Here is a 121,896-nt window from a genome sequence, read left to right as displayed (position 1 = left end):
TGACAATTGAAGTTTGTTATTGCTATTTCTCAGAAAGTACTGAAGGGATCTTTCTCAAATTTCATATGTAGGTTCCCCTTGGTGCCTTGTTATGCATATTGCATTTTGAGACCAATCGGAAAACAACATGGCCGACAGGCAGCCATCTTGGATTTTGACAATTGAAGTTTGTTATCGCTATTTCTCAGAAAGTACTGAAGGGATCTTTCTCAAATTTCATATGTAGGTTCCCCTTGGTGCCTAGTTATGCATATTGCATTTTGAGACCAATCGGAAAACAACATGACTGACAGGCAGCCATCTTGGATATTGACAATTGAAGTTTGTTATCGCTATGTCTCAGAAAGTACTGAAGGGATCTTTCTCAAATTTCATATGTAGGTTCCCCTTGGTGCCTTGTTATGCATATTGCATTTTGGGACCAATCGGAAAACAACATGGCCGACTGACAGCCATCTTGGATTTTGACAATTGAAGTTTGTTATCGCTATTTCTCAGAAAGCACTGAAGGGATCTTTCTCAAATTTCATATGTAGGTTTCTCTTGGTTGCCTAGTTATGCATATTGCATTTTGAGACCAATCGGAAAACAACATGGCCGACAGGCAGCCATCTTGGATTTTGGCAATTGAAGTTTGTTATCGCTATTTCTCAGAAAGCACTGAAGGGATCTTTCTCAAATTTCATATGTAGGTTTCTCTTGGTGCCTAGTTATGCATATTGCATTTTGAGACCAATCGGAAAACAACATGGCCGACAGGCAGCCATCTTTGATTTTGACAATTGAAGTTTGTTATCGCTATTTCTCAGAAAGCACTGAAGGGATCTTTCTCAAATTTCATATGTAGGTTTCTCTTGGTGCCTAGTTATGCATATTGCATTTTGAGACCAATCGGAAAACAACATGGCCGACAGGCAGCCATCTTGGATTTTGACAATTGAAGTTTGTTATCGCTATTTCTCAGAAAGCACTGAAGGGATCTTTCTCAAATTTCATATGTAGGTTTCTCTTGGTTGCCTAGTTATGCATATTGCATTTTGAGACCAATCGGAAAAACAACATGGCCGACAGGCAGCCATCTTGGATATTGACAATTGAAGTTTGTTATCGCTATTTCTCAGAAAGTACTGAAGGTATCTTTCTCAAATTTCATATGTAGGTTTCCCTCGGTGCCTAGTTATGCATATTGGGACCAATCCGAAAACAACATGGCCGACAGACAGTCATTATCGCTAAATCTTAAATTTTATATATAGGTTCCCCTTGTTTGAAATGTACTAGCTATAGAGGGCTGTTTATGAAAATACACAGATTAGTAAGACTTAGAGGAAGGGAAAAGTAGAGAAAAGATCAATCTGACATGGAACCTATAAAGATCATTCAATGGTGGGCGCCAAGATCCCTCTGGGATCTCTTGTTATTGTGTGTGTTGAAAAGTCGAAATCAGAAATCAATAACTTACAAAAGATTTAATTGTCTCTTTAGATGTCATATTTCATATTTAGCCCACCATCATCAGATGGTGGGCTATTCAAATCGCCCTACTTCGTGGTCCGTGGTCCGTCCGTCCGTCCCTCCGTCCCTCCGTCCGTAAACAATTCATGTTATCGCTATTTCTCAGAAAGTACTGAAGGGATCTTTCTCAAGTTTCATATATAGGTTCCCCTTGGTTCCTAGTTATGCATATTGCATTTTGAGAGCAATCGGAAAACAACATGGCCGACAGGCAGCCATCTTGGATTTTGACAATTGAAGTTTGTTATCGCTATTTCTCAGAAAGTGCTGAAGGGATCTTTCTCAAATTTCATATGTAGGTTCCCCTTGGTATCTAGTTATGCATGTTGCATTTTGAGACCAATCAGAAATCAACATGGCCGACCAGTAGCCATCTTGGAATTTGACAATTGAAGTTTGTTATCGCTATTTCTCAGAAAGTACTGAAGGGATCTTTCTCAAATTTCATATGTAGGTTCCCCTCGGTATCTAGTTATGCATATTGCATTTTGTGACCTATCGGAAAACAACATGGCCGACAGGCAGCCATCTTGGATTTTGACAATTGAAGTTTGTTATCATTATTTCTCAGAAAGTGCTGAAGGGATATTTCTCAAATTTCATATATAGGTTCCCCTCGGTGCCTAGTATGATATAAACAACTTCTTCTCTGAAACTAAGCAATGGATATATATATATCGCTCATATTCGCCTGGTAGCATCCCCATGGGGTAGAGATTCAAAATTGTACAATTGGTGGGGCTGACCCCCGGGGGGCTGAGGGGCGGGGCATTTTTAGAATTACAATAAAAACAATGTTCATGTAACCATATAAAATGCCTATGATATATTGACATAGCAATACCAGTGGCAAATAAACTTCAGCATAGTTCTTGTTTCATATCTCATGAAACCAGGTGAGCGATACAGGCCCTCTGGGCCTCTTGTTATAATTGAGCTCTGATTTTGTTTATCTCTTCCTACCACTAAAACACTAACACTTTGAATCAATGAAATCTTTAGTACCCCTTGGATCCTACTAAATAAATATATTTAGTATCCGAAGGATATGAGCGCTGTAGTGACATTGGGGATCCAGTGTAGTGCCCCGGGGATCCACTGTAGTGCCCCGGGGATCCAGTGAAGTGCCCCGGGGATCCACTGTAGCGCCCCGGGGATCCACTGTAGTGCCCTGGGGATCCAGTGTAGTGCCCCGGGGATCCACTGTAGCGCCCCGGGGATCCACTGTAGCGCCCTGGGGATCCACTGTAGTGCTCTGGGGATCCACTGTAGTGCCCCGGGGATCCAGTGTAGTGCCCTGGGGATCCAGTGTAGTGCCCCGGGGATCCACTGTAGCGCCCTGGGGATCCACTGTAGCGCCCTGGGGATCCACTGTAGTGCCCTGGGGATCCACTGTAGTGCCCCAGGGATCCACTGTAGCGCCCTGGGGATCCACTGTAGTGCCCTGGGGATCCACTGTAGTGACTTACTCGTATATTTAGTACCTTGGAATCAACTGACTCTGGGATCTGCTGTCGTAACCCTGGGGATCCCCTGTAGTTACTCGGGGTCCGCTGTAGTAACCTGGGGATCCCCTGTAGTTACTCGGGGTCCGCTGTAGTAACCTGGGGATCCCCCTGTAGTTACTCGGGGTCCGCTGTAGTAACCTGGGGATCCCCTGTAGTTACTCGGGGTCCGCTGTAGTAACCTGGGGATCCCCTGTAGTTACTCGGGGTCCGCTGTAGTAACCTGGGGATCCCCTGTAGTTACTCGGGGTCCGCTGTAGTAACCTGGGGATCCGCCGTAGTTACTCGGGGTCCGCTGAAGTGACTTACTGCTGTATTTAGTACCTCGTAATCTGCTGTATCTTGAAATCTGCTGTAGTGACAATTTCTGCCGTGTTTAGTACTGTGGGGATCCACTGGTGACTGTTCTGCCGTATTTTGTACCCTGGGATCCACTAGCTATATATAGTGACTGTTCCGTCATATTCAGTACCCCTGGGATCCACTAGCTATATATAGTGACTGTTCCGTCATATTCAGTACCCCTGGGATCCACCAGTGACCGTTCGGTCATATTCAGTACCCCTGGGATCCACTAGCTATATATAGTGACTGTTCCGTCATATTCAGTACCCCTGGGATCCACTAGCTATATATAGTGACTGTTCTGCTGTATTTTGTACCCCCAGGATCCACTAGTGACCGTTCTGCTGTATTCAGTACCCCCAGGATCCACTAGTGACCGTTCTGCTGTATTCAGTACCCCCAGGATCCACTAGTGACCTTTCTGCTGATTCAGTACCCCCAGAATCCACTAGCTATATATAGTGACCGTTCTGCCGTATTTTGTACCCTTTCTTACTGCTGTAGTTGCTGATCTGTAATATTTTTGATTTCTCGTAATATATATTGAATTCATAGAATTGTTATCTCAAATTGGCCATTTTATGGACTTTTTTTTAGCAGGAAGCAATACTTAAAATGTTTTATACAAAAGAAGATATATTATCAACGACTCATTTTTATTTTCTATGCTGGCAGGACGCATTCCAAGGACGCAATAGTAATAACCGTGTTCAATTCCAGTACTGCTTATTATCTAGTTCTTAGTATTACACATTACTTTGTGTATTTAGGTTTTTATCCTGTGCAATTTTATTAACTGCAATATAGAATTCCTTATTATATGTGCTCAATTTTTAAAGTTGTTACAGTCGTACATTCATGCATATTAAGTGGTGGCTTTAATATGTAATTTTTTTTACTATCTGTATTGATGATAGGACGAGGTAGATGTGTGACATTTTAAGATCACTACAAGTCGATACAAACACTAGATGGTAAGGTTCTTCTGGGATAGAAAATATGACGTTAAGAAAGCCACTCTGCTGTCGGTCGGTTAATGGTGCTCTATAAATATGGACAGACTAGATGTTAAATGTCACAATTGTCTTATCGCTCAAGATTTTCATTTGATGCGTTATTGCAGAGAATGCATGTTTCTGTATTGGGAATTTTCTGCTTCAAATCCTGCTAGTAGATTTTTCTTGACATATGTGTTGTTGTCGGGATACTCTTTACCCGGAAAGTGATAAGTAAGCGTCTATTTTTTTGTCATTTTTCAAGTCTTCCTTGAAATTGCAATCATGTATACATTGTAGATTAGAATCTTCAAATCTTATAAGGGTACATACATGGCTTAATTCTCTTCCTAATAACTGAAATCTCATAAAATCTTCTGATTACTTTGCTTGAATCTTGCCTGAAATAGGGATAAACAATTTAAATTTGAGATTGTTTTCAATAAATCTACTTTCCTTATGTCACACGTTTGATATGTGACTATCGGTATAGTTATGATTTCTGTAACTGTTCAGTAAGTGAATTACAGAAGTGGGAAAACACTTGAAAAACCAATGTGATAGTTTGATATCTAGGCTATATTATAATTAATTATTCAGAGTTAATTAGTATGTTGTATTATATAGAGTTTAATAACCACGAGACATTGCACCACATAATTACATGTACCTGCACGGTTTACATCTTGATGATGGATTTGCTTCGGTTTACAATTCTGTGAATGTGGTACCGTATTTATCTTCAAAAAAGCCCCCTCCCTAAGTATAAAGTTTAGTATAATTGAAGTTTGGGGAGAGAGCTTGTGCATGAACTAATTTTAGTTTCATTTTTACTCACTATTTTTTGGCCCCATTCACTTTTATAGTGTTGATAACCAGTTACAAACTTATAACTAACTAAATTGTGCTAAGGTGAAGAGGTTTTATTTGTGGGTAGGGTTTTTATGCAGATAAATATGGTAAACAAATAGTTGTCCTTTCAATATTATGTGTATCATATAATGTGTTTAGTAATATATACAAGAGGGACCATAACAGAAATAAAAGTCTGTAGACATCAAGTAAACCGGTCTTCTCTTTTTATTTGTCCACCATGATTTGGTCAAAAACATTATAGTGTTTCCTTTTGTCCATCTGTCACTATTCGAGAAGCCTTGCAGAATTCAGGGTGAGCACGGGCCTTGAGAAATCCTTGAATTTCATTCTGGGCCTTGAAAATTGGTCTACAGCCTTGAAAAATCCTTGAATATTAAGGTTTCATTAGGATAAGTGAAACCCTGGTCACTGATCATTTGTCTACTGCTCCCCTACAGAAGTTACTGTTTTATTAAATGTTTGATCACAATAATTACCATGTCAAGTTGTATTTCAATCAAGTGGATATTTATAAGTTGCTTTTTTGTTCCCTTGTTCCCTCTCAAGCTGACTTAGATGACGGGTAAAATGGGCCTTGGAAATTTAATTAAGACATTGAAAAAGCCTAGAAAATTAAGGCCATGAATTTGGTTTGACATAATCTGTATGAACCCCGAGAATTTTTCATCCACTAAATAACAGTGGTAGATGTAATAATTTACAGACAGGCTCTTTTGTGTCGGCATCAATCGATATGTTTGGGACTTGTGTTTTAGCCACTGTAGCCGGTTTCAGACTTTCTGGCCTTTTCTCCGATTGGGTATAGTCCTTGGTGGTGTGAATATGAACTTATTCTGTCCTGAGGGGACTTCTACAGAAACTACACCAATGCTGTAATGAATGCAGTTTGTAGCTGAGGTATACGACAAACTATACACATGCTATATATATTATTTAGTTCCATTGATATTAATGATAAAGCAATAGTCGAGCACTACTGAATTTGAGCTAAATTAAAGTTTTGTTGACTTGTTATGAGTTGCTCGTTAACATCCCAGTTGTGGTAATAACTTGGACAAGTTCATGCAGCCTATTCACTGAACTTTCTTAGACCCAGATATGACTTAATATATGTTGGGAGTAAATTAAATAAGCTGGGAATCTTACATCAGTCATCTTGGTGAATGTCCAGTTTGTAATCAACTGTTAGCACCATGTTGCCAACCGATGTAAGAGGGGTTTGTTAGTATAAACAATTCTGATCATCAATTGGTATAAATGATTGACAGTTACATACAGAATTAACTAGACATTTCGGTGAATTACAGTCCCCCATTAGATGTGAAATCATATGCCAAGAATGCACAATGTAAAATTTGTAATAAATAAGATGAACCCATATATACCCAACATATAAAGTTCTGGAGACAAGAAATGTTAAAATAGGAGATAGAGCCCTGAAAAACTAGGTCAAAGTCAAATGTAGGTGACGGTGACCTACTCTTGATTAATGACACACTGCCTCCTGAAGGTGAATTACCTATATACCAAGTACGAAGTTCTAGAGATTAGTTGTGTACGAGACCGAGCCAAGACAGACTTTTTCTATGATGTAGGTCAAAGGTCAAAATGTAGGTCAGTATGACCTACTCTACTTTTGATACATGACACATTCTGCCTAACCAAAGTAAACCCATACCCCAAGTTAGAAGTTCCAGAGACTAGTCGTAGAGACAGAACCCTGACAAGATAGGGGATAGACACAACGCAAAACTATGCCCCTCCCCAGTGCCCTATTGAGAACCAATTAAACACACCAAGGCTTAAGTTTTTTTTTTATAAAAAAAGTGATTTTATTTCACTAGTCTGTACATGTGAGATTCTAATGGAACTGCTCAATATTTACAAACACAACCTAGCTACAAATGGAATTCTATAACAAGTAATGTTACTGATGGCACTCATATGTGATACAACTATATCAAAATGTACTTTGTAAACTTAACACATACAGCTGTCAGCCATATAAATTGTGAGAGGAGATGCTGGATGATGAAATGAGCTTACAATATCAGCAGAGTAAATGATAAGATTTTGGGGCAATTGGTGGGTTACATAATCATTTGATCTAACTACCTTGAACCTTACATGTTTTGGTAAAGGAATCCATTCATGAAGGTCTGTAACAATATTAAATGTGTTCAATCTGGTTGAACATGTAAATTCAGACAAGTGATATTTGATTTATATAATGAAACTACAAAGGGAAAAAAAAAAAAAAAAAAAAAAGATACAACAAATTACTGATTTACATAATTAATTTTCAATTACTATTTAGCTGATTATTCTGCAAACTTAATTTCATGCAATTTCAGTTCAAAATCAATAATCATAATCATAAGGAATTGTGAATCTGATGATTTTGTATGATGAATCTTAAAACAAACTTAAGGTAGTTGTAATTGACATACACACATAATACCGGTAATTGGAAATTAAATGGAAAAAACCCCCCCAAAAATGTAAGGACTTTTCTAATGAAATACACCTCCCACAGAAAGACTCCAGGAATAGAGAAATACTATGGATGGTGGGTAAAAGGGGGAACACCGCTGAATATATGGCACTGTCAATCACTTCTATCTGTGGTCTCAGTATAACAAACCTGTAGTCCTCCTGTTGGGTAGACATTATACTGGAATAGCCGTGCTGTCTCAGTATAACAAACCTGGAGTCCTCCTGTTGGGTAGACATTATACTGGAATAGCCGTGCTGTCTCAGTATAACAAACTTGGAGTCCTGTTGGGTAGACATTATACTGAAATAGCCGTGCTGTCTCAGTATAACAAACCTGGAGTCCTGTTGGGTAGACATTATACTGGAATAGCCGTGCTGTCTCAGTATAACAAACCTGGAGTCCTCCTGTTGGTAGACATTATACTGGAATAGCCGTGCTGTCTCAGTATAACAAACCTGGAGTCCTCCTGTTGGGTAGACATTATACTGGAATAGCCGTGCTGTCTCAGTATAACAAACCTGGAGTCCTGTTGGGTAGACATTATACTGGAATAGCCGTGCTGTCTCAGTATAACAAACCTGGAGTCCTGTTGGTAGACATTATACTGGAATAGCCGTGCTGCCTGAGTAACCTGGAGTCCTCCTGTTGGGTAGACATTATACTGGAATAGCCGTGCTATCTCAGTATAACAAACCTGGAGTCCTCCTGTTGGGTAGACATTATACTGGAATAGCCGTGCTGTCTCAGTATAACAAACCTGGAGTCCTGTTGGGTAGACATTATACTGGAATAGCCATGCTGTCTCAGTATAACAAACCTTGAGTCCTTCTGTTGGTAGACATTATACTGGAATAGCCGTGCTGTCTCAGTATAACAAACCTGGAGTCCTCCTGTTGGTAGACATTATACTGGAATAGCCGTGCTGTCTCAGTATAACAAACCTGGAGTCCTCCTGTTGGTAGACATTATACTGGAATAGCCGTGCTGTCTCAGTATAACAAACCTGGAGTCCTCCTGTTGGGTAGACATTATACTGGAATAGCCGTGCTGTCTCAGTATAACAAACCTGGAGTCCTCCTGTTGGGTAGACATACTGGAATAGCCCGAACTGTCATATCACATTCAAACATTTTCTCGATACACAGAGGATGACACACATTCAAACCCAATCAACAATACTATGGAATACTGTTTGTCTACTTGGTAAATTTTACCATATTTGGCTGATTAACAATAACATTACAAGACTTGCTAGGTTTTCTGGGTCAGTGTATCATTAATGTTATATTAACACATTTTCTATTCAAAATACTTGATGTATAGCTTGAAGCTTTAAATTATAATTGTTACTTTGAAATTGTTTACAACATTAATTTCCTTTGCTTTTAATAATCAAGAGATCTGCCACTCAAACAAACTTCCTCAACTGAGTCCGTCATTCCTAATATAAATCTAGCGAGCCTCTCATCACAAACACGCGTGTTAGTAAGAAAACACTGTCACAGAAATCACACTGGTCCTAATTAACATCAATTAAGATAATTATAAATATGAGACGAGACTGTCTACCTCTAAATCTACTTAGCAGGTAAAGTGACGTAGTAAGTATCTAGATCATGATGAGAGTATTAAAGAGGCTTACCCGCAGACAGACCAGTAAACGGCACATCTCCGATCACTAAATAAACTTCAGTACACGTTTCTATGTGACAAAATTAGAGGCTTTCCGACTTTATTTCTTGAAAACAATTACAGAATATGTATTTAAAAGACGTTTTAAAACTCAACCTGAGAGGGAAATGTATGGAATATAACGGCAAATCTTCTTTGTAAATCGCCGCTGCCTTTGAAGTTATCACTGTGCGGCACTGTGCATGTGCTTGTTTCTTTGATATGTCAATCAAATTAGACTCCACTTTATAGCGGGGACTTATTGCGGGTTGCGATTAAATAAATAATATTTAAAAAATGAGGTTTTAATATCACTTTTCAGCGTTTTATAAGGAAAATAAAATGAAAAACTCAACAATTCCAACAATCTGTCATGTGTAAAAAATCTTTTTCTATTAGCCAATTTTTCTGATCTCTCTGCGGGCAAGCCTCTTTAACCATTCATTGAGTCAAATTTTTTTCTTACATTGCTTCTAATGCAAAATGTTCATCAAATACCTAAATAAGAAAATCTTCGAGTCATAAATATTTCCCTTCCATCATTAATCCTCTTCCTTTGGACTTGAGGAGCAGTTGCTGTTGTGAGGAAATATAAAATATTTACCAGACAGTCAATCCATGTGTTGGCTTCATAACTAAGACACCATTGGGAGGTGAATCAGTGAAACTCACAAGTAAGTATTCCAATAAAATATCTGACAATCTAAATACATGTTTCTACAAAAAAGTCTTTTTAATGCCGCAAACAAAACCTTTGTATCCAATGTATTACACAAATAGAAATAAATCTGAAAGTAAAACAAATAATTCTCACAATCATACATAAATTGGACGTCTTTTCATGGTTGTATAAAAACACATAAGATATTAAACATGTATAAGTATACTGACTTGGTTTTAAAGAGTTTGACAGCAAATTAAAAAAAACAAAATAGAAACACCTTTAACATTTTTAATTTACACCTGGTTCTAAGATAATCTATACCTAATGTATATTTGTTAAATTCCTAGGGCTAATATTTTGTATTACGGGTTTAAACCAAGAGAACTTGTTTGTGGGTATTCAATTTTTGGTAACACCAACTTGTAAATATTTTACAGTAAACTCTTCTGTATATTTATATAAAGATTTACTAGGTATTTATTTTCGTGCTATATTCAAGGATCGCAAATACAGTGAAACCAAATTCCTGGCAAAAACTACTAATTTCAGATTTCATCAAAATACATGGGGCCTCATCTTCTGACAAACTGTCAAATGTCTCTTATTCTAAAAAATTATGTCCTCATTTTAACATTGGAAGGAAGATAATAAACAGAAAGAATTTTCCAGATACTTGTACAATTGTGATCAATGGATCCGGATACTGGTTTACGTAGTTCTGAGCACATGTTGATCGCCAGTTAAAGGTAAAGGGAGACAACCTATTTAGATTTGTATACAATTCCACCAAGATATAATTAATCTGTAAAGATTAATGCATACCCGATACAAATTACATCATAATTTTACCAAAAAAAATCCACAACTTGTAGCATTACATGCAAATAAATATTATGGAAATGAAAAGCACATTCAAATATGTTTGTATGACATAGCCTAGAGAATACAAAGGAGTTTAGGTGTAACACAGAAGTGATGTTCCAGGAGTAATTCCAGTGTGTTCTCGTGTAAGAACTCAGATGACAATATCAGTTCACTTTGTCTTCAATGAGAACTTCATAACATCCCTGATGGTTAATATTGAATTTCAGAACTCTTCATTATTGCGACGGCTAGGCCCACAAGTCTAAAAACTGGTCATTTTTAGGCTTGCTTAAGGCCTGTGAAAGTGTTTTCCCAGGGGTGTGACCTTGCTGATCATGAATCGGAGTGTGTTCACTGTTACAGAAGAGCCTCCCCTGAATCTGATAGGGCGGATATAACGTTGAGCCTTGCCTAATCCAAGCATGTAGATCCTGATTGGGCTTGTACTCCCCTGGTTATAATGGAGCCTCACCTATCCCGAGCAGGTACTCATCCTGTCAAATAGTAAAAATTTCTCATAATCACTTGGTGCTACTGTATAACTAAAATCTAAGCCTTTCTACACATCATATGAGAAGCATGGACTACATTTGGCCAAATTTTTATTGTTATATATGGAGTTATACTTACCTGATAATCTCTTTTTCATACAATATATATAATTATAAAGAAAACATCAATTAACTTTAATTGATTTACTTAAAAAAAAGAAGTCATAAACAGATCTAAACAAAACAGTTCGAGACTTAAAATTCTCTATGTAAAGATCAGCAAGTTAAAGAAAATGACGTACCAGAAATGACAAATAAAATATTCTTTAAAATAAACTGACACTGCTATTCAACAATAACTCAATGCACTGTCAATATTCTATGACTGATTTAGCAAAATTAGTACCTGTATCCCATAAAACATGCAAAAAAATCAAACCTCAAAAATGAGACACAAATTCAACACACAATACACTGTTACAACATACACGACTGTGAAAACCACAACAAGTGAGCACAAGGTTATGGAGCGTGAATACTTAACATTTCTTGTCTCTGGTCACATCAATAACACATGGATACCAATAGGGTATTGGACTTGGATAAACACTGGAGCAAGTTAGATACAGGAACAGTCAACATCAGCCATATTATACATCCTGAAGGAGCTGAATCTTTAGATTCAAGTGATTTGTCCGTGTGGTTAGATGTGAGGACAGAAAATCAACTTGTGGTCAAGTAACATAAACACTGTGGAGTTTGGCTTGGGGACAAATACATAAACATGTGTTATCTCCATTTGTAGGAGTTATCGGGGAATGGGCTGTGGAGTTAGATGATGGAAATAGGCGGAGTGGGGGTAGGGTAACATCAACTTGAGTTATCTCCCCTTGTAGGAGTTATTGGGGAATGGGCTGTGGAGTTAGATGATGAAGATGATGGAGTGGGGGTAACATCAACTTGTGTTGGGGACAATAACATAAACATGTGTTATCTCCCTTTGTAGGAGTTATCGGGGAATGGGCTGTGGAGTTAGATGATGAAGATATGTGCAGTGGGGGTGGGGTATCATCAACTTGTGGTGGAGTGGGGGTGGGGTAACATCAACTTGTGTTGGGGACAATTACATAAACATGTGTTATCTCCCTTTGTAGGAGTTATTGGGGAATTAGCTGTGGAGTTATATGATGAAGATATGTGCAGTGGGGTTGGGGTATCATCAACTTGTGGTGCAGTGGGGGTGGGGTAACATCAACTTGTGTTATCTCCCTTTGTAGGAGTTATCAGGGAATGGGCTGTGGAGTTAGATGATGAAGATAGGTGGAGTGAGGGTGGGGTAACATCAACTTGTGTTATCTCCCTTTGTAGGAGTTATATGATGAAGATAGGTGGAGTGGGAGTGGGGTAACATCAACTTGTGTTATCTCCCTTTGTAGGAGTTATCAGGGAATGGGCTGTGGAGTTAGATGATGAAGATAGGTGGAGTGGGAGTGAGGTAACATCAACTTGTGTTATCTCCCTTTGTAGGAGTTATCAGGGAATGGGCTGTGGAGTTAGATGATGAAGATAGGTGGAGTGGGAGTGGGGTAACATCAACTTGTGTTATCACCCTTTGTAGGAGTTGTCTGGGAGTTATAATCCTCATTGTCGTTGGTTTCTACATCTGATGGCGTCGGCTGTGGAGTGACTAGATACCATTGCTGGATGGAACAAATATATACACATATAGTATGTTTAGGATGATTTTACCAGATTGATAACAGACACAGAATGTTTGACAGTCTACACAAACCTTTTCTGTAGCAGCATCATCTCTATCCTGATAAACAGACTAGCTACGTTTCAAATTAGTCAAACACCATCACAACTTACAACACATAGCGTTCTGGTCTCTTTTGTTAAATTCACACAAAACCAACATAAATTATAGAAAAGTTGCTAAGTGCAAAAATAACAGGGAGATACCAGTAACTCCGTTTAAACTGTTGAATTCATCACCATCAACAAATTGATGAATTCATCATTGTCAAACTATAATTATTAAACTGTATCTTTTTTAAACTGAAAATTCCATAAAAATGAGTTTGCATTTACGCAAAACAACAAAGAAAGCAAACATCACACGCTGTAAAAATACATCATACGTTATAAACAAAACATTCATTTCAAGCACACTGATGTTACATTCATGCTACCATATACATGACAAACTTCAGCTGCAGCGTCACTTTGAACCTTAGTAACAGACTACACATACACACAACAACCTGCATGCAGAGTCCATACCTCATCGATCTAAAAGTAGCGTTTTGTATCTGACGATGTATATTGTTCCTGGAAATCGGATTGACATATTAATTGGGAGATTATGTGTAAAGAAAATAACTGAAATGTTCACTTTCAAAAGATGATTATGAAATGGTCCCCAAAAATAAACTTAAGGTGAAGAAGGATTTCGCATTTTTCTTGATTTTTGTCTATTTACTCTCCGTTTCTCTGTAAACATTGCCTTCAAGAACTACTTAAATTCCTGATCCTTTTATCTATATATTTCCTTGTCAACCTTATCACTTCACACCCAATATTTAAAAAAGAAATTACCAATTACACTACCCAGTCCCCTATCCCCTCCCTTCCACTTCCATCTTTATTTCTCTAGTTGACTTACGATTAAGTAGCTCATCGTGTTGTTCATGAGCTCCTGGAAGAAGCCTTTTTCCTTCTGGTACATTTCACCCTCTATACCCTGGCGCCGGTACTTTCCTTCCAGACCCTCAAGGACCAGACTTGAGATATGCTTTGTGCCTTTTGCATTCTCTCTGGTCTTTTTATAGGCCTCCAAACTACCAGCAATCTTCAGCAAATCTTCATAAGTCTGTAAATCAAACATGTAACAGTGTCATATTTTACTTTTATAGCAACTGACAATAAAAAGACTTTTATGAGATCTTAAATTGAAATATTATTAAAATGTGATAAGTTCTTTTCTTGCATCAAAAAATGTATTTAATATCTATTAAAGTTTCTCACTTTTTCAGGATAAACAGATACCTGTGATTTGTATTAAGTAATCTCCCCTCTTTCAATAACCATTACCAAAGGTCGTTTATCATAGTACAAATGGTTGGAGCAGAGTTATATGTTAATGAAATATTGACAGAACTAGTGATTTCATGTTGCTTTTGGACAAGCCTCGACAAAGACTTCCAAGACCTGTATTAATTTCTGAAGGTCCGTCAAGCTTTTTGCCTGAAATGTTACAATTAAAATTTGACAAACTGGCCACGTAAACCAACAGGCCCCAGATCTTTATATGAATTATACAAGTGCTATCTTAACCTTACAATTCTTTCATCAGCCGATTCTTCATTGATAAACAACAGCTTTTTTAGGTTTCCTTTTGTAATTGACCAAAAAAAATATTGAAAACATCAAAATCTTCCCCAGCCAGGAGCTTTTCAGAAGATGTGAATGTTGATGAATAGATCCAAAGCCGACAAAGTACTTACAGGAAGGAAGGGGAGATCGCCGAAGTCATAATGACCATCCCATAATGTGACAGTCATACTTGTCCAAGGCTACAAGCAGAAAGAACTTTTCTTTAATAAGGAAATGCACATTTTGTATCAAATGATTTCTTTGATAATGTATTGACAGAACAAATTTTGATTTTTTTGATTGTTTAAATTATCTAAGAGTCACAATAAAGATCAGTACATTTCAGCATATGACAAAACATTAAACTAATTTTATATATTAATTACGTTAATAAAATAACACAAAATAGCTACACACAGACAAAAATGAAATATATAAAATGTGTTCTCACAATCCTAAGAGTTTTCTTGTCCCACTTCCATTTCTCAAACACCTCGTTGATAGGATGTATAGAGAATGATTCAATAATACCCTCGGGTGGTTTTCCTCGGAATATTGGCAACTCGTGTGTACCAGTCAGTACTGCATTTCTGTGTTATGAAAAGTGACAAATTGTACAATGAGTATCATCCACCAGCTTGCCACACAATTACAATATTATGAAATAAAACTTATTTCCTATAAAATGTTTGAAACAACTAAAAACAGATTCACAAGATATAATCTTTCACCCCCTTGGGAGTGAGACAGGGGATCTCAACTCCGAGGGAGAAGATTCTTAAGTTGCCAAACACGAGGCTAGTGGAGTATTTGGCAGCTTTAGTATCTTACCCTGAGGTTTGAGATCCCCCTGACTTATGCCCAAGGGGGTGAATGATTATTTTTTCTCTTACCCTGTTTACCCTGGTATGTATCTAATATTGCCATTACATGTTGATATGACACGATTGAATCGTCAATGTGATGTCATTGTATTGTTGCCGCGACATCATATAACTGTTGAGAATGTGCAAAGAGCATGTGTATCTAAAATATCACACTGACAAAATTGTTGATATCCCTGCCCAGGGCAAGAGAAAAATATTTATCCGTCCCACATTATCACAAGGAGGCAAACATGCACATAAAAATATTTATCCGTCCCACATTATCACAAGGAGGCAAACATGCACATAAGTCAGTAAAACTGTTGAGAATGTGCAAAGAGCATGTGTATCTAAAATATCACACTGACAAAATTGTTGATATCCCTGCCCAGGGCAAGAGAAAAATATTTATCCGTCCCACATTATCACAAGGAGGCAAACATGCACATAAGTCAGTAAAACACACACATACACACTCACCACACACATAATACATACACATTCATCACACAGGGCAGGCCATCTTGAAAGCTAATAACAACTTATAGAATGTAAACAAGAGGCCCAGAGGGCCTGCGTCACTCACCTGGATATTTCAGATGTTAAGTTATATTTCAAGTATTTTCCTACTTTTGAACTGCCTCTTCATTGAAATGGTTCAATATACAGGTGAACCAAATCCTATCATTCGTGAAAAAGGATTTTAAAGTTTGTTTTTTTCTTTTTTTGCTATATTTCCCCTTTTGGGCCCTTTTTTCCTCCATCATGAGTTCCACTTCATTCGTTTATACACATAACATCTCATTTGGCCAATAATGCTCCATACCAAATTTCATCAAAATTCATTCGGCATTCAGGACTAGTAGAGATTTAAAGGATTTACCTCCATTTCCCCTATTTGGCCCCGCCCCTCCAGCCCCAGGGGAGCCACAACCTCTGTTTACACAATGTTAGCTCTCTTTTGCCCAATAATACTCCAGACCAAATTTCTTCAAATCCCATCATATTCAGGTGTTCAAGACTAGTAGTGATTTAAATGATTTACCTCAATTTCTCCTCTTGGGCCCCACCCCTCCTGGCCACAGGGAGCCACCCTTCATTTATACATTAGATCTCCTTTTCCAAACTAGAACTGTCATCAAGGGCCAACTCATACCTCCATATTCCCTAAGATGCAAATGTGGTCTCTATGGCAACAAACCGATTCAGTTGAATTTGCAGTCCCTAAAACCCCTATAAACCAATTTTCAAAGAAATCAAACAATATCTAAATTTCGACCAATCAGAAACTTCCATGTGGTTACTATGGCAGTGAAACCCATTCGTTTGAATTCGCCATCCCCTAATACCCAATGAACCAATTTTCATTGAAATGATTACATATTAGGAATTTAAAGGATTTACCTCAATTTCACATATTGGGCCCCACCCCTTTGGCCCTGGGGAGCCACACCCTCTGTTTATACAATATCATATCTCTTCTGCCCAATAATGCTCCAGACCAAATTTCGCCAAGATCTATCATCAAAATCTATTCAGGCGTTCAGGACTAGTAGGGATTTAAAAGAAATGTTGATGGACGACCGACGGAGGCTGGACACTGCACCATGACAAAAGGTCACTAGTCATTCGGACCCGGTGAGCTAATGAAATATTAACAAGACCAACTTATTAGTTACACCTACGCTTCAAACAAAGGCATGGCAGTCCATCCAATGATCTGGTCATCAGTGATATCCAACTCTTCACCCTGAAGATTCCTAATAAGGCCAGCAGAGTTGTGGTCAGCTAAGGCTTTGTACTTAATGGTTAGACCAAATATCTGGATCATTAATACCGAGTTGGTGTCGTAGTGTGGCTTCAGATTCTGTAAATAATCAACATGGACACTAAATATTGACTTAGATGTAGGGGATGAAGAAATTTAATTTCCCTCGCTTCAAGTGTAATTTTTGTTAAACCAATTTCCTATAACGAGACTAACAGATAGGTAGTTCATTTTCCTTCGTCACAGCTGTCTAAAACTAGGCACTGCCTCCTGCCGGAAAACTCTTGCCTTAGAATTTGTAAGTAATATGATAGGAAGAAAAGGCAGGTTAATTAAAATCTTGAGTATATTTCAACAACTCACTCTAACATCGTCGTTCCATTTTGGATCTGTCATGAGACTGTTGAAGTCGATCTTGTCTGTGAGGAAGCGCTCCTCACCGCCATGTCCCTCGGCAGTCAGTGGCATGCCCCTAACCTTCTCACCGGGCTCTATCTTACAGTAGCACTGTGTGTACAGATTATCTGTGGAGGAAAGAAAACTCAAATCAGTCCCTCAGTTTTTTTAACCTTTTGCTCTATGTTCTAAGGTATTTTCCTGCATCAGATATATGACAGTAGTTGTTGCAAAGATTAAACATAAAGCAAGCAAACAAGACATATATTGCCAGTGGCAGTGCACAACCTCTAAACTGAACTCGGTTGAAGAACTTTATCAAATAATCAAATATTTTACCCAAAATAACCTCCATTTACAATGAAAGACCTTTGAATTCACTTTAGATGGAAAATTGAAAAAATGTCTAGTTTCCTCAAACTTCACGAACTAAATACTTAATAACTACTTTAACTAAGAAGTCTATGTGGCAGCCACATTGAAAAATAAAACCCAACTCAAATATAGATGTTAATGGAACTAGTTAAAACTGAAGATAATGTGACATTAACTTAAATTACTGTAGATCTTGAAAGAAAATTGTTTTATCAATTTGGAAATAAACTTTTGACAAGGAGCTGTTACACGGGCAGACACTGTGATCACTGCAAGGCTACAAGGCACTATGACTTTGTGGGGCCCTAAGTCAAAACAACTTCACAAAATATCAGTAGATTGTTTTTGATATTGCTTAATTTTTCTTTATTCCAGGCCAGAAAAGTCGCACTCTGTTAACGCCTCCAAAACCCTTACCAACAGGTGGCAGTCCCCATAGACGGTTGATCCGGATCCTCATACCCTGTTTTATACGGTATCGGACCATAGCATCCAGAGGAAGATTCCCAGCAGTGAATTTGGGACCAACTTTCTTGATATCCAGTTTGGCTTGGAGCCAACCAAGCAATTCTTCATCTGTTTCTCCTGCAAAATGTCAAAAGGTCAAAGAATGCACTTTACATAAGATATTTAAAGATTTTATTTGATGCATGAACAAGAGACTGATTCAGTCTATTGTCATTGTTGATTCCATCATTATTGGTGAAAATAATTATATTGATTGGCAAGAAAAGATTGTCAAACTCAAGTAGTTTGGTTTGTTTTTGTTTAACGTCCTATTAACAGCCAGGGTCATTTAAGGACGTGCCAGGTTTTGGAGGTGGTGGAAAGCCGTAGTACCCTGAGAAAAACCATCGGCCTACGGTCAGTACCTGGCAACTGCCCCACGTAGGTTTCGAACTTGCAACCCAGAGGTGGAGGGCTAGTGATATTAAAAGTGTCGGTACACCTTAACCACTTGGCCACTGTGGCCCCTTCAAACTCAAGTACAAAACCGAATAATCATGCATGTCAATACCATCCCCCCTCCCCCCCCCCCACAGTAAATTGGATAGCAAATATTTGATTATTTGTCTGGACAAACAGATAATATGCCTATTCATACCATCATTATGTAGATGTAGCATTGTCTTATTATAGGTAAATATTGGCAAAACGATATAAAGGACAGTTTCTCCTTACCAAGAGGGAACCCCTGGGAGCTTTGTAGTCTCTGTATCATGGCTGTTTCAGTCTTGGGGTAGTTCATATGATCAGCATAGCTAGCAAATATCCTTTCGTCCGTGATGGTTGGACGAGCAGGCTCAGAATGATAGTAGCCAATACCGTACTTGGGAGCTTCAATATAATCCTACAAAACAAAGTCCCATATATTTTCAAAAGTCATGATACATAAAAAATCTCCTTGCTATTCAACAATGACCAATAAGCAACAAATGATGGTATAACCTGTCTAATCACAATGCCACTCAGGAAAACACTACTAATTATCATATTAGATATAATAGCTGTGAGTAAGAGTTTGAAGTTACAGAACTATATATATCTGATAATTAAAGGTATTGGTAGAGTAAGGAGGACGAAAATCTACTTATAGTGAAGTGACCTCAATTTGGATCCTAGGAGATTAAAATGCCAAATTCTTTCAAGAGATCTTAGTTGTGAGTAAGAATATGAAGGACAATTAGATATAATCAATGAAGTTGCAATTGGTAGAGTGAGGAGCTCGAGATTGATAAAGTTGGTAGAGTGAGGAGATTGATAAAGTTGGCAGAGTGAGGAGATTGATAAAGTTGGCAGAGTGAGGAGATTGTGAAATTTACCATAATTGTAACCACATCTTACCTTGTATTCAATAATATAACTAAGCCTGAAACAGAAAGTTTACAATCATAACACTGCATGGTCCTACCGTTTCATGCAGCATAATTCGCACAAGAATGGAGCATGCAGGCACAACCTTGAACTGGTCCAGATCCGTCACTTTGTACCTAGCCTTGTTCTTTGGTAGACCATTACGAAGTCGTAGCTGGTGACCACCTACATTGAGCTTCCCTTTCTGTGAAAATAAATATTTACTCAATGTACAATTAAATTCCTTATATTATCATCAATATCTTGCTGAACTGGTCCAGATCTGTCACTTTGTACCTAGCCTTGTTCTAATAAATATTTACTTGTACACAGAAATTCCTTATATTATCCTCCACATCTTGCAGAATATCAATTTTTCTCTGGAAGAGATTTGTGCGAGTGTCGTTTTACATCATATCAACACATAATGATGAGCCTCGTCCTAGGATATTACACATTCACTTTCATCCCACGCTCTTTAGCGATGAAAGATTTTTCTCTGATTAGAAATTACTCAATTTTTGATAGTTGAGTAGAGGTATCCCAAGCAGTTGCTTTCTTTAATGAAAGACTGGATAAAGTCTAATTGCAATCCCTAGGGAACTCGAGATATTATGCAAAAACTGATTTTCTATTTACAGTAAGTGACCTTGACCTTTGACTTCACTGCCTGAAAAGTTATCCCAAGCAGAACTTTCCCAGAGTTAGCACTGGATAAAGTCTGCATATTAATCTGCTTTGACCTTTGACCTGTGGACCTGAAAAAATTTCAAAGTAAGCACTTTCTTCAAGGCAGTACTGGATAGACTCTGAGTGTAATTGACCGAGCAGTACTCAAAATATTTGCATGCATAATTTGATACCTGGGAACTGCATCTCACTATTTGAAACCCTAGTAATTGCTGGACAAGTACATGAAAATACATCCTAAATTTACTTACATTAAAAATGGGAACAAATACACTGCCAATGACCGAGATTTCTTCTGAAAAGATGTCGTAGGTATAGACACGAAGGAAGGCGACCATCTGTGGGTTCAGGTCCTTCTGTTCTTCATTAAATTCCAATCTGAACAAAAATCTTGGACTACGAGCTGAACTTTTGAGCTCTGGAAGCGCCAGTAAAACTTTGGTCATGTCTGGTGCTCCTATGATACCAGTTACCTGTGGACAAATCACAGCAAAATAACAAAGATACAAGTGTTGTAGTATTAGGAAGGATTACCAAACTAAATGGGAACATGCCAGTCTCGTGGTGAGAATACAACAAAATTTAAGGTAGAAACTTAAACATAATTCTATTCACAGCACAACTTAAGGAGTATGTAAGGTAGACTAAAATAATTGTTCACAGAAGCATTAGAGGAGGATGTAACTAAAGAATCTTATTTAGAGGACCACTAGAAAACATGATGTTGAGGACCACTAGAGGTAAATAAGCCCAAATTATTCTAGCAACAGGTGTTATTGGTAACACAAAGTCTATTAAATGGAAATCCAACAGTGAAAAAATTTGACAGATGATTTGCTAGCTATGAAAAGACGACAACGACGGATGGACAATTTCTGATTTATGGTTGTCGTCAGATCTACGATTCCCTTCCGTTGATGATAGTGCTTTAAATCCAGAACCCCAAACAGGTGTCGTGTAACCCAGGAACCCCCAAAATGCTACAATTAACAGGCATCATGTAACATTGGTATGATTTAACATTTCTGATACAAATTAACAAATTCGTTAGCCTTCAGTCACAACTGAAAACTTTTTTGTATGCACATTTAAATTTATTACTCTAAGATTGCCTCCATGATCTGCCATGACAGTTATTGGAGATATGGCATTCATGATCATATAATTATAGATGAAGCTCCTACAGGAAAACATTAATGTTGAATTTTACCATTTCTTTCAGAGAAAAGATGTAATGTGTAAGCATTTACATAATTTTGTTTTTTCTCCCAGAAAGCTGTTATTAATATATACATACTACCACCTGATGTGAATTACATTATGCTTGCTACACTATCAGTAACATTTCTTACCCTCCGAGAGAGAACGGACAGGCAGACTGAGTAACTTACCTTGATGATGGATGCATTGTCAGGTATAAAGTGGACTGCATCAATGTACAAATCAAAGCAGGAGTTGAGACCTGTGGGGTCTGGATCCCTCCTAGAGGCAAAGGGATTGTGTTCCACCCAGGGGTCCAGTAATTCATCAGGAGTTTTGATAACCTCCTCCCTGTATAAAATGTATCATTTGTTAAATGAGTGATCTGTGGTAGGATTACAAACTAATGATACAATAATCAATTAAAAAAAAATCAGATAATTGTTTCATTAATGACAGGTGACTTACTCTTTCTTATCCTCCTCCTCTTCTTCCTCTTCCTCGACAGGTGTCTCTGGTGGAGGGGTGATCACCTTAATCTCTTCCACCTTCTTCTTGGACTTGGGCTCATGTTTCGGTTCATAAACTATCACTCCCAGCTCCGAGCTGTATCCCAGCAGTCCCTCTGTAATGTCAGTACTATATCCATTAAAACTGGTACATTTTTAATGGTTTTCCATTCTTAATGGACAGTAGGATAACACTACTTCACAAGTATATTTCCAACTAAAGATTTTTTTAGTAAACAAAAACATATGTCTCCGCCTTATTAGCCAATAGGTATACTTTTGCTTCGTTTTTAAACAATAAATTTTCACAATTGTCCGAAGACAGGGCCTAGTGCACTTTGTCATCAGGTGATAAGGGTATACAGTAACTTTGATAAAGATATCTTTTACAGTTCAAAAATTATCTCCCAGACACAATTTTTTTTTAGGAAATTGGCACTAATTTGACCTTTGATGTTGAAGTCAAGGTCACAGCAACATAAAGGCTTTAAGTACTGTAATTATGTATGTATCTTCAAAGATTCATCAACATATCTTCAACAGTTCAGAAGTTATGGCCCAGACAAGAAGTTATTAGAAGGAGAATAAGAGGAACCAGTACCAATACATTCAAAGAGGGACATAATTAATAAGAACTTTAATTTGAGACTGAGGAATTCGAAGTTCTCAAACATGGAAGCTTCCCGAAACAGTGCATGCAATCTAGACAGATTTTGGTTCACAAAATCAGATGTTGTACCAATTAAATAATGTGAAATAAAAGTAGTTAACCTTATGGACAAACAACAGTTCACAGTTATCTTAGCATATATTCAGGCAAACCAACAATTAATCAAGAGAAAACCAAACCACAAAGGAGTAACACAGAAAATATAGTCATTGTCAAATGATATCCTTATTCATCCTTACAGTCACCTTTAATATTAACTTTTAATCATTTCCATGTATACGTGTACCTACCAGGTTTCTCCGTTGGTGTTTGAGGGACGGCTGTGATAAGGGTGTCTGGGACGTCACCAGAGTGGATGGAATGTTTGTTTTCTCCTGACTGTAGTGTCCACTGAATATCCACAGAATCTGTAGATTTTCTTCCCGGTGAGTCCCGGTAAAATAACGGCACACGCGCCCAGCCAAGCTGAACAACCCTGGCATCTACGAATTAAAGCAGGGAATTATACAATTGTCACTGATTGATGTAGCAGTCAATTGTCTATTTTCTGCTCAACATGGCCAATACACACGAAACAATCTTCAGTTACAATTCAACTTTGAGCTGCACTTTTAGCACAGTAGAAATTATGTGAAAGATGTTGGTACAACTGGGACAGGAAGATCTGTAGGTTAATGTTTTAATGGCACTCGGGGTATGAGTCAATTAGGGCTATTTACCTATGTGGGCTGGTAATAAGCTTTTTTGATATGATAACTATTGACTTACCTCAGTGGTGTGACTAAGAGTGTGGTAACCTGTGTGAAGTGAGTGGTGCAATGCGAGAGGTGTGACTGAGAGTGTGACTTACATGCAGCTGTGTGGTGTGACTAAGAGTGTGACTTTACCTGAGTGGTGTGACTAAGAGTGTGACTTACATGAGTGATGAGCCTAAGAATGTCACTTACCTGAGTGATCATGAGACTAAGATTGTGGCTAACCTGAGTGGTGTGACTTAGCTGAGTGGTGACACTAAGATTGTGGCTAACCTGAGTGGTGTGACTTAGCTGAGTGGTGAGACTAAGATTGTGGCTAACCTGAGTGGTGTGACTTAGCTGAGTGGTGAGACTAAGAGTGTGGCTAACCTGAGTGGTGTGACTTAGCTGAGTGGTGAAACTAATATTGTAATTTACCTTAGTGCTGTGACTCTGAGGGTGACTTACCTGAGCGGTGGGACTAAGAAGGTGACTTACCTGAATGGTTAGTAGCTGGTTTTTTGTACTCCACTCTAATGAGGGCATAAGGGTGGGCTCCCAGTTCCCGTTCCACATCGTACTGGGAAATGTCAATACTCTCATATACAAACTTGTCTTGTGGGAAGTGCATTTCATACAGAAGATTTTTGTACATATCTTTAGTTTGTACAGCGGTGTAGGCAGGGTGCATGGACATACGCGACCGAAGCTTGATACTACCGAAGTAGATGGACACATGCAGAACCATTTCTGTAGCATTCAAGTAATTCAACCAAGTTTCCTGTTGGGAAAAAACAGTATGAAATGACACTCATTCTTCACTTAGGTTAAATCATCACATCTTTGAAAACAGTTCACCCACATTCTATTAAGAATTCATGGATACTTCATTTTTGGTCAAATTTCAATTTTGAATCATTTACTAAAATCATGTTTTTCTTGATATCACCAATTAAAGATTAAATATCATAATAATTGTATTTCTATGATAAATATTGTCAGTAACAAAGCATGTGATGCAGCTCATTTCTCTGTTAATAGGCTAGCATATACATGTATATACCTATAAGAATATTATGAGTTTCAAATTAAAATTTGAGATTTATGAAACATAAATTAAAGTTCTAATAGATAAATGGAAACAAAAGTTGAAAAACTTCATTATGATAAATTTTGTATTAAAATGGACAAAACATGACAATTTTTTCCCATATGATAAAATAATTTGTAAATATTGCAGAAATCAATGCTTTTCCTGTCAATCTTGGAGTCACAATATATTGTACGCCAGTGATCAGATATCATTTAATACCACTTTATGACAACACATCTACAGTAGGTCATATCAACACATTATTACGATGAGTGGCTGATAAACAGGTGCCTACCCTGGACACAGCTGTTGAGGGAATAACCAGTTTCAAGCTGATTTCCTTGATACCAAAAGATTGGAGGAAGCCTGGGACAGTAGGACTAGCAATAGATACTCCCCCACTCAGACGTGACGCTGGCGTCCTGTAACATAAAAACGACAATAGATACTCTCCGACTGAGACGTGACGCTGGCGTCTTGTAACATAAAAACGACAATAGATACTCCCCCACTGAGACGTGACGCTGGCGTCCTGCAAAATAAAAACAACAATAGATACTCCCCCACTCAGACGTGACGCTGGCGTCCTGTAACATAAAAACGACAATAGATACTCCCCCACTGAGACGTGACGCTGGCGTCCTGTAAAATAAAAACAACAATAGATAGTCCCCCACTGAGACGTGACGCTGGCGTCCTGTAACATAAAAACGACAATAGATACTCCCCCACTGAGACGCGACGCTGGCGTCCTGTAACATAAAAACGACAATGAGTACTCCCAACTGATACATGGCATTGGTGTCATGTAACATGGAATTTCAGATAAAATTGAGGACCTTAATATAATCGGTATCATTTTCAAGTCCTATGCTTTGAAAGGCTATCAAAACAGCTTTGATAAATACAAACTAGTGAGGTGGGGTCTTGTAACATTGAATGATAGCATCACCATGTAAAACGACATGATTTCAGTTTGTTTTAACATATAACAAGAGCTGTTGGAGAACAGCATAGCTCGTCTCGCAAATGTTTGTCAATAAATAATTAAAAAATATTAATTGGAATGGTTTCGCAAATTGCATTAATAATATTTATATTGTTTACTTGATCAGATTATGCTTTGTGAATTCATGCAATTTTCAAAACCATACAAATTTATATATATATAAATTATTTATTGACAAACATTCGGGAGACAAGCTATGCTGTTGTAGATTAAATGAATATATTAAATACAAATGTAATTGCTTTTGGACATATTTCTTCAATTTTTTGACAAAATATTATCCTGATGAGAGTTGTCTCCCTTGAAAAATGTGGATCGATATAAATTGTCTATTGTGAGCATTTTCACATTGTTTTATTTTCAGTTTCACCCCAAGAAGGGATAGTGTAACTCCATAGGGACTCTTTTACCAAAAATCAGCACCCTATTACAATCATAAAGTAATGTGTTAAATAGCTTTCAACATTTGCACCTTTTTTTTTTTAAATGTGTTTTTTCCTCAAAAAAATATTTCAGTTTAACTCCGGCAAGGGATAGTTCAACCCCCACAGGGAACCTAATACCATGTATTACTATGCGTTTCAACAATCACAATATAAACTTAACACAAAGTCCAAAGATTTAAAAACAAAAACAAAAAAACACAGATTTAAAAAGAAAAAATACAATTTTTTTCTAAAGTTTTACTCCAGGAAGGTATTGCCTTACTCCATAGGGACTCTATTGCCAAATATCAGCACCCTAGTACAATTATAAAGTGATGTATTAAAACCTCTTAACACTTGCACCAAAAACTTAACGCAGAAATATTCTAAGTCCAAAAATTTGAAAATTCTGTTTTTTTCCCAAAACATTTTTTTAGTTTAACTCCGGCAGGGGATAGTTTAACCCAAGAGGGAGTCTTTTACCAACTATCAGCCCCCTAGTACAATTATAAAGTGATGTATTAATACCTTTCAATACTTGCACCAAAAACTTAACGCAGAAATATTCTATGTCCAAAAATATGAAAATTCTGGTTTTTTCCCCAAAAAAATCTTTTAGTTTAACTCCGGCAGGGGATAGTTTAACCCAAGAGGGAGTCTATTACCAATTATCAGCACCCTAGTACAATTATAAAGTGATGTATTAATACCTTTCAACACTTGCACCAAAAACTTAACGCAGAAATATTCTAAGTCCAAAAATTTTCAAAAATCTGTTTTTTTTCCAAAAAATCTTTTAGTTTAACTCCGGCAGGGGATAGTTTGACCCCCACAGGGACCATATTACCATAAATTACTATGCCTTTCAACACCTGCACCAAAAATTTAACATTTGGAAAACCAACGCCGACGCCGACGCCGGAGTGACGACATAAGCTCTCACTCTTCTTCGAAGAGACGAGCTAAAAATGAAAAAAAGTGGGACAGTTTATCAAATCTTTATGGTACCAGTTTTTTATGAATGGTACATACTATATCATACATAGCTGACAGGTTACTGTACGGTATTAAATATTATTAAACACATTTCTACACATATGCATGTTATCATATGCATGCCACTCACCTGCATGGGTAAATGTATCGAAACTGCTTCTTTTCATTTACTGAACGAGACTTCATGATACCATTTAATTTGAGGAAATGTGAAGTTTTAACAATGAAATGAACAACATTGTGTGGTTGTATTATAACTTATTATTAAAGCTGGCTAGTACTATAAACATAGACGGAGTAAAGCCAGTCCTGTGTATATATACACGAGCCAACAATTCAGCTCTTCCATTGTAGCAGCTTTTAATAGATACTAATCAATTCATGCTCTGATGAGTCTTATAGAACAATATACCAAAACATTAATTACGGTAGATATTCCAAAGCTCTGATGAGTCTTATAGAACAATATACCAAAACATTAATTACGGTAGATATTCCAAAGCTCTGATGAGTCTTATAGAACAATAAACCAAAACATTAATTACGGTAGATATTCCAAAGCTCTGATGAGTCTTATAGAACAATATATCAAAACATTAATTACGATAGATATTCCAAAGCTCTGATGAGTCTTATAGAACAATATACCAAAACATTAATTACGGTAGATATTCCAAAGCTACGATGAGTCTTATTAGAACAATATACCAAAACATTAATTACGGTAGATATTCCAAAGCTCTGATGAGCCTTGCAGAACAATATACCAAAACATCAATTACTGTAGATATTCTGAAGTTTTGATAAATTATTTCATATATTTTATATGTATTTACTGAAAGACTAAATCTAACATATCTAAGATGTTGCAAATTGGACCAATCACATTGAATTTATGACTGTTTCCCAGGAAAATTGCTAGAAAATTCATTACAAGCCTGTTTTAACCACTGAAGAACATCTGAACACCCCCAAGCATTCAAATGATTGTGATGAAACATCTTTCAACCACAATTACCGCTGAAACAGTATGGCTGTTTCATGGCAGTGTGAGGATATATCTTCTTTTTCATTATCAAAATAGTCTACATTTGATTATTTCATAACAAAACAGTTGTTTAAATATCAGTCAACAGTCAAAATTATTTCCCTGCAATGAGGAGACTGTTTCAATGTTAGATTATAGTGTTTGTTACTTTTATATAATATCAACTACTGTAAACGTACTTATTTTAGCGCAGTCAAATTTTAGCGCAAACACGGAAAATTGTAAAATATGATTTATTAGCGTGGACGTGAATTAGCGCAGTCGTCCCGACTACGCTAAAAAAAATCCGGAAAATATTTCAGTTCTAAAATTAGGCATCGACAAAACAGGCAAGCACTGACAGACGACCCGTGTTCTAAAATTAGACATCAACTAAACAGACGACAAGTGTTCTACAGGTAAGTCACTAGTGAACTGTTTTCATTAAAATTACATGTGAGTTGCAGTTGTTATGTTATTTATTATCTTCCCAAAGCCGATTTCAGTATTCTGAATTTCACCATGTTGAAAAGATGGTTAGTGTCGGCTGTCAATTTCCCACCGCCATCGGCAACTTTATCAGAGGTGTTGGTAATAAAAGTTGAGCTTACAGAGAGTATTTTTTGTGATTAGTCTAAACAAACATTCTATCCAGCTATTGGGCTGTCCTACGACTTCAATAGGGCATATCAGGTATTACCTGTGTTGGGTATATTCCCCCTGTTTGATACCAATGGAATATTCTAGCTATATTGTAGTAGTGGTATCTACAAATGATGGCCGCCGGCTTGCATTGACTACCGTTATACGTAAGTACACTTGTGTAAATATTCAGTTTTTGAATTCAAAATTTTAGCGCTGTACATGAATTAGCGCTCCACAAAGAGCGCGAAAAACACTAAAATTAAACTACCGCTAAAATAAGTACGTTTACAGTATTATAGAAGAGATTAACTTACACAGGCCTCTGTCGGTTGAGGTAGGGAATCTCCATAAGGTCTTTTCCACTCTCAAGATGAATCCAGGCCATCTGGATATCAACTGTATACAGCTTACAGGGCTCAAAGAAAAAGACCTACAATACAAAAAAAAAAAAGATTAAATCTTTCCCTTCTACTTCTATTTTTCTTACCAGTATAATCTATATATGACAATTTTCAAATTGATTATGTCCTTTTTATGTATTTATGTATTCTACAGAGAAAATAAAATCAATGATTATATTTGGGGTTTCAAGGTTAATGAGATCGAATAAACACAGATTTGATTCCATACACCAAGATAGCCCCATCTAATGAAAATCTTCCATCATTCCATCTTATTGCACTTCATTACGAGGAAATCTGATGGACCACTAGTGGAATTCCTCTTCCAATGATTCAGCAGGGAAATTCCAGAGTCCTGACAGTAAGATTCAGAAAGTTTCACAATGAGTATTATTGGAAAGCATCTGAGGGTTACACAATGGATGCTACAATATGAGTTATTATTATAGCAATATCATATGGAAATATCGATTGTAACAAACATTTAATGTGTCCATAGTGTTTCTTATCATCAAGTAATGAATTGTCTTGCCGTCTTGTTGAGCATACAATTGTGCCAGAAGAGAAGCGATCTAAACAGCATATGATGAACACTTTTAAAAAGAAAACAAGAAAATATCTGTAAGATATAAATTCCCCGCTGCCACTTGACACCTTGAAACACAGTTTGATGAGGATCACATCAGCAGTTCCTGAGATCAGCTAGTTACATTGCATTGTGACGAGACGGACACAGGTAACACTATCGGGGCATAACAAATCATCATTTCTAACATGGCTCCAATAGATCTCTGTATGAAAATATTTGTATCATTTAAATTAGACTGTAACATAATGTTGTCAGAGCTATGACATTTAATGCCAACTCTGTTGTCTGGACACAACATCCTGTACAGCATCTCACCTCCTTCATGCCAGTATAGTCCCTCGCCTTCATAAACTTGTGTTTGAGCAGCATGAGGATGGCCATGGCAAAGTTCTGTAGGACTGATGGCTGCCAACCCTGTAGGAAACACTGGTCCCACACGTACATGATCCCTGGCGTGTCCAGAACACTTACAAATCCCTGAAAATATCATCTTACTGTCATGATGCTGACAAAATTGAACTGTAAGAATAAATCATTTATCAAATCTAAACAGATTTAGCACATTTAATGAATTTGTATGTACACAATCTATGTAACAGAAACTAATATACTGGACAGAAACTTCGAAAGCACTAAAATACAAAATCACCTGTCCAGTATAATATTAAAGTCTACATTAGGAAGATTTCGAAAGATTAACAAACCTCTCCTATCCAGCGCCGGAGGAAAATGAGGGGATCGGCGAGGAGTTCAGAGTTCATATTCTCCTCTCGCTTACTTCCTGGAGTGGCCTTGAGGAGCTCCTCTGCCTTGGCCTTCTCTACACTGATCAACTGGACAAGGAACTCCTGTAACAGGTCATATGTTAACGTCACTTTTAAATCCAATTATTCTTTTTTTCAGATATTTGTAAATTATTGATATTCAGCTACATATCAAAGCCAAGTCACCTTAAATTAACCTAACACTTATGATAATAATAAAAGTCTTGTTGGTCTTCATGGATTACAAGGATCTGTTCTGAATAAATTCATCAAATTAAGTCATATATGAATCGTTGTGGGATCCTACAACTCAGATTAAAGACCTGTATATATGTGTATTGTGTATCAATGTTATCCTACGAAGGCAACATTAATGGCAACACAAATATCTAATTGTCCTCAGGAAGCCCACATGTTCTGGCGAAACTGGTAGACATAACAGATACTAATCTGATATTCCTTGGCTTCTTGCCATTGAGTATTACTTTTTAGTTCCTACTATTCTTCAATTGCCCTACATAACTGGAGGTACATATATATCCAAGCAAGGGATGACGGAAACTACTAACACTACCTTTACAAGAAGTAAAGTCAGGATTACCTAAAACTGTCAATTCATGTCATATATACGTAGTAGAAGGTTATAAAGTGGATTATCTCAAGAAGTACAGAGAAGGACTAGTTGTGTCTTGTACCTTTTTGTTAATCTTAATGTTGGTGGTGGCGATGGCCTTTAGGTGGGTGAACATATCCGGGTCGGCCTGACTCAGTATATTCATCACTGTTTCTGCAATCGCAAACACCTGGATCCAGGTCGGGAAGCAAGAGTTGTTGAGGAGATCCAGGTACATAGCCAACTCATAAACATGCTGGCCTGTAACACAGTGGGGATACTGATACACATGATCAAGGGAAAGTGTGCTTACTTTGAAATTGGTTTTAACAAGTGAATTTTACAAAACTTTCTCATTCAGATGCCACTTTTATGACAAAATTACATAATTATTATATAGTCCCAAATAATCATTTTGGAAAATTTTGTGAAATGATCCTATAAAAGGATTCACTTCATTCGTGGCTTAAGAACATATCTAAATATTTGTTAATAAACTACTGAACAGTATTCTTATACAATTTCATGTCTGTTGCTTTGAATATCATCATACACAGATGCACACTGTGATATTTAATATAATTGTATAAGACATGGGTAAGTTTATTGCAAGTTTGTTTGTTTGTTTGCTGGGTTTATCACCCCGTGAACAGCCAGGGTCATTTTGAGGCAGGATCTCCTTGGATGGTGACTATAGCTACTTCATTGAACAACATACGGGAGGCCTGTCGCATGCCAGCCATAGCAATATGGGTAAAGTGTCTTGCCCAAGAGCATGACTATGGCAATACAGACCAGCCCTATCTCAGCTTCCCAAGAAACACAAACCAAATCGGTTAGGGAGCATCAACCACTAACCTCGGATCTTCACCTGAGGTTACATGGTCGGTGCTCTAACTGAACGAGTTCATAAATTCACTGTATAACTCAGCTATCATATGATAATATCCTATAGTAAATCATGTTCCTACAATATATTTTAATTAACACAAGACGAAATGGACCAATGAGGGGTGAGCATTGTCACGCGGTAACTTGATGCCGGAAGAAGTATATATCTTAATAAACAGTATACAGTCAGTCACATCTTAAATAAAACATGTAGATCACTAAATAATAACAAAAAAAAAAATGTACCTTTGTCTGTTGGTTTACTGGACTCTTGTTGGAAGCAGACCTGAAGAGGGAACAGCCAGTGTATGAGGTATGGCTCATAGCTCCGGTCGTATGTGTAGAGAGCGTTGAGTGTGCGACTAGACTCAATCATGTGTTCATTGGTACGGAATGCCACCATACCTGTTGTCTTGTTGTATGTCTGAAGGTGAAGGAAATAAAACCTGTTATTAATCATGTAAAAGTTAATAATAATAATAATAATTTGAAGTTTAAATACCGCTATATCACAACAACAAAAGTGGTACGCAAATTATCATCGGTGGTTACTGGGCCTTTAGCATCCAGGAAATGTCTTTCTCAACTCCCTGAGGAGCATACAGGCATAGCTGCCATTTTGGCACTAACAACTTACACATGACAATTCTTGCACTGCCCTACCATAGACTCATCTACAGCTTGTTGTCTAGGGATTCACGAACAGAAGAAACCACAACATGAAAAGAATAGATAGGAAAGGCAGGGAAAACATCAATGTCTGTCTTTTCAATAGATGTATGCTACTAACATAATTTGTTATTAAATATTGAAATATGAAGCTGACCTCTATAACAGCATTTTCTATGAGGCCAGCAATCGGAGAGTTGGTGGCCCGTGTGATCCTTAGATCCTGAACGCCTCTCGCCACAGCCTTGGCAAAGCGCTCACGTAAAACTCGCTCAAGGTTACTGTAAATACACAAATTTAGCATCATAGGAAGATTATATATCAATGAGGTAACATGTTATGTTGAAATCTTGAATTTTTCAGATCATGTTCTTTATTTCCTCAACCATATTGACAAAAATTACAACTATTTTAGCAGACTATGAAATCATTTTGATATCTATCTAATATTAAATTACTATTAGTAAGCGAAGATCTAGACAAATTATACCAAGTATTGGCCGTACCCTTCAGACAGACGTTTTCGCTCCTCCCTGAACAGAACATCTGCCCACATGTATGTGCGGAGAGTTCCAGGAAGCTGTCGACCATGCATTCTACCAGCCACATGGTCAAACTTGCGAGGGTCTCTTTCCAGAATGGCCATTACAGCCTGACCAATAGCATCACTCTGGACACCCCAGAGTGCAGGAGGGTCGCCCTCAACTTTATGTACCATTGCTGTAAAGTTAGAAGTACACAGTATTAATATGTATAGTGATAAGTACCATCGCTGTAAAGTTAGAAGTACACAGTATTAATATGTATAGTGATAAGTACCATCGCTGTAAAGTTAGAAGTACACAATATTAATATGTATAGTTTTACTATGTGTTTGACCACAATACAGATCATATGCTAAATTGAAAAATACGACAAAATCCCAAATTATTATAATAAATTTGCTGTATATATATAAGAATTCTAGATAAAATTGGATCTAAAACTGTGTTAATTTGGACTCACTTGAATAAAATTATCAACCAACAAACTTCTATAACAAGACTAGTGTATTACAAATTTAACCACTGACAGACCTATACCTAAACAAATAATGCAGCATCGTTTATATGTCTAACAAAGGTACATTTTTTACTGTTGTCTTTGATTACTGTAGATAGTCAGCAAGATTATGTACTAACTATAGAGATAATGTTCAATGATCTTTGGCTCTAGATGAACTCTTCACTTTAAAGCTCATCAGACAAATAATTCCTATCCTTATATTATCAGTATAACCCTTCACACAAAATTGCAAATTGATTTGATACTTATTACTATAATTGTAAAAATGATTATTTTCATAAAACAATGAAAATTTCTAGCAAATAACACATGTACAGACACACACACACACACACACAACTACCTCAAAACTCCAAATTCAACACAGTACACATTAATTCTTAAGAAGATTAATAAGATAAATGGGACTCAAATTATAATTGTTTATGATAATATGGAGTAATATAGTCCAAACTAATACTTGCCTCAAAATGATATATGTACATATATCAACATAGCACATTACTGGCCATGAAAATATTATCTATGATGATGATCAACAACCAGTAAACACATTTTGTTTTCAAAATATTGTAAGTAAGAAACCGATTATGCAATAAATGTAGGACTATTGCATATATAATCTATGTGGTCCGTGACAGTTCATGTACACTCCGACAAACATTTCTAGCACATATTTTATTAAGAAAACGTCTATAATGTTGTCAATGAGTACATTCAAATAACTAAGTTACTACGACATACAACTGTCTGCATCACACAAGTTGTAAAACACACAAATATCAGTAAAATCTAGTAAAAATGTGATTTCCTAATGATACAGTGTAGCATTCTACATGGCCATCAACCTCTAGGCCTACAATAAAACTTCTAAATGTTTTACATTTGGTATCTCCATTCGTTGTTAGTAACTTATCTGAGGGGAAAGAAATCAAATTGAGAATTAAACCATGAAATATGAATGAATCATTTATATAATACCACATTTTTCAAATGAGAATATTACAGGTATCACTCAACCGAAATAAAAACTGATGTGGAAATCCATTCAGTTCACCAATGGTTTAAATATTAAATAGGCGAAAATAAATAAGGTAACAATTCTACCAAGAACATACTCCCACATTTCAACTGTTTGGATAATACACTCTGGACTTATCAGTGTTGACTAGAAGTTGATAAAACTTTTAAAAACTTGTTTCGTACTTGAAAATAAATAAAATTATTGATATTGTTTCCACTGATCTTACTGTATAAGATGTACATTTTGTAAAAGACTGACGGACTATAACCATTAAAACAGTATATAGCCTTGACAAATGCAAGTTGACAACATATTTCAATGATTATAGGTCAAATCAAGGTCACAGTGACCTGGTTTTGTCATGTAGTGTTGCCATTACATGATGAACCTGGTTACCAAATTTGATAAAAAAATAGTTAAGAAGTTATACATATGTAACCTGACCAAACTTTTAAGTTCATATGTACAGTAATATACATGGTAAAATCATTTCAGTACATTTTTCCAATAGAAACTCTGAAAATTCATAAGAACGAATGTCAATTGATGTAGAGATAAGTGTCTATATTCAAGCCTTTTCATTATTTTCTACAAATGTTAATTAAGGTATACACTGATTATTAAACCATACCCAGTAAGTGATAAATTCAGTATCTATCTGATTTACAGACGTAAAATGCCTTAACATCACGACAGTACAGCACACAACACAACAAGTTATTTTCAAATCAAGTTCTTGTTTAGAAATTTGAACACAAAAGCATATGTACAGATTTTTAGCTGCCTATTTACTTCGAGTTATGAACACTTATTATGAACAAGTCCCAATACCATTCACACATCTGCACTTCACAGAAACCTCTTTGTGACACCGACTTACCAGCTACCATCTGAGGATCACCTAGGTAATGGTTTACCAGAAAGTTTATACCACATACTGTATCTATGACACGATTATATATATATAGTTGGATGCAAGTTCATACATCTATGTCTACACCTGGGTACATTGATAGCCAATGTCGTTGCAGTAGATAGCTTTGTTCTGAGTAAAAATACACAATCGTCCAGGCATTAACAGCTCAGATTGACTGGTTTTATATTTAATTTGGTTAAATACCTTTACCTCTAAATTGGAGGCTTTATCAAGACAATGTGGTAATTAATATGGTTTTCTATTTTAGCGCAAATAGCTTATATTCATCAGAAGAAATAATTGTGTTATATAATAATTATTATGTTCATGATATCACAATAGTTTTAGAAAATTTGTGCCACATTTTATTTATCTATTTATTCCATGAGCATCTTACATGACAGAACAAGCCAGTTTTACCTAAAGCAGCTGCCTACAGACAACATACTCAGAAGATTTAAAGGTTTGGCTTTGAAGATATCTGATTTGAACTTATGAAATTAAGAACACCCCCCAGTTCATTCTAACAATCATAATCAAGGAGGAAAGTTTAAAATATATTTGGATAAATTAAGTTTGTTTGTTTGCTGGGTTCATCGTCAAATGAACAGCCAGGTTCCTTTTGAGACCGGGTCTCCTTGTAGTAGTTGGTGACTACTTCACTGTAAAACATACAGGAGGCTTGTCTCATGCCATCCAGAGCAACGTGGGTAAACTGTCTTGCCCAAGGACACAACCACGACAGCAAAGACTGTCCCATTTCTCAGATTCCTGAGCAACACCAACTGACATGGGTAAGGAGCATTGCACCATGCACCTCAGATCTTCACCAGAGGTTACAAGTGAGCACTCTAATCAACTGAGCTATCACAGCCTCATACATATATATATATATATATAGAAAACATGTATGTGATATAGATAAATGTAGTAGTCATACTTCTTATGGCGGCAGAGTTGGGTTTACTGCTCGGTGTTGAAGAAAGAGAGGATGAGGATGAGATTGTCGATGGCTTCACTCGGCTTGGTTTCACCATCTTTCTCAACTGAGAATCAGTTTGAAGTTCCTTTACTTTCTTTCTCTACAATTGAAAAAATAATTATAACAGCTTAGGTGAACCTAAACAAAGCATAAGGCTAAAAGTCATTCAGAAGCTATAACAACAGTGAGACTTCAGGTTGTTGCAGACACCTATTTACGATATTAAATTTGAATTGGAAGACTTTTGGGTTGTTAGGAATGCTCATTTATGTAAAGAGGAAGACTTTTGTATTGTTAGGAATACCTAGCTATGTTAACATCTAGTTATGGTAAAGCTAACACACCGACAGATCCATCTCCTGAACATAAAGTTCCCGGTCCAGACCCTTGTGGAACACGTTAAAACAGTGCTGTAGGAACTCGGCATATTCCCCCTTTGGAGCTTTGCTGGAACATATGGAAATAAACATTCATTACACTCATTTACCAGTATTTTTCTAACCATAAATGATCCACTAAAGGTATCATTACACATAACTCCTTAACACTTCAAATCAATCCTGCCTCGTTTATCACAAACACCCCAGTCAGCCCTGGTCCAATAGGACACTGAAGCCCTCCCCTATGACACACTTACCCCTCATATCTTACCTGTCGGCCATTATCAACTTCCCCAAAAGTCGTCCACTCTAACACGCTGTCCTAGATCATATTGAAACCTTATGACATATTAACCCATGTATACAAGCTAACCTGTGTCAGTCCAGACCAATATGATGAAAAGATCTATCCCTATGACACTTATTCCGGTGAAGCTGTCTTGTCTCATCAGCACCAGAGAGATTGTCAATGAAGCCCTCCTTCCTGTCAAACTTATACATCAGCGCTGGACAGCATGTCCCTAGAGTCCTACTTCCTGTCAAACTTATACATCAACGTTGGAAAGCATGTTCCTAGAGTCCTACTTCCTGTCAAACTTATACATCAACGCTGGACAGCATGTCTCTAGAGCCCTACTTCCTGTCAAACTTATACATCAACGCTGGACAGCATGTCTCTAGAGTCCTACTTCCTGTCAAACTTATACATCAACGCTGGACAGCATGTCCCTAGAGCCCTACTTCCTGTCAAACTTATACATCAACGCTGGACAGCATGTCTCTAGAGCCCTACTTCCTGTCAAACTTATACTTCAACGCTGGACAGCATGTCTCTAGAGCCCTACTTCCTGTCAAACTTATACATCAACGCTGGACAGCATGTCCCTAGAGTCCTACTTCCTGTCAAATTTATACATCAACGCTGGAAAGCATGTTCCTAGAGTCCTACTTCCTGTCAAATTTATACATCAACGCTGGAAAGCATGTTCCTAGAGTCCTACTTCCTGTCAAATTTATACATCAACGCTGGAAAGCATGTTCCTAGAGTCCTACTTCCTGTCAAACTTATACATCAACGCTGGAAAGCATGTTCCTAGAGTCCTACTTCCTGTCAAACTTATACATCAACGTTGGAAAGCATGTTCCTAGAGTCCTACTTCCTGTCAAACTTATACATCAACGCTGGACAGCATGTCTCTAGAGCCCTACTTCCTGTCAAACTTATACATCAACGCTGGACAGCATGTCTCTAGAGTCCTACTTCCTGTCAAACTTATACATCAACGCTGGACAGCATGTCCCTAGAGCCCTACTTCCTGTCAAACTTATACATCAACGCTGGACAGCATGTCTCTAGAGCCCTACTTCCTGTCAAACTTATACTTCAACGCTGGACAGCATGTCTCTAGAGCCCTACTTCCTGTCAAACTTATACATCAACGCTGGACAGCATGTCCCTAGAGCCCTACTTCCTGTCAAACTTATACTTCAACGCTGGACAGCATGTCTCTAGAGTCCTACTTCCTGTCAAACTTATACATCAGCGCTGGACAGCATGTCCCTAGAGCCCTACTTCCTGTCAAACTTATACATCAACGCTGGACAGCATGTCTCTAGAGCCCTACTTCCTGTCAAACTTATACATCAACGCTGGACAGCATGTCTCTAGAGCCCTACTTCCTGTCAAACTTATACTTCAACGCTGGACAGCATGTCTCTAGAGTCCTACTTCCTGTCAAACTTATACATCAGCGCTGGACAGCATGTCTCTAGAGTCCTACTTCCTGTCAAACTTATACATCAGCGCTGGACAGCATGTCCCTAGAGCCCTACTTCCTGTCAAACTTATACATCAACGCTGGACAGCATGTCTCTAGAGCCCTACTTCCTGTCAAAGTTATACATCAACGCTGGACAGCATGTCTCTAGAGCCCTACTTCCTGTCAAACTTATACATCAACGCTGGACAGCATGTCCCTAGGGCTCCACTTCCTGTCAAACTTATACATCAACGCTGGACAGCATGTCCCTAGAGCCCTATACATCAGCGCTGGACAGCATGTCCCTAGAGCCCTACTTCCTGTCAAACTTATACATCAACGCTGGACATCATGTCCCTAGAGCCCTACTTCCTATCAAACTAATTACCCATCAGCACTGGCCAGCATGTCCCCATAGCCCTCTTCTTTCACACACTTATACAGCTGACTAGTCAGGTAGGCCTCTGCCTCCTTCATCAATATTGTCTTCTCCATAGGATCCATGTCTGGAGGTTCCTGTGTATGTAAGTAGTAAGCATTTAGGACCCAAAGATAATTTTTAGTAACTACATTTGCAGAACCAACAACTTATATCAAGTAAGAAATGCATGGACAGTCCTATCTTTTATGATCACTTTTACATAAAAAAACATTGAAAGAACAAGAGACAGAAAAAAAAGTTCAAGAAAGAGGGGGTGTGGGGTGTGAAGACAATCTTCATTGATTCTATTGGAGGTTTTCACAATTAGTTTTTCTCTGAAGACATGTAGCAATATATACCAGAAATAGTCTATCCCCACCCCTGTAGAGTATTTACCAGAATTTGGGGGTTGGGTTCAACATTTGGTAGGTAGCTTGAGACAAACATTTTGCCTAGACTTTCCAACAAAGCTTCCTTCCTCTCTGGTTTCTTGAACTGCTTAGACACCTTCTTTGCCAGTGCTTCAGCTATCTTGTGCTCAATCTATGAAAGAAGATATAAGACATTACACCTGTGTTATAAATCGACGATTCAAAGAAAGATAAAGAGATAGACCTGTGTTATCAATCTACTAAAGAAGATATAAGAGATATTAATAACACTTGTGTTATAACTTAATATTGTGACATTTCAAATGTGATAAGTCAAGTTATTCAATTTTAATGTCGCAAGAAGGAAATAAGATGTAACATCACTTAATCTCTAATTTCAAAACTGACAATGAAATATCCTTGTTTTACGGAATATTTCTACAGGTTTTTGGCTAATTTTATCAATTTTTATTAAAAAGAGACTTATTTTAGTAAGTGAAATATGGTTTACAGTTCTTCTGAGTTGAAATCTTAAAACTTTAGCAATTCATCTTTACAGATCTATAAATACAATAGAGAGTGGTTTAAGGGATTTCAGTAATAATTTAACCTTTCTAACTCATCTGTAAAGCTGCTTCATTTCAAACAGACCTCATAATTACACAATGTATGGAATTAAGTTAAAAATATCTGGAAACTGACCTTGTGCCAGGGAGCATCAGGAAGCAATGTCTGTTGGTAGCTGGAGTTCAGCCAGTCCTGGGAGAAGGGGCGCTGGTGAGCGAAGTCAGGGTTGTTAGGGTATTCCACCCTTCCTCCTGATTTCGGAGCTCCCATCTTGTTAGACATGGTTCTAGATTTTTATCACGCCTTTTAAAGGCGTTGTATGTCTAAGATGTTTGTTCTTACTTTATACAAATCTAAACTTTTTTGACCGAAGTTTTATATTTGTTTTGTAGTCTGAAGTTTTATATTTGTTTTGTAGTCTAACTGTATACCAGTTTCAAAAACAAATATCTGAATTATCACTTTTTAAACAAAAAATGTATAGCAAAATATCAAAATTATAAAAAGCTTAAAAATCTATAACAAAAAATATACATAAATTATATTTCACCTTCAAAACAGGTGTCAGAATTGTTGATGGATAACATGCTTACAATAGTTTTACATCAAAAGCGACCACTATTTAATAGTTTAAATTGACTGTTCTATGTGTACGATATTTAATTACAACAATATTTACAGTCAGGTAATGACTTTGTTATTTACATATCCTAACATATATACATAGACTGCTCTATAAAAATAAATACTGTACAGATATGTTCCTATCACAACTGTCTTTCACACAGGTAATGACGCTTGCAGGTCGGGAGGGTTCTCCCCGTAACAGTGTTTGGTATCAGAGTTTCTGTAAGAGTTCTCATGTTGTACACTCTGTAAGACAAACAAAATAGTGTATATCAGACTCTGTCTATAAGGGGACAAAACAAAACGTCTATAATTCAATGAACCTTTTTTGGAACAGAAGAACCACATAATATGAGTGAAAGGAAAAGCAGAAAATGCAGTCCTAGAATCATTAATTTTATTTTCAGAAGATGACTATCGTAAACTTAAAATGTGTTTGGTTTCAGATCTTATATTTATATAATGATAAATATTTGATTCATCTGTAGCGTAAGAACCCTGACAGACCAAATTCTGATATTTTCTATATTATTGATGAAATCATGCAACATTTCCTTTTCAATGTACTTCTTAAGATTATCTTTGAGAGCCTTTAGGTTCTTAACCTTTTTTTCGTGATTTATTTCTGTCTACAATTAATAGCATTTTACTTGTCCAATGGATGGATGTTTCTATTTTGCCAAATAGGGGCACTGTAGAAGCAGTTTTCCCCCAGAGACAAATTCTGAAAGGCTAACATGTATTCACAGTTAACTAACTGCAGGGAAATGATAAAATTTTACTTATAGCTAAAAGAATGAAATTACCATTGATGAAGTTCTGCACTTGGAGAGACAGAGTTCAAACAGATTATCTACAGATGCAAACAGTTTGTCCAGAGCTTCCCTTCCTTCTTTTAGAATTTTTTGCATCAAAGGTTTCTGAAAGTAAGAATGATTTTGTTTAAAAGTTTACTTGACATTTAATAAAAAAGGGTATGTATATACACAACATTGTCAACATATGACTTCACCCCAAATTCCAAATAAACAAATTATCACACAAAACACCTTAGTTCAATACACATACAAACTCATAGCAGCCTCGTCATACTATCAATTTACATCAACACAAACACATCCAACAGTAATATCATCATCTAATTAACATTTCTACTGCTAAATGAAAGTATTCAGCATGTCTAACAGAGCTATAATGCACACGAAAGGATGTAAACCTATGGACTGTCATTGGCAACATTTACTATAGGGTTCTAGTTCTTTACCATTGGACATATTTCAACTTGAGAATAACTCAGACGATAGTTAAAGTATTTAACCATACAATCAGTATAGTACCAAAATGGATTTGCTCACTTATCACTTTTAATGCATTTTGCTACATTGTCTCCATACCAGATCTGACATCTTCCAACTCCACAAAATGATATAATGCCCATGTGCAAATTATCTTTCATTCCGCTTGTGCAATTCTTAGATTATAATATTAGGTGAAAGCTTATTTACCTTTTCTGGGCGTAGGCAACAAGACACACAGTACTCGTACTTTTCACAACATCCATTCTTCTCACAGGTATCACAGCTGTGCTTTGATGTGCGGGCGTGTTTGCTGTCACAACATCCCCCACCGACTACATGCTCTCGGTCACACACGTAACCTGTAAAATAGGTCAAAGGTCAACTGTACCATATACAAGACATGCATGGGACATGGATATTTGTTCGGTTTACAGAGGGTTCGGTTTGGAGAAGTTGGATCGAAAAATTGACCGGTCGAATTCCGGATATAATTGGTCGGGACGATGTTTTGTTAGAATGTACCCGATTACAAACTGGCACGTACGTACCTAGACAATTGGGTTTGTCTGAATAATATGAATATTGCAGATTATATAAGAAAGACAAATAACGATAACTGTAGTTTTAAACAGTAGTTTTCCATGTACAACTGCACTTTACGATCAACCTACATTTTGTTACATCTGGTGAAGCTTCGTCATGTGGATGGGGCCCGATACGGAATATTTTACACACAGAATAATATGAAAGGTGTGAAGATTTTTTGTTTCAATATTAGTTACAATTGATCAGCTGATACTGGTCGTATTTCTGACATCGGTATTTTCTAAAAAAAAAACAACATCACAGGCTTCATTTGCGAAGATGCAAAAACAACCCTCTTTGTGTCATACTTGTTCAGGTAAGGCCGGTTTTCAGAATTAATTTTTGGTATATTTAAACAGGAACCGGACACAAAATCGGTCCGGTGTTCGGAATTCAGAGGGATCGGTATTTTGAAGTTTTTTAAGACTATAATAAAGAAGGACCAATTCCGTACAATGAAAATTTGTTCGGTATTCAGAGGTGTTCATATTTTAGAAGGTTCGGTTTTCGGAAGTTGCACTGTATATAAGAAGGTAAAGATTAATTAACACACGGTATATAAGTCACTGTAAACTGCAATATCTAAAAATGTTATCATGATTAGTTCAAGTTTATTGCCAACAATATAATAAATTACCGGTAATCATGAACACAAAAGTAAACCAAGACTAAATGAAGTAAACACTGTTAAAATATTAACAAATCTACCTGGATTTTTAGTTTTATAAATGGATTCCCTCTTTAAATTAATTGGATTCATGCTTCAAAAAGCTACGGATGCCATCAACACAAACTTTGTCTTCATATATATATTGTAATTGAAGTTCCAAAATATAGAGATTGGAACTATATGTTATTGATTTACTAAACGGTACATTAATTAATAAAACAACAAACCTCGTTCATCCACTATGAGTTGTTTCCCTTGAACAGAATTCCTACATATCCACTGTCTACTTGAGTTAGCCTCTGGTAGATCTGGGATCTTTGGTTGCCACTCAAAAGGTTGTCGTAGAAAGGTTCGCTTTATTTCATACTGCTCATTAACTAGGTCCTGCTTCTACAGTAAATATAAACATGGACATTAATCAAGGCTGTATATAAGGCAAGAGAATAAGCTCAATTTAAATTTTATTCATGAAGGAATAATGTGTAATATTAGATAGTATATAATTCCACCATATTAGCTCAGTGTAGCAACATTCCCTTTAGCCTAGAGGTAGGATGTCGACTCTGAGAGCGATAGGTCTGTAGTTTGAGGCCCAGTGCAGACAGGACACTTTCATAATGTCCTTTTTGTTAGATTTGGTGACATCAACCACTCCAAGTGTAAGCTACCATACAGAATGAGCCATTAACAATGAAAAAAATCACATTTTCTTTTTCATGAAAATATCCTTCAAATGGTTCATCTTGTACAAACATTTCTGATGCTCAGCTGATGACCATAACAGAAACAATGTACGTTTTTGTATATATAGCTTTCCCACACATGGCAGGCAATTGCAATCTCCACTCAGTTACCGTTCCAGGGCTCAAAGTGGATATCTTTTCCAGGTGACCTATTTGGCTACCAAGTCATTAAATCCAGGCGCCAATTGGAAAAGTTAGTCGCCTAGCCTAGTTGTCTTTGATAAGATAAAAAAAATCTTTTTATTCTTAAGGCAGAATGATATCTCTCTGTAACTTTTTCAATTGTGAATGTCATTTAGCATGGACTGCAACCTTTGAAAAATCAACCAAATCACAAATTTACACAATTTTTTTTAATGGTTTGGTTTGATTTGGTTTATTTTCTTTAACGTCCTATTAACAGCTAAGGTCATTTAAGGACGGCTTCCCGTGCATGTAGTGAGTGCGAATGTGTGTTTTGGGAGGCTGCGGTATGTTCGTGTTAAGTCTCCTTGTGATAGGCCCGACCTTTTGCTGATTTATAGTGCTACCTCACTGAAGCATACTGCCGAAGACACCCAGCAGCACACCCCACCCGGTCACATTATACTGACAATGGGCAAACCAGTCGCCCCACTCCCAATATGCTGAGCACTAAGCAGGAGTAGCAACTACCATTTTTAAAGACTCTGGTATGTCTCGGCAAGGGGACAGAACCCAAAGCCTTCCTCAGAGGAGCAAACGCTCAACTAAAGGCCAAAAGTGAGGCATTGTAAAGGGAGACATTAGGAAGAAGAAAGTTGTTCAGAAAGAGAAAAGATAAGATCCTAAATTTAGTCGCCTCTTACGATCATGCAATGGGGGCAGCAGGTACAATTCTTACGCCCTACATGCAGGGCAGTTTTTTAATGGCCATGCAGGCACCTTATAGGTCAATAACTGGTCGCCAATGCCCAATGGTGAACTTAAGGCGCCATGGCCCAAAATAGGTGCCACTTTGAGCCCTGCGTTCCATGTTTAACTTTCACTTCAGTTCTATGCTAAAAACTTTGTTGAAAACATCAGTTTTTGACCAAAAGAACATTTGACTATTCACATCTTCTGTTGTAGCAGAAAAGCATGTGACAATTTTGACTGCCATTTCCGCTACAGCCAAAAGTATCAAATGCAATTCTGCTCCATATGTAGCAAAACTACATGATATTATCACTTTGCCCAAATCACCATATTTTCTGTATTTAGTCAACCGTTCAAATAGCTACATCTCATCACTTTTTTGCGGGAAAAATAAAGTCTGTTATACTTAATGTGTTCCTTGGGCACACTAGACTGTAAAATACAAATCATTTGCAAATCAAGATTGCCTCAATCCAATGGAGCTCAAAACTAACCGATCTCTGGTTAAAGATATCTTACTCTAACTATGGAGTCAGAGTAGCTACTCAGTCAGCTGAGTGACAGAGACAGTATTTAATTCCATGCACAGGTCACACAAACCCGTTCCTTTTACTGTTCTCATGAAAAACAAGTGTTCAAGATCATACGTTATCATTGATTTGTTTTGTTTTAAATGTGACTGAAATTGAATTTCAAATCATTATAATGTAATTGATATATAGACATCGTGACATCGTACCGGTTTACACATCTACACGGTAGTCACGGTGCTATGATCGAAGCCAAAACAAAATATAAACACACTGCCATTGTGACAATCACAATCATTCACAATGTTGATCACTGTTATCTCTAGACATGCAGATTATCAGTTTACTTATTCGTGTCCATATGTATGACAGTTATAAAAACTTACACTTGAAAGAGTTTTAGACAGTAAAAATATGAATGAACCAATAAGAAACACCGTCAGCACCCAACGTCTTCGGAATTTCCGAATTTTCAACATTGGCATCGCTGGGCTCCATGGACTGCTATTTATTTTAGTTTCGTAAAAAGTTTAATGAACATCAATAAATAATATGGAATAGTGAAAAAAATAGTTCTAGAGACCATCGAATACTTAATAAAAGATTAATAATACAGATTAGTGAACATCAAACAGATTAAAAGAAGTCGATCCATTGAAATACGAAACTAAATATGACTCAACCAGAACCAATCAAATCACACCTCGCTTATGAAAAATTCCCGCGGAAATATTCAGGACACGTGCACAAATCGTTTCACGGAAGTTTATGGCGAGGAATTGAATATTGGAAAGCGAGAAAATGATATATCTAGAACTGCAGATTATTGGACGTAAACATCAGATAACGTCCCATTTTATAGGGACGTATACTAATATAGTAAACATCATAATAGACTTTACGTCCCTGCTATTGACATAAAAAAGACACGATGTCACCGATGTGATTTAATTATAGCAGTTTATCCCTATATCAATCTAGCTCTGTAAGTTGGTTCGACCATATAAGTCCAGTCGTTTTGTTACAAATGAGAGAGAGAGAAGAGGGGGGGGGGGGGGGGGGGGATAACCTCAAACTGCTGCTTGTATCGGAATTAAATTGAATGGTAGATATATCTAGTTAGGTACATTGTAACTATCAGTAAATGTTTACTGATATTTTCTTGTCTTTCTGTTGTTGTTGTAGGTCAAGAAAATAAGGAATACAACATATCTGATCACATTTGAAGTGTAATATATCCACATCGTCGGAAACCCACGATTGATTTCACTAAGCTACTATACACTTATCACAAAAGTTGTTGTAGGATCAGGAAAATAATGAAAACAACATATCTGGCCACATTTAAAGTGTAATACATCCATATCGTCGGAAACCCACGCTTATTATCCTTGTCCAATTATACATTGGCAGAATTAAACAGGAATTTTATCGGACACTTATATATCACATGTCAGATATCCTTTGGTTACAAGTTTATATGGAGGCCGCGGTGGTGAGTGGTTCGGTGTCCCGACACTTTATCACTAGCCCTCCACCTCTGAGTTGCGAGTTCGAAACCTACGTGTACGTGGCTAATTTTAATGTTAAAAGTGTACCATATTCTGCTTTTGAAAGCTATACTTTTAAGAGTCAAATATATTGCAAAAAATAACGAAAAAACAGCATCTTGAACGATTTTACGCTAAATAATGCTTCTGTAGTTAAAAATGTACCGCAAAACTCATTTGTGGTACATATCTATGTTATCTTATATATATACCGCCCGGTATCGCCTTTCGTAGTATTTTATGTTTGTAAGGTTACAGAGGTTAAACCGCAATGAACCCTGGGAGATATGATTGACAGCCTTGCGTGTGTCACACCTGTATATAGGATCTCCAATTGATACCATCTCCACGGTGGATACTGAGCAGAAACCCCTACACCTGACCTCTCCAGACAGGAAACAGACGTCAGGTCAGTATTAACCTGATTAGTAACATTAATTAGATTTTACTATAATACTGGACAATGCCGGCTCATATCGCTGTCTGTGACGATGTTTACTCTCTTCCCAGAGTAACTCAATAATTCGAGTTATCTTTCTTTGATTGCACTTTTAAAGGCGAAGGAGTAGCAATACCGTAAACGAAAGCCATACATTATTAGAAATAAAGCGATGATTTATTTTATCTAATTATTTAATAAAGAAGCAAAATAATATTGAATCCACCTACTGCTGTTCATATAAAACATACATCCTAGTGTACATATAAAACATACATCCTAGTGTATATATAACGTACATCCTAGTGTACATATAAAACATACATTCTAGTGTATATATAAAACATACATCCTAGTGTATATATAAAACATACACCCTAATGTATATATAAAACATACATCCTAGTGTATATATAAAACATACGTCCTAGTGTATATATAAAACATACATCCTAGTGTATATATAAAACATACTTCCTAATGTACATATAAAACATACATCCTAGTGTATATATAAAACATACATCCTAGTGTATATATAAAACATACATCCTAGTGTATATATAAAACATACATCCTAGTGTATATATAAAACAGATGTCCTAGTGTACATATAAAACATACATCCTAGTGTATATATAAAACATACATCCTAGTGTATATATAAAACATACATCCTAGTGTATATATAAAACATACATCCTAGTGTATATATAAAACATACATCCTAGTATACATATAAAACATACATCCTAGTGTATATATAAAACATACATCCTAGTGTATATATAAAACATACATCCTAGTGTATATATAAAACATACATCCTAGTGTACATATAAAACATACATCCTAGTGTACATATAAAACATACATCCTAGTGTATATATAAAACATACATCCTAGTGTATATATAAAACATACATACTAATGTATATATAAAACATACATCCTAGTGTATATATAAAACATACATCCTAGTGTATATATAAAACATACATCCCTAATGTATATATAAAACATACATCCTAATGTATATATAAAACATACATCCTAGTGTATATTTAAAACATACATCCTAGTGTATATATAAAACATACATCCTAGTGTATATATAAAACATACATCCTAGTGTATATATAAAACATACATCCTAGTGTATATATAAAACATACATCCTAGTGTATATATAAAACATACATCCTAGTGTATATATAAAACATACATCCTAGTGTACATATAAAACATACATCCTAGTGTATATATAAAACATACATCCTAGTGTATATATAAAACATACATCCTAGTGTATATATAAAACATACATCCTAGTGTATATATAAAACATACATCCTAGTGTATATATAAAACATACATCCTAGTGTATATATAAAACATACATCCTAGTGTACTATATAAAACATACATCCTAGTGTATATATAAAACATACATCCTAGTGTACATATAAAACATACATCCTAGTGTATATATAAAACATACATCCTAGTGTATATATAAAACATACATCCTAGTGTATATATAAAACATACATCCTAGTGTATATATAAAACATACATCCTAGTGTATATATAAAACATACATCCTAGTGTATATATAAAACATACATCCTAGTGTATATATAAAACATACATCCTAATGTACATATAAAACATACATCCTAGTGTATATATAAAACATACATCCTAATGTATATATAAAACTTACATCCTAGTGTATATATAAAACATACATCCTAGTGTATATATAAAGCATACATCCTAGTGTATATATAAAACATACATCCTAGTGTATATATAAAACATACATCCTAATGTATATATAAAACATACATCCTAGTGTATATATAAAACATACTTCCTAGTGTGTATATAAAACATACATCCTAGTGTACATATAAAATATACATCCTAGTGTATATATAAAACATACATCCTAGTGTATATATAAAACATACACCCTAATGTATATATAAAACATACATCCTAATGTATATATAAAACATACATCCTAGTGTATTTATAAAACATACATCCTAGTGTATATATAAAACATACATCCTAATGTATATATAAAACATACATCCTAGTGTATTTATAAAACATACATCCTAGTGTATATATAAAACAGATGTCCTAGTGTATATATAAAACATACATCCTAGTGTACATATCAAAACATACATCCTAGTGTATATATAAAACATACATCCTAGTGTACATATAAAACATATATCCTAGTGTATATATAAAACATACATCCTAATGTACATATAAAACATATATCCTAGTGTATATATAAAACATACATCCTAGTGTATATATAAAACATACATCCTAATGTATATATAAAACATACATCCTAGTGTATATATAAAACATACATCCTAGTGTATATATAAAACATACATCCTAATGTACATATAAAACATACATCCTAGTGTATATATAAAACATACATCCTAGTGTATATATAAAACATACATCCTAGTGTATATATAAAACATACATCCTAGTGTATATATAAAACATACACCATAATGTATATATAAAACATACTTCCTAGTGTATATATAAAACATACATCCTAGTGTACATATCAAAACATACATCCTAGTGTATATATAAAACATACATCCTAGTGTACATATAAAACATATATCCTAGTGTATATATAAAACATACATCCTAATGTACATATAAAACATATATCCTAGTGTATATATAAAACATACATCCTAGTGTATATATAAAACATACATCCTAGTGTATATATAAAACATACATCCTAGTGTATATATAAAACATACATCCTAATGTACATATAAAACATACATCCTAGTGTATATATAAAACATACATCCTAGTGTATATATAAAACATACATCCTAGTGTATATATAAAACATACATCCTAGTGTACATATAAAATATACATCCTAGTGTATATATAAAACATACATCCTAGTGTAGATATAAAGCATACAAATCAATTACGCATACACGAATTAACAGAAAGTCTGCTAAGATTTAGTCGAACATACAGTAAAAACTGAACTGAAGCCCATCCTATGTGCGAAACAGATGTTGAATGCGGCTATACTTCGGTGTACAATACCCAACCTACAACCTAAAGAAAATGTTTAGAAATACATATGTACGTGAAATGTCTGTTATTATGCAATACCAAGTCTTAAAACAAGGTTTATAAAACGTGCGTCTCTGTTTTAACCAGTACTAACCAGTCGTGGCAATTGGACCCCATGCAACGTATTAAACTAATGTTTTGCTGTCTGTTTTATGTTCTGTCCCTGGGACCAGCTTTTTAATAGATGAGCACTTTGAGTGGTCATTTGGCTGGCATATTTTAAAATGACTGGTGATATCGACTACTCATATGTATTTTTTCAGTTCTGAGTATAGATCCGCTCAGAAAAAGTCAATATTTGAATAAAATCTGTAATTTCACGCAATCACAGTGCCCTTTCTGTTTTATAGTTCACTATTAAAGCTCCTTGGACCAGCTGAAATGGCTTCTATACCAGTAATTGTGGCCACATTAGTGTCAGGGTACCTCATGTGGAGACTAATCAGGTTTGCGATGACGTACCGGATGTGGAACCGCATACACAATTCCACTACCCCGATGGGTACTCGACACCCGATCTATGGCACAATGCACCACGTAAGTCTGATGGACACAGGTTTTGAGATCAAGCACATTTTTGTTCATTGCGGTTTCACGTAAAATATAATATGTAATACTATATTGACGTACTAATTTTGTGTTCAGTACTCAGACGCGGAGGGATTCTTGAAGCATGTCATGCCTATTATACATAATACTCGCGCCAAAATGTTGTCGGGCTGGCTGTTCTGCCTCTTCCCAACGTTTGTCGTCTGCCACCCCGACACTGCCAAACTGTTGCTCCGCTCGTCCGAACCCAAGGCAAAGCGCTTCACCATGGTGTACCGATCCATCTTACCTTGGTTAGGGTAGGTATTTCGATACAATCGGACTTTTGGAATCAGCCATTCTTTTGGATGCTATAATTAGTTTTGTACACCTGGTAGAATTAAGAACAAAATAATGATAAACATCATAATATGCATTGGACCAACATTCAGAATTAATTTAACAAAAATAGACAACATATTCTTATCCGTTCACCTATGGGGCACCGTTTTACTATTTATTCCCATTTGGTGATATCACCTATTCGAATTGGTGATATCACCTTTTCGTTTCAATAAGTGATATCACCTATTCGAATGAGTGATATCACCTATTCGAATGGGTGATATCACTTAATGAAACGAATAGGTGATATCACTTATTCGAATAGGTGATATCACTCATTCGAATAGGTGATATCACTCATTTGAATAGGTGATATCACCTATTTGAATAGGTGATATCACCTATTTGAATAGGTGATATCACCAAATGCGAATAAATAGTAAAACGGCGCCCCATATTCAACAGCATTGACTTCGACTATTATTCATGTTTTTATTCTTCTTGATTTCTGACTTTTATTTGTTAGGTGATGGTTTATTGGTGAGCGATGGACCAAAGTGGGAACGGAACCGGAAGTTACTGACCCCCGCCTTCCATTTTGATATTCTCCAACCATATGTAAACATCTATAACAAAGTCACCGACATATTACTGGTAATTTGTATTACATCCATAATTATAGACTATAAGATAACCTACACACGTTTAAGATTGAGACTCCGTCAAATATGTCTTCCTAGTATTTTTAACCTCTTGCCCTAATTTCACATCGTCGCAGTATCATAACTGTTCCATAAACTTAAAAAAAAAATCTACATTAATGCATTACAGAGTTTTAGTTAATTCCCTGAGTTAAGTTTTCCTTTTAAATCCAACAATGTTTTCCAATGAAAGAAGTTAAGCTAATGAATGTTGATAAAAACCGGGCGAAGTCGCATACAGAGATCAAGTAGAGAAGTCATGATACTATTTCGGCAAAATTTGTTACTGATAATCGCGAAACATTATTAACGTTTCCTTGGTAACTAGGACAAGCTATGGTCAGAGGGTAAGGACGGCCAGTCTGTAGAGGTGGCCGGACCGGTGGGGCTAGCCACACTGGACACCATGTTGAGGTGTGCCTTCTCGTACGAGGGAGACGTCCAACTTAAAGGGTAAGTCTATATACTGACGTTAGATTATTGTTTAGGTGGGGGTGGGGTGGAGGTGGTGTGATGTGGGGTAGAGGTGGTGTGGAGGTGGTGTGGAGGTGTGGTGGGGTGATGGGTGGGGGTGGGATGGGATGCGGTGGCGTGGGGTTTATGTGGGTTGGGGATGGGGGCACGTTTCATTGAATTATGTAGTTAAACACGGTTAAACAGTATAAATTATGTAGTTAAACACGGTTAAACAATATGACATACAAAGTCTTTTGAGGTTGATTATTTTTCCTTTTGATATATTATTGAAAAATACATGCATACTGTATATAATATGTATATACAATTGTTTTTGTAAAATTCATTATTGATACATGTACATGTGAGAATAATAATGGATTTTAGTATATCAATATCAGGTTCAAGAATTTTCTGTTCCCATCAAAAGAATGGTTCAAGTCTTATCCTGTGGTGAGATTACAAGACTTTCGGGCAAGTCCCGTTGCGGGAGACATGATCCAATTTAAATCTCCTGCTGTAGGACACATGGTTCCCCCAGTAGAAGTCAACCTATTGTTTTAATGTTCTGTCACCTGGCCATTGTTTTATTTACGTTCATTAACTTAAAGTTTTAAAACAATTACGAAAGCTACATGAAGCTATGTAATTTTTTCCAAGGGAAAATTTTAAGTAAAGGAGTTCCCTGATACTAAAGAGAGACCAGGAGTGCCTTGCCGACAGCAGGTTAGGTATACAGAGTATAGCAGATCAGGCGTCTGAGAGCATCCGGAACTCCTCGGGGGGAATCTACATTACCGTATTTCAGCGACAATACCCGATGAGTTCAGGATGCGACTGAGAGGTGATACGTGCACCATATTATGATATACTGTGTTGTTGTCAGTGTCGTGTTGTATTTTAGGGAGAGCCATCCATACGTCCGAGCGGTCAAAGATCTGTCTCACACCTGCATTCGGAGGACCATGTAAGCCTTCATTAAAGAAATGAAAATAATGTACAGAAATTAATCCCTGTGTCTAATCCCTCACTTGTTTTATTGCTAAATAAATGACAATTTTAACAGGCTATGTTATCATTGCAATATGGAGCTAACTGCTGACATTTGTCGGTTATTTTAACCTATCAGGCATTCTTATGAATTCGGCTTCTAGTTCAGTGGATTTTAAAAAAATGCGTAAGTCACATATAACCGTACAACACCACATACGACTTGATCTCGAGGGAACGTTGGTAGTTTCTGTCTTAAATATTTATTTGGAAAAGAAAAAAGTCTTTTTGCTTCGACATCTTGAGGATATGGTGATAGATAAAAGTTGATGGGATACTATTAACTTAGTTACAAATTAAGTATCATCGATTTTGATTTTATGGATGATGGCTAGTTTTATCTGTTTTCTAGCCGGCCTTGGCTATTCCCGGATCTGGTATTTTACCATACAAAAGAAGGCCGACAGTTTCGGTCTCTCACACAATACGTCCATACATTCTCCTCTGACATCATCAAGGCCAGACGAAAATCTATCGTAAGTTCCATTTTTATGGTCGTCAAGGCTGACTCTGAATTCACTTTTTACGTAAAATTGTTTATTGTCTTATCTTCACAGGGAGTTAGATTAACCTTTGTTTCACTCAAAGACTATTTTCTGGGAGACAAGCCAGTGACATCGCTTCTTGGAGTCAACCAAAGATAGATACTTTTTCTTATATTCAAAAGATATATTACTTACTGGAACCTTCTCAGATTCGGAATAACATATCTATTTTTGACATTATATATTTGGGATGACTAACGCATGTGGTCTATGATAGACGCATGCGTACTTTGACAGTATTTTGTTTGTTTCGGAGGAACGTCCTACAAATTACTGCCACATATGTCAGCGTATCTGGAATAACTAAACAACACCATGATAGTAAAAATATGCTTTCCTTTTTGTATACGTTCATCAAATGTGACGAGAGTATTATGGTATGGCGTTGTCGTCCATCCGTCCAGCGTAAACCATTTGTTTGTCAGGAGATCTCCTTCGTTTATTGGCCTTTCTGTTTTGAAACTCAGTATGCATTATTTAAGCAATGAACAGTGGTTAAAAACTTATATTTACATTGTCTTACCATTTCCGTCAACTTTGAAAAACGCTGAACCAAAAAAAAAATAAAAAAAATCCCGCCTTTTTTAATGTCACATGACCCACTGGGTGTTATAGCCTGAGGCACTGGGTGTTATAGGCGTATGGTGGCAACTGCCTCTTAGCATTATGTCAATGGGGAAATGCGGAGCAAATGTAAATATAATCCTATGTAGTGATGTTTCCCCCAAAATTTATCCCCCTTTGTTTATTTTGGTGTTTGTATCGTTATATCTACTGAGATCCTTCATTTTTGACAGATTTCTTTGAAAGGAAGGCTGTATAATCGTGATATTAAGTAGTGTTTAATAAGTTGGAGACTGCTTTAGTACCTCCCGATTATTGGTTAGAAAATTAAACACTGACATGAGTGAAAGTAAAGATGAGGGTTAAAGCACACCACCTATAGGTCTAACCACTCATACAGAGATGCAAATCTTATTTCATTGTAAAAGAGTTTATAACATTATATGGCATTCAATTGACGCATATTGTTCCAACTCATTGTACTCTTGTTCGTCCACAGACCGCTGATCCTTCCCAACTAGACAAACGGCGGCTCGATTTCTTGGACATACTGTTGTCAGCTAAGGATGAAACCGGAACTGGAATGTCGGATGAGGATATTCAGGCGGAAGTAGACACATTTATGTTTGAAGGTAAAATATTCCTGGTAGACCCAGAAATGATAAGTGTTGAAATTGACTTGACAATAATAATAATTTCTGTAGTTTTGAAACACCTATTTGTAAACATGCGACGGTTCATGGATATGGTCTTTTCAACTACATTTTGCTTCGAGATATCCGTGTTTTTTTTCTCGAATTAACCCAGGTCGAATTATCCAATTTATTACCTTTTTATTAAAAAGCAGGATTTTGGCCGGGTCTGGAGTAATACTTTGAGTTAAACGGGGTCTTCGAGTTATCCGAATTCGAGTTAACGAAGTTTGAGTGTACATAGCCCTATAACTAGCTTTGGTGGCTATGCGGTTGTACGTCGAGCAGGGTCAGCACTAGGATAGGTGATCGCGCCGTTCCATACCTGGTGCACGTTACACACAGTTCTCATGTACCTCATATAAATGTTTTAACCTGTTCTTAGTGATAGGTTGGAGACAGCGCAATAACTGCAGCGAAATCTTGCACGATATTGGATAGGCGTAGAATGTAACAATGTTGACAATACTTTGAATATTTGAGACGAGCATAATTGGTATTTATAGGTGTGGATTTTGATTTTCATTTTATTGGCTGGACGATATATGCCTTAATAATGATTATATCCTCGAGTGTTTTAGTCTTAAGTACTACTGCGTAATTCATAGGGAGGCGTTTGTGTTCTGCATCGCATAATCTTTGTGGTTTAACTCTTGATATCAACAGGTATATTTTCGTGGCATCTCAAAATCAAAGTTTTTTTGCTTTCAGAAGCTAATTTTTTGACTGAAGTAAACTAATCCTGATTAGAAAATGTAATATCAAATGTCTTTTTTTTTCTATAAAGAAATATTTCTTAATTATCTGCCAACAAGTACGTTTCTCTTGATACACAGCTCTGTATAATGCATTTCACGATTTTTAGTACTATTGTTGTACTTGTTACACACTAGGAGTTTCAGAGTCAATGAAACTGATAATTAGGAATTCATAGAGATGACGTTTTCATCGGTGTCTATCGCTTTATTGCAGATAAGATCAAACTAGGTCATCTAACGATGTTAGTACCCTTACCTGGTCAAACATTTATAATTTACGACCTGATAGTTTCCAACTCCATATTCTAGGTCATGACACCACAGCCTCAGCCATCAGCTGGGCAATCTATGCCCTGGCCAAGTACCCGCGGGAGCAGGAACGTTTGGCAGCGGAAGTGAAACAGGTTATCGGAACACGGACATGCGTAGAATGGTAATAAGACAGCTATTGATGCAATTGATCAGGGACTAGTAATGAACGGTATTAAAGACATATGTGCAACTCGCTTCTTGCTTGAGCAAGCTACTATAACAAGTGGCTCAACTCCAAAGTATCACATAGAGTTAGAGAGAATAAGTTTTATTTATTTTTTTATTTATACATAGGGGAAAAATCAAATTATATAGTGTGTGTTACCTGATTACAGGACGATGAATTGAATTCAATGCGGAGAAAATCAAGTGACACATCAGGCGGACTTTCAAATGTTTTCCATGTTTCAAACAATGGGGAAATAGGATTTGGAAATCATATAATCTTTAACCTTAAGCTATCATTTAGAGGAGGTAACCTCTAACAGTCTGCCATAACATAGGTCTGTTACATTTATTGACGTATAAAACAAGTAGCTTGTGAAATGTATCTACATAGTCTTGATAAGGGGACAAACACGCACCAGCCTCTCTGTGCTAATGTATAAAATATGTACACGTTATGTTTGCATGTGATAAAATGTTTTTGACATAATGAAAAAACAAAGTCCGTACATTAAAATTCAAGAAAGTCCAACATGCCAGGGGTTAATTTAAGAGATACCATCGATTGTGAAATGCTTCAGCGTGTCATTGGATGGCCTCGTGCACTTCGCTGCCGATAGTCAGTCTAAAGACAATTGTTTCGTGTTTAATTTACCAGCAGGCTATTGATTATAAAACAAAAACGTGCTTCAAAAATCAAAGTAACACGAATCGGTAGCCTTATCACACAATACTTACTGTTGTGTTTTAGGAACACTTTTTACCGATAGAGGGAGCTATTTCTAAGATTCGAATGTGATTGCTACCCTGGTTAATATTGATGTTTTCCCTTATGTCTGTGCGTCGGTCTGTCTAACCCGCGATCTGTCATCACACTAGCAGATGTACTTATTGACAGACAATGAGGAAACGTTCATATTTATACTAACATGACTAATGTAATAATTAGTGTCCAAGGACATTAACCTTTAAAAACTGTACTTAGTCGAACTGAATGTTATATGTAGCGGGACTGGACTGGGTCGGATCATCGGTGACCAGGTAGCTCAATTGGTAGAACATCCGGCTAGTGTTCGGAGGTCCCGCGTTCGAACCCCGGTCTGGACGCTACATTTTCTCATCTCCTGTTACAAAATTGGCGCCCAGCTAAAATACCCACGGTGGTGGTATAAGTGTCTCGTGTGTCTTCGAGGCCCAAGACTTGGAAAAAGGAGCTAGGGAGGTGTGTAGCGGGACTGGACTGGGTCGATCATCGTAACCAGGTAGCTCCATTGGTAGAGCATCCCGCTAGTGTTCGGAGGTCCCGGGTTCGAACCCCGGTCTGGCCGCTACATTTTCTCCTTTCCTGTTACATATGCATACCCAGTACTTCATTATATTGAACAGTTTTGACCAAAGTAAATCTTAACTATATAGCATTAAGGAGTTTTTCTTTACTTTTTTCTTTACATATTTTCCTCCACAGGGAAGATTTATCTAAACTGCGCTATCAGAGTGTATTTATCAAGGAGGTTATGCGCATGTACAGTCCCGTGCCTTTTGTGGCGCGATGCCTGACGCGCCCTCTGGTGTATGAGTCCACAGTAATTCCTGCAGGGTTTGGTGTAGATATCAACATTCATGGCATTCACCACCATCCGGATGTGTACCCCGATCATGAAGTGAGTGATATAGTAGTATATTATCAAGATGAGGCATTCATCGCCGTCGATATTGTTCCTTATTGCCGTTTTCATTCTTTCTCTTCTTTAGCATATCTATCCGGAACCATACACTAACAAATACTCCTTAGGTCAGAAGAAATAACCAAAATAATAAAAATGAGTAAACCACCTGTTATCAAGAGTATTCATTACGATACTCTCTTTTTTCAAGAAAAGGAGAGTATCGTGTTGAAGACACTTGGCTAGCGAAGTAGGGAGCAAACAAACAACATCGACTATTATAGTGTCACATTATTTGTGTGACAAAATATTGGTACGATATAGAAAAAAGGAGACACGAAGGAATTAATAGTATAAACAATATTGTTAAATTATCACCAATTTGTGTTTAAATCGCACATCAAAAACCAAAGTGATCTTACATTGCTCTTTTAACTTCATGATTTGTTTAGACTTTCCGACCAGAGAGATTCTCCGACGGCTCTGTGGAGGAAAGGGATCCGTACGCATTTGTACCATTCTCTGCTGGACCTAGGTAAGACCTTCTGATATCGGTAGCGTCCTCTCCAATTCTTGATAAATTGATGGAATCTCTCACTTATGTGTGATGTAGACTGAGATTTATTATTCCGTTGAAACAGTTTTATTTTTCAACACGAGGATTTGCCGTAATCTGATTAACAATTTGTGTTAAATATGTTTTCTTTTTTTCTGATGTAGGAATTGCATCGGTCAAAATTTTGCTCTAAACGAAATCAAAGTTGTGCTAACAAGACTTTTGAGAAGGTAAGAACTACTTGCATGTCATAAATGCTACATAACGCATTTGCAACATTTGTGCTACAAACTTGCCCAGTTGGGTTGAATGCATATAGACAATGACATACTTTGCAGACGTCATGTGGGGTATAATGCTAATGTAATCAAGAGAAATGCATGTCAATTACACATTCTGGTATCTATTAAAGTATTATGGGACAATGTTAGACATTTCTACAAACATTGTAATGCAGGGAAATGTTTATTGGATTTAAAACTAATGAGAAGATATTAATTTTAAAACTGATAAACTGTTCCAAAATACGTGAGGATATGGAAATATGACTGCAGTATATGACGCTTGAAGTCATGGGTGTACATTTTTTAAACAGTCTACACGTAATTGATGAAAGCCATGCTAATTATACATATCCTGATATATGTATATACTTGTGTAGTGAGATTCGGAGATTAACATTCAAGAGAAACTTATATCCGTTATATGTGGTTATGGTGCTGGGGCACATATGGACATGACATGTCAGTTTCCGAGATTTCACTGGAACCAACGCGTTGAACCCTGCGACCAGTTTCGTGTCAGCCCTCTGGAGCCAACGCGTTAAACCACAAGACTGGTTCCGTATCTGTCCCATCGAACCAACGCGTTAGTCCCCGGGAACAGTTCCACATCAATCATATGGAACCAACGCGTTAGTCCCCGGGAACAGTTCCACATCAATCCTATGGAACCAACGCGCCAGTCTCCGGGACAATTTCCGTCTCTGTCCCATGTAACCAAGGCGTCAGTCCCAGGACCAGTTACGTGTCTGTCCTAGTGAAATAACGCGTCAGTCCCCAGGACCAGTTACGTGTCTGTCCTAGTGGAATAACGCGTCAGTCCCAGGACCAGTTCCGTGTCTGTCCTAGTGAAACAACGCGTCAGTCCTCAGGACAAGTTACGTGTCTGTCCTAGCGGAATAACGCGTCAGTCCCAGGACCAGTTCCGTGTCTGTCCTAGTGAAACAACGCGTCAGTCCTCAGGACCAGTTACGTGTCTGTCCTAATGGAATAACGCGTCAGTCCTCAGGACCAGTTACGTGTCTGTCCTAGTGGAATAACGCGTCAGTCCTCAGGACCAGTTACGTGTCTGTCCTAGTGGAATAACGCGTCAGTCCTCAGGACCAGTTACGTGTCTGTCCTAGTGGAATAACGCGTCAGTCCCAGGACCAGTTCCGTGTCTGTCCTAGTGGAATAACGCGTCAGTCCTCAGGACCAGTTACGTGTCTGTCCTAGTAGAATAATGCGTCAGTCCTCAGGACCAGTTACGTGTCTGTCCTAGTGGAATAACGCGTCAGTCCTCAGGACCAGTTACGTGTCTGTCCTAGTGGAATAACGCGTCAGTCCCAGGACCAGTTCCGTGTCTGTCCTAGTGGAATAACGCGTCAGTCCTCAGGACCAGTTACGTGTCTGTCCTAGTGGAATAACGCGTCAGTCCTCAGGACCAGTTACGTGTCTGTACTAGTGAAACAACGCGTCAGTCCTCAGAACCAGTTACGTGTCTGTCCTAATGGAATAACGCGTCAGTCCTCAGGACCAGTTACGTGTCTGTCCTAGTGGAATAACGCGTCAGTCCCAGGACCAGTTACGTGTCTGTCCTAGTGGAATAACGCGTCAGTCCTCAGGACCAGTTACGTGTCTGTCCTAGTGGAATAACGCGTCAGTCCTCAGGACCAGTTACGTGTCTGTCCTAGTGGAATAACGCGTCAGTCCCAGGACCAGTTCCGTGTCTGTCCTAGTGGAATAACGCGTCAGTCCTCAGGACCAGTTACGTGTCTGTCCTAGTGGAATAACGCGTCAGTCCTCAGGACCAGTTACGTGTCTGTCCTAGTGGAATAACGCGTCAGTCCTCAGGACCAGTTACGTGTCTGTCCTAGTGGAATAACGCGTCAGTCCCAGGACCAGTTCCGTGTCTGTCCTAGTGGAATAACGCGTCAGTCCTCAGGACCAGTTACGTGTCTGTCCTAGTGGAATAACGCGTCAGTCCTCAGGACCAGTTACGTGTCTGTCCTAATGAAACAACGCGTCAGTCCTCAGGACCAGTTACGTGTCTGTCCTAGTGGAATAACGCGTCAGTCCCAGGACCAGTTCCGTGTCTGTCCTAGTGAAACAACGCGTCAGTCTTCGTTTTCTGTCCCATGACACCAAATCGTCATTCCCTAGAACTGTTCCGTGTCTGTCCCATGGAAGCAACGCGTCATGCAGTTCCAAGACCAGTTCCGTGTCTGTTCCTTGAAACAAACGCGTCAATCCTCGGGAACAACTCCGTGTCTTTCCCATGGAACCAACGCGTCAGTCCCTGGGAACAGTTCGTTCCGTGCTGTCCTCTGGAAGCAATGTGCCAGTCCCCGAGTCCGGTCCTTTGTCTGTCAGAATCAAATATGCTTTAAAGGAATAGCTGTTGATGTTTACCACAATGTCAGAATGTAGACTTAATTCTTTGGATTTTCGTCTCAAATCGCGGTCTTAATCTTTAGAAAATCAATGAAAACACGTCAACAAGCAAATTTGAAATATTTACCGGCTGACACGCAATGATTTCTAGTTAGTTTTACCATTCGCTTTCATGTGTACAGTTGAATCTGAATGTTGCAGTGTTCCTTAATGATGTGATAATCAGTTTAAAAGAAACTGTGGGAGGCCGCTTAATACATATCAAACGTTCCATATATAGATTATCACAGCTTAAATAAAAATACACAGACGGCCAACATTTCACGGAACTCATTGTTGTTTCCCAAATTAACCACAAAGGGAAATGATGTCGATAGTTAAATCTGAGAGAGGGCCATTTATCATTCCTTATCTAATATATCTTCTGAATACCCCGACATTTATTTAATTTAACTCGTATTGGCTAGTAAAACCTGTGCAGCGCCTGTACGGTTTTTTGAAATGTTAATGTTCCTATTGCTGTAGATAAAACGTGTCGTTTAAAAACTTCTTCACAGATAATGCTTGCAGAGGCATTGCTTCAACTGTTCATGTCAATCTTATTGTATTCCATTGTCCGAAAATACTTGTTATCTTTACATCTCAAACTCATGTCATTTTTCTGTTCAATAATACTTGTTACAGAGGCGTTAATGAATCTTTACATCGCGAATTTGTGTCATTCTTCTACCCAATATATTTGTTGCAGAGGCGTAAATGTATCTTAACATCTCAAACTTGTGTCATTTTCCTGTTCCAAGATACTTGGTACAGATGCGTAAATATATCTTTAGATCTCAAACTTGCGTCATTCTTGTTACAGAGGCGTAAATGTATCTTTACAACTTTAATTTGTGTCAATATTCTATCCCAAAAATATTTATACAGAGATATTATTTTTACCATACCTTAAACTACTTATGTTAATCACTGTCCCAAAAGTACTGCTTACGAGATATAACAATGTACTACAATGTTTTAAATGTTTAAATCGCTGTCTTGTAGATTTCACGTGGAACTCGACGAGGATCACGAGGTCACGTTCGTACCGGATATGGTAATGAGGGCAAAGTACGGAATCAAAGTCAGACTGTTGCCTCGCTGATCGACGGAGATGGAGTTTAATACCATTGTTCATTAAGCTTTAAAATGCATTATTTGACAACAACAACAACAACAAAAACAACAACAAAAATAATTAATCAAAAATCAAATTGAATAATCATACGATGGTTTCATTTATTGAGAGATTGTTTGCAAATGGGATAGAATCTTGATTGATAGAAACGTTTTTAATGCAAATTTATTGTATAGGAATGTATATGACAAAATATATTTTAGATTGATATCGTTAATTGATATCGTAACCAGCTTCAAGACAGTATTAGTGTCTGATATTTACATGTTACTTGTTCATACTGAAACATTCTATCATAATCCAACGACTCTTGGATGGCATTTATTGTATTATCATGGTGTCAAGCATCATTCGACATCCATCACGGGAAAAGTGATACTCGGAATCACGATCACTACCTATTCTTTACAAAAAGTTGTCTAGTTGACGCGTCATGAGAACAGAGATGTTATGCTATAATTTTTTTTAATTTTCTATCATCATCTTTTCCTTCCTTGATAGTAACGTCCATGCCTCACTTGCCTTACGTCATGACTATCAGGGAAGATATATGCTGCTCAGCTGCTAATCATGTTAATTTGTGCCATAAACTTTCCCTTCCTTGACAGTTTCATCGATACTTACTTGCCTAACGTCATGACGAGCAAGGAATGTGTATGCTACTTAGCTGTATAAGCGTAGGGGTTTGCTTTTTCTATCATAAACTTTCCCCTTCAAGACAGTTACGACCATGCCTCACTTTGCTAACGGGATATGGATGTCACAGGCGAGTCGGTAATCATTGGATTAATGCGAATATTACGAGTCCAAAATATATATCTAACTTTGCTTGTCAAACAAGCCTGTTCTAAAGGTGTTCACAAATGCATGCTAATGATGCATATGAGGTTTTAAAGGCATGGCTCTTAATTCATTTGGAAATAATCTGTCTCTTTGTGCGTTACGAACTTTAACATTTTCGATAGTGTTCTTTAGAACGGATCTGGTTTCTTTATAAAATACCTCTTATTTCAATGGCGTGAAATCTCTTGGATATTTTCTAGAATAAATTTGCAAATGACAGCAAATAAACTTAAAACGGGCCCCCGGAACACCCAGTCTTCCATCCTTTAGACTTTTAAATTGCTTCCACTTGGAAATTGCCTCATTCTTCATTCATTCTTTGATCAATTGTCGTCAACATCAACGGTGTATTGACATATTAGTCCTGTATACTCTATACTGCGATGCCACGTAGCGTGACTATGCAGGTTTCGCTTGTAACAGCTTTGATACTTGTTCAGCAGGAGGTAGCTATCACGTGACCATGGGTAATGCATGGTGGGGAGAGTTCTAATCAATCTTATCAGTGAAATTGACACACATTTCATTTTGGTCTGTTATTTCGTGACACCCTTCAAGACTAACGGGTATGCAGTACGACTATATAGAGACAACCTTTTGTATTATTGATCAGGGAAATGTTTTGCACGCGTGTTTTGTTGATCGTGACCTGTGTTAACATGATCTACATTTAAGTTGGGTAGAAACGTCAGGACTTTTGTAATATAATGATACTTTGATATACCTATGATATAATGTATATCTATTACAGCAATATTAAATATCTATCAGAATACACTTATATATATCTATTGTAATATGAATATTATACTTTAACAAAGGTGCACCCATGATTTGTGTTAGGACGTTTGTTGTAATAAGATACTGTTATATGTTTTTATATTACTATAAAAGTAGAAAAGTATGTCTCCTATCAATGTTGATGTTCCATGTGCTACCATTGTTTGTCCTTTATTAGTGCTGTAATATCCAGACCATTAGTATCAAATGCTGACATTATCTTTCATTATAGATTTCAATGGTGTCATACAAAATCAATCAAACTTTAACTATAGCAGACAACGTAAAGATTTAAGAGCCGTTCGTCACTGCTTTGTGTATCGATCGGTGGGCAACAGCTGTAGTATTGTGCTAAAGACAAAAGTGAACAGTGCCCTTAAGATTAGACATACAGTAAAATGATAACAGTTAATAATTAATACCACGGGACTAGGGGAAATAGTTCAGTGTATCCGAAGTTCGTTATGTTTAGCAGAAAGTTGTATCAAGTCTGTGCGTCTTGAGAATGCTTTGCTGTATATATATTAAATGGCGAATAATGAATGTAGACAAAATAACGTTTTGATATTTCAAAACATTTATCACAGAAGTAATCAACGCCAACTTTTCGAGAAAGAAAAAAAACCCAAACAAACAAGCACACAAACCGAACATCATAAAGATGTTTAATTGATAGTAGTGTCAAAGGGATGGAAGCCAAACTAGTGAATACACGTATTTGATGTACTTCACACCCACGTGGTTAGAATTAAAAATAATCATAAACTGGGTATAAAATACTTCATTTTCTGCTTAAAACAGATGGAAGTCCCTTCTTTGATGCAGTGGTAAGATGTAAGGAAGATGACGAAGTTCCATTATTTATAATACTTGGTTGAGATCAATTATCATTAAATGTATTATGATAACGACAATAAAAATGTCAGATTTATCTGTTGGGTTTAAAACCTGTACGTGGAAGTAGTTGTTGTTTTAAATTCGTCTGTAATGTATTGAATGACTCGCACTTACTAGTAATTTAATTTCCATGCGATTGTTTTATGTTAAAGACACAGAAATCATAACGTAAATAAATATAAAACATATTATTCTTATCTTCATTCACATGCAGAGATAATTATGTTCAAGATTTCAGACAACCGGTTTGTAATATGCACATTTAAAGAATATGGAGCAGATTACAAACTGTATTGATTTTAACCCATGATCTTACTTATTTCATCCTAATATTTTCTACATACCTAATCCAACACTTTAAAAACGACAATGATTATTATGACAAAGCAAACCAATACAACATAACCTGTTATTCGATGGTGTTAACTCTAATATAATGCTTTATCACATTTAAAAATATCACTTTTTAACATCACTTTTTCTGATTTGATTAATCAAACTACTTACAAACGACAGTAGGAAAAATTCAAAGCGTAAGCGGTACATTTTTTTTCTATAAATATGTTATACACAGAATACAGTTTTTTTTTGTATTATTGATGATACTGTTAGATATCCTCTATATCTTTGCTAAGGAGAAATATTTCTGTGAAAAGTTCGTAATAATCACAATTGTTACCTGACGTAACTATTTTAACGTGCCAGAATACATTTTACGGTCTTCACCATGCTTATTTGATTATATAAGGGTTTGTTGTAGTGTCGTAAAGTGTCAAATTAACAGCCAATGAATGATTTACCAATTGTACCCAGCAAGGGCCCGTTGTATTGATTGATGTACATAGTTAGGGCCACATACGGACTCACACATCAGATTACTGTTGGCCGACACGATAGACTTAATTATTCACGCCTTCATCGCCAGACAATCAGAAAAGAAACAGTACCACAGATGGATACCGTATTTACTCTGCCATACGTGATGTATTCAGCAAGTTGTACTCTATGGATTCACAATTTGTCTTTGCGTTCATCTCATTTCCGGTTGAAGGGTTTTGTCTAACAATGAAATAATACTTGCACACAAGGCTTTCTTACTTCCTTGGATGACCCATCTTGTCTCTGTAGCAATTGAACCTTTTTCGGTAAACTGACCTCCTCTATGGGACTAAGATATATAAGAATCACCTAGGATAGATAATAGGTGTTTGCTTTTTTTTATCCGTTAGAATTATTATGACTACAATTTTATATTTACCAGCACACTAAAACACGCCGTTATTTACGGTAATTGATATCGTTACATTGATTATTATGTAGGTTTGTATCCAGGTGGTTAATTACGGTAATTGGTATAGTAATAAAACAAAAAAAGCGTCGACATATCGGGCAGTAAGTCAGTAGCTCTTTACAGCCAGGGCAACCAGTGGAGATGAGTCGCCGGCTTGCGGGCAGAAGTATGTACTCTCGATTCCGCTCGGCCAAATTCATCTTCTTCATGTCGTTATGTAATGCTTTAGTTATGCTCATGAATGTGGTGTATATGTATAATAGAGGGGAGATAATTCAAACAAAGCAGGAAATCATTCGCGAAGTGATAAGAACGGTACCATGCGAGGAAGACAACGAAAAAGAACACAAAGCGAAAGTACGTGTTAAATATTTTGATGATGAAAAACAGAGACACGAAGAAGAGGAGACGGAAAACGAACTTCCACTTTGTACAAATGTGACTAAACCGGACGTGGAGTGCGAACTTCCATTCTCTGATTTTAATTATCCACTTGAGATCAATATGACAAAGTTGGTATATACATGTAAACACCATGGGCACGTGAGCGAAACTGTCATCACCAAATACACTCACATAGAGACACTCCTTCCCACAAGAAGCTGCGTGTATGGAGGCACGAAGGGCTCACAAAGAGACGTATTTATGATTTATCTGATCAAGAGCACGCCGACCAACTACGCCCGGCGGAACGCCATCCGGAAGTCTTGGGCAGATGAATACAAGTTTCCAAATATCCGGCTAGTGTTTTTGATGGGGATTCCAGATCGGTCGACTCTAAATGAGATGGTTGTTGCCGAGAGTAAAGAGTTTGGTGACATACTACAATTGGATTTTATGGATACCTACTACAATCTGACTTTAAAAGCTATTGGTGGTGTAAGATGGACTGCAAAAAATTGTCCCGCAGCTAAATTTGCTGTAATGGGTGACGACGACTACTACGTAGCAACGGATTTTATGTTGTCTTTATTGGAACATGTTTATAGTGTTCAACCTACAAAGGTTTACATGGGCGGACTGATACATAGTGCCAAACCACAGCGAGATAAGTCCGCCAAGTGGTATATCTCTCCAGCGGATTACCCATTTAACAGGTATCCTCCCGTCATACGGGGAGGCACATTGGTCATGTCCATGGACTTTGTCATAGACATGAACATTGTCATACCATACACAAAAACAATACGTTTTGATGACGTTTATTTCGCCATTCTTGCCTATAAACTCGGGGTAAAACCCATGACCGAAGACAGGTTTGCCTTCCGAAAAGTGAGGTACTCTGACGATGAGTTCCGAACAGTTCTAAGTTCCCATGGCTACAAGCGTCCGTTTGAACTCAAGCATGCGTGGCGATGTCACGAAATAATGCAGGAGCTGGCGCGAGAGAATTCTACTAAGAAAACATGTTGGTGAAACTATATTGACCTATCGCTTTGGTTTGAGGCATGTATTACATGTGGTTGTATGGGTTAATTAAGCATGAATAATTAAGGAGGAGATTAACAACAGGTAAGGCGCATTGGAAGGTGGAAGGTCCCAGAGTTCAATAAGTATATACAACCAGAATTATATCGGTGGTAAAAACTTCAATATGGCAGGTTAACAGCTATAGCATCTGCGATTTAAAAGGTTTAGTATGTAGATATATTCAATCTACAGTTTCATAAAGGATTGTTGTAAATATTGACGGAAAAGAGATAATCGCAGAGCTATATGCTATGATATTTTTTATTTAAGATCTTGCGCTGTAAAACAGTGTCTTCATAACGTTTTTAGCAGAATGAATCAAGATGTTATTATTTTTGTTTCATTTCGCTTCTTTTTATAAATGTGACAAGAGCATGCTATATAATATTCATTTTTCAACGTTGGTCAACCCTTAATCTATATATTTCAAGTAAGACCAGTTTTGGAAATGATGTCCGTTTCTTTATTATTATATTAAAAATACACCAATCTAATTAAGAGTAGATGTTCATTACCCACTCCGTAAACCCCATAAGAGTTTACAGAGTGGGTAATGGACATCTAATTCTAATTAGATTGAATACATACCAGATACGAATGTTATTATATAATTCGTTGGTATTTGTGTTATCTGACCTTTTTCCTTACGTAATGCACTTTATATGTTATACTCGTTATTTAAAAACATGTTAATAACTAATTTTGTAATAAAACGGCTACCTGGCAACTTTCTCTGGTACAGTTTCACTTGACCTTGGGAGTTGAGCATTATTATTTCCCTGCATTCTGTAATACAACATATTTGGTCAACTAACGCCTCCTAAAATAATTATGTAGTTTCAAGAAATTGTATCTTTTTCTCATTTTGAAATTGGAAATGTTTGTTGCTCGACTTTCTCAATATATACAGATTAAGCAATTTCGGCTATTGTGATTATAAACAATTATCATCGAACATAACAAACAAGTGTTTGGCTTTTCGTGTAAAGGAACCGAAAATTCGATTTAAAAAAAAAGTTACTTTCGCCTGGTAGCTCTGATTTTGATATATAAACATCTTCAGATTTATTAAACATGGGTTCCGGCATAATACAAACACGCTGCCATGAACATACTTGATAATTTCTATTTTTCCTGGATTGCTTAAGTGATGAACTATGCGTAAATACCAGTTATGTAAAGTAAAGTTAAGAAATAAAATGAAAAACCTTAATTTTTTTCGGATTCATTCGGTACCCACAATACATATTTAGTTTAACAATATTTCATTCAATATTCATTCAACTAAACATACATTATTTTATAATTTGGGATCGGCAAAACAAAGCTAAAGTGTATATTAATTCCTTTAATTTCCCAATGCCTTTGTTTGTACTCGGTTGGTAAAGTCGGGAAAATCCCTTTTATTTGGAAGTAAAGAAACAATCGGGAGACAATGGCAAATATACATTAGAATACAAATTCGTTCTGAAACACTCCAAAATATTAGGAACACATCCATGCAATTGAAAATTACGTTTTATTATATATGAGTTTTAGGGTTGTCATATCAGCGAGGGTTGGCGAAATATAATATATTATATAGGGTTGTAATATGGGCGTTGGTTGGTGAACTATTATATAAAAGAAATATAAAAACAATAGTTTCATTTTATTACTTTAACAGCTGATTACTTGGTCAATCCAGATGAAATAAGATAATAATGATAAAACAAAACAAAACATAAAACTAAACAAACAAAAAAATCACGTGGAACAATAAAGAAAATCATCGGGAACCAATCTTCAAATACAACCTTTAGATTTATTTGGGTTAATTCGATGAAGTGTAAATTTAGATTTGTGTTTTTATTGCTATGATGCTTCAATGGCGACTGACAGGATTGTAAACACAATGATGTTAATGATCGCAAAGTGACAGATTTCACAGCCAAAGATATCGACCATTCCATCGATACTTTTGTAGCATAAGTATTTCCACCGAGGACAATTAGGATTTCCACGTAGTCTAAAGCTATAAGAAAGTTTTTCAGAATTCACTTATTCATTTTACCTTATATGGAAAAGACATTTTCATAAGCGCACATAACCGAATAAATATGGAGAGATTTATATCATAATAAACCCTTTCCTGTGGAAGTTAACCTGTTCTTCAGTGCTGTATTTGGCAATGTTGCATTAAATATATCATTTCCTGATCAACACTACATATATTTGGGTGACTGACCAGTCCATAAACTCCCATATTGCCCTCAGTGCCATGCAATATTTGTTAATTAACAGCCAGGGTCATTTAAGGACGTGCCAGAGTTTCGAGATGGAGGAAAGCCGGAGTACCCGGAGAAAAAACACCTATCTGGCAAGTGCCTCACATGGGGTTTGAACTTTCGACCCAAAGGTGGAGGCTAGTGAAACAGTGTCGGAACACCTAAAGCACTCGGCCACCACGGCCCCCACTGCCGTGTGAGTGACACAGGTCTGTGTAATGCTTACACGAAAAAATAATAAAACGCGCTGTGCATTATGTAGTTATATTTAATATGACTTTTAAAGTATGTGTACATAATTATTATGTATAAACTTCATATACCCTATATAAAACAAATAACGTAAGAATAACAAGCTAGGACCTGTAAATATTATATATAACACTTAATCTAAACAAGGGGTGTTTTGGTATATTATAAACAACAATTATTTGGAGAAAATGACTGCTATTTACCTCACATCACAAGCACTATAGTTTAACAAAAGTTCGTGTTTGAGTTTTCTATATTCAGTAGAAATCTAAATGCCCAGCAGATACAAGATGGGTTCTATACTGCTTTGCTTTTTTTGATAAAATAGTTTAATATATTTTCTACCACAATACCCTGTGTTATTCAACTCTCAGACCATCAGTTAATCTTTACAGCCGTTGATTAACAATCTGTTTATACCACACGTGGTATAAACTCTGTACGCATTTTGATTGGCTAACACGGTGAACTTTGACCCAAGCTGCAATTGTTATTGATGTCATCAATAATCTAATGACGTCACATCACCGGGTCCCGGACGTCACCGGTACACGTTATTTGCATACGCGAAATTATACTTGGCCACGTTTCCCTTTGATTCAAGCCGATATTATTGTGGTAGAAACAGATCACACGACTCGAAATTGTTGGATATGGAATTTATTTCCCACTCGTAAGTTATTTTTTAAAAGTTGCAAACTTTTAAAAAATAAATTACTCGTGTGAAATAAATTCTATATCCAACAACCACTCGTTGTGTAACCTCTATATGTCAGTAATAATAACTGAAAACAAAATGTTAAACCATATACAAAGAGACAAAACACAACAAACACTCATTTCATGACAATAAAAACAAAGATACACATTGTCGGAGTATCCATAGACATTGTACAAACCTAAACTATTTATAAAACCATTCATGTTTGCCTCCTAGCTGTGGTTGATTACTGGAAAAAAAATTGTAGGAAAAAACAACAAAAACAACAGAAATCGCAGTTTTTAAACATATACAGAAAAAACCAGGGCTGCTTTTTATCTCACAAATACTGCTGATGTACACAACACATCCACAGTTCTTATAACACAGACGATTCATTCAATAATACTAGAAAGGTTTGCTTGTTACAAAACATTAAAACAACTCTTTGGTATGGTAGGGACTACTACTGTAAACGTACACATTTTAGGGGTTATCTTATTTTAGCGGGGTTTTTTTGCACCGGAAACATTCCGCTAAACAGTGATTTCGCTAATTGTAGTTTATCTGCATTGGTTTCTATGGCAATCATTGTTGATGCGCCAATCTATTATTCCGCTGATATGTTTTGATTTTGATTTTTCCACTTAAATGTGAGTTATTAAAATCAAGTAAGTTTCCAGTATCTAACATGTATGTAAGAATACGTGAACACCTTCAAATATAACTATATCTCAATAAACGTTACACTGTCGGACTCCAAAAATAGCGCCTCATATACTTTTTTTTTAAAATGTATGTTCCTCGATGAAAAGGAGGCGTCTACTGATGAAACATCTGAGGTACGAAACAAGCTAGACTTAGCGAATCAAGCGAACCTCAGTGAAAAATGAACTTTTGAAAGAATAGACGACATCCAAAACTACCAAGACTCTCTGAATAAACAGGTTTTACAGTATTTAAATCGCAGAGAAGTCTTAAACGAGCAAAGCAATTTATGAAGGATTACTCAGCGATTAAAAGAACGTTAAAGTGATTATGCTAGAATTCGCAAGACTATTTGGCAATTTACAAGACGCCAATTATGACCATAGGCTCCTACACTAACCAGCAGTTAACCTAGGTAAAGGGTCCCTAGAAATGAATCTCAAATTAATGTCGAGACTAACAGTAAATGGTATGAAGTCATGAGGAGACTTTACGAATGCTAATATCAACTGGAAAACTACAATGCTTGGTTTCATCCAGACCAGAGTCAGAAACAAAAGATATACGTTCAAAGGGCTAGCATGCTGGGTATTGCTACAGCAATACATGTCCCCTACCGCACTCCGCTAAAAGTAGGAAGTGGCTTTGACCAAATATCCATGAAACTCGAACTTGATCTTTAGCTACTTATACTGAATTACATACCAACATTCACCAATATATATCTAGAAGCATGGCTGAGAAAGTGCGGAAAACTGAATGAACAAACAGACGATCACATACAGACAGACAGACGGACGGAGAGGAGACCTAAAGTGCCCCGGTTTCACCGGTAGGGGACAAACAAGCAGTGCACAGCCAAGTAAAGCTATTAAAGGGAAATTTGTTCTACTGGAGACAATAAAACATGTAAACAACAACAAAAACACCTGGAACTCGTTAGTCAATCAATTAGGAAGGATGTGGTTACAATGAATGTGTCCATCGTGGGGCAATTTATCATGCTCAATTGTTATGTGTCGTGTAAAATGAATTGTCATAGATACAAAAACAAATTGTTTTGACAGGGAACACATATTTTAAGTCTGAAGATGGACATTACGTAATACACAAACTCATTAGGTTTGAGCACTGGTTTTTTTCTGATGATAACTGTCATCAAGTACCAATGAAACCTCAAAATGAGGATCACGTATTTATATAGACTGTATATATATATTCTACCAACACAACCCAATAATGGAGGGGATTTAATGATGATAGTTTACCACACATTACAACCCAACTTTAACATGGCATACGAATATTGATGTAAACTTAGGACGCATTCCTACATCCCCTAAACATGGTGGACACATTGATGTAAACTTAGGACGCATTCCTACATCCCCTAAACATTGAGAACACATTGATGTAACTTTTGGACGCATTCCTACATCCCCTAAACATTGAGAATACATTGATGTAACTTTTGGGACGCATTCCTACATCACCTTAAACATGGCGGACAATTATTGATTATAGCTGATAACATGTTCAAACACGACCTAAACACAGCGGTCCCTTATTGATGATGACTTATGACGTATACATACACACTCTAAACATGGCGGACACTCATACACACTCTAAACATGGCGGACATATATTGCTGATAACTGATAATAGGTTCAAACACGACCTAAATACAGCGGTCACTTATTGATAACTGAAGACATGATCTGGTATTATGTGTATAAAATGATATGAACATAATGACATGACACACGTTGTACATAACGTAAAAATATAAAGCATTATATCACAGCAGTGTTTACATAAGATATTAAAGCAAATCCGTTAAAGCTCATGTATGCAATTCATTATCGGCGAATTATATTCAACTATAACAATAGCAAAATGTCTACCCTGGATATCAATAAACTATAATCAGTATCTACCTTAAGTACTTATATGTACATTTGCTTAACAGCGGCATACATAAACTTCCGCTGATCATTAGTTATCTATCAAAATGTATCTCCACGAAATGTGTGCACTTCCGGATGTGCAGTGTTATTTCCTTGTCTTTTTCAAAGGGTGCGTTAAACTCATTTCTTTCTATCAGAGGTTCATTTCATTTAATCGATTTCGACATTTGTCTATTGCACCACCTAAAACACCTCGGATATATAAACATTTAAGTCATCACAAGTTCTAAAAGAGCTATATGTTAAATTAAAAAGCTATAGACCCATCATGCCGCTCAATGAAAACGATAAAATTGTGAAACGATTCCAATCTTAATCCTGTATGTCGTATAATTCATGGGATTACTATTTCGTGGTTGTCCCAACCGGAACTAATTTGCGGGTTTTAAATTTCGTGGAACACCGCATTACAAACATTCTGCAGTAAACATTTCTTTATAGCAAATATAGCAAAATCAAATTCCCTGCGAATACTACCAACTATATAGTGTATAGTATAAACGACGAGTCGTTATTTTCCCTAAAATAGTATTTATAGTAAGCATGGCTTATGGGGTTTATCTCCAATGGAAATAAACATGGTATATTTGGCATATTTAATAATATGCTTTTAGATATGCTTTGTACAATGCTTGATCTTGGTTAATATCACGGGTAATAAATAGCACAGTATTTCAGTATACAAAATGTTGTGATGATGATTATAGAAGCTGGATGTTAGACGTGTTTTGCAAAATTCACACATGCTTCGGGAATGGCGCCCACGCGGTTTCCAACTTTTACTTGAAAATAGCCTTTGTTCTGGTTTAGCACCTCCACAATATCTCCAGGTTTCACCGACAGTTCAAAGGGCATCTGAAAGAAACATTTATATAGCAATTAATCACTCCATTAGTACACAAAGGGCAGTTAAATGGGATATTACTATACGAATGGGTCACTGTATTATGAAAAGGTCATATAAAATACTCATATATAAAATGAATCACAGGTATACTTATATACTTATGGAAATTTTAAAAAGAGCTTTGATATGGAACACGTTATATTGCATAGGTGTATTATAATTGAAACTTATTGATTTCTTTACGTAAAACAACGTAAATTTCACTGCATAAAATTGTGCGAATTTAAGGGCATACTATATTTCAATAACTCGTTTATCTTTTTTTTTTTTCATATTTCATAGTCCCCTTAAAAGTGAATATTGTGGCTATTTCTAATTTTGTATTTAATGGGATACAACTAATTAGCCTCTACACTTTATATAGGACTGACATTCCATCTAAAAATATATGGGATTTCTACACTATTTAAGATATCACATTTAATGAAGAACTTTCTACATACGGTATGAATCGTATGTTACATAGCAAACTAATACTCAAAATTAATATAGGATAAAAAAAAAACCGCTAATAAACTGTGTACGTTCTGTTAAGTTCGAAATATGAAAAACAATTAATAGGACAGTGTTAACACTGGATTATAAGAAAGAAACAAAATAATAGGGCAGTGTTAACACAGGATTATAAGACAGAAAAAAATAATAGGGCAGTGTTTTCAATGGATTATAAGACAGAAAAAATATATAATAGGGCAGTGTTTTCAATGGATTATAAGACAGAAAAAAAACAAATAATAGGGCAGTGTTCACACTGGATTACTAGACATAAACAAAGTGTAATTTGGTCACACTTGGAAAAAAACATGCACCGATATATCATACTGAGAGTGACGTCATCATCAGAGAGTTTTAAACTGCACGTCCTTATTTTAATGTTGATGGTTTAAGATTTAGTCTGATCTGAATATTTAACAGCAGACAGGTTTAGAGCGTTTTAAATCAGCTGAATCAGATTTCTATGTACTTTTATCCTTTCTGTCACGAATTGGGTAAATAGATGATATTATCCAGAGTCTTAGGAGGCATTCAGATATTTAATGTAGAATATCTGTGCCGGTTATACAGTTACATGTTTGTATCTCGAAAATCAGCAGGCTTTATCGATGTGCGGTGTTTTAGTGCACGGCTGAATTAGTTTACGAAATGGACATTTACTGTTGAAGCAACACACTTCTTAGCACTTGTAAACGAAGTTATGACTTAAGCATGAAAACTGGTTTGCTATCAAGCATTACACCAATCACTAATAAACAAAGCGTCATTTAAACATTAAACAATAAAAGGAGTTAGTAAAAACGCACTGTTTTAACACAACACTAAAAGCTATTCATTATACTTGGTAACAGACGTTAGACGGACGTATCGCAACTATGATTATTTGTTAAGGTTCCTGAAATTTCATTGTGCCATAACTCTCTTTAAATTGAAAAGTTTGATACTGAAACAACAGGGTATTAAGGGTTTGCTGTTTATTTTGTTTTAGAATCTGCGATTGAAGAATTTATTGAACAATAAACCATTCTCTGTTACGGAATATTATGGGGCACACACCACTGTCTATCCTAAAGAATAGCATCGTAAATAAATGTTTATTTATAAACATACAACTTCAGTTTGATATTAAGCTTCTGCTCATGCCAAAGCCCACACCCATATCATGATACAAACAGCTAGTTATCAGTTCATGCTCATGCTGCTCAGTATCCTGGTTTCGATCGTGTTTTAACTTTTGTGTCTCCAGCTAAGGAGAGCGCATTATGACATATACCGGTTCTACCCAATGTATAAGCTTATGTGGGTATCAGGGTATCAGCGTGTTATATATACATAATATTTGGATCTGGAAGCAACTACCGACTACTAAACGTCAATGTTTTGTCCGTCACCAGAATCAAAATTGACACAAACAAAAATTATACAATTGGACACAGACTGCCAACACACATGCCCTGCTACTAAACGCAACTGTAAATTGTACAGAAACATGTACATTTAAGCAAGTAATGTTAAACGCAGGTGACAAATAAGGGAATATATCTTTCATTTACGCCTCCTGGCGTAGGATATAACGTGTGCGATTATCATTCCTGTCCAATGATCTGACATGTTGCCATGGTGGAACAATTGTTTTTAGAAATAAATGCATATCTGTAACGTCTATCATAAAGTTGATGTGTCACATTCTGAAAATGAACAAGTAAGCAACGTGGTTTCAATATTCATAATTTTTAAAACCCTATGTAAACTTTTCCGTATTGGCAGTCTGTATACAATCACAAATATTCACGTGTTTTCTCATGGTCAGATGATCGTTATACACAATACTCACCAAAGTCTTTCAGACGCCTCAACTATGATCTAAATATAGACGTATCTCGTATAAGCCGACGTTTGGGTCAATAATGGAAAACTACACCGAAATCATTCACTATATACATAGATAAAAGGGTTCTGGTAAAATCAGATGTTTCTCAAGTAATATTTCCCCACAAGAACAGTGTTACATTTTGCACGTCATCTAAAGTTGGTGAAACCCAACCAAGCATTCAGCTGATAGATGCAATCATATAACTGAGCATTGTCAAGGGAAATGCTTATATATCTATGATTTTAAATAAAAGTCTCTTGGTCATGATACTTTACGATATCAATGCATTTTAACTGATAAAAAGGGAAATGTTAGACGAATCGTTGATCAAATTTCATATGACTCAAATACCGACTGGGTGCTAATATCAATACATATGAACTGATTGTAACATCTTGGATAACCAAACTGTCCTAAATACCAGAGAATTTCGTGGAATCCTCGATCAATCTAATAACAATCATTATATGCGTAGACAGCTGTATAGTTATCAGATAAAATCCATATACAACTTTTTATATATACTTATAAAAATACATTCAGTAATAGAAAACGCACGTTATCCTGTTATCCCGACGTATTTGTATTCCTACACGGTACAGCCAGATTGTCCCTGGCGAACTACTTTTTTTGTATTTGGTTAGATACATTGTAACCTACCTTTGCCTCGTGTGCATGTACAACATTAGCCATTCTTTTATTGTTGGTCGTTGTGCTAATGCTTGCGTACGCACCGTCGTCGTCTGAGAAAAGACAGAGCAATGCTCTAGTGATAACAGAATTTGTTCAAGGTTAGAATAGTAATGTTAAGACAGTGTAAGACGTAAATAAAGGTGTAGTAAAGGTTTGAAAACGTCAGATGGTGTAGAAATAGTAAAGATTTGTCAATGATTAAGTACATGATTGACAAGGTCGGAGCGGGTGGATAGAGTAAAGGTTTGGCAAGTTAGGAGAGGGTAGATATAGTAAAGACAAGGTAGGAGGGTAAATATAGTAAAGGTCTGACAAGTTAGGAGAGGGTAGATATAGTAAAGGTCTGACAAGGTAGGAGAGGGTAGATATAGTAAAGGTCTGACAAGGTAGGAGAGGGTAGATACAGTAAAGACAAGGTAGGAGAGGGTAGATATAGTAAAGGTCTGACAAGGTAGGAGTGGGTAGATATAGTAAAGGTCTGACAAGGCAGTAGGGTAGATATAGTAAAGGTCTGACAAGGTAGGGGTGGGTAGATATAGTAAAGGTCTGACAAGGTAGGAGAGGGTAGATATAGTAAAGGTCTGACAAGGTAGGAGAGGGTAGATACAGTAAAGACAAGGTAGGAGAGGGTAGATATAGTAAAGGTTTGGCAAGTTAGGAGAGGGTAGATATAGTAAAGACAAGGTAGGAGGGTAAATATAGTAAAGGTCTGACAAGTTAGGAGAGGGTAGATATAGTAAAGGTCTGACAAGGTAGGAGAGGGTAGATATAGTAAAGGTCTGACAAGGTAGGAGGGTAGATACAGTAAAGACAGGGTAGGAGAGGGTAGATATAGTAAAGGTCTGACAAGGTAGGAGAGGGTAGATATAGTAAAGACAAGGTAGGAGGGTAGATATAGTAAAGGTCTGACAAGGTAGGAGAGGGTAGATATAGTAAAGGTCTGACAAGGTAGTAAGGAAGATATAGTAAAGGTCTGACAAGGTAGGAGGGTGGATATAGTAAAGACAAGGTAGGAGAGGGTAGATATAGTAATGACAAGGTAGTAGAGGGTAAATATAGTAAAGACAAGGTAGGAGAGGGTAGATATAGTAAAGACAAGGTAGGAGGGTAGATATAGTAAAGACAAGGTAGGAGAGGGTAGATATAGTAAAGACAAGGTAGGAGAGGGTAGATATAGTAAAGACAAGGTAGGAGGGTAAATATAGTAAAGACAGGGTAGGAGAGGGTAGATATAGTAAAGACAAGGTATGAGGGTAGATATAGTAAAGACAAGGTAGGAGAGGGTAGATATAGTAAAGACAAGGTAGGAGAGGGTAGATATAGTAAAGGTCTGACAGGGTAGGAGAGGGAAGATATAGTAAAGACAAAGTAGGAGGGTAGATATAGTAAAGACAAGGTAGGAGAGGGTAGATATAGTAAAGGTCTGACAAGGTAGGAGAGGGTAGATATAATAAAGACAAGGTAGGAGAGGGTAGATATAGTAAAGGTCTGACAAGGTAGGAGTGGGTAGATATAGTAAAGGTCTGACAAGGCAGTAGGGTAGATATAGTAAAGGTCTGACAAGGTAGGAGGTGGGTAGATATAGTAAAGGTCTGACAAGGTAGGAGAGGGTAGATATAGTAAAGGTCTGACAAGGTAGGAGAGGGTAGATACAGTAAAGACAAGGTAGGAGAGGGTAGATATAGTAAAGGTTTGGCAAGTTAGGAGAGGGTAGATATAGTAAAGACAAGGTAGGAGGGTAAATATAGTAAAGGTCTGACAAGGTAGGAGAGGGAAGATATAGTAAAGGTCTGACAAGGTAGGAGAGGGTAGATATAGTAAAGGTCTGACAAGGTAGGAGGGTAGATATAGTAAAGACAAGGTAGGAGAGGGTAGATATAGTAAAGACAAGGTAGGAGAGGGTAGATATAGTAAAGGTCTGACAAGGTAGGAGGGTAGACATAGTAAAGGTCTGACATGGTAGGAGAGGGTAGATATAGTAAAGGTCTGACAAGGCAGGAGGGTAGATATAGTAAAGGTCTGACAAGGTAGGAGGGTAGATATAGTAAAGACAAGGTAGGAGAGGGTAGATATAGTAAAGGTCTGACAAGGTAGGAGAGGGTAAATATAGTAAAGACAAGGTAGGAGGGTAGATATAGTAAAGACAAGGTAGGAGAGGGTAGATATAGTAAAGGTCTGACAAGGTAGGAGAGGGTAGATATAGTAAAGGTCTGACAAGGTAGGAGAGGGTAGATATAGTAAAGACAAGGTAGGAGAGGGTAGATATAGTAATGACAAGGTAGTAGAGGAGTAGATAATAGTAAAGACCAAGGTAGGAGAGGGTAGATATAGTAAAGACAAGGTAGGAAGTAGGTAGAGTAATATAGTAAAGACAAGGTAGGAGAGGGTAGATATAGTAAAGACAAGGTAGGAGAGGGTAGATATAGTAAAGACAAGGTAGGAGAGGGTAGATATAGTAAAGACAGGGTAGGAGAGGGTAGATATAGTAAAGACAAGGTAGGAGGGTAGAGTATAGTATAAGACAAGGTAGGAGAGGGTAGATATAGTAAAGACAAGGTAGGAGAGGGTAGATATAGTAAAGGTCTGACAAGGGTAGGAGAGGGAAGATATAGTAAAGACAAGGTAGGAGAGGGTAGATATAGTAAAGACAAGGTAGGAGAGGGTAGATATAGTAAAGACAAGGTAGGAGAGGGTAGATATAGTAAAGACAAGGTAGGAGAGGGTAGATATAGTAAAGACAAGGTAGGAGAGGGTAGATATAGTAAAGGTCTGACAAGGTAGGAGAGGGTAGATATAGTAAAGACAATGTAGGAGAGGGTAGATATAGTAAAGGTCTGACAAGGTAGGAGAGGGTAGATATAGTAAAGACAATGTAGGAGAGGGTAGATATAGTAAAGGTCTGACAAGGTAGGAGAGGGTAGATATAGTAAAGACAAGGTAGGAGAGGGTAGACATAGTAAAGGTCTGACAAGGTAGGAGAGGGTAGATATAGTAAAGGTCTGACAAGGTAGGAGAGGGTAGATATAGTAAAGGTATGCCAAGGTAGGAGAGGGTAGATATAGTAAAGACAAGGTAGGGGTGGGTAGATATAGTAAAGGTCTGACAAGGTAGGAGAGGGTAGATATAGTAAAGGTCTGACAAGGTAGGAGAGGGTAGATATAGTAAAGACAAAGTAGGAGAGAGTAGATATAGTAAAGACAAGTTAGGAGAGGGTAGATATAGTAAAGACAAAGTAGGAGAGGGTAGATATAGTAAAGACAAAGTAGGAGAGGGTAGATATAGTAAAGACAAGGTAGGAGAGGGTAGATATAGTAAAGGTCTGACAAGGTAGGAGGGTAGATATAGTAAAGGTCTGACAAGGTAGGAGAGGGTAGATATAGTAAACAAGTAGGGGTGTAGACAAGTAAAGGTGACAAGGTAGGGGTAGATATAGTAATCTGACAAGGTAGGAGAGGGTAGATATAGTAAAGACAAAGTAGGAGAGAGTAGATATAGTAAAGACAAGTTAGGAGAGGGTAGATATAGTAAAGACAAGGTAGGAGTGGGTAGATATAGTAAAGCCAAGGTAGGAGAGGGTAGATATAGTAAAGGTCTGACAAGGTAGGAGAGGTAGATTATAGAGTAGAGAGGGTATATAGTAAGACAAGGTAGGAGAGGGTAGATATAGTAAAGGTCTGACAAGGTAGGAGGGTAGACATAGTAAAGACAAGGTAGGAGGGTAGACATAGTAAAGACAAGGTAGGAGGGTAGACATAGTAAAGACAAGATAGGAGGGTAGACATAGTAAAGACAAGGTAGGAGGGTAGACATAGTAAAGACAAGGTAGGAGGGTAGACATAGTAAAGACAAGGTAGGAGGGTAGACATAGTAAAGACAAGGTAGGAGGGTAGACATAGTAAAGACAAGGTAGGAGGGTAGACATAGTAAAGACAAGGTAGGAGAGGGTAGACATAGTAAAGGTGTGACGGGGTAGGAGAGGGTAGATAAAGTAAAGGTCTGACAAGTTAGGAGGGTAGATAAAGTAAAGGTCTGACAAGGTAGGAGGGTAGATATAGTAAAGACAAGGTAGGAGGGTAGACATAGTAAAGACAAAATAGGAGGGTAGACATAGTAAAGGTGTGACGGGGTAGGAGAGGGAAGATATAGTAAAGGTCTGACAAGTTAGGAGGGTAGATAAAGTAACTTAACTAATGGAATGCAAATATCGATTCTGTAAATGCAGTATACGATATATCGTATGGCTTAAATCATTGATTATGTAATGCTGTTTTTGACACATCCATCGATATGCACAGATAATAAATATATACAAATATTATAGGACATTCACACATTATATAGCCATCCAGGTTAATAGCTGGACACATAGTTTAAACGATAACTTTCATACTGTTAACAGCTTTTCTCATTATATATAATACTATACACTGTTAGTTATTCCCTGTTTAAACATTACATTCCTTTATAAAACTATGAACACAGTTACATATGTTCTTAAACAAGCGATAGATAGTAAAAAACAAGCATTTATTTTCTTCTGACAGCAACTTAGCAAGTCAAATATCACATAGTTCATGTAGAAAGCAGAAATATTGTATTATTGAAGTGAATATTGAATTAGTCTTAGAACATGTACCTCCACTTAATGATATCAAAGGTGGCTGTTTGGGTGGGGGTCCTCTCGGCGGTCCTGTTGGCCGTCCTGGTTGGGATCTCGGGGCTCCTCCTCCTGACATGGTATGACCAGCAGGAGGGAGGGGCTGTCGAGGACGCGTTCCAGTTCCTGTCACTGTGGAAGGGCTTGACTGACTTCCCCTTCTTTCGTAGTAGTTCACATAAGGTACTCTTTCTGATAGGGTTGAACGATATGATAGTGCTGTTATATATATAGTATATCAATAATTGAATTAGTCATGGTAGGTTTCAGGATATACAACTCTGTGATGTCAATAACCTCCTGTACTAAACTGTTTATCTTATATACATTTTATGGGAGTTAATGGTATAGCAGAAAACGCAAAAGGAATAACATGTCCGAGTGCTTGTTTTTGGGATATGATCGGTCAAAGATAGCACCAATTCGACACATTATGTGATTTTAGTGAATTTTGCTGTTTGACCTTTTACAGGACAAATCCATACAATATCTTCTATTTGTGTTGGCAGATATGTATGGATGCTTAATGAACTGACAAAATACTATTTTCTTTTAAATTATGGTAGTTAAATTTATTTAGCCTGTTTTCACCACTTCAAGGTCAGAAATCCAAAGTGTTTATGTTACACAAGAAATGTAAAAGAAAATATCAAAAATGTATAATTTTCCACATTGTTGTACATGTATATTATCTTCATTATATTGAACATTACAAAATTATACAGGAAAAATGAACTTGCTACAATTGAAAATGGCAACATACGGATGATTTCAGCGACCTATCTAGAGTCAAAATAAGTAAAAGGGCTTTTCATGAAGGGCAAGAGATATATCTAATGTTCAAAATGGCCGACGAATTGGTAATTTATTGAAATTATTGTGAAAAATGTTCTATAAACAACGCACATCTAGATTTTTGACACATTTTCTGATTCGTGTATGCTAATTTTTACCATATTTTGTTAAATATCAAAAAAAAAAAAAAAAAAAAAAACGTACACCCTTACACAAGATCAAAACGAGACTTGAACGTGACTGAAACCATAGAATAGATGAGTACATCCTTAATTAGGATAAAACTTTAAAAAATCACCGTTACCTTACTGTATACTATTGTGTTACTCTTACCTGGACGAACCCTTCCCACGCCGTAATTATCAATAAAAGTTTGTAGATCTGTTTCAATGTCGCACTTTTCCAATGCCTGTCGTATTTTCTCAGCACACTGACAAAAATGATGGAAAAATTAACGTAATGTACTTTGAATAAAGAGGGGTCTTTTTTTCCCGGGAAGAGAAAGACGGGTTTAAAGTGAACAAAACATTTAACAGGCTATGTAAATAAATGAAACAGGAGGGACACAAAAAGTAAGCAAATCGTATAGCATTAGAGACACAGAATGCAGTCACATACATAGTTATCTGATAACTGTATTGATAAATAGTCTGCCCCGGCGCTGGGACTAACTAACGACCTCGTGCTCTCCAAACGTGCCGCGCCCATCAGAATTAGCTAGTGAGGTGACCTTCTACGCTCCATATTTTCACATACGACAGGCAGGAAATGGAAGGTATAAAGGTTTTATGACCAGCATAAGACAAAAGAGTTCTCACAATCAACAAATTATCCTCATATTGTCCTATGACCTGACGATGCGGAAAGAACGCCAACGCCGCGGGGGAAATCACCATTGTTTTTGTACAATAATGAATTGAGACATTAACTATTTTCCCTGAATGCATATGGGTTGAACGTGAAGTTGTATGCATCGCTTTGTAACGAATCATTAAAATGCCTGTGTTTACCCAAACGTATATACATTGTATATATGTGACAAATCTTACGTTGTCCTGTATCACACACGCCTGGGAGTCAACGTTAGTGATTTTCCACAGAATGTTCCGCGTAAGATAGATTCGATCATCCTCAATCTGTTGGAAGGCCTTGAATATACAATTGTTAATAATAGTTTAGCAAAATATGTTAATAGATATTTTACAATAATGGCAAAACGAATTATATCAGCTTATACTTATCATGTTTGTTTGCCCAGATGGATATATAGTTTTTATTGTCGCGTCCTTAATTTTCACTTATAAGGCTATTTTCTTCGTCGTAAAATAAATATGTCTTTAATGAAACTTAACAGGAATGTTAAGGATCATTGGTGTGTCCATCTGAGTTTATCCATGGAACAAAGAGTATGGTGTTATGGCAAAAAAAAAAAAAAAATATCCAGATTTTGGAATTTTCTTTGAATTCATTTACTTCATTTACTTTTGAATTATTTTCTCACATCTATCTCATCTCAATGTTTTCAATACTTTATGCACGTAATTTCGATGAAGAGACCTAGAGGGACAACATAGCTGTATATTACAGTATACTTTTTTTTGGCTCAACTATTTCTAGCTATTTGTATTGAATTGTGCTAATAAATTCTAGATGTTTTGTAGAATCCTTGTTTCCTACCTCGCACGTCTCTACCATAGTAGATTCCCAAGCTTTCCTGGCTGCCTCCAAGGTTTCAAGAGAACTTTTATACGCCGTGTCTAAACAAATACATATCATAATCATATACAATTGTTGTAATGGAGACATTAAGTTACCAATTATCATTTGTGAATAGTGAAGCGTACCGACATGGGTATTGATAGGTAAGTTACAATTTTAAAGTAATTTGTATACTAAAAACATGACACACGACCTATGTTATGAAGTAATATTCTAATGATAATTATTTTCATATTTATCATAATCAATATGAAATTTAGTGGAGAAATCACTTTAAGCATCTAAAAAGTAAACTTACCTGCATTCTGCATGTTGTCATAACATTTCTCTTTATTCTTCTCTGCCTGTAATATAGTGTTAAATGCTATATTATTACGCAGATAACATATCTGTCATTAAGTTGTAAGCTTTACACACGTACTTTTTCTATTTTAATGAAACCCATTGTCTACAGCCTATTGTCTTCCGACCGCAATTCTGTTCATTGGGGGCCACGGTGGCCGAGTGGTTAAGTTGTCCCAACACTTTATCACTAGCCCTCCAACTCTGGGTTGCGAGTTTGAAACCTACTTGGGGCAGGTAAACAAATACAAACCAAACAACCAAACTGTTCAGCGTACACAAAGACATTAAGTACTAAGACGTCAATTATTGCATTACATACCGTGTGGTTTCCTGACCTATAAGTAATTATATGATAAATAGAGGATATCTAACAGTGTCTTCAGTAATACCAAATATATTTCACGAGTGGGGCTAATATTTAGATATTCTTCACGAGTGCGCAGCACGAGTGAAAAATATCAAAATATTAGCCACACGAGTGAAATGTATTTGGTATTACTGAAGACACTGTTAGATATTCTGTTTATTACATTTTTTATCAACGAAAAACCTACCCCGTATGGTAACTAGGCCTAATTTAAACAAAAAAAGTAGTTCCCCCTGTCCAGGTGCTGACATATATGTCGGGCTTTCTGATTGGTCAATTATTTTTGTATTTTCTAATCATTAATTTGATTGGTCAAATCAGCAAAAGTGATATTTTTCAATATGATATTTTTCACTAGTAATATCACTTTTATAGAATGAATAATTTTTGATATTTCACTAGTAAAAATGTAATAAAGTGTGTTATTACCTTCTGGAGATCTTTTGTCTGAGTGGCTACACTATTTCTCGCTGCTTTGTAAGCATCATCCGCTGTGTCCCGCTCTCGACATCGCTGAACATATTTCTCCTTTAGCTGTAAACATACCAGTTACTTTATCATTACTGGTCAGTAAGTCTGTTCTAAGTAAATAGTTTTAATACTGATCATCTATTTTTATACTTATGATATAAGTACGTGCATTATAATTGGTCAGTAAGTATGTGCAAAGAAAATGTGTATTTAATGCTGAACATCTATTTTAATAATAATGATAAAAGTATGTGTATTATTATTGGTCAGTAAGTCTGTGCAAAGAAAATGTGTATTTAATGCTGAACATCTATTTTAATAATAATGATAAAAGTATGTGTATTATTACTGGTTATCAAGTCTGTGCTAAGATAAGCATTTGAATGTTGTACAAATAAATGTTCATCTATTTTAATGGGGTGTATGACATATCATTTCCTGAAATAATTTATTCAGTCGCTGATTGATGGCTGTTTCGATAGTTCGGCCCTCAAATTCTGTTTCAGATAAAAAAAAAAGTACCTCCAGTACACTTTTCGGTGAAATTCTCGTCCTACCGGATAAGTGAATTAAGTTGTGTTTACGATCATAAGTGTCACTGTTTTTCAGGAAGTTAATAACATGTTTGAAAGTTCGAAAAATGAGTTTGTAGAGGTAATTTCACACTGTTTGCACCACTAGCTAAATGCGTCTGACTTAAATGAAATATATCTGTATAAACCGATGTATCTTTTTATTACAAATTAACATCAACATTTCTGTATTTGATAACAATCGATATAGGTACTTACCGTGTTAGCCTTGCTGTTACTGGTTAACTTATTAGATGTGGATTTCTGTAGGTGTTCCGCTCTCTACTCAAATAATAACGTCATTTGATTAATCATGACTTAGATACAACTAAAATTCGGTATCGAATTGGAAATTATTTACATAATATAATAGTGGGCTATGTGTTTCACGATACCGATAACTATACATATTTGGGCTATGTTACCTATAACTATGTATATTTGGGCTATGCTTTGGTAAAACCTAGTGTTTCACGATACAGACAGCTATATATCCTGGGTTATGTTACCTATAACTATATATATTTGGGCTATGTTCGGTAAAACCTAGTATTTTGGGTTATGTTACCTATAACTATATATATTTGGGCTATGTTCGGTAAAACCTAGTATTTTGGGTTATGTTACCTATAACTATATATATTTGGGTTATGTTCGGTAAAACCTAGTGTTTTGAGTTATGTTACCTATAACTGTATATATTTGGGCTATGTTCGGTAAAACCTAGTGTTTCACGATACCGACAGCTACTTATATTTGGGCTATGTTCGGTAAAACCTAGTGTTTTGGGTTATATTACCTATAACTATATATATTTGGGCTATGTTCGGTAAAACCTAGTATTTCGCGATACCGATAACTATAAATCTTAAGGCTTTGTTATGGTAAGGCCTAGTGTTTCACTATACATATAACTATATTTATTTGGGCTTTGTTATAGCAAGGCCTAGTCTTCACTACCGATAACTATATACATTTGGCTATGTTATAGTAAGGCTTGGTGTTTCAAGATAACGTTATCCACACATACCTGGCTTTTTATGGCCTCTTGCTCCTTGTTGAAGTTTGATAGTTCTATTGATAGTGCAGACATATCGTTCCCGGCTGCTTCGTGAGCTGCAGATATGTGTTCTGTCTCGCTCTTCAGAGTTGAAATGGACAGCCCGAGTTCCCTTTACAATATCAACATTGGTCAGATCCTTACCGAAATCAACGCACAATGTTATGTAAATAATCTGGTATTTGTTTACTTTTTGAACAGTTTTAAGAAAAGCATGACTAAAACATGCATGCTGCAAAAATTTACTGACTTTTTAATGAATAAACTCTGAATTAATTACCATTTATAATATTTATATATATTGTTTCTGAAGGTTTTTATTTACCCAATTTCCATGTTGCTATCCAGTTTACGAGCTGCATTTTTAAGAGCTTTCGCAAAAGTAGCTTCTGCTTTTGATCTGAAAATAATAAGTGGAGAAAGAGATGTATTGATATTTTATATATTTCACATTGACGCACTGATAGTACAAATGGTCTATATTTTATCAGGTACTCCGGCTTTACTCCATCTCTAAAATCAGACATGTCCTTAAATGGCATTGGCTGTTAATATGACATTAATCAAAATAAACCAAATATTTCACCGTTATATCTATAGATATAAAACCAAGGCAGACAAAGATGGCAGGTACCGTGATTAAATAGAAATGTTCCTATGATGTAATGAACAGAAGTATATGTGGAGAAAAACAACAAAAAACAAAACAAAAACAAACAAACCAAAAAAAAAAAAAAACAACAACAACAACAAACAAACGGCACCGTCATTGCAAAAATACGTTGTGTATTTCTTTAGTACAAATCGATATGGATACGAAAACGTACAGAATGTTGATTTGCATGGAGGATGACCCTTAATTAAACACGTAAAAGGAGGAGAATAAGACCATGCAGATTATTTTTCGGAAAGGATAAACATGATATGTCAACAGAACCACCAGACATGTCAACAATCATCAAACATCTGACATACTACCGCACAGATTCTAGATTATATTTTTTTTCCATTGGGTATCGAATTAACCGGGACATGTAAACAGCGCAGGGACGGACGTTACTATCTCGAAATAGAAACATGATCAAATTAACATTAACAAGAGAAAATCTCTATCCGTGCACTTGTTTTACCTTTCAGATAAATATTCTACCAACTCCTTGCACACCTTCTTGCCCTCCTTCATTCGTCGCACAATAACATCACTTCCTCTTGTGCTGGCTATATCCGAATCCTGGTAAAATCAGAGAAGTTTATCGATAGTCATTGTCAACTTATACCCATGCATGGGTACACAATTATTCATATGATTGCATTTGTCATGATATAAATGGAATCCTGGTCAGTCGATACAGTCTGTTGTTTGTATCTTCCTTGTGTAGAATTTCAGCCACTATAATTATCTTCATATGATAGTGTATGGCAGTGTATTTTGATATATGATCATTAACGTGACCAGGACATGATTGTATGTTCATACATGCTCTAACAGACGAAATAATTAAAATGTTTTACTGCAATTATGTGTCACTATACACAAAGACACTTAAAGGTGACATAACACATGTCTGATATATTGTAATATAATTATATATGTAGAGTTCAGAGCTCCCGTACAAAGCACGAGGAAGTAAAATTCACGTGGATGACCTATTCAATGTGTATTAAAAAACCCATGTATGCACGCATTCATATACACTCAAGCGACGGTTTAATGTCCCGATTCGGATTTCATAAGGACAACAGAAACATAATGAAAGTCATAAGATAGCTTAGAGACACAGGCATATATAGTTTAGAGACACAGGCATGTAAAGTTAAGAGACACAGGCATGTATAGTTTAGAGACACAGGCATGTATAGTTTAGAGACACAGGCATGTATAGCTTAGAGACACAGGCATGTATAGTTTAGAGACACAGGCATATATAGTTTAGAGACACAGGCATGTATAGTTTAGAGACACAGGCATGTATAGTTAAGAGACACAGGCATGTATAGTTTAGAGACACAGGCATGTATAGTTTAGAGACACAGGCATGTATAGTTTAGAGACACAGGCATATATAGTTTAGAGACACAGGCATGTATAGTTTAGAGACACAGGCATGTATAGTTTAGAGACACAGGCATGTATAGTTTAGAGACACAGGCATATATAGTTTAGAGACACAGGCATGTATAGTTTAGAGACACAGGCATGTATAGTTTAGAGACACAGGCATGTATAGCTTAGAGACACATGCATATATAGTTTAGAGACACAGGCATGTATAGTTTAGAGACACAGGCATGTATAGTTTAGAGACACAGGCATATATAGTTTAGAGACACAGGCATGTATAGTTTAGAGACACAGGTATGTATAGTTTAGAGACACAGGCATGTATAGTTTAGAGACACAGGCATGTATACAAGAGTTTTGAGATACAGGCATATATACCACGGATAAGAGATACAGACATATATACAGTGATAAGAGATACAGACATATATACAGTGATAAGAGATACAGGCAAAGTACAACTTGAAGAAGTTTGTGCTGTTCATCAAACCAGTAAGACCAGCCTATGATAAATATCACTTCATTATAAGTTAAAAAAAACCAGGGCGAGGCTTACAACACCTCCTCCGTAGCTTTAATATCCCTAGTCGATATCAAATTATAAATATGATCCTTCATAAACATGGATCTTATCGTAATATATTTGTCAGGGCACATTGCGTTTCATGAATGATGAACTTAACAAAAGATACAACCGTACAACCATAGGAGTCGCGAATAGAATAATACAATCACACCTGTGTAAAATATAGAAGTGACAGCGAAGTTGACTGATCAGGCAAATATATTAAATGCCTGTGCACTTTATCGAATTTCGTCGATGAATACGGCCGCTATAAGTCTGATAGGGAGTTGTAGGGCAATCTTTATTATAGCAGTAGCATTATCTTGTCACCTATGAAACCTATATACTGAACCCTATAAAGGGATATTGTACGCTTACAATTTCGGTAACATGTGTCAGAAAATAGAAACGCTTGAGAATTAGGAAGGAGTTAACAGCGATAGACGGGACATAAACATACAACCCCGGTTCATTATCGAGGGGTATACATATTTAATGATAAATTGTGATTGGGACAAAAATGTCAGCAGTAATTCACGGTGAAACATGCCTCACGTGAAGTCAGACCAAAGTGACCTGTAGGACGAGATCGAATTGATATAATTTAGTATTTGTCGGGTTTTGTGTACAGACGACAAATCACCTTTTATGTTTTACACCACACCGACGTCCTATACCAGCCCAGTCTATACTGAATGAGAACACTTCTCTATCAGATCCTGGTCAACTTTCCGATTTAGTTATATATTCATTGCACTTCTGATTCGAACCTGCTGTTTACAAAGTATTGGCTAATCTGAGATAAACAAAAACACTCACCCAGAACGAGTCCACAAACTTTGGTTTCTTGGTCATCTTTGATGTGTTGATCCTGTCGATATTAATTAGAACATGTTACACAGAGTAATTGTCAGTCCCGAGTGAAACCCGGAAGTTTTGACTGAGTTAAAGCTTGTTTCGGTTTGTCGGACCGTATGGTTGATATCGAGGTTACAGACTGTGATTACACAGGTGTGACATGTATGTGGAACTTACCTGTATACCATACGTCTGTTATAATGAGCAACATAGTGCTTAACTTTCTAATAAGTAAAACGTCAGCATAAGTAATAAACTTAATCATATACATTAAACCAGAATGTGTTTTATCTTGTTTGGCATGCCTTTCTGAACATTTAAAACATGTTAAATCATTTTGATATAGAGACTGTTTCTCGTTAATTAAGATGACTAGGAGTGGGACGATAACATGGACCAGATTGATGTATCTGTACATTCCGTATTTGACGGACTGCTACTGTTGACAAACCGTCCGACAAGTTAACCTATCTAATCAGGACAGCTATTTACTCCCTTATCTATACGCATCATGTGTAAAGTTGGATAGAGCCTTGTCATCTTTCAAACATTAACGATTTCGTTTTCTCTCTCTCTCTTTAACCGACTCTTTACTCATTTCTATGTGAATCGCAGACAAGAAAGCAAATCCTTTGATTGATTTAGACAGAGCAGCACATATGTTTTAAAGATGGGAAATAATATTTAATGTTTAAATATAGTTTAATTCGCGACACTGCATTGACGACAATAAGGGTAGAAAATCTATATATAGAAGAATCTATATTTGCATAAAGCGTCATATTGTGTTGATACATCAGCCTTATAGGAGTAAAGTGGATAGTAGATACTTATGACAGCAGTGCACGTCGTCACCATGACAGACTGCCCGATACTGTTAATATAGCATTGTTTATATATTTCCAACAGAGCGAACTTATCCTCGTATGACACCTTGTACGGTGTAAGGTGTCAACACTGGGTGAACAACTTACCTGCTTGACTTGAGAGGACGAGTGGAAGCAATTCACTTTAACATATAGTGTTCACCTGTGTAACACAGAGCAAATACCATGATTGATATGTTTTAGGTCTGCTATCCTATCACCAACACACCCACTCGTCATCCTACACTATGTATGTACAGCGGTGTAATAAAACATTGAAAGTGCAGTGTCATATGCGTATATAACGACACACTCTTGTAACAAAGATACATAATACACACACACACACACATACGTATATATATATATAATATGCTCGAATACTTACTTAACTCTAGATGATACTATTCATATCAACTAGCTATAAAGGCCCTTAACACTGCGATGCAATCTTGCGATCCAGATTCATATTAACGAAACAGCAATACGTATAAAAACTTCACTAGTAAATTGCAACTTTGCATATTAATATTATCTGATAAATCAGTTCTATCTTGACATTTTATTCTCGATGAACTGGAGTCACTAAATTCAAATAAAACTTGTCTTTTAAATCCTGTTGAGGATAATTTTTTTACACTGCCGTTTTAATGGTAATTAGTGTATATGAATGTCAAGTCGAAGATTTTTTTGACGAAGGAGATATTTATTAAACTTTTTTTTAAAATCAATATGATATGAAAAAAATATATATGAAACATTTAAAGATATCCTTCGACCAGCCGTTTAATGGTAGTTGTAATAACAGTTTCTGGCCTGGAAATCTTTTTTATAGCCTTACAAAAACGCCTATGCCTATGCTTAACACTTATCGAAAATCTGATCCCCCGAAAGATTGCAAAATTTGCTATAATCATTTCATTTTCCGAAATTTTGGCCCCCAGACCCCTCGCCAAAAAAAATTCGTCTCGCGCCTACGGCGCTCGCATTACCACTAAATTACTGGACCCCCCCCCCCCCCCCCCCCCTTTCAAAAGTTCTTGATCCGCGCCTGGGTAGGGTAGGGTGTACAGACTCTCGTAAACGATTTTACATTAAATCATTTTTATTCAATTAGCCACGACAATTAAAGCATTGTTACTTACAGCATAGGACAATGGCCTTAAAGGTCATAATCGTCCTTAACGTCCGGTTAAATATCTCCTCGGGGATAGAGAGCTAACTATGACACATGGCGATGACATTTAGTTGGATTGTTTGTTACATATATGTAAATAGTAAAAAGTATTTAACATAACCCAAGCACTGTAACTTGTGAAATTGATTAGGGTAATACATTTGTTGTGTTAACACCGGAAATAGAAGAAACGAATCAGTAAAATGAATATCAAATTTCCCTACAAGGAAGCAAAGTTGGCATATTTCTCAATTTTCAAATGAACAACACAAGCATATGATGTACCAGAAGTAAAACAGTTTATCGACAATGGTAAGTAATGATGTGGACACGCCTCGTTTATATTGCCAACTGATGGATTTCTAAGTTGCACAAATATCCTCCTAAACAATATCTTGTTACAGGTTTGGACAATAATTAAAAAGTCTTTTCAAACCTTCATTCCTAATATATTGTTATTAATCCCGGTTGCCTTCCTGTTGTAATACAAAATCCTTCAAAAGAATAATTAACTTTAAAAGTATGAAGAAGAAATCTAAAGACGTTTTAATCAATCATGACCATCTGCATCTGAAATATAGTTTTCTTTTCTTAGAGTCCAACTATACACAACTGATACCGAGAAGAAAAAGACTGAGATGAAACCGAGACAATTTCTGGTGGACAATAGCTCTGTTGCGCTTGGCGACAAGATCATTTAACTGTTTAGTGGCTTATCTTCCTTGAACAAATAACAAGCTGACGCTAAAAAAAACACTCCAAAAAAAAAAAAAAAAAAAAAATCACGATCTTTATTTCGAAACTCATAACTCAAAAGATTTCGATCATATCCACGTAATCAAGGTACCGATATGCGCAAAAAGACTTTCCCGACAAATTGGCGAAAAACCTTTCGACCATCTCGATGTCTTTTAGCTTGGCTTGAATAACATCCAATTTTCTACCTGTAAAAACGCAATCCCGACGTATCTCTTTGGAACAGTATTAATCCACATTGTTTAACCAACACGCTTTCACAAATTTCGTACGATCATTAAATTATCAAGAATGAAAATGAATCCTCCAGTTTCCAACATCAACAAAAACGCTGCCATTTGTAAAGCGGCATTTTTTTTAAATGTCTGGGAGAACTGATTATTGATGATGAAATGTGATGTGCGATTGAACATTTTTTTGTATATCATTCAGTGATAATGAAGATAAGAAAAGAGAAATTACTGCTGAGCATGCATTACTCATTAGTTGGAAAACCTTGAACCAATATCTTCAGTTCCATTTAAAAATACTGGGAGTTAAGGTTTTTATAGTGCTTCCGCTGAAAGAGTTTTTTTTTTTTTATTGGCCTTTATTTATCTCAATTTTGCCTTTTTGTCCGAGATCTCATTTTACATTCTCCAGGCGATTTCTTTGAAATTTGGAAGCCTTTATAACCATGATATATAGCTTTGTTTCTTTGAGCAGCATTTTGTTTCGACTATTTTTGTAAAAGTTATTGTCATTTGTTTCTTTTGTAATTTGATTTCCGTCAGGAGATTTCCTATATTTTTCAATCGATTTCTTCGAAACTGGAAGGCTTTAACCAGAATGTAAAGTTGTGTTTCTCTGAGAGGCATTTCGATTAAACTATTTTCGCATGGTTTATTCTCTTTCGTTCGTATCAGCGTTTGACATTTGTTCTGAGCTCCTTCATTTTCTACTGCTTTCTTTAAAACTTGGTAGGCGTAATAATCATGATTTCAAGTTGTGCTGAATGAGTACTACGTTAGTAACGTCTGATTTCTGGTATTTCTTAAACTTTACGTAGTGAAAATTGAGGGTAAAACATGCCATCTTACTACTCTTGAAGGGATGCTTATCTATTTCAATACACGATACATGGCATGTAACACTATATGGCGTTCGACCGGAGTATATGGTTGCGCCCCGCGGTACTTCTGTTTTATCAATTACTGTGTATATTTTTCATAATACATTAAAATGTCATCTATTTATCATTTGCACACGTCTTGATATGTATTACTGTATTCAATATTACTTAAAGAATTATAAAAGTTTAAAGGTGTGACTGAAACAACTTGGCCTACAACAAAGAAGTTGACATCTCGGAACACACACACACACACACACACACACACACTTCGCCATTATATGACAGCACTTCGCCATCATATGATATCATTTCTCGATTATATGATAGCAAGATATGCTGATGAGGAAGCACACTGGCGTTCCATAGATATCAGTTTTGCTTAATGTTACAAATGTTACGTTACGGGTTAACAAGCTTCCGTATCTACAACCTCTGACTTGTCACCAACCTAGCGCCGTGGTCTCTGTAGTTGCTGCTTTTGCTAACGGTCGGCATTTAAGGGATTTGGAAAATATAATGTGAATGGGTGTCTTCGGATGTATGCTTCAGTAAGATAGCACTATAAAGTTGGCATTGGTTGTACGCCATCACAAGGAGACAGAACACGAACATACCGCAGCCTCCCAAAACACACACACATACACTACACACGTGTATCTCGCACAAAGGGAAGGCCGTCCTTGTATGACAATAGATATTGACAGAAGGTTAAACTGTACCATACAAAACCCTGTCGGTACGGAAAGTACTATCCACTTTAAATAAAAGGAACGATAACTCTGAGAGGTTTATGGACATAATCCTAGAATTAACGAATAGCTGTATGGTGCAGTTTCGTATACTTTTTGACAACTTACGATATCTTTTACCAAAGAAGTATGGTCGTTTTCCGCTTATCCTGACCCAGGCCAGGTACAGCGATAGTCTTGGCTTAGAATACAGGTAAAATGCCACGTGACCCCCGATGATTTTAATGCAGGAAAGCGCCCCTAGAAAGTTCAAAATATCCCGATGACTTAACGATCAGTTAATGAATTATTCTTTGCAATTAACAAACACATTTTCAGCAAATACGACTATTTATAGGTTATAGATTTAAGGTTAGAGTTCAAAAACTCAGTTTTTATTTTATTTTATTTCATTTTTTTTTTCTAAAACATTCACCGTTAGGTCAAAACAGGCAAATATGCGCCATACCTCTTTATATCTAAAGATACCAAACACATGTTGGCCTTTGTAGAGTTACTTATATACACTCAGGGTGTCCTGTACAAAGCAGATGTAAAGTCTACGATACATAGAACATTTCCCTGGATATATAGCTTTTTCAGTACAATTTAGATGGTAGCTGTTTGATACCGTGATACATGTTTTACCGTAACCAATCAGAAACGCCGTACCATTCAAGGACAGACAATTCAAACATGGAGGATGTGGTGTTGACTATACAGGGACCCATGGATTTACCACCGACATTTACCAATGACGATGTTAAAGAGAGATCATTGCATGCTAAGTGGATCTGTAGTATTTTATTTTATGACAAACTTGTGTGACTTAGAGCGAATAAAGCTGTACTCATTAGGGAATGCGCACCAGTGAGCAAAATGTAGAGCAAATATCTTCCTAGCTTTTCACGGGCATTACTACAACTTTCGCCTCTGGTAATTTAAAACTCTGACTCGAAATATGTTGTGTTTGGTATTACTTTTTTTCTTTTGATTGAGCCATAGCTGAAAGAGTTGGAATTAAAAAAAAAACATGTCCTAGATTTTTAATTGTGATGTTCCTGTCCTAGTTAATGATAAGTGAATTAGGGGTTGGATCCTGGGGATATTTGTCCATTCTGGCATTTCTGGATCATAGGAACGTGTCAGTTAAGTCCCATCGTTGGTCATAAGAACAACGGAACGTGATTAAGTAAAGAACGATTAACCTCTTTTAGAGTTACTTCCCCTATAGCGCCATAGACAAGTCATTGATTTGTTTTTTTAGCACTTTTCCTGTGGGACTCGCTCAAATTTGAACAAACATCCTGTCTATTAGTATAGCGACTCTAAATAGTTTTGACTTTTGTGTTGTAGACTCATATGCAAAAAAAATACAAGGAATTTATATCAAGCATGTACCCGTATTTGAATTAATTAGTCTATTAGCTTTTGCATCTCCGTATTTGATTTATCAAAAGCCTAGATTGAGAGGGGGGAAATGAATTTATATACATATATGTGTATCAGAATTCATCTTATTTTAATTTTCACTAACCTTGTCTAACGCATCTTTAAAAAAAACTTGAACGCCTGATGTAATTTGATATTAAATAACTTATTTAATTAAGGACTCCAAGCGTTTTAACTTTTTGTCTATTCCACATAGTATGGCACCATCTCATGACATATCTGTTTTGCCACAGACAATATAACTGGAACTCTGTTTAAACTCTGTCTAACCAGGGAAGCCAGGGTCGGGATTTATCGGTTGTATACATGGAACGCATCACGAAGATTTCTTCTGGCTTGTATGTCCTATCGACTGATGATTTCCCCCTCCCCACAGACACAAAACGAAATTATCTCTTAGAAATATATTACAGAGTGCAACTCCGATAATTCTAATAGCGTTTTAAATATCGTATCAATGCTACATACGTAATATGATATTACTGTTTGTACATTATTGATGGTTCCATTTATTCAGGTTTTCTCCAAGGACACATTCATTCCCTATGTTTCCCTAGGATCCATTCATTTCGGCTTTTATCGCCCATTAGAGACTTACACAGCTTAATTCTTAACGTTAATTACAGGACTATCTTGAGATACATATATCTATGTAACACATGGTCGTCAACAATGTTGTAACCATACATTCTTACTAAATACAAACAACTTGGATCTCTAATGCTAAACTGGTCGAAAGTTGTATAAACCTTGAGTTTTAGAGATACGTATACCTTTACCTATGTCAGTCACTCTGACAAGTATCTGATTTAAATTTACAAGACATAACTGAAAATTTACAGTTCAGTCATTGTCAACCACTGTCACAAAATTTCAGTTGTTTAGGGAATAAAATGATATCAGATGTTTTAAAATAACTATATGTGCTATGAAACCCACAGTCCGCCGAGACGCTATTTGCTTCAATCATTTGAGGTATAAATACTTCAAAAATGTTTGATTTGGTCTTAGTCTATATAGACTGACGTCTAGCCTTTATTTCTTCAATATATTTCTTATATAATATTAAGGTACATGTAGTAAGAAAAGGTAAGAATGTTGGTACATTAGAAGGAAAGGGATAGGGACATTGGAAGGGAAAGGCTAGATACATTAGAAGGGAAGGGATTTGGACATTAGAAGGGAAAGGCTAGGGAACATTAGAAGGGAAGGCTAGGGACATTAGAAGGGGAAGGCTGGGGACATTAGAAGGGAAAGGCTAGGGACATTAGAAGGGGAAGGCTAGGGACATTAGAAGGGAAGGCTAGGGATATCAGAAGGGAAAGGCTAGGGATATCAGAAGGGAAGGCTAGGGATATCAGAAGGGAAAGGCTAGTGACATTAGAAGGGAAAGGCTAGGGACATTAGAAGGGAAGGCTAGTGACATTAGAAGGGAAAGGCTAGGGACATTAGAAGGGAAGGCTAGGGACATTAGAAGGGAAGGGCTAGGGATATCAGAAGGGAAAGGCTAGGGACATTAGAAGGGAAGGCTAGGGACATTAGAAGGGAAGGCTAGGGATATCAGAAGGGAAAGGCTAGTGACATTAGAAGGGAAAGGCTAGGGACATTAGAAGGGAAGGCTAGGGACATTAGAAGGGAAGGCTAGGGATATCAGAAGGGAAAGGCTAGTGACATTAGAAGGGAAGGCTAGGGGTATCAGAAGGGGAAGGCTAGGGACATTAGAAGGGAAGGCTAGGGATATCAGAAGGGGAAGGCTAGGGACATTAGAAGGGAAGGCTAGGGACATCAGAAGGGAAAGGCTAGTGACATTAGAAGGGAAAGGCTAGGGACATTAGAAGGGAAAGGCTAGGGACATTAGAAGGGAAAGGCTAGTGACATTAGAAGGGAAAGGCTAGGGACATTAGAAGGGGAAGGCTAGTGACATTAGAAGGGAAAGGCTGGGAATATTAGAAGGGAAAGGCTGGGGACATTAGAAGGCAAAGGCTAGAGGCATTGATTGACTTTTTACTTAGACTGTCTGATTTAAATTGCCGGTACCATTTTACGCTTGCTATTAGATCTGTGTTAAACCTTGATCAAAAGCTACAACAGCCATGGATATCAACTATCTGCTCTGCTGACGTAAGGGTTTTGAAAAAGAGATATTGACAAGCCCGTGGGAAATTATACAAATCCCGAAAACTTACATCCCGAAGTAATTGATCATAAACGTATGTCTCGTTTACGCTGATCCGTCGGCTAAACTTTAACAATGATGAAGCTTATACAATACCACGAAAAAGATGCAGGTAAGGACGGTAATGTCACTTTTTTACCTCTAGGCACAGGAGAGTTCGAATAGACACAGAGTGCGCTGGTCATCCCATTGCTACACATTATTGAATTATCTGCTGAGAAAAGGCATTTCCGATCAAGTCTTCGTGACTTCTAGTCTAGTATAAGATTCAATAATAGAATTTTACATTTCGCTAATCCACGTTTCTGTTCCTGATACTTTTTGAAAAAAAAGATACGACAGTAAACTATACTAGGAAGATATATATTTTTTTCTAAATGTCCTTCTGGATTTCACGTATTTGGTCCATAGCATCACTGACCAGTCCACGTGAGGCAGTTGAAGGACGGTGGTCTCTATTCATTATTTCACGTATTTGGTCCATAGCATCACTGACCAGTCCACGTGAGGCAGCTGAAGGACGTTGGTCTCTATTAATTATTTCACGTACTTTGTCCATAACGTGAATGACGAATCCACAAAAGACAGCTGCAGGACGTTGTTCTCGAGTCATTATTCACGTATTTAGTCAATAACGCCACTGACCAGTCAACGTGAGGCAACTGAAGGGCATTGTTCTCAATTCATTATTTCATGTATTTATTAATTAATTAATTATCTTTTAATGTTAAATTCACCTGTCGTCGTGTGGTATAATCAAGATTCACTAGTGTCCCTTTATTATCTCCATAGTTTCTCTACATTCTAACTAAAAGGCTTAAAGCACAATAGAAGATGCTCCCTTCCTCTACATATCTTTTCCAATCCTTTCCCGGCTATGATGTAGAAGTTATATGAAGCTGTCTACGAAATAAAATCACATTTCATTTCTGTATATACTCAATTAAAGTCATATATGAGTAATAAATTCAAACACATATATAGTGTCCAGTATTGATAAAACATGGACCAGGTGTTAGAGGATGATGAGCGTCTTCTGCTTCATCAACGATACCCGCCAATCATTGTAGATACGGGAAGCAGCTTTTATTAAGAAATGGAAAATTGGTAAATATGATGATTCCCAAAGCCATCATTTAAACTGTCCCTGCTGGTTACACTTGTATTTAAAGGTCGAGTTAAAAGCTTCAACGGCATTAAGCTTTCACAGACATAGCCATTGAAGTGCTGTAAAATATATTGTGACTAATACAAGTTTAGGGTCCGTAAGCCTACAGTAGCCATACCAATATAATTCGCGTGTATACCGAGCGATGGCGTGCGGTATCCCCAGAGGTCGAGCAAAGAGTTATGTTGAGACGGATTCGCTGTGTGTCCCTCATAAACTAAACAATACAGGGGCAAATGAGAATAGCTACCATTCGATGATCATGTTATTGCAGTTTTAGTTTAATCCCTCCCGTGGTGGTCTCAATGAGACACTTTTAATTGATGTTAACATTTTACGTTACGGCTCCCTCTCTCGTACTTGCGTGTACGATACCGTAAATCTTTGACATTCCCTGACAGCGTTACTGCTCTTTTGGCTGAACGTTTATTTTGATGTCGTTTTTCCACGTCTGTAACAAACCATCAGGTGGCTCGTTTTTTGATTTCACGTTGATACATCGCTATGACGATTAATATGTCCGACTTATGATCCAGGTCCTTTTTCTTCTAACGTCTCCGAGATGTTTGACATACTTGCCCTCATCACCTTAACAACTTCTAATTAACAACACATTTTGGCTAGCATTAAACTGGTCGCTAAATGGAACAGATAAATTCTCATTACATCTCCCCTAATGCGCAAATCCAATTATTTGAATCGAGGGGGAACCATGCAGGTTGTAGTTAGATTAATAGAAATGTTTACGGTTGTGGTTATGATCTAATTTGGAAGTATCCCATTTCCTTGTGGGATTTAAAATTTGCTGCTTGGTGATATGCTTTACTTTGCCGTTGTTACCACAACTGTTCTTATTTCGAGAGCGCGACATTACTTCATAAGCACTGTTTTAAAATACAGGTAGCTTTTGTCAACTGTCTAGCAAACCTCTTCAACCCTATTGGCAGGGAGCAGGCATACCTAGGTATTATCCAAAAGTCGCATGACTGAACATGGCTGGCAAAGCCAGAGGACAGGATGTGGCGTCCTCTGTTTTGGTTGAGGACATGTTTGGAGGCGGCGACGTAAATTGCCTTCTTGACATCAGATTGGATCCAGTGTTTGTCCTGGTCAAACACTCTGGTGTTGTCGGAGTTAGAATTGGGGGAGTTATCCCTCATGTGGACTCCAACGGAAGAGGAATCTCTGCGAATGTATTTGGTAGGCGGTAACACTCCGGAACGCAATTGTACCGTTTAAAGTATATCCGTGAATATGTATCTGTTGATCGCTTTTCTTTCGCTTTCTTCATTTTCTGAATGAAGGTGTCCCTTATATACGTCGTTGTTTTCTTTTTAATGTGGTAACTATGAACAGCTAAACATGTACATGTAAACAGTGTTCATACTTTGGTTTGGTTTGGTTTATTTTGTTTAACGTCCTTTTAATAGCCAGAGTCATTCAAGGACGTGCCTGGTTTTGAAGGTGGAGGAAAGCCGGAGTACCTGGAGAAAAACCACCGGCCTACGGTCAGTACCTGGCAACTGCCCCACGTGGGTTTCGAACTCGCAACCAAGAGGTGGAGGGCTAGTGTTAAAGTGTCGGGACACCTTAACCACTCACTTTATCGTACAATGGCGCCTTACTATATAAGTTAAACCTGTTCTAAAGGACACCTCTATATAAAGGACGCTTGTCTATAACGAACAGACTCATCTGACCCACTCCTTCCAATTTACTTTATAATGAACCTCTGTATAAAGAACACCTGTCTATAAAGGACACTTTTGATATTTTCCCGTTTGTGTCTTTTATAGACAGGTTTTGTAGTATATGCATATCAAATATGCCTCTAATACTTGAATCGGAACATTAAAATTGATCTATTTCTTTGATACAATCTGTTTTCTTAACTCAGGGTCAACCACTGATTTTAACGGAGTTTGTATATACTCAATTATGGAATTTATCTGGACCCAAAAATCTAGACAATGATATCTGTTTTATTAAAATTTGACAAACTCCACTCAAACAGGAGGCACTCAAACACCTAAACACAGATACTTCAAATAAAATATACTTAAAAAGATGTTACTATCTACAAAACTGTATATAATAGAAGTCGTCATCTAAACTCTATTTGTCCAATCATTCTTTTGTAAATTTCTATTCTGTAATAAATAAAGACAGTTTGTTCAATATACCTTGGTTGGTTTTACTTTGACCAAATACGACTAAAGCGTTTTGTCTATATCTTCATATCCATCCATCAGACGAGAAGAGCACATTTTAAGAGTGTAATGTACCCTTGACCAAGAAATACAGGACACACTGTTACCGGTAATAGTTGTAAAGCCAACTTTATTTTATATGAAATGTATCAAAAATATACAAATTCATTGTGATATATACAATGTGTACTTATGCTACTCAGAAATACATTAAATACGCGATGTCGTAACATTGTTGATGCTATACAACTTGGACCAAATAGCCATTTAAATAAAATTAGGCCATCGTTATAAATAAATAAATAAATAAACAGATGTGACCATACACAGACGACGAATAATACATAAGCATCGGCTTGGCATAAACAAAATGAACATTTAAGATCTATAGTGTTCTGTTGTCATGACGACTGAAGAGACATGTTGTCGATTACGATATTCCTCTAAACATGACGGTCAAAGATCGAGTATCAGTAAGTAAATGGCAAATGTCGTCGCTAAAAAAATCAAAACAAACTTATATTTACAGCCCAATGTTGACATTTCATGAATCATAATGTGATTAATGTTATCAGTAGAACAATAGCAAAAAAACCAAAAAAAAAACCGAAATTCATTTACATATTGTACATGATGATCTTATGAACAAGGATGGTTTGGCCTTCGTTGACAGTTTGAGACAGAATATGTGACACGGTGAAGAAGAACACCCTGGGTACTACAGTGAATACCTTCACTTTCGCTCTCTATACTCCTGAAATATGTCAAGGTAAAATTGAAGGATCAGTCACCGCAACATTGTGAAAAAAACCTATTTGATATCCTTTGAAGTTCAAACCACGGCTTGAGGTTGCGGTCAAATTGGCCGGCTTTAAACTTGACTGTCTCTCCTCTGGTTTTAAACTCGGGTGTCTCACCTCTGTGATGCCCGAAAGAAAAGACACCAGCTAACAGATCGATTTGGTTTTTTCCTTGACACCAATCAAGTATGTAAATGTTTGCCTTCGATTTTTCCATGGCATATTCCAGGGGTAAAGAGGGCGAAAGTGGCAATATTCCTGGAGTATCGAGGATGGGTGAAGATGAGTTCAGTGTCTACAGGAATCTAGACAGTATTGAGCAGCCGGACATTGGCCTTGTCTGCACTTAATTATACAATACTGATCAGCCATGCGGTACGCGGCCCTATACTCCGGCGTAGCTCGGCACGGCTGCTGACTTCCGGTTGAACCATGTAGATGGTTTTGTACATTGTGACCGCCAGTGTTGATAGGGAGAAAACCGTTGACAGACTGTACAGATAGATGCCCGGGAGCCGACAGGAGAGATCCGTGAGTAACACTCGGCAAATGTTGCTGATCAGTATGGTGCTGCTGTGGATGGACGATCTGTGGAGCTTGGTGATGTGGCATGTAGCCACTTCCGATATTCTGTGGGATATAACCGGAACCTTGTGAGGAACCCCCCTGGTTGTTAAACTGATGACCACCTAACGGCTGCTGATTTACATGAGGCTGACCGAAAATAGGTTGGAGGGGTTTGACCGGTAAATGTCCATTGGTATGCTGCACCCCTACATTAATTGGTAAAAACCCATGAACGAGTGGATGATGTGGAACGAGGGCAGAACCTTGGTGTATCGGAACGTGTTGTTGTGGCTGACCAATTTGTAGTTGTTGAGGAAAGCTTGCGTGCCCCTGGTGTACTGGGACAGGCTTTGGCTGCACATGACTGGGTACATGCACGTGTCCACTTGGATGCTGTATCTGAGGATGTGCCACATTTATAGGCAAAAAACCATGAACAACTTGCAGGGAAGGCTGGTGATGTTGTTGACCTCCAGTAATTGATGTGTTGACATTTGATCAGTGTGCTGAAAGTTTGGTTTATGTGCTTGGTTCCCGGAAACTGTACCAAGTCCTGTGGCGGTGTGTAACTCGTGGCCTCCCGTCATCGCACCACTTCCGTTTTGACTCTCATCCGTATTTCCGGTGTTGCTTTGAGAAGACTCGGTCGCGATGCTTATATCAGAGCAGCCATAGAACTGTTCCTGAGGGCCACATCCTTTACAGCATCGCTTGGCATCACATCCGTACGAGTTTCCTGTAAATATGGAACATATGATATTTCATACATAATGGCGGTGTAGGGGTTTTGATACCAAATGAAAGATATACCTTATAAATAATTATTATATGTCATCCATATTGCATCAGCAATTTGTTTTGATATTCATAACACTTATATATACATATGTATGTTATATTTTATACTGTAGATGCATTGCTTGAAAATTAATGTTTCAATCCGTTTCAATAGTTAAATATTTTTGTTAATATGATAGCAATAATTTAGGTGTATGCATATTCATATTTGCATTTAAAGGTCATTGCGACGTTTGATACGCTTTGGGAAAACTGAGTTTAGAAATGATAGCCGGTTACAAGGTGGATGAAGAGCAAAAGACGTCTGTATTGAATACATTTCTTTGTTGCGTCAAATTTTAGACGATAATTATTATGATGATACACCTTAGACATTGTTCGTAACCAATGTTCCTTACGCTAACGGAAAGAGACCATTGGACGATTGGTACATTGTTCATAGTTTCCCGAAAATTCTTTTGGAATTTTGATCAATCAGAAGACGGCTTTCTTAGGAGTTTCGGTTCTACTATATACAGTAACGGCGGGCTCCATGGATTACCTTTCGATAGTGAAAGAACTGTTTCAAATGCATACGTTTAAAGCCTTTCTACGCTAGCACGAAAAGCGAGATGGGTAGTTGTCCGTTAAATTCATTGGCCATCAATAGCGCATATATTGCATGTTTTTTCGTGGCGTCCCCCATAACGGAGTTCCGAAGTTTAATACGTGATGGTTTTTGATCGGTTGATATTTTTAGAGCCGAAACGAGATACTTTGTGTCAATCGTCCCAAGGGGTCTGTCCGTGAGCGTCAGAACTGTGGGTTAACGACGATGACCATAACGATGATATTCTATATTTTTACAAAATATTCCCTACCTGTGTTCCACTTCCATTGGAGGAGGCACTGTGAACACGTGACCCTGTCAGGAAGTATTAGTTTTGCCCGGTAAGTCTGTGCACGCCCAACCTCAATGACTCTGGTCTTGCCGTCTGGTTGTTTCAGCACATGCCGGTCAAGACATTCCTGTGTAACAGGTTTAGATGGGTCATTATTTGGGCACAGTCTGAATTCAAAGAACCCATGGTGTGATGCAGTAACCTGGATTTCAATGTCGATGGTGGCGCCCTCTGTATAGTTCCTAGTTATTGTTCCGGTGGCGTAGATTCCGCCGGCCTCGTGTTCACGGGGTCCATCCCAAGGGTCCCCACATACTCCACATTTCCCGCCATTTAAAGACCACTGGCGCTAAGGAAGAAACGATTGGAAATACATATAATAAGCATGAATGTAAACAAACTCAAAATTCAATGTAACCTTACATGCTCTATGAAATTCCTATCTTGCTTTGAAATAAGGTCGGTTTGTGGATATTTGATACTTCAAATTTAGACATTTGTCTCCTTGCCAAGATAATAGAATATTGAGACATCACTTCAGTCGTAACACAGCAAACAGAGAAACGTAGAATTATTTTTGTTTTTTTTTTCTCTAAAAAAAACTACATGAAACCTAATTGATTTGTGATGAACATAACGTATTTTGATCAAGTGGACTGCCTGTCATATTTATAAACGGTGTTTTGACATCACATGCTTCGGGAGAAACAAGGTACGAGACAAACAATAACAAAAACTGTTCAAACCTGAAAGAGAATAATATTTAACAAATAGTGACTGATTCCATTACGAATCGAGGCTATATCTGATGTCAAAATTTTAAAGATATTGCGGATGTTGCTACTGTTAAAAGGCAAACATTCTGGTTTGCTCGTTGTCTTTGAATGTCGTTAATTGCTAATCACCGTTCTTAAATTGCCTTAGTGTGTTTATTGGACTAATCACTAAGCACTAATCAATCATGTCTAAGCATCGGTAACAGAACAGACATACACGTAGGTACTGGTAGGTATTTAAAACATTTTCTTTATAGGGAGATCACGTGGTTTCTACCAGAATATTATAATTTTATGTAGCCTTAGCACGTCGCAAATTAATTACGTCATCAATTTCGACGCACATTTCATGTGACATCAATGATGGCGCGATGAAAAGATTTCATAACACATTACAATTTTTAACTATTTTGTATGTGAGAAAAATAAACAAACGTGGCCTATACCTTGGACAGGGATATCTCAACCTTCGTGTAAGAGTTTGGCTGGCCAACTCTCGGCAAGCTATCGGCCAAACTCTTACACTTGGGTTGAGAAATCCGTGTCCCCGGCGCAGGCCCATGTGTTTCAGCAAGAACAGGAGTGGATTATAGATTTTAGATAGAGACCATGATCAGTTTATAATTTAGTGTGAAATCGATAAGATAACTGCTTAACGAAAAAGACAAATAAAAATTCAGAATTGATCATCACTCATATCAAGGATATAATTATTGTCTCTATGAAACGAACATGTTTTGTACTTCCTGCATTAACCGTTATGGGAGGGATGGAATGGGGAGGGAAGCACTGAGGCAGGTCACATTAGGTGTACATTACAACTGCAACAGTGCAATTAAAATGCTACTACATGTAGTTAAGTGTGATGGAACCCATTAACTGATAATCACTTAGATGACATCCGGTTTCTTATGGCAAATTGATCTAGCTATCCGGTTTTTACTCGGCAAGATATCAAATCGAGCACAGTATCCGGTATCTCTTGACAAAATATCACATTAAGCACTTAACTGCATAGGTTTTTCGGCTGAACTAGACCAGACATCGCCTAAGAAGATTGTTTGTATACTTACATAGAAGCCCCCACAGAACAGTTGATTATCGTTGTAGTTCTTTGGAGAGTGGAATCCACGTCTCCACATACTGGCACGGGAAGGAGGTTCCAACAGCCTCCCGTGACCTCTGACCTCGGCCACATAAAGGGCAAGGAGCACATACGTACAGATCCAACGCAGCATTTTCCCTTTTTGTTTCTAATCTGGAAACAGATTATCACAATTATACGTTAAAATATCAAAGTGGAACATGTTCGCTGTGAATATATTTGTTATAGATTAATAGAATATGTCTCTGCCTTGAAGATGTGACAAAGAATTTCTCAACCCAAGGGGAATTCATGAACGTCTAACCTGAGACTTGCCGAGGGTTGAACATTCATGAATTTCTCCCAGGGTTGAGATTTCTTTGTCACACTCCCAAGGTAGGGAATGATAATTCTTTTTCCAACCACTTCAAATAAATGCATATCAAATCGGTGGTCAACGTATGCTTCTAAACAAATGCATATGGTCGGCGCATGAACATCTTCATTTGAAGAAGTACCCATCACAACCCAAAAAAATGCATCCCGATATCATTATACAAGAAAACTTAGGTATAAAATTAATTCACAATATTTATTAAAAAAGATACTGAAATAAGGTATCTGTGATACTATTCTGATGTTAACAACGGTACATGTCATTTCATAAAACTGTGTCTCATACGCATATTTTAACATTAAATAACAACGCGGGTTTGATTAGATGAGGAACTCATCCTTGCGCTTAAACATGGTAGTTGCGGCGATTAAACGTAAGTCAAAGGGGTTTGAAATGAATATTTATGATTTTATATAAAAACTATTTTTATTGCATATATATACTTTTTATTGCATATGTATTTGTAAGTATTTAACACAAATATAAATATTGTACATAAATATATTGTATTGCATATAAATATCTTTTATTGCATATATATTTATTTTATTGCACCCATATTTACAATTATTGCACATAAATATTTTTTATTGTATATGCATGTATATTTACAATTATTGAATATTGTAACGTTTGACACGCCATAGTCGCCGTTTATATCGCCGCTTTTGATTGGCGAATAGAGCAGTGTAATAAATCTTATGTGAAAAGAGTCCAACAATAAAAAGATTTTTTGCAGGTACAGACTAAATTCTAAAGATCAACTTTAATATATTTTATGCTATGGAGTTATATAACACAAATACAGCGGAGATCAGATTTAGAGGACCCTCCGTTTGTATGTGTTATACCTCAATAACATCAAAAATGTATTCAAGTTAATCCTTTAATATATATTCAATAAAAAATTATTTAATATAATTTTAATAATTTTACGCTTTGGTTCTTAATTCTATAAATAACAAAAATACATTATTATATTACTTATAGTGTAAGTGATATCTTTTCTACGACAAATGACATGAATGAATGCCAGTAATATTACGATCAAAAACTGGTATAATTCTACATCTTTTTGAAACATAACTATTACAAGCATGTTTTTTTCCTACCTTTTTGAAACATGAGTATTACAAGCATGTTTTTGTTCCAACTTTTTTGAAACATGAGTATAGCATGTTTTTGTTCCTACTTTTTGAAACACGAGTATTAAAAACATGTCTTTTGTTCCTACCTTTTTTGAAACAAATGAAAATCACTAGTTCTTCGTCGTACAGCTTTACTTCAATCTGGTCTCCAAGCTTGTTCTAGATTTATTTATACGTAAACATATTCTCGCCAGGACAAAGTGGTATTTATCATAAAATTATCGGATATTTCACGTGTCAAGTACTAAAGCAGCGCTCAGTCTTTGTTTGCTTTAAAGTGACAACATTTCAACCAAACGCGTATTCTCAAAAATTAATGGACTTTAAAAATTCCTCTGTTTCTATCCGGGAGAAGAGAAATTAGAAGGGGGATTTTGTTTAGGTTTGAGCCAGTTCAAGTAGGATGTTGCCCTAGAGTCGTTCTAACTAACAGATAATGGTTAACACGATGAACGGCCATGACAAGGCGCACCTTAACGGAACAACATGACGTCACTTGTTTTTAATTAAATTGAACTTCAGAGATTAAGGGGTACTTACAAATGTCAGCACATATTGTCACCGATATCACCACAGAGTTCTGAAAACAAAGTCTGTTTACATTCTTAGGAATACCTTATCCTAGTAACGCTACTTCCGGTTAATTACATGACAGTTCATGCGTACTAGGGGATCGATATGTGGTATGTTACGTAGCCCCTTTTAATATTTTCTATGTCGCATTTCCGCATCTTTTCAATTTAGATATATACACAGCTTTTAAACTTTCTTCTATTGGCAAAATATGCGTTATTTCCAGATAACCTTTCAAATTTTCAAAAGTAAATAAAACAAATTAATAAACACTTGCTTGAGAAAACCTTCTATATGATCCGTAGCTGTACTTTCGCAATGATATAACTGAACAGTAACAACAAAGAATATCGGCACTCCCATACGAACTCAAAGTCAATGAAACGAGGGCAAGAAAGGGGAGGAAATTGTATGAAGATCCATGAAGAAGTACAAGGAGAATACGACCAGGTGTGTCGGGGAGGTAACCGTCTTCTGTTATATCAACGGCACCTGCCAAGCAAATCATCTGATTTAGTCACATTCATTGTACAAAGTACACGTTCATTGTTTTAATATTGAATTAAAACTATGCTTTTACCTTTTCAATCATTAAAACACTTTATATAAGATAAATAGACAATTTAAAATTCAGAATTGAATTTTAAATAAAATAAGATACACTACATATTCTGATATAAATTCTTTACTTTCTCTTTCATTTTTGCATGTCTGGTTTTGAAATAACGTAGCATACTAATAACGGCAGTATTTTCCTTCCGCCTTCCCTTCTGTATAGTTTATAGGCAGTGTTAACTTACAGTAATATTGGGAACAATCTCACTTTGTGAGAGCTTATACCAATGGTAAAGCGTAATGCAGACATACTCTAGACATCTTCTTGACAAATGACTTTCTAATGATACAGAAAATAGGATGGACAAGAAGGGAATGCGTTGCTACAGGTTAATTCACTGAATGAGTCTTGATCAAATTGGCTCAGCAAAGTAAAATGAATAAACTTTTGACTCAGTACGGAGTACATTAAACCAGCATCCCCGGATAACACGATACATGTATGTACATGTCTGTCGGTTTACAGTTTATTTTTAGGCTTCCAGACTTTAAGAATTAATGCAATGTTAAAACATGTTTACATGTTTCTTGGTGTATATATTTAGATAATAATAAAAAAAAATAGTTTCTTTCATGACCCACTGAATTCAAGATAACGAGGTATCACTGTACTGACATATCAATGAATTTCTAACTAATAATAAATGGTTGTTTTAATTCGTTAAAGTGCAAGTTTATCCGTTAATGCTTTGTTTTCTGAATAAAGTGTTTCAATTTCATTGCTTTTTTTTATCAGCCATATGTTTAATAAATGATCCGTGTATTGTAAAAACAAAAACAAAGAAAAAAAACTTTACCGCCCGGTATAAGTTGAACCAATCGTTACCGCTCGGTATAAATTGAACCAACCGTAACCACTTCGTATAAATTGAGCCAACCGTTACCGCTCGGTATAGATTGAACCAACCGCTCGGTATAGATTGAACCAACCGTTACCGCTCGGTATAGATTGAACCAACCGTTACCGCTCGGTATAGATTGAACCAACCGTTACCATTCGGTATAAATTGAACCAACCGTTACCACTCGGTATAGACTGAACCAACCGTTACCATTCGGTATAAATTGAACCAACCGTTACCACTCGGTATAGATTGAACCAACCGTTACCACTCGGTATAGATTGAACCAACCGTTACCGCTCGGTATAGATTGAACCAACCGTTACCGCTCGGTATAAATTGAACATACCGTTACTGTTCGGTATGAACTGAACAAATCGTAACCGATCGGTATAAATTGAACCAACCGTGACCGCTTGGTATAGATTGAACCAATCGTTACCACTCGGTATAAATTGAACCAACCGTAACCGATCGGTATAAATTGAACAAACCGTAACCGTGCCGTAAAGATTGAACCAATCGTTACCGCTCGGTATAGATTGAAACAACCACTCGGTATAGATTGAACCAACCGTGACCGCTCGGTATAGATTGAACCAATCGTTACCACTCGGTATAAATTGAACCAATCGTTACCGCTCGGTATAAATTGCACGAAAGGAGGTTTTAGCCATCGTGACTTTTCCAATATTATGCGTTAATTTACCAAAATGAAGTTCCTGATATTTATACAATTAATATTTTAATAATGTAATCAATAATATGGGTACGATTGCCATATTGTCCTAACCAGAACTAGGTCACTATTAATGGCCAGTATCACAGCCACTACTTAGCCCCGAAGCGACAGTTATGATTTACCAACCAGTGGCGTCCATACATGTCCAGCTAAAACTGGCCGTAGTTAGACTTAAGTATCGGGTATCCTAGGTTTATTTATTCATTTAATAAATGGGGTTTACGTCTGTTATTAGATCTTTCAGAAGACTAGTGTAACCTGGGTTGTCCAGGACCTGTTGTTGGAATGTTTCACCGGAGGTGGCCCTTCGCCTTGGGTTCCTTGTAAACAAGAGGATTACAGCCAGCGGTCAGGGGAATCCTGAGTTATTCACAATGTTCTCACACGTAAACATACTTGTTCCAAACCTGAAATATTGTTTTTCATATTTTCTAATTTAGTCAGGCGACCACTTCACGTGCTGTTCGATCTGTTCATCGACCCTATCTTTGTATGGCAACAGCTGACGTATTTCTGCTTTTCTATGTCTCCAAATTTATCCTTTATGGGTTAAATAATGTAATGTGGCAAAATGGCTTGACCTATCTTGATATCACTTTATCTTAAAATTACTGTACAGGTGGCGCTTTAGATTGGTCGGAAAACTCCATCAATGCTCCTCGGGATAAGTTTTATTGCACAATTCGTTGACTTTTGAACGAGAACGCAACTTGTTATTAAAATGTCACATAAAGATCTACTAGACTTAATCGATATCATTAAGTTTGAGAGGTGATTGGAAATGAAGAGGCAAAAATTTCGTTGAGAAAAAATCATAAGAGTGCCACATCGCCTACTGCAGTAATCTGCTTCCGACTTTTAGTGTTTGGGAACAAAGTGTATTTAAGCTATTTTAAACCTGACTGGTATTTATATGAATGGGGATAGCTTTACAAATGTATATATATATATTTTTTAATGTAAAAAAAATATTTTATAGTTTTCTTGGCTTTACAAATAATTATGCAAAAATATACAGATGGTGTCGGTGAGAGGTTGGTACGAGGTATAGATAATATAAATGTAATATAGTTTCCGGTGAAGGGTAAGAGCGATATAAATACATGTACATGTATATATATATATACTGTTATTTTTACTATAGTGTCGGTTGTTTTAAAGATGTTGCCCTGTATTGTCTTTTTTTTTGACTACTTGTCATTAAGATGAAAATTCCCGCTACAGTCACATATTGAATCCGTTATTAATTACTTAGGTGACACCTATTATATAATAATTTCAAAAACTCGTCCTTTGTCCGGTAAGATAGTGATCCAGCCCATAATGACGACTTTGATATCACTGATAATGACACTGTTTTTGACCAACTAGATGCTCCTATTTTATTACAAGATGTTATTCGAAAATTGAAATGTGGTCAATCACATGAACCTGATGGATTGCTAAATGAATGTTTAAAAGCTGGCGAGGAAGTACATTTTCCAACTTTATCTACGATGTTTAATTATATACTAGAATCTGGTTATTTTCCTTCTAATTGGTCGCCAGCCATTGCTATTCCTGTTCAAAAGAAATATGTTTTAATTACCATGATAATTTTAGAGGTATTAATTTGATTAACTGTCTCTGTAAACTTTTTACTTCTGTAAAACGTATTTTAGATCTGTATACAAAACATGATCTTATTACTGATGCAAAATTCGGATTTCTTCAAGAACTTAGTACGATTGATGCTGTTTTTGCTTTATATCTATTTTAACGAAAACTTTATCTTCGAAAAAACGTTTGTACGGTTGCTTTGTTGATTTTCGCAAAGCGTTTGGTTTTGTGGATAGGTTAAGCTTATGGCGTAAGCTGACAAAGCTTGTTATTCGAGGGAATATGTTATCTGTCGTTACGTCATTGTACACATCAGTGAAATCTTGTGTATCATTTAACGGTAAATGTTCCAATTATTTTGAGAACAATGTTGGATTAACAAGGGGAAGTTTTATCTCCTCTTTTGTTTTTAGTATTTGTTAATGACTTTGAAACCTCATTTTTTTTAAAATGGTGCAGCAGAATAAGACTTTGGTGAATTAAGTTTTGTTTTTGTTGATTTACGCGAATGACTAAGTGCTGTTTACTGAAACTATTAAAGGTTTACAGGGTCTTTTAGATAATCTGAATGATTATTCTGCTAAATGGAAACCTAAAGTTAACACTGAAAAAAACAAAATCGTTGTATTCAGAAAATGGAGGTCGAATACGAGATAGAGAAAGATGGATGTACAATATAATGATGTGGCGATGGAGGTTGTAGATGTGTTTAGCTATTTAGGAGACTTTTTTTTTAAATATACTTAGTCATATACAGAAACGTTCAACTGATCAAGGACGAAAGGCCATGTTTTCTCTTTTTTCTAGCTGTTTTAACTTGAGCCTAAACTGTACAACGTTATCTAATTTATTTGACACGTATCTTTGCAGTGCATTACATTATGCATGTGAAGTTTGGGAATCTACAAAAGATTTAGATATTGGGATAGTACATTTGCACTTTTGTAAGAAGATTTTAAAAGTTAAGAAGTCGACTTGTAATGCAATGGTGTATTTTGAATTTTTAAGAAGTAGCAATATAGGTAATTGCGTTAACGGGGCTAATTATGTCAAACAGTGTCTTTTCTCTCTCGGATTCGCAGATGTATGGACAAATGACTATTCCTATATCCATAAAAGTATTTTGTATTTGATAAAACAAAGAATATTTGATCAAAGCCAACACTATCTGAGAGGTTTATAAGAGGTATCACCTAAATGTGTTTTATATCAGTACTTAGTAAACCAACATACCCTACAATACTATCTGACAAAGTTTATTCCTGTGAAATACCTAGTCTGCTTATCAAAGCTTCGTCTTTCTGCAAACAATTTAGCTATTGAAACTGGTAGATACTGTAGTATAACGAGAGAACAAAGACTCTGTATGGGCTACAATTTAGATGTGGAAGACGAATATCATTTTATTTTGAGATGCTGGTATTATCATAATCTAAAAGTGAAATACATAAAACCATATTACTGGCGAAATCCATCCGTATACAAACTTATACAGTTATTGAGTGTTGATAATATTTGTGATCTTCGTTAACCCGCTAGATATATGTACGCGGCTAATAAAGCACGAGTGATGTAAAATATATGTACATTTTTATATCGACATAATACATGTAAATTTATTTGATGATGATGATGTGTGTGAATGTGAGGTATGTGTGTGTATGTGAGATATGTGTGTATGTGAGATATGTGTGTATGTGAGATATGTGTGTATGTGAGATATGTGTGTATGTGAGATATGTGTGTATGTGAGATATGTGTGTGTATGTGAGGTCTGTGTGTGTATGTGAGGTATGTGTGTGTATGTGAGATATGTGTGTATGTGAAGTCTGTGTGTGTTTATTAGCTACCTTTTGTCTATGTTGTATATAATTATCTATCAAGTATATACTGCATATATTTGTGCTGATAAACCGTAAGGTTTAAAGTAATAATTAGATTAAAATTGAAATTGAAATGAAATAAGATTTAAAAAGAATAGGAATAATCATAGCTCCATCCGGTGCTGACAGTAGTCACCATACGCGTTTACCTGGGCGGTAGGAGTGTCCGGCGGCGGTAAGAACAAACCTCTAAAGAGGAGGAAGAACAAACCTCTCGAGAGGAGGAAGAACAAACCTCTAGAGAGGAGGAAGAACAAACCTCTAAAGAGGAGGAAGAACAAACCTCTCGAGAGGAGGAAGAACAAACCTCTCGAGAGGAGGAAGAACAAACCTCTCGAGAGGAGGAAGAACAAACCTCTAAAGAGGAGGAAGAACAAACCTCTCGAGAGGAGGAAGAACAAACCTCTCGAGAGGAGGAAGAACAAACCTCTAAAGAGGAGGAAGAACAAACCTCTCGAGAGGAGGAAGAACAAACCTCTCGAGAGGAGGAAGAACAAACCTCTAGAGAGGAGGAAGAACAAACCTCTCGAGAGGAGGAAGAACAAACCTCTAAAGAGGAGGAAGAACAAACCTCTAAAGAGGAGGAAGAACAAACCTCTAAAGAGGAGGAAGAACAAACCTCTAGAGAGGAGGAAGAACAAACCTCTAGAGAGGAGGAAGAACAAACCTCTAAAGAGGAGGAAGAACAAACCCCTAAAGAGGAGGAAGAACAAACCTCTAAAGAGGAGGAAGAACAAACCTCTAAAGAGGAGGAAGAACAAACCTCTAGAGAGGAGGAAGAACAAAGCTCTCGAGTGGAGAAAGAACAAACCTCTAAAGAGGAGGAGGAACAAACCTCTAAAGAGGAGGAAGAGTAAACCTCTCGAGTGAAGGAAGAACAAACCTCTAAAGAGGAGGAAGAACATACCTCTAAAGAGGAGGGAGAACAAACCTCTAGAGAGGAGGAAGAACAAAGCTCTAAAGAGGAGGAAGAACAAAGCTCTAAAGAGGAGGAAGAACAAACCTCTCGAGAGGAGGAAGAAAAAAGCTCTAAAGAGGAGGAAGAACAAAGCTCTAAAGAGGAGGAAAGAGGAAGAAGAACAAGCCTCTTAAGAGGAGGAAGAACAAATCTATTCAGAGGATCAAAACACAGCAGAGGAACAAACTCAGCATCGACCATCACTAACTTTGAAAGGAAACACGTGGTTCCGAAAGATATAACCGAGGATAAGATTTAATCATCTTTACATTAGCTCCATTCATTTACTGCATATCAACTAACCATTCTGTGAAAACGCCTTTGAAATAGTTATTTCTAAATCGATTTGCCATTATACCATCAAATTGTGTTTCTGTCGGATATTGACTTGTCATATAAAGTTTTATAAACACTAAATAATACATATTAAAACAAGACACCCTATTGAAAGAAAGACCAGAGAGTGAATCACTTTTGGCATGTATTAAAGTACGTTTATTTTATGTTCATTTCAAACAAAGGAAGAACACCTGAATCATTCAAGTGTGTTACTTCATGCGCACATGCGTATCACTGCGCAAGGGAGCTGTTGTTAACTTGTGTTTATTTTTGGGTTTGAAGACGGTAAGGAACGTAATATCGCACACCTATCTAACTTCCTTATTTTCCCCATACATTTTTTTAGACAAGCATTATTCTAAAATAAGTTAAGTCCGATTTTATGCTTGAAATTATGTTTTAAATCAAAATTGGTAAGTGTCAATGCACCGCCATTTCTCCTATAAATAGTAACCGCTCCCTGGAGGTAATGTAAACAAGGCGACGAAAGTGCCCGGGTGTTCGCTGATAATCGCTGTTATTACAGGTATCCGGATTTGTAATTTTTTTTTTAAACAACCAACAATCTTTTTGAGCGTAAGCAATCTATCTTTAACATGCTCCTTCTGTTGAATGCATTAACGCCGGTGTTCCCAGGGTTCAGTATAAGGCATCTTATTCTGTCCGTTTTATATCAATGACATTTAGATTGACCTTTCCACAGTGTCTCCTGTTTTTACTGACGGTATGGCATTGTCATACTCATCACCCAACGTAAAAAAATATTCTTAGGGAAGTTGATAAAGACTTAAAAGGTCTACAGAAACGGTATAAAAATTGGCGCTTATCCTTCAACAAACTGAATTCATGATTGTCTCTACTACAAATGTATTTCTTAAACCATTCCAGTTTATTATCGACAACACTCCCATTATTTTAACAGACAACTATAAACGCCTTGGAGTAACATTAAATTGTGACATTAAATCGAAAAGATAATAAAAGGTAGCAAAATATATAGCTATCCTACAAAACATGAAATGATTACTCGGTAGAAATAATCCAGAAAAATAATCCTGAAAAAAATATATCTATCGTGCAAACTTTATTTAACGTCTCATACATAGACTATGAGCTCGCGCGAGCTATTATTACGACAGACATACGTATGACAACAAATTTAGACAAAGTACAGATGCAACAAATGCTACATTAAGAGATACCACAGGTAAATAAAAATAATATTAAAGTTCCTCATAAAAAACAACAACAAAAACAACAACACTGAAATATATCGCATCCATTGTTAGATAATGTGTGCAAGATGTGTGACAATTGTGTAACAAATTAATCATATCCTGATCCAGTTAATACTGGAAGAAACAAAGACATTTGTCTCAAGTCTTCTCTTTCACAAACAGCGTAGCTCCAAATTATATATTTGATAGCATACTTGATAGCATTGAATGGACACTTAAGACATTTCCATCATCTAAGACAACCCGATTTTCGGCTAGCAACTATTTACGCACTTCCTTCTTCTCATCGACTATAAAACTGTAAAATGACCTTGACATTACTACAATGAAGTTGACTGCTTTTTATTCATAAAATGAAATACTGTATTAACATATTGGACACGTCCGTTAATACACCTAAATGTAGACGCGTTAAACCATGTGGAGAACTTTCATTTTCTCTGTGTCTGTCCCTTATATACACATAATAAATAGATTTCTGTTAACAACGTGGTTATTTTCACACTCCTCTTCGAAAAGTATCAATTAAATATTGCATAAATTATCAAAACGAATATCTTGATTTCATGTATCAAAAAAAGGACTGTTATAAGTTGTGAAAACCAGAGTCCAGTTATGTGAAAACCAGAGTCCAATTATTTTGTAGATATGTATTTGGAATGAAATATATTTTTAATAAAAATTATTTATTTGTATACATGCAATTTATTTGTTGAGTTATATTACAAGTACACGTATTCAGTACGTGATTGATCCGCGTCTCAAACCGTTTGGTGTCGTCCCATGCTACTTGACTCGTGGTGTTGATAGGACTACCTATTGCAAGCGAACGAAAGTCCCACCGATCACCGATATACGACTGGAAAAGACTTTCACTCGGACGCAACAGATAGACAGATTCTCAAAACGTTGTCTTCGGGCTTAATGGGCTATTACTTCAGCAAGAGTTATCTCCCGTCCTCCGTGTACGAATGGTTACATCCCCTCGCCAGGTGTCGCCATCAGACGGGAGCGGACATTTCCTTGGCACCAGATGTCACATGTGGACACATTGTTTGATATGAAAAAGACAATAAATCAATTTAAGTATTAGTTACGTATTAACCACACGTGACCAATTCTGTGTGGAGATCGTCAGCAGCTGCGCAAAGACATCCTATAAAAACTAATCAATCAGTTGGTCGCTAATGTTCACACAAATATGTTGCCTTAAATGAGATTACGGAATCGAAAAACCAAATAACTAAATGAATAAATATGTATCAAAATATCAAAAGACGTTTATACAGAAAAAAAGGAGAAGAAGGGATTCACCCGCAGAATGGAGGGGATAACGAATTCGATGCTGATTGAATACCGGAGAGTTTTAGTAATATTTTGAAAAGTAATCAACACATATGAGTGTGATTTTTACAAACTGACGGATGAAAAAAATTGACATAAACTGATATACATCAACTGGTAGTACCAAGTATGTGTGTACAAAGATAACCTCTACGTTTATTTCTCTATCTAAAATCAGAAAACGAGTGTAAAACAAAAGGAATATTCTTTCCGATGATGGCTGAATGTTGAATGTGCTTACATTATCTTTAAATGAAATAACTATTTTTACATTGATTTGGGGAATCTTAAATGTTCATGAGGACTTTCATCAACATGTTTCCCTTGTACTGACCGTAAGCCGGTAGTATTTATCCGGGTACTCCGGCTTTCCTCCATCTCCGAATCCTTGCACGTCCTTAAATAACCCTGGCAGTTAATGGGACGTTAGATATATCAAACTAAACCAAATTCAACACGTTCGATAACATAGACAAACCGATGGAATACAAAAGTTGTATTTAAGATTGTCAAGTGCACAAAGCATTCTATTCTAATCGCTTCCTAAAGGCCCGAGTTGTACTGGCGTTTTTCAATTTAATTTAATTATGTCGGTGCATGTATTCATACAAGCCCACTCCATGCACAGGGTCACATCACTATCGTATTGTAAAACTTGATATGTCCGTTTACCCTCAGGCTCATGTTATGTTACGAGTCTGAGGGTAAAACGACATTTCCAGTTTTAACTATACGATAGTGACGTGGCCCTGAGCTCCATGCCTATTACTACTATAGGGGGATCGCCCTTTCACCGTCAGTGCAGTTAACAAGTATTATGATTATTTTTCCAAGCGTCTAGTTTTTTCCCCAACTATCTAGATATAACCGACAACTTTTATCATTCCTGACTGACATGTTCTACGTAGAAATGAAACCTCAAAATAGTTAAAGATGGTAATATAGCGTCTGGTGCTGACTTCAGTAAAAAACAATCATTTGTGTGGAATTTCTAATCCGTAGCCACAATGTACGTCCACGTATGTCTGAAACTCAAATCTGTTACACAGTTGTTTTAGCTTCTTTAAAATCAATCTCTACGTTGAAATAATGTCATCATTTTCCTACCAGGAATATGCGGAACCAAACTCCAGTCAAACTTGATCGAGTGATGCGGTATGCTATCATTTGGAATCACTACGAATGTAACGGCCCCCGTAAAATGCGAAGATACATATTGATTTTTTTTCCATTCTGGGCCACCCAAGGATAGTTTAAACCTAAAAAATCTCCCTGAATCGTCTGCCATCTCATTTTGGTATTTCTGAATGCGTCCATTATGTTTATGGTTAAAAGTGATAGAAAACACATTACAGATCTCTCTCGATTGCTCGTACATCTGTCGAGTACGCATGCGCTCGGACCAGCTGTCGCCGGGCGTTGATACATACCAGATGACAGTATGTATTGATCAGATCGTGATACCAGTCGGAATCCGTTGGAGAAAAATCAAATATTGATTTTGTTGTCACTGGGAAAAATTCTTTTAATTAAATGTAATATGTATCTTCATTAACGTTAAATCCCTTTAAAAATGTTGTTTTATGTGAATGCATGGACGAAAATAAATCGCACTATCTAGGGTAGCTGACAACAATCTAATTGTCATTTCAATGTAAATAATGTCTGTTTTTAAACACGATTTATTTTTTACATGCAACGTGCGTAATCCTGTTCAAACAGATCGTCGTATGAGCATTATGTAAGGCAAGGCGTAAGTCAGGAAATTAATCAGTGAAACATTTAACAATTAACACGTGCAAAAACTTTATTTACTTCCCTTCAAGTTATGGTCTTATGAACAATCCTTGTCGAATATTTACAAAATGTCAAGTTTTTCTTTTAAAATCAATTAATGATAAAGAAATCCGTCATTGTTTTGTTTACG

General features: G+C 36.7%; 8 protein-coding genes and 1 long non-coding RNA gene across 19 annotated transcripts; 3 read left to right on the top strand and 6 right to left on the bottom strand.

Moving 5' to 3' along the window:
- Positions 1-2,513: 2,513 nt before the first annotated feature.
- On the bottom strand, positions 2,514-3,573 carry LOC117332142 (glycine-rich protein 3-like). The gene is made up of 2 exons (XM_033891027.1): positions 3,543-3,573; positions 2,514-2,959 (listed from the first exon to the last, which is right to left on the bottom strand). Exons 1-2 carry the CDS (start codon positions 3,571-3,573, stop codon positions 2,514-2,516), a joined length of 477 nt encoding a protein of 158 aa, XP_033746918.1.
- A 3,482-nt stretch (positions 3,574-7,055) lies between these two features.
- LOC117332565 lies at positions 7,056-9,463 on the bottom strand. 2 transcript variants are annotated; one of them, XR_004533755.1, is made up of 4 exons: positions 8,613-9,463; positions 8,365-8,550; positions 7,944-8,311; positions 7,056-7,880 (listed from the first exon to the last, which is right to left on the bottom strand). It is a non-coding gene; the product is annotated as an uncharacterized LOC117332565 (long non-coding RNA). The 2 variants fall into 2 exon arrangements; XR_004533754.1 differs by having other exon boundaries at positions 7,057-8,311.
- Positions 9,464-10,112: 649 nt separating this feature from the next.
- On the bottom strand, positions 10,113-40,881 carry LOC117332557. 5 transcript variants are annotated; one of them, XM_033891517.1, is made up of 29 exons: positions 40,607-40,881; positions 39,930-40,076; positions 39,501-39,628; positions 37,317-37,419; positions 36,931-37,072; positions 34,934-34,966; positions 33,492-33,705; positions 33,143-33,266; positions 32,563-32,740; positions 31,508-31,686; positions 30,753-30,896; positions 30,364-30,525; positions 29,373-29,488; positions 25,252-25,378; positions 24,362-24,644; positions 23,420-23,611; positions 22,419-22,575; positions 22,142-22,301; positions 21,002-21,223; positions 20,119-20,265; positions 19,389-19,557; positions 18,624-18,791; positions 17,799-17,959; positions 17,353-17,534; positions 15,253-15,391; positions 14,933-15,001; positions 14,092-14,298; positions 13,710-13,757; positions 10,113-11,426 (listed from the first exon to the last, which is right to left on the bottom strand). In XM_033891517.1, exons 1-28 carry the CDS (start codon positions 40,751-40,753, stop codon positions 13,719-13,721), a joined length of 4,239 nt encoding a protein of 1,412 aa, XP_033747408.1. In that variant the 5' UTR covers positions 40,754-40,881; the 3' UTR covers positions 10,113-11,426; positions 13,710-13,718. The 5 variants fall into 5 exon arrangements, with proteins under 5 accessions (XP_033747408.1, XP_033747405.1, XP_033747407.1 ...); XM_033891514.1 differs by lacking the exon at positions 13,710-13,757 and adding an exon at positions 13,033-13,123; XM_033891518.1 differs by lacking the exon at positions 10,113-11,426 and adding an exon at positions 13,033-13,123.
- A 132-nt stretch (positions 40,882-41,013) lies between these two features.
- On the bottom strand, positions 41,014-46,296 carry LOC117332559 (UPF0454 protein C12orf49 homolog). Its single transcript, XM_033891519.1, has 5 exons — positions 46,187-46,296; positions 43,879-44,041; positions 42,604-42,755; positions 41,905-42,018; positions 41,014-41,344 (listed from the first exon to the last, which is right to left on the bottom strand). Exons 1-5 carry the CDS (start codon positions 46,283-46,285, stop codon positions 41,252-41,254), a joined length of 621 nt encoding a protein of 206 aa, XP_033747410.1. The 5' UTR covers positions 46,286-46,296; the 3' UTR covers positions 41,014-41,251.
- A 1,391-nt stretch (positions 46,297-47,687) lies between these two features.
- On the top strand, positions 47,688-66,154 carry LOC117332556 (cytochrome P450 4A25-like). 2 transcript variants are annotated; one of them, XM_033891513.1, is made up of 13 exons: positions 47,688-47,759; positions 51,305-51,491; positions 51,600-51,796; positions 52,349-52,481; positions 52,857-52,981; positions 53,889-53,951; positions 54,387-54,510; positions 55,643-55,775; positions 56,903-57,026; positions 58,536-58,731; positions 59,187-59,269; positions 59,455-59,520; positions 62,989-66,154. In XM_033891513.1, exons 2-13 carry the CDS (start codon positions 51,336-51,338, stop codon positions 63,086-63,088), a joined length of 1,500 nt encoding a protein of 499 aa, XP_033747404.1. In that variant the 5' UTR covers positions 47,688-47,759; positions 51,305-51,335; the 3' UTR covers positions 63,089-66,154. The 2 variants fall into 2 exon arrangements, with proteins under 2 accessions (XP_033747404.1, XP_033747403.1); XM_033891512.1 differs by having other exon boundaries at positions 51,600-51,802; positions 52,354-52,481.
- Positions 66,155-66,223: 69 nt separating this feature from the next.
- On the top strand, positions 66,224-69,154 carry LOC117332555 (beta-1,3-galactosyltransferase brn-like). Its single transcript, XM_033891511.1, has one exon. It carries the CDS (start codon positions 67,074-67,076, stop codon positions 68,346-68,348), a length of 1,275 nt encoding a protein of 424 aa, XP_033747402.1. The 5' UTR covers positions 66,224-67,073; the 3' UTR covers positions 68,349-69,154.
- Positions 69,155-72,411: 3,257 nt separating this feature from the next.
- On the bottom strand, positions 72,412-92,861 carry LOC117332554 (proline-serine-threonine phosphatase-interacting protein 1-like). Of its 5 annotated transcripts, none has more exons than XR_004533753.1 (14): positions 91,700-91,830; positions 89,384-89,484; positions 88,579-88,653; positions 88,224-88,365; positions 87,413-87,475; positions 86,580-86,684; positions 85,737-85,782; positions 85,397-85,476; positions 84,769-84,867; positions 84,053-84,149; positions 82,904-83,116; positions 78,235-78,317; positions 73,823-75,154; positions 72,412-73,770 (listed from the first exon to the last, which is right to left on the bottom strand). XR_004533753.1 is itself a non-coding variant. In XM_033891507.1 (14 exons), the coding sequence occupies exons 2-14, from the start codon at positions 91,733-91,735 to the stop codon at positions 75,017-75,019; spliced, it is 1,278 nt and encodes a 425-aa protein (XP_033747398.1). In that variant the 5' UTR covers positions 91,736-91,751; positions 92,713-92,861; the 3' UTR covers positions 72,412-75,016. The 5 variants fall into 5 exon arrangements, 4 of the variants coding, with proteins under 4 accessions (XP_033747398.1, XP_033747397.1, XP_033747401.1 ...); XM_033891507.1 differs by adding an exon at positions 92,713-92,861 and having other exon boundaries at positions 72,412-75,154; positions 91,700-91,751; XM_033891509.1 differs by lacking the exon at positions 72,412-73,770 and adding an exon at positions 77,536-77,564 and having other exon boundaries at positions 75,042-75,154.
- A 10,627-nt stretch (positions 92,862-103,488) lies between these two features.
- On the bottom strand, positions 103,489-110,026 carry LOC117333264. Its single transcript, XM_033892479.1, has 4 exons — positions 109,923-110,026; positions 108,281-108,465; positions 106,411-106,780; positions 103,489-105,488 (listed from the first exon to the last, which is right to left on the bottom strand). The coding sequence occupies exons 2-4, from the start codon at positions 108,443-108,445 to the stop codon at positions 105,169-105,171; spliced, it is 855 nt and encodes a 284-aa protein (XP_033748370.1). The 5' UTR covers positions 108,446-108,465; positions 109,923-110,026; the 3' UTR covers positions 103,489-105,168.
- Positions 110,027-110,787: 761 nt separating this feature from the next.
- LOC117332141 (vicilin-like seed storage protein At2g18540) lies at positions 110,788-117,307 on the top strand. Its single transcript, XM_033891026.1, has 3 exons — positions 110,788-110,872; positions 116,286-116,943; positions 117,028-117,307. Exons 1-3 carry the CDS (start codon positions 110,788-110,790, stop codon positions 117,305-117,307), a joined length of 1,023 nt encoding a protein of 340 aa, XP_033746917.1.
- The last annotated feature ends 4,589 nt before the right edge of the window (positions 117,308-121,896 follow it).

This window comes from Pecten maximus, chromosome 8 (genome assembly GCF_902652985.1).
Source record: "Pecten maximus chromosome 8, xPecMax1.1, whole genome shotgun sequence".
NCBI classification, from domain to species: Eukaryota; Metazoa; Mollusca; class Bivalvia; order Pectinida; family Pectinidae; genus Pecten; species Pecten maximus.
The sequence above is the reverse complement of the archived record's forward strand: the minus strand, read 5'-3'. Positions and strand labels throughout refer to the sequence as shown.

Coding starts and splice junctions, on each gene's coding strand:
- LOC117332554 (XM_033891507.1), bottom strand. CDS start 91,735: ATGACCAAGAAACCAAAGTTTGTGGACTCGTTCTGG. Junction 85,783..86,579: donor AGACAAAAGATCTCCAGAAG/GTAATAACACAC, acceptor ACTATATTACAG/GCAGAGAAGAATAAAGAGAA. Junction 78,318..82,903: donor TTTGATATCATTAAGTGGAG/GTACATGTTCTA, acceptor GTCTTTTCTCAG/ACGACGACGGTGCGTACGCA.
- LOC117332141 (XM_033891026.1), top strand. CDS start 110,788: ATGAAACGAGGGCAAGAAAGGGGAGGAAATTGTATGAAGATCCATGAA. Junction 110,873..116,285: donor CGACCAGGTGTGTCGGGGAG/GTAACCGTCTTC, acceptor AAACCTCTAAAG/AGGAGGAAGAACAAACCTCT. Junction 116,944..117,027: donor ACCTCTAAAGAGGAGGAAGA/GTAAACCTCTCG, acceptor ACAAACCTCTAG/AGAGGAGGAAGAACAAAGCT.
- LOC117332557 (XM_033891514.1), bottom strand. CDS start 40,753: ATGTCTAACAAGATGGGAGCTCCGAAATCAGGAGGAAGGGTGGAATAC. Junction 33,267..33,491: donor CGAAAACGTCTGTCTGAAGG/GTACGGCCAATA, acceptor GTGTATTTACAG/TAACCTTGAGCGAGTTTTAC. Junction 29,489..30,363: donor ACTATACTGGCATGAAGGAG/GTGAGATGCTGT, acceptor TTTGTATTGTAG/GTCTTTTTCTTTGAGCCCTG.
- LOC117332556 (XM_033891513.1), top strand. CDS start 51,336: ATGGCTTCTATACCAGTAATTGTGGCCACATTAGTGTCAGGGTACCTC. Junction 52,482..52,856: donor AAGTCACCGACATATTACTG/GTAATTTGTATT, acceptor CTTGGTAACTAG/GACAAGCTATGGTCAGAGGG. Junction 52,982..53,888: donor GGAGACGTCCAACTTAAAGG/GTAAGTCTATAT, acceptor GTTGTATTTTAG/GGAGAGCCATCCATACGTCC.
- LOC117332142 (XM_033891027.1), bottom strand. CDS start 3,573: ATGACCGAACGGTCACTGGTGGATCCCAGGG. Junction 2,960..3,542: donor GTCACTGGTGGATCCCAGGG/GTACTGAATATG, acceptor GTGGATCCCCAG/GGCACTACAGTGGATCCCCA.
- LOC117333264 (XM_033892479.1), bottom strand. CDS start 108,445: ATGCTGCGTTGGATCTGTACGTATGTGCTCCTTGCCCTTTATGTGGCC. Junction 106,781..108,280: donor TGTTCTGTGGGGGCTTCTAT/GTAAGTATACAA, acceptor TTTCTTCCTTAG/CGCCAGTGGTCTTTAAATGG. Junction 105,489..106,410: donor CCAATGGAAGTGGAACACAG/GTAGGGAATATT, acceptor CCATATTTACAG/GAAACTCGTACGGATGTGAT.
- LOC117332555 (XM_033891511.1), top strand. CDS start 67,074: ATGAGTCGCCGGCTTGCGGGCAGAAGTATGTACTCTCGATTCCGCTCG.
- LOC117332559 (XM_033891519.1), bottom strand. CDS start 46,285: ATGCCAATGTTGAAAATTCGGAAATTCCGAAGACGTTGGGTGCTGACG. Junction 42,756..43,878: donor ACTCATAGTGGATGAACGAG/GTTTGTTGTTTT, acceptor CCTATTTTACAG/GTTACGTGTGTGACCGAGAG. Junction 42,019..42,603: donor GTTGCCTACGCCCAGAAAAG/GTAAATAAGCTT, acceptor TCTTACTTTCAG/AAACCTTTGATGCAAAAAAT.